This window comes from Lontra canadensis, unplaced genomic scaffold, assembly GCF_010015895.1.
Source record: "Lontra canadensis isolate GAN:19392208 unplaced genomic scaffold, GSC_riverotter_1.0 scaffold35, whole genome shotgun sequence".
In the NCBI taxonomy this organism is placed as follows: Eukaryota; Metazoa; Chordata; class Mammalia; order Carnivora; family Mustelidae; genus Lontra; species Lontra canadensis.
Window position 1 is genome coordinate 1,111,079 of NW_022631029.1, and position 133,613 is coordinate 1,244,691.

The 133,613-nt window shown below is 52.4% G+C and overlaps 6 protein-coding genes across 14 annotated transcripts in view; 2 read left to right on the top strand and 4 right to left on the bottom strand.

Moving 5' to 3' along the window:
- The window catches only part of AKAP8L (A-kinase anchoring protein 8 like), a 27,556-nt gene extending 5,830 nt beyond the window's left edge, over positions 1 to 21,726 (bottom strand). For 2 of the 4 annotated variants that reach the window (XM_032867493.1, XM_032867495.1), the window contains exons 1-12: positions 21,596 to 21,726; positions 16,067 to 16,141; positions 11,385 to 11,417; positions 10,851 to 11,091; positions 8,405 to 8,858; positions 8,213 to 8,309; positions 8,060 to 8,130; positions 7,638 to 7,701; positions 6,723 to 6,831; positions 5,131 to 5,272; positions 4,938 to 5,043; positions 4,573 to 4,703 (exon numbers count right to left, since the gene is read on the bottom strand). In XM_032867493.1, coding sequence (XP_032723384.1) covers positions 4,573 to 4,703; positions 4,938 to 5,043; positions 5,131 to 5,272; positions 6,723 to 6,831; positions 7,638 to 7,701; positions 8,060 to 8,130; positions 8,213 to 8,309; positions 8,405 to 8,858; positions 10,851 to 11,091; positions 11,385 to 11,417; positions 16,067 to 16,141; positions 21,596 to 21,608 — 1,536 coding nt within the window. In that variant the 5' untranslated portion in view covers positions 21,609 to 21,726. Of the gene's footprint in view, positions 1 to 4,572; positions 4,704 to 4,937; positions 5,044 to 5,130; positions 5,273 to 6,722; positions 6,832 to 7,637; positions 7,702 to 8,059; positions 8,131 to 8,212; positions 8,310 to 8,404; positions 8,859 to 10,850; positions 11,092 to 11,384; positions 11,418 to 16,066; positions 16,142 to 21,595 lie in introns of those variants that run through there. The other 2 variants (XM_032867494.1, XM_032867496.1) reach the window with 2 other exon arrangements.
- A 3,378-nt stretch (positions 21,727 to 25,104) lies between these two features.
- Positions 25,105 to 49,885, bottom strand: WIZ (WIZ zinc finger). The gene is given in 15 exon segments (XM_032867481.1): positions 25,105 to 25,624; positions 26,664 to 26,859; positions 27,142 to 27,561; positions 27,764 to 28,291; positions 29,398 to 29,410; positions 29,412 to 29,947; positions 30,548 to 30,946; positions 32,027 to 32,530; positions 33,435 to 33,558; positions 33,560 to 33,606; positions 37,743 to 38,066; positions 39,275 to 41,415; positions 43,038 to 43,110; positions 48,089 to 48,352; positions 49,757 to 49,885. Coding segments are annotated over 14 exon segments (5,670 nt in total). The 5' UTR covers positions 48,294 to 48,352; positions 49,757 to 49,885; the 3' UTR covers positions 25,105 to 25,464.
- A 1,744-nt stretch (positions 49,886 to 51,629) lies between these two features.
- On the bottom strand, positions 51,630 to 62,233 carry RASAL3 (RAS protein activator like 3). 2 transcript variants are annotated; one of them, XM_032867491.1, is made up of 18 exons: positions 62,147 to 62,233; positions 61,680 to 62,017; positions 59,764 to 59,894; positions 59,536 to 59,614; positions 59,368 to 59,429; positions 58,923 to 58,993; positions 57,985 to 58,111; positions 57,800 to 57,898; positions 56,810 to 57,352; positions 56,291 to 56,435; positions 55,888 to 56,032; positions 54,787 to 55,023; positions 54,490 to 54,691; positions 54,265 to 54,383; positions 53,014 to 53,410; positions 52,572 to 52,729; positions 51,983 to 52,046; positions 51,630 to 51,878 (listed from the first exon to the last, which is right to left on the bottom strand). In XM_032867491.1, the coding sequence occupies exons 2-18, from the start codon at positions 62,002 to 62,004 to the stop codon at positions 51,738 to 51,740; spliced, it is 3,045 nt and encodes a 1,014-aa protein (XP_032723382.1). In that variant the 5' UTR covers positions 62,005 to 62,017; positions 62,147 to 62,233; the 3' UTR covers positions 51,630 to 51,737. The 2 variants fall into 2 exon arrangements, with proteins under 2 accessions (XP_032723382.1, XP_032723383.1); XM_032867492.1 differs by lacking the exon at positions 56,810 to 57,352 and having other exon boundaries at positions 62,147 to 62,231.
- LOC116873647 (cytochrome P450 4F22) lies at positions 61,854 to 119,122 on the top strand. Of its 2 annotated transcripts, XM_032867504.1 has the most exons (14): positions 61,854 to 61,939; positions 81,453 to 81,572; positions 101,075 to 101,297; positions 103,825 to 103,969; positions 109,104 to 109,157; positions 109,292 to 109,419; positions 109,628 to 109,749; positions 112,808 to 113,075; positions 114,067 to 114,133; positions 114,243 to 114,372; positions 116,070 to 116,203; positions 117,098 to 117,162; positions 117,787 to 117,869; positions 118,245 to 119,078. In XM_032867504.1, exons 3-14 carry the CDS (start codon positions 101,076 to 101,078, stop codon positions 118,420 to 118,422), a joined length of 1,596 nt encoding a protein of 531 aa, XP_032723395.1. In that variant the 5' UTR covers positions 61,854 to 61,939; positions 81,453 to 81,572; position 101,075; the 3' UTR covers positions 118,423 to 119,078. The 2 variants fall into 2 exon arrangements, with proteins under 2 accessions (XP_032723395.1, XP_032723396.1); XM_032867505.1 differs by lacking the exons at positions 61,854 to 61,939; positions 81,453 to 81,572 and adding an exon at positions 89,633 to 89,671 and having other exon boundaries at positions 118,245 to 119,122.
- PGLYRP2 (peptidoglycan recognition protein 2) lies at positions 64,613 to 70,738 on the bottom strand. Its single transcript, XM_032867503.1, has 6 exons — positions 70,714 to 70,738; positions 69,927 to 70,050; positions 67,661 to 68,788; positions 66,641 to 66,851; positions 65,767 to 66,064; positions 64,613 to 64,720 (listed from the first exon to the last, which is right to left on the bottom strand). Exons 2-6 carry the CDS (start codon positions 69,988 to 69,990, stop codon positions 64,631 to 64,633), a joined length of 1,791 nt encoding a protein of 596 aa, XP_032723394.1. The 5' UTR covers positions 69,991 to 70,050; positions 70,714 to 70,738; the 3' UTR covers positions 64,613 to 64,630.
- Positions 119,123 to 128,529: 9,407 nt separating the features above from the next.
- LOC116873648 (cytochrome P450 4F3-like) overlaps positions 128,530 to 133,613 on the top strand; it is a 17,440-nt gene continuing 12,356 nt past the window's right edge. The window contains exons 1-2 of one of the 4 annotated variants that reach the window (XM_032867509.1): positions 128,530 to 128,547; positions 129,826 to 130,024. In XM_032867509.1, coding sequence (XP_032723400.1) covers positions 129,827 to 130,024 — 198 coding nt within the window. In that variant the 5' untranslated portion in view covers positions 128,530 to 128,547; position 129,826. The other 3 variants (XM_032867506.1, XM_032867507.1, XM_032867510.1) reach the window with 3 other exon arrangements.

Below are 133,613 nucleotides of genomic sequence, written 5' to 3' on the forward strand. Positions count from 1 at the left end.
CTCTCTGTCAAAAAAAAAAAAAAAAAAAAAAAAAAAAAAAAAAGAAGAGCCTACAGGGCTCAGAACTCTCAAACAATGACCTCAAAAATAATCAGTATAAAAGAGCCTGGATTTATTTAACTGACTCAGATTGGAGAACAATTTAATGGCTCAAGGCACTGCTGAAAACAACAACACAGCAATCCGCCAACAATTTTTATAGTTTGTAATAGTTTAGTCTGGGAAAGAAAAAAGAGAACCCTGTCAGTCAAAACCACTGTTATTCCAGGAAGCTGTGTCCTATGGCTTCCCCCTCCAAGGCACCCTACCAAAGGCTTCACGTTGTGGAGATTAGAGAGACTTCAACAAATAATTTGACCAGGCAAATAAGTAAGCAAATACAGGAACAAGACTAGGGTAGGGGTGGGAAGAAGGAAAAGGCATGATGACAAGGTCTCATCAAATACAGAGTATCAGTAAAGAGACAAATTATAGGGCGCCTGGGTGGCTCAGTGGGTTGGGCTGCTGCCTTCGGCTCAGGTCATGATCTCAGGGTCCTGGGATCGAGTCCCACATTGGGCTCTCCACGCAGCAGGGAGCCTGCTTCCCCTTCTCTCTCTGCCTGCCTCTCTGCCTACCTGTGATCTCGGTCTTGTCAAATAAATAAACAAAATCTTAAAAAAAAAAAAAAAAAAGAAGGTGAAATAGACCTTCCACAATCAAGAATACCTGAGTCTGCTGACATGAGACCTTGTAAGAAATACTAAAGGAAGTTCTCCATGCTGAAAGCAAGTGACCCCAGACAGTAAGGCGAATCCATGTGTGAAAGACCAACAAAAACAGACACTATAAACGTGTGATTCTTTGCCTTTCTTCTCAACTGACTGAAAACTAGTTGTATAAAACAACACACACACACACACACACACACACACACATTTGTATTGTTTCATCTATTAGCATATAGAAACATGTTTGCCAATAACGGCACAAAGAAGGAAGGAGGACTAAAGCTGTACTGGACTAATAAGGAAGTGACTACAGATGGTAACTTAAATCCACAGGAAAAACTAAGATGGAGAGAACCAAAAGTAAAAAATAAGAAGGCTAATATAACAAAAACTAGAAATATATAGAATATGTATAAAAATATATATAAAATATATAAAAAACTAGAAATATATATAATATAAATATATAATATATAATTGCTTCCCTTTCATCTGTCAGCTTCCTTAAAAGACATAAAATTACATAAAGTAGTCATGATACTGTATTACACTATTGGCTTTGTGTTGTTAGAACACATGTAGATAAAATACTATGTTCAACAGTAACACAACAACCGCCTATATAGAGAGAGCTATACATGAGTAATTCAGTTCCACTGAAATTAAGATATTCTATCTGAAAAAGATTCTGAGAAGTTAGTATGTATAAGGTAAGGCCTAGAGAAACCACTCAGAAAAGATGTCCCCCCAAAAATGTAGCACACACAAATCATTATGGAAATCAAAATATTACACTAAAAAATTAAAACAAAAAACCAAAAACCAGTAAAGGGGGAATAGAACAAGAGATGTAAATCTGATCATCTCAGTAATAACATTAAATCTGAATGGATTAAGCAAACTAATCAAAATATAGTCAAACTGGATTAAAAAAAAGATGGCGTCAAAAGATCCAAATTAAAAGAGCTAAAGCTTATGAGAAACACAAGGATAAATCTTTGTGACCCTGGATTTAACAATGGACTCTTGGCCATGACACCCCAAGCACAAGCCAACAAAATAAACTGGTCTTTATCAAAATGGAACTTTTGTGCTGCAGACACATCAAGAAGGTGACAAATCAACCTACAAACTGGGAGAAAATGTAAACTGTAGGTCTGATAAAGGATTTGCATCTAGAATATATAAAGAATTCTTTTTCTAAAGATCTCATTTATTTATTTGTTTTAGAAATAGCAGGAATGTGAGTGGGGGGAAGGGGGAGAGGGAGAAAATCTCAAGCCAACTCGAACTGAGGGCAGAGCCCAACATGGGGCTTGATCTCATGGCTCTGAGATCATGACCTGCTCTGAAACCAGACCAGGAGTCAGACACTTAACCAACTGAGCTATCCAGGCACCCCTAGAATATATTAAAAACTCTGTAACTCAAGAAGACCATACAACTAAGAAACAAACACAAGATCTGAATAGACATTCTCCAACTCCAAGGACACAGACAAATGGTTAACAAACCCATTAAAAGATGCTCAACATCACCGTCATTAGGAATATCCAAATAAAAAATAGGGGTTCCTGGGTTGCTCAGTTTGTTGAGCATCCGCCTTCAGCTTGGGTCGTGATCCTAGCATCCTGGGATCAAGCCCCACATCGGGCTTCCTGCTCTACAGGAAGTCTGCTTCTCTCTCTCTCCCTCTGCTCCTCCCTACCACTCATTCTCTCTCTCTCTCTAAGATCTTTAAATAAATAAATAAATAAGTAAATAAACAGTAGACAGCACTTCACACCCACTAGGAAGGCTAGAATCAGAAAGTCCTATATCAGCGCTAGAGAAGTATGGAGAAACCAGAACCCGCACACTATTGCTGATGGGAATATAAAACATGATGGGATATAAAATGGTGCAGCCACTCTGGAAAACATCCTGCTGTTCCTGAAGAAGTTAAGGAGAGTTACTACTGGATTCATACATTCCACTCCTAGATACATACCCAAGAGAAAAACATATGCCCACACAAAAACTTGTACACACATGTTCAAATACTTGTAATAGCATTATAGCCAAAAGGTGAAAATAGCCCAAATACCCAAATTAATGAACTGATAGACCAAATATGTTATATCCATGCAGGAGAATAGGATTAGGCCATAAGGAACGACGTTCGGACACATGCTACCTGGATATACCCTGAAAACACGTTGAATGGAAGAAGATGATCACAGAATCACAGAAGACCACCTATTACATGACTCCATTTACGTGAAATGCCCAGAATAAGCAAATACACAGAGACACAGTAGTTCAGTGGTTGTCTAAGGCTGGGGAAACATGGTGGGGGCATTAGGGAGTGAGAGTGAAAGGACAGGAGTTTCTTTCTGAAGTGATAAAAATGTTCTGTAATTGTGCTGATGGCTGCACAACTGTAATATACTAAAAACTACTGCACTGTATAGCTTAAATGGGTGAACTATATGCTAGACGAATTATAGCTCAATAAAGCTGTGACCCAAAATAATAATAATTAGAAGTTTTTCATTCATTTCTACAGTCTGGAATCTCTAAAAATACAGTATTTAAATTGTACTCAAATCTCTGTAACTCAACAACCTCTGGTGCTTTCTAATTTCTAAGTTATCTTCTGTCTTTCCTCACCCTTCTGTACCCCTCTATTAGCAGCTATGGCTTTTTTGTTTTTTCCCCCAAACTTCTAGGATCAATGTGAGTTTATGTTTTACTGGCAATCCCTCATTTCACCTAGATTTTCCACATTTTAATATCATGCACTGCGGTCTGCTCTCTTCTTACCGCCTTATCAGATCCTAGTTCCAGAACCTGGTGTTGGCAAGATCCACACATGATCTCCTCCACCACCTCCCCCATCTCATTGTTGAGAATCAGTGCATCAAGAAAGACCAGAGATGAATCAGATGGCTGTGGAAAAAGGCTGAGCAGTGCTATTTCCTATGCTCTCCCTGGCTGCCATCATCTGCACATAAATCCCCTCCACCTCCTCCAGGGTGGTGGCAGTCAAGCCTCCGGGGGTCCCGACCTGGTCCTGGTCCTGAGTTCTCTCCCTACTGCATAGCCCCCTGCCGCCCCCCTCCCCCCACCCCAAGCGGACCTCTGACAGCCACCTTCAGCCCAGCAGGACACCCCCTCAATCAAAAAACACCTCCTCTGGCTTGTGTGCTAGGCATTGAGGATACATTGGCAAAAAGACTGAATTTGTTCACCTTCTTGCCAGACTGACTCCTTTCCCTGTACCATATCCCTACCCCCTTATCTTAGCAGCTGCTCTGTCCATCTAGTTACCCAAGCCAGAAGCCCGAGACATCCCAGATGGTCACTTCCTTAAATAGCCCTTTTTGTCCAGCCTTTCTCATCACTCCCAAAGTGGAGGCACTCCTGTAGCTTGGTAGTGCCGCAGTTCCTCGTGTGCCCCCCAGATCTCCCTCCACACCAGGTGCTGCAGCAACTCTAATCCTGTTAATGCCCGACTTAAAAACTGCCTACAGGAGAGAGCCACGGCCCTCAGCCCAGCCCTCATGAACCCCTCCGCTAGCAAGATGCACACTGTACACTTCCTCTTGGGTTTCTGAACCTATTCTGGCTGGTGGCCCCTATGCACACGGAGGTCCCCATATCCCACAGCCTTAAGGGTCCAGCTCTAATGCCACCTGAAAGTGTCCCCATTTCCCTCCCTTCTCCCTGTAGCTGCACTGATTGCACTACCAGAAATGTCTCCATCTTCCTGCCCCGCCACATCTCCTGCAGTGCCTCATGGGCAAGCAGAGGTTATAACCCCAGCACCGCCCCCCAAGTCAACGCACAGGATGGCGGTAGGGCACTGGTGTCCACTCACCCTGCGGTTGCGGTTGTGATCCATGGTCTTGAGGTGCTTCTGAATGATCCCAAACTGCATGGGAATGAAGAGGTCACAGGCTGCACAGTGCGCTGCCTCTACTTTCTTCACAAAATGCTCCATGGCAATTTCTGCAGGGAGGAGAAGGAGGGTCACCACTGGTTCCAGGTGCCTAAGACATACCTAGCAGTTTAGGGAAAACACCAGACCAGCTCCTCACTTCGCCCTGCCATTTCCACGTGGGCTTGAGGCTGTTCTCACTGACCCTCCCTGGGGGAACAGAGGGGTATCTTGACCCCACTCTGAGAACCAGAGAAGGGCAGGCTGAGTCTCTGCCTGGTTGGAGTGGGATGGAACCTCCTCACCTTGGGTAAGATCCTGGTCTCTGTAGATCTGCTGAATCAGACCATCAAGGTCCTCCACGGTTTTCCGGAGTTCCTCTGTCTTCTTGGTTTTATTGGCAACATACTCCTGTCAAAGATACCGAGGAGATACCAAGGTTTGTGCAGGCTTCTCTGTGTTCCCAGGGGTCTGAGAAGCTGCTCCTCCAAGGCTCACCTGCAGAAAGTCAGCTGTCTGCTTGGGAAGCTTGGTGCCTACGTATTTAAAGTGCTCCTTGTGGAACTTGCTATCGAGGTGGCTGGCCATCTCCTCCTCGTAGAAGGTCCGGTATTTGCAGAGAGAGCACACAAACTGGATCCTGCCACAGGAAAGAAACAAGGGGCTGAGGCCTCAAGGGTCCCAGGGAGCAGTGCTGCCGCCTCACCCAACCCAGCTGCGAGCCCTGAAACAGGCCTTGCTCACGGGCCTCTGAAGGGCGGTCCCAGCAGGGGGACAAGCTGGGACCAGTAGGGTCGGGAGTAGAAAGGGACAGAAAGTCTGCAGACTGCAGTTACTGCAACGTGGGGGGCTGGGGTGGAGCTCTTCCTTCCCAGACAGGAGGCTGAAACCCGAGGCAGCAGCTGCTGCAACAGGCCAGGAGTCGCTGGAAGGCTGCCGGTGGGCCTCTCTACCAAGGCTGGGCACGAGCGTGTGCACTTGGCCCAACTGGGGACCGGAAGGAAGGATGCCCTGGCGTGAGCCAGGTGGCCCTGAGGTGCAGAGTGGAGTACACAGTCCTGAGGCAGGGCCCGAAAAGGTGCTGCATCTTCCTTCTGGGTCTGGGGGACTGAAAGGCCCAGCCCATCCTCTGCTCAGAATGCTTGGGGGTGGTGTCGGGAGGGATGGGAGGCAAGCAGGCCTGGGCTCCTGCTGCCTCATCTTCCTCTTCCAAGAAGAGACCAGTCTGAGCTGGAAGGAGGATGCCCGCCTGGCCTGCCAGAGGGCAGCCTGGAGTCACCTGAGCGAGGTGCTCTGTCTGGGCCTGGTGTCCACAGCAGAAGCCCGGGGTCTGGGGCCTGGGCTGGAGCAGGCCGCCGTGGCAAGGGGCGGAGGAGGCCAGCCGCCACCGAGGCCTCGGGGCGGGTCCCTACCTCTGCCGGACGTCCTTATCTGGGCCACGGGGTCAGCTTTGTCTGGAGAGCCCAGGGGCCGGGCGCCGGCGAGGCTGAGGAAGGTCCAGCAAGAGCAAGAGTCTGAGGCGGAGGAGGAGGAGGCAAGCGCCAGTGCGGGAGCCCTGAGGGCAGACAGACCCGACCAAGGGGCGTGAAGGCCTCAGCCGCAAACAGGCCCGGCCTGACAGGGCCGGCGGGCAGGGCAGAGGGCAGGCCCGCGGCTGCCACAGCCCACAGGTGCTGCCATCTCTCCTGGGCGCGGCGGCGGCCTCTTGGCAGCTAGCTGGGGTGGCACAGGCGCCTTGGACCTCGAGTCTCTGATGAGCTGGCCCCCTCCCGCAGGGGCATCGGGCCCCCAGTGCACCTCGGGGCTCGTGCGCCGAGTGACCTAGCGCTGGAGCTTCTGGGCAACGGTGCCGAGCAGTGTCGGGTCTCAGGTCAAAGACGCCAGCGGTCGCCAGGCGGCCGCAGTGGGGCAGGGAACGAGTCAGGCCTTGGGAGCTGGGCCTGGCGGGAAGCAGGGTCCATGCACGGCTGAGCAGGTGGCAGCTCCCGAGGGAGGCCTGAGGGCGGCGAGGCGGCAGAGCTATGGCCCTGCTCTCCAGGCGGCAGCCCCGGAGCGAGGCAGAGGCAAAGGACTGGCGGGAAGCCGGTTACCTTTCCACCATGCGGTCTCGCTGCCGCTTTTTCTGCTTGTCCTGGCTCTTCTTGCCTGCCTGCAACTTGCGCTTGATCTGCCCACTATCATCCTGGGTGCTCAGGGCCCCTGTGGAAAGAGAAGCACAGTCACCAGCTTGGTTCCACTGGGTCAGGGCAGGCCCTGGGGCCTCCAGCTGGATCACCCGCCTTCTACTCCAGATAGTCCATTCTGAGAGCAGCCGTTCGAACAAGGACTCCGGCCACGAGCAGGGCTGGGCACCCTGGGCTGGGCAGGGAACTGTTTTGGGCCTAGGTCCTGAAGAGAGGAGGATACAGGCTGACCCCACTGCTCTCCAGAACACCCATACTCTGCAGAGCGCCACAGGGAGGCTGGAAGGCAAACAGAAGCCGTCTCGGTGGGGACACTGGCACAAGTTCAGCGGGGCCAGGTAGCGGGATGCAGGGAGGCCTTGGCTGAGGCCTAAGTGCAGCCCCCAGAGGTAAAGACCCGAAAGCTCATAGGACTCAGCCCACCCCCCCGACGGCGCACCGCGGCAACAGTGGGCTGAGGGCTGAGGCTGGATTTACTGTTAGGTACCTGCTGGCGCTCATCACTCAGGTAGGGGGACACGGACTCCCAACAGGGGCTGGAGAGGCGCTAAGGGAGAGGACAGGCAAACCAGAGCCGTAAAAACTGCACCGAGGGTCCCAGCTCAGACACCAGCCACTGAGGACTTGGAACTGTCACTACTGAAGGACGGAGGGCAGGAAGTATGCCTGTGGTTCCCCCCAACTCTTCTGCTTGCTGCCCCCACAGGAAGGTAAAACCAAGGCCGGCTACATTTCCGTCACAACCCTGCCCTCAGCTGGATCCCTCCAACTATGAGTGCCTGGAACAGTCTCCCCGGCATCCAGGCCACTCACAACACTCACCCTTCTCTGCATCCTCTTTGCCTTCTTCTTTGCCTTCTTCTTTTCCCTCTTCATCTTCTCCTTCCTAGGACACAGTTTCAAAAACCCCACGTTAAAGCACATACAGTTGTTTATAATGACGCTGAATGCCAAGGCCTGAAATGTCAGGCACTAGGCCAAAAAGCCTCACAATCTCGCTGCAGCCCTTGCACAAGGGGGCTCATTTGACCATCTTCTGATAAAGAAGCCTGGCCTCTGGCTGGATGGCCTGCCTGCAGCCTCTTCTCTCTCTGCCAGACCTCCACCTCCCTTGTGCTGTTCACACGTACATGACCAGGATGGCCTGCGGGCCCCGTGGAGAGCCCTGCTCTGTGGCACAGGCTCAGCCAGCCCGCTCCGCACAGGCCCCACCTGCTGACAGTGCACAGAGCGCAGCCACTTACTGCTCTGGAGCCCTTCTCCACAGCCTCGGCGCCTTCAGTGCCCTCTGCGGCCTCCCCCTCAGTGCCCTCATCTGAAAAGCATGAAGAGACAAGCTCAGCCCGGGAGCCCCACAAGATAGAGGGCAGGGAGTGGCAACCCAGGGTCCAGCTCACCATTGTCTGAATCACTGTTGTCTGAGCAGTCCGTCCGGGTGGCTTTGCTGTCTGGTTCATCGGGACTGCCGCACTGCTTTCTCTTCTTCTTCTTGGTCTGGGTTGGAAAGTGGGAGCTGGGTCAGGGCAGGCAGCTCCACGCTCCTTGCTCCACCCAGGCAGGGGCCAGGAGGGATGGCCTCCTCCACTCACCCGGAAGTCAGCCGTGGTCCAGGTCTTCCAGGTCCGCCTCATCTGCTTCATGCCATTGCCAAAACCGAAGCCAAAGCGGGAGCCACCTGGGAAGGCGCCCCCGCCACGCATGCCCTGGAACATGCTGTACTCGGGGATGATGTTCTGAGAGAAGAGGGAGGGCAGCCGGGAGGCACCAGGCATGCACTGGCCCCGGGCCCCCATGGGGTCTTCCCACATGCGCCCATAGCCCGAGGCCATCGGCCGGCCACTCCTGGAGTCCCGGGCCCAGCCCTGAGCCCGTGGGCCAAAGGTGTCGCTGCCACGCATGCGGAACTGGTCGCGGTAGGCATCGTATTGGCCCTCGTAGGCCATTTCCATCTCGGGGTCAAGTTCGCCATAGTCGTAGCCTGACCGGTATAGGTCGCGCTCGCTCAGAATGGCCCTCGAGTCACAGGCCTCATAGGAATCATATCTGCAGAAGCAGGTGGCAAGCATCAGGGAGGCCCTCAGGTCTCATTACCCTTGGGTGGAGCCTACTGTTCCTGTCTTTCCCCAGAGCTCCCTGTCCTGGGGACAGAAGTCCTACTCCAGCACCTATGGCACCCTGTCAGAGAGGCTCAATGTTCAGGACTGCCTCTGCACCAGCTAGGGGACCCAAAGACAAACCGACAATGGGATGGAGTATATCTCAGACAGGGGCAGAAACACCCTGCAGCCCGCAGCCCTTAGCCCTTTGGAAGCACGGACTTATCTGTGGTAGTCACAGTGCCCAAGGTTCTACTTGGGGGTGGAACCAAGCACCCCAGTGTCCTGTGGTATGTGGGTAGTTAAGCACACAAATGCTTGTCCAACAGGACCGATGATGCCCACGAGAAACCCTGTGCTGGTCTCATCCCTGTTGGCTAAGCAAACTTCCAATCCTCCAAAGGCTCTCACCACCCAAAAGGAGAAGGGAGACAAGTGGAGAGTGTTTCCCAGGAAAGTCACTGTGATTTTGCCCAGGGACTAGAGAAAGAGCTCTATAACATCAACCTTGTGGGATCGAACCCTCCACAGCAACTGGAAAGGCAGGCCAAGCCTCCCAGGAGAAAGAGAGTGCCACAGAAAGCTCTTTTTTTTTTTTTAATTATTTTTATTAACATATAATGTATTATTTGCCCCAGGGGTACAGGTCTGTGAGCCATCAGGCTTACATATTTCGCAGCACTCACCATAGCACATACCCTCCCCAATGTATAGAAAACTCTTCTAACCGTGGGTACAGCCCACATACCCCGTCCCTAACCCCACACAGGCACAGAGGCCCCTCCTGGCAAAACTGGGCAGCCATGAAGTGCCAGCAGCTGTGGGAGAAGCAGCCAGCACTACCCAATTGTCACCCCTCCCTCACCCCTACTCCCCTGTTCTAGGCTATAGCAAGAAGGTACACAGGCAACAGGCACCAGAAGCAACAGGGTCCACACAGCCACTAGCCAAAAGCCAAGCCCCTTCTGCCTCAAGCAGCCTCAGCGCCAACCAAGCGCAGAGGCTGCCCAGCATGAGGGTATGGGGTCTATCTGGGGACCCCTCACCCTTTTTGCCTGCTACAGAGCCAATGCGTGCAAGTCCCTTTGGCAGCCTCTGCCCCCAGTGGCCCTGGGGCCTCATCTGAACCCATGAGAGCCCGGCCCAACCCCTCCTTACTCTCTGCTCTCCTCCCGTCTGTCAGCTGGAGCCGTTAGGATCCTCCACGCCATCGTGTGCCCTCCTCACTGAAGCCTCTCACTAGAGCACAAGGACTTCTGAGCCGGCACCAGTTCAGATAATGACAGACGAATGCGCGCAGCATGATGCTGCAGGATAGGGCACAGCTAGGAGGCAGGCCCAGTCCCACCACCTAGTCCTGGGTGCCTTCCGGCAAGGAGTGTAACCTCTTGCACTTCAAGAATGAGGACAAGAGTTCTCACAAAGGCACTTTTGAGGCCCAACAGGCACACCTTTGTCAGGCTCAGAAGAGTGGCCCGGAAGTGTCCATATCTGCTCTCTTACGTGGGGACGTCTAGCTTGCTGTGGTCAGCCCCAAAGACTCATTGCCCTGCTTCAAGCCCAACCCAATGTGTCCTGCGCTGACCCCGTGTGGGATACAAAGTCTCATGAGATCTCCAAACGCCTGTCTCCACAGGGAGGGGCCCCTTCACACTCTGGTCCTGAGAAGAGCCATTCAGAGGATACAGCGAAGTTGGCCCAGCTGAGGCTTGTTCCTCCCCTTACAAGCCGTAGGGAGACGCCACCAGGCAAGAGCAAAGGGCAGGGAGGGGCCCCAGGCCAGAGAAGGGAAGCACAGCAGATGCTGAACAGTCTCCGGCAGCCCCAGCAGCAAAGCAAGGAGAGAGAAAGCTGACACAGAAGGCGGGTCACAGAGGGAGGTACCCGCAGACAGCAAGCACCCGGCAGAGCCTCAGCCCCTGGGCGGACACCCACTCACCTTTCTCCACCTGAGCCGTACACGCCTCCTTGCATCACGTCTGTCTCCAAGTGTGGCACCATATCTAGGCGCTGGTTAATTCTGGACAAAACGGAATCGGCACTGGCGCTACCCGCAGCACTAGGGTTTGCATTTGTGTCAGAGCTAGGCATTTCCCAAGAGTTTGAAGTGGCCATACCATACCCATAGTTGGTGGTGTTATCCTGGCCATAGCCATAGCCATAGCCATAGTTCTCGTAGCCTGCAAGGAGGAAGACAGAGACGGACGGACAGAGATGGCAGGGATAGGGAGAGGACAGGCAGACAGAGAGACACAGACAGAGAGACAAGGACATCTTCTGTCACAGAGACAAGCTGGGGACCCTAGCCTCCTGAGGCTGGGTGGGTCCCAGCCCAGGACCTCCTGTGAAAGAGCAGCTGGACCAGGGACCCCCAAAAGCACCTCCCAATACACTCTGGGCAAGCTGGGCAGTGGTGGAAACACACAACCAGTTCAATCCCAAGGGAGAGGAGAGCACTCATGGGAATACTTGCCTCTGTTTGTCCCAGAGTTCCAAGTTCCATACCCTACAAAAAGGAAAAGTGCAATTACATCTACAGTTGATTATAATACAACAAGAGCTTAAATGAAGACGATTCTCAGTGCCAGCCTGGTGACAGAAGACTGAACCTCCCCTGAGAAGCCCTGAGCTTAAGGGCACTCCATAAATGAACCAGGTCACCCCATGCTCTGGTGCCGGAACTTCTGTGGCTCTGGCCGTCTGCTACTTAAGGGGTCTCCCCTTGCCAACACTGCCAGCTGAGGAATTTGGCTCTCATACTCCTCCCTTGAGGAGCCAGAATTAGATTACTCCCACTTCGTGCTAAGCACCAATCAGAGGAAGAGGAGAACGGTTTCTGGTGCCTCACACAGACTATGCTATACAAGAAGTTCAGCACAGAGCCCACATCCACTGTGAAAATCATGTCACTCAAATCACCCAAAAAAAGCCATCTGGAACAGAGAAACTAACTATCCTGGTCCCCAAAGTAGATGCCTCAACAGGGAGGATAACCAAGCACTTGAATCTTGTGTGTGCTCTGCAGAAACCTATTGGCAGAGGTAAGGACAACATAATTCCTAGCTTGAGAAATGCTGAGAGAACAATCTGGATTATAAACTAAATATACTCTGGATTTTACCCAGCACACGAGAAAAATTCACCCCTTCAGAATATAAAGCCAGTGAGAACTGACGAAGTGCAAAGTAAAGTGGGAATTCCAAGCCAAGCAAACATGGTTCCTGCCCAGGGGAGTCCACCAGAACTTTCTCAGTGTCTCTGGTGAGACACCAGAGTTTTCTCCTACTCCCTATTATCTCTACCCTACAGACAGACAAGACATGCTTTTATCCCAGGACAGGGACCAAAGCTCAGTGAGACGGCAGTGTGATGAATGACAGAGTCCAGTCACAGGTCAGCAAGAGTGTATAAACTTGAAAAGATGGATGGGGCAGGCCAAGGTAGGTCCTACAGTCAGTTTCCTCCTCAATCCAGTGCATAAACAGAATGGGGAGGTATCAGAAACCAGCAAAGAACCCTAGGTGACTGTTACGCTTAATGCACCTTGGGCTCCAGAGAGCTCACAAAGCAAAAATCCTCTTGGTTGGGGAAATCAAAACAGAGGCTTCTCATTCATTCCTTTATTCAACAATCCTCCTGAGCACACAACAGCAGAGGCTGGCAGTGCTGGGCACTGCTCAGGCCCAGAGCACTGTCTGTTAAAGGAGACACTTCTAATTAGAAAGCAGCAAGGGACAGCTGGCAGCAGGAAATCACGTTAAGAGATGAGTGGCAAAGGAGTAGTTCTGACAGGCAAGAAGAGAGGCTGCCAGAGGCAACCAAGGAATAATATATACTTAGCCCCAGCAACTGACAAGAGCCTGGTCCCTTGGGTGTTTGCACCAGGAACAGTGGACATTAGCTATTCAAAAGGAGACAGGACTGGGAAGCCAAGGCAGACCCACTGGGGCTCCGCTTATGAGGCTTGCGTATGGTTCTCCAGGGCTTTAGCTGCTGAAAATCTGCCAGAATAGAGCAAGGAAGCACAAGGAAACGAAGCAGGAATGGATGCTAAACTCTGTAAACACAAGGACAAGTGGCTAGGTAGGTGATAGCCCTTTGACAGACAGGACTTGGAAAGCACTCTGCATGTGCTTGTTGCTATGCCCAGAGCAACTCAGACTCCCTGAAGGGGGACTTCCCAGCCAGGTCCCTTCAAGGGGAAACCTTTATCTACACTTTGAGCCTGGGGAGTCCCTAAGAACTGCCCCTTCCAAAAGCTCACTTCTACCTCCAGAGGGGGATGAGATTAGTGTTGACACAAGAAAGCTTAGGGATATAATTTTTTTTAAAAAAGATTTTATTTATTTATTTGACACAGAAAGAGAAACAAGCAGAGGGAGCAGGAGAGGGAGAAGCAGGGAGCCTCATGAAGGGCTTGATCCCGCTACCCTGGGATCATGACCTGAGCTGAAGGCGGACAACCAACTAAGCCACCCAGGCGCCCTGGGATGAAAATCTTTTTAATAAGAGAAAAACAAACAGAAGAGGAGAAAAGTAGATGGTCATAGTAAGCAAAACTTATAGAACAAAAATACAGAACAACGTAAATGGTCAACTTCAAGGAAGTTACAGCCTACCTTCTCAGTGACATACCTCATAGAGGCATTAAAAAAAAAATCCATTCAGTCTTATCCAGTACAAGGAAACGCTTCTAACAGTAAGCAAATAAAACGATACACAAAATTCTATCTTCCTATATTCAACTACTTAGAACAGGAATGCTGACAGAAGTATTAATATGGCGGGATTGCAGTTGACTGTCTTCCAAAATGTTATTTAAATATCGTTATACTGCTTTTGCAATTTAAGCCAGAATATAAAACTGTCTTTATTCTTTCACGATTGACTACATAAAAAAAATCTGTATGAGTCACAAAAATAAGTGAGCCTGGCAAGGTTTATTACAAGGTCTATATATAAAAATCAACCCAATTTCTACAAATTAGCAATAAACAACTAAAAACCGAAGTCTTTAAAAAATATCATTTATCTTGGAACTAAAAATAGGAAATACGTAGATGCAACTATAACAAACTATGTGCAAGATCTGTGTTTTGAAAACTACAAAACACTAATGAAAGAAATCAAAGATCTAATTAAATCAAATGACACTTTATTCATGGATCAGAAGACTTATATCATTAGCAGGTTAATTCTCCCAAACGGATCTATAGATTTGAGGCCATCAGACTCAAAATCTCAGCAGGAATTCTTACAGAAATCGACAAACTGATTCTGAAATTTATAGGCAAAAAGAAAAGAACTGAAATATACAAGTCAATTCTGGAAAAAGAATAAATCTGGAGGACTTGAATTAACTGATTTAATGACTCATTATATTGTAATCAAGATGGACTGGTACTGGAGGAATTTCAGATACGCAGATGATCAGAACACAATTAGAGTCCAGAAACAGACCGACATATAGAGGTTTGAAGAATCTTGACCTATACTGTATACCTTGTAGAAATACTAACTAAAAATAGATCACAGAACAGATGGAAAACATAAAACTAGAAAGTACCTAAAAAAAAACTCAGAAGACAATCTTGGGCACCTGAGTTAGGCAAAAATTCCTTCCTTCCTTCCTCCCTCCCTCCTTCCCTTCCTAAGATTTTACTTATCTGAGAGACAGACAGAGAGAGAGAGAGAGAGCGCGCACGTGCACGCACACAAGCAGGGGAAGCCGCAAAGGGAGAGGGAGAAGCAGGCTCCCCGCTGAGCAGGGAGCCCAACATGGGGGGTCGATCCCAGTACCTTGGGATCTTGCCTGGAGCCAAAGTACCTAGTGAGCCACCCAGGTACCCCTAGGCAAAAATTTCTTAGGCGCAACACTCAAATCACCATATATTAAAGAGAAGAATGATAAACAGGACTTCATCAAAATGAAGAACTTATGTTCTTTGAAAGACACTACTGACAAGAGAATAGACAAGCCACAGACCGGAAGAAAAGATTTGCAAATGGTATATCTGCCAAAATGCTCGTACTGAGACTATGTAAACCAGAGGGAAAAGAATTCAAATAAGCTGTGCAGTCTGGGACTACTGCTTGATTAAATGGGGTGAGGCAGACAGGGCAAGACAGGGAAGCCATATATACCAAGTTTCTCCTCTTTTCAGAAATACCTGATACCTCCTTACTCAATTTCTTAACACTTTAAGTCTCCTCCTCCCTCTGTACTAGCTGCTAATACTTGAGGGAGTTTATGTCCATTTATTCAGTGACTCTTGAGGTAGTGTCACAGTGTAGGCTCAGTCCCTCCCCAGACTCTAATAGTGCAACAATCAACCCATCTCAGCATGCAAAGCATTATCCTTATTAATTCCAAAGAGGGCTCCTTCTCACAGACATCTGTGGTCACAGACCACAGGTGGACCAGCATTTATTGGCAGTTATCGATTGCTAACTGGAGGGGCAGAGGGAGAGGGAGAAGCAGACTTCCCACCAAGCAGGGAGCCCGACTCGGGACTTGATTCCAGGACTCCAAGATTATGACCCGAGCCGAAGGCAGTCGCTTAACCAAATGAGCCACCCAGGTGCCCTAGTGGCTACTTCTGAATTAGAGATTTAGTGTGTCTGATCATGACTAAGAAACTGATCAACACTTTCCTTCAATCCCATGTGAGGAGCCCGCTGGCTTGAGATGGTCTGACTGTCTCTAAAATCCCTGCTAGATTCAGACAGGCAGCTTCTCTTACAAACACATCCCACATGCTACCCTGAAGCTAAACTGATGGCTAGGTTTCTGCTCAGACCAATCCTTTGGACTTTGATTGGCGACTCTCCTTCCTAGGCCCTCAAGGGGATTTTGCGAAGCCAGACCTTTGTCACAGACCATATGCACTTCAACAACATGTTACAGGGTCAAAGGGACCAATCATTTACAGCTCCAAGAACTCCAGCCTGCTCAGTAAGCACACATCTTTCCCATTGCTGCTTCCAACAGAAGCACTAGCTATTCTAAGAGCTCACCACACTGTTTTACACGAGATTGCACTGGGACAAGCAAGACAGTGAGAACAGAGTCAAAAGCAACCCAGGAGACATGAGGTTGCTCTGCCACTAGAAGGCAAAGCTCTCACCCTTTGGTTCCCAGGGGCCCACACTTACCATAATCACAGGTGGGCTGAGCGCTCGTGTCTGAGTATGTCGACTGCAAAGTGGTTTCAGATCCCTGGACAAAGCCTAAATATAAGCATGGTGTGGTTAATTTCCCAAAACAAGCCACATGGAGGTGACCTAAGACTACCCTTCAGTGCAGACTGGCTGACAGGCCCTCCTCTTAATGGAAATCCTCCAAAATCTTTAGCTTCTCAACACTTTAATTATACCTCCAGGATATATTAGCCAATGAAAAGACAGGCTATAATTAACTTGCTACACTAGAAGCACTGGAGAAAAATGTTCTAACAATTTAAACCAGTATTCGGTTTCGATCAATGAGTGCCCAAATTATTCAGTTAAACAAGGAAAATACTTGAATCAAGTGACTGAAAGGTGAGCCGCCTCCAGTTCAAACAAGGATGGGTGCTGGTTCTGAACAATGTTAAGGCAAATATTACCCCTTCCCTTCCCCCAGATCTGAAACGGAAATTGCTTTGTATTTTCTAATTTTCCCATAAAAAATGTGTATATGCAATTAAATTACTTGAGGTAAGCATGTTTTTACTGAACCAATGTCGTATATAGTATGCATATTATTTCCTACTTTCTCAACTTTTTTTTTTTTTTTTTTTTAAGATTTTATTTTTTGAGAAAGAGAGAATGAGTGTGTGTATAAGCAGGGGGAGAAGCAGACTCCCTGCTGAGCAAGGAGCCTGACTTGGGGCTCTATCCCTGGACCTGGGGATCATGACCTGCTCTGAAGACAGACACTCATCCAACTGAGCCAGGTTTCCCTCAAACTATTTCTCAACTTAAGATGAATTAGTACTAAATAAGGAAAACTTGAACCTCTATCAGAAACTATTGTTCTTAAATGATGAATCCTGGTACTATCTTTAAAACTACATTTACAAACATTATTTTAAAATGATTTACCCTTAGCACTGAAACTATGATGGATACCCAAGAGGCAATATTTGCCTATTCTCATCAGAGCCAATTCATGATCTAAAAATTAAAGCCAGTGCCTTTAATAGCTCCTTTTTTTTTTTGAAAATCAACAAAAGCATCCACCAAGTGCCTTCCCTGGAATAGGCATTCACATGTTGACAGTCTCTCTAGCTCATCTTTTAGGACCATAGCAACAAAGAAGATCACAACAGAAGCCAACATTGAACAAGTGTTTCCCCCCCCAGGGTGCTAAGAGCCTTATCTGCATTATTTTATTTCATCCTCATCACAGCCAAAAGAGGACAGGGCCAAGATCCCTTACCCTGCAGTTCCCAAGTCCAAAAAGGTCTGAAAACCAAGTGTTCTCCTCAAATGTGGTGCCAACACTCACTGTGGGACAAAACTGACTTATGAGGACAATCACAATTTTTCTTTACCCAACCTAGTACAGAAATAATGCATTTAATTACAGGATGCTCCTCACACCCCAGTGGGGGTGTTGTGGAATGTCCCCCTCTCACGCTAGAATTCCAAAATATACCCAGCTCCCAGCTTTCAAGTAAAGATCAGTGGACCCACACTTTATCTTTACTTCCCAGAGGAGGGAATTGAGACTTGGTGCTAGGGAAGGAGAAAGACTAAAGTATCCAGGGTAACCATTTTTACGTTCACTAATTAAGAACGGTAAATTATAATGGATTCCCTCCAGGGACCCAGGACCTTCCCAAGATGCATACATCCTAAACAATGTCCACAAGAAACAGTGAAAGCACGTTCTGGATGGTTCACTTGTGAGGAAGCCCCACAGTGTAAAAATTAGTACCCTACACCTACCTTCTCCACAATGTTTGCTTAACTAGCTTCCCGAAACCTGTTTGTTCAGCAATAAAGCCACCAGTGAAATGGCTCCAGACTTCAGGTAACATGGTTTATACACACAGCAGGTGCAGCTGGAACCACCACACCCTGACAGGACTACTAATTCGAACACAGTATGAAAGCTGCAGAGCAAAGAATCTATGTCTAGTCAAGGGAGAGGGGCCCTTGTTCTTCCCCGGGAAAAAGGAAAGACAATCCACCAAGCCTTCAGAGGTCAATGGCAACCTTTGCTCGACTTCTGTCCTCCCCATGTCAATATTTTATTGCCCAATACTGTCTTCAGAGTAGGACCTTCTTGTTAGGCTTCATTTACGAATAAATTCTTATCTGGCTCATAAATCCTTCTCTTCTTGGTTTGATTTACCCTGAACAGCTCTGGGTGAAAAAATAAGTGTTTGGCCCTAGAAAGCTAATGGTCAGACCATGGATTTATGGTAATTATGCATCATAACCCCTCCCTCCCTCTTGGTCAGACTGTGATTTCTTCATTCAAAAATACACAGAGCTTCTCCATTTTATTCTTTTCCTTCTTTTTTTTGAAAGGGGATTCTTTGAAGAAATGACAAAGTGATATAAACTAGAGGACAACTGGAACAAGGTTAGGTTGACTCCAGCCTCTACAGTCTGGGGGTAACCAGCCTCCAAGATGGCCTCTACTTATTCTTGCTTCCTAAAGCTGCTGTCCCTTCCCAAACTAATAGAGGTAACCAGTGTAACCAGTAAGATTGCAGAAATGACTGAGTAGGACTTTTTTTTTAATTAAAAAAAAATTTTTTTAAAAGATTTTATTTATTTATTTATTTGACACAGAGAGAGAGATTACAAGTAGGCAGAGAGGCAGGGGGAGAGAGAGGGGGAAGCAGGCTCCCCACTGAGCAGAGGGCTCGATTCAGGGCTCAATCCCAGGACCTGAGACCATGACCTGAGCCGAAGGCAGAGGCTTAATCCACTGAGCCACCCAGGCGCCCCTGAGTAGGACTTTCAATAGTTTCTGCCTTGCTCTATTGTAGAACGTTCACTCTGAAGGCAAATAGCTACCATGCTGTAAGGAGCCTCAAACAGGCCTGTGGAGAGGCCCACATGGTGAGGAGCCAACAGCTAGCATCAACCCACCAGCCATGTGAGTTTGAGTCATCTTGGAGGTGGGTCCTTTAGCCTCCGTCAAGCCTTCAGGTGACTACAGTCCCTGAAGTCATTTTGGATGGACATCCAAAATGTAACCTCAGAGATCCCAAGCCAGAACCACTCAGCTAAACCCATTGCACACTCCCAACACAAACTTGGTGAAAGCAATGTTTTTATAAAAGGTTTGGCAGTGTTTGAAGGCCTGATTTTGGATTTTTCTGTCCTATTTTTCCATTGCTCCATCCTTCTCCTCAGTGCCAGAGATGGAGCCCCCTTTTCCAAGTACACATGAACTAGGTTCAAAAGCTGGACAAGTTATCAAAAAGGTAAGTTACTTTGGGGCACCTGGGTGGCTCAGTGGGTTAAAGCCTCTGCCTTCGGCTCAGGTCATGATCCCAGGGTCCTGGGGATCGAGCCCCGCGTCGGGCTTTCTGCTCAGTGGGAAGCCTGCTTCCTCCTCTCTCTCTCTCTGCCTGCCTCTCTGCCTACTTGTGATCTGTCTGTCAAATAAATAAAAAAAATCTTAAAAAAAAAAAAAAAGGTAAGTTACTTTAATCACCTCCTATGCTTGTTAATAATGGTAGCATCTACTTCAAGGCCTCCAGAACTCCTCCTTAAAGGCATATTAATTCCTTGAAATGGGACTTAAGCAGTTTTTTTTAACTTCAATGGTATGCTTCTCAAAAGGGAGACTCACATTATAAAACCGCTGTTGTTTTTAGTTGATCAAGATCAAGGAAAAAGTAATCATTATCTCATTATCTTGGCTCCCTCAGTGAGCCAAGAAGTAAAGCCTACAAGATCTGGAGTTGAAATTCAGACCTGGCCATTAGAGACTTCTCCAACTCTCTCAAAGACAGTCTCCTTGTCTATAAATTCAAATGTGCCATTATCAAGCTACTCCAGAGCATCCAACCATTCATATTCTGTTTGTTTGTTTGTTTTTTTCCTCAGCAGTCCTGCCCCTAAAAGCCAAGACTTGGTGAAAGGATTACACCTCAATTCCAGAGATGTCAGCAACAACCCTACTGACTTTTCTCCTGAACCAGGAAAGCTACAGAAAGGCCTGGGCAAGGCTGACCAACCTTGGCACTACTGATATTCCTGGCTGGATAATTTATGGTGGTGGGAGATACCCTGTGCATTATAGGATGTTTAGCAGCATTCCTGACCTCTATCCACTGGATGACCGTAGCAACTCCACTCTCAGATGTGACAACCAGAAACATCTGCAAACAGTGCCAAATGAACTGGCGGTGGGGGCAGGAGGGCAGAACCACCCCTGATTGAGAACCACTGAGCTAAGGGATGGTTGCTGGAAAAGCATGTTTCTTGCCAAGCTCCTCACCTGGAGGCCAGAGGTGGGACGCCTGGCACTACCTCTTTGCTGAGGCTAACATAAAATAGTGTATGGAACAGCCCCAGAGGCTTCAGTTCCATTGTCAGTCCTGAACATTCCAAGTAGAATGTAGGTTACCCAGCAACCATACTTGCTCAGCCTAATACCCCCGTCAAAGGGGGAGGCCCAGTTTATGGCTCCCGGCTGAGAAGCTTCATGTGTTACTGCCAAGGCAAACCCAGGCAGCCTTTCAAACTCCTCCAGGGATAATTCACAACCGTCCAAGCATAGCCCAGGGTCCCCTCTCCGATCTCAACGTCCACCCTCCCCGCTTTGCTCAAATCCCACTGGCCTCACTAGCTGATCTAAAAAGCCAGGCGGTTTCTGCTCATGGGCCTTTATGCCAGTGGCACCCCGGGCCAGACACCCTTATCTGCCTCACTCCATTCAGGTCTGCTCAAATGTCACCTCGCTACCTTGATCCCAACCACCCCCCACCCCACCCCCGCAAATGAGCAAGCCCCTCCGCCGACTGAGCCCCGGGGAGCGAATCCTACATTCATTGGTTTCCCTGTTAAGGTCCGCCCATAAGCAGCTTGAGAATATCCTGTCAATTTCCCAGCGCTTGTTCGGCACCTGACGCGAAGACTCTGACAGATGGTGAATGAATTAATGGAAAAGCTGGTCCTTCCTCTCTAGGCTCAGGCGTAGCCCCCAGCCCCTTGGGCCCAAGGTTCCCCCGCTCATCACCCCGGGGCCTGGCGCCTCTCCCAGCCTGGGGCAGGCAAAGGGGCTGGGGGTGGGTAGCTGCGGCATTTTGCAGGGAAACGGCGCGGGGGAGGCTGTGGCAATGGCGAAGGCAGCCCAGCCCGCTGCCCGATCTGAAGGGTTAAGGCCTGAGGAAGGGCGACCTGCGGTTCCGAGGTCCGAGCAGACCCGACCTAGGGCGGAGGTGGTGGGCTCAGAGAACGCACGCGCTCAGGCCGGGACCCTCGGACACAAGCGTCAGAGGCCAAGACCTCGGGGAGGCCGGGAGCCGGGACGCGAGGGCCGGAGCACAAAGAACTGAGGCGCCAAGGCATGAGCGGGGCGAACCTGAGGCGACGGACCCGCGGCGCCATTTTGTGACCGCAGAGAGGGCAGCGTCCAAGCCCCGGGGGAGATGCGGGCGAGCACGGTGCGGCTCTGGCACGTCCCTGTCCCTCCCCACCCGAAGCCCGACCCCTACCCGGCGGGCCCACCTGTATAGCTCATGGCAGCAGCGAACACAGCACCCGAGGACCCACGCAGCTGTCCTACAAGTCCAACGCCGGGATAGCGGCGACAATCCCCCGGGCCCCTTCTAACACAACCGAACCCCACCTCCCGGCCCCATTGGCTCGCGTAGGACTCTGGCTTTACTCCTATTGGAGGAGAGCGCTGTCTATCCCAGTCCATCCTCATGTTAGAGACTGATGGTGCTGCCCATCTCGTGCGAGCCCCGCCCCCCGTTATCCCAAGCCCGCGATGATTGGCTGGGGGAAGCAGGCCGGGGAGACGGAATCTTGTAGAATTCGAAAGGGCGGAGCTGTGTACTACGGGGAGGACTGAGGCCCAAGCGCGTCAGGGCGGAGGGGAGGGGCGGTGCCCTGGAGGACCGCCAGAGGGAGCAGGAACTGGGCACAGGGCACTGTTCCAGTCTGGGCCCTGCTACCGAGGTGCAGTGCAAACCTAGGTTGTTTCTTAACTTCTCTGGCCTTCAGCTCCAGAAATGAGCATGGTATGGCCATGCTGGATGAAAATCACAACTAAGCACCAAACAAAATGCTGGGCACAGGTTCAAACACATGAGATAATGCATGTAAAGAAATCAGTCCAGTGCCAGGTGCACTAAGTAAATGTTACCTTTTGTTGTTGTTACATAATGATAACGGATATACTTATATAGCATGTTTATATGGCATATGTAATTAATATATTCATATTGTTTATCATCTCAAATGCTCCCCTCATACCTGCAAGGTCCTTTTTAAAAGAACTTCCCATTTAAAAGGTAAAACCGAGGCTTGGAATTCATGACTTCCCCTAGGTCCTTGGCACTTAAGTGTTAAAGCTTGAACTCCTAAGACCCCCTTGGTTCGTTCAGGCCTTTAGAGATCCTGTAATGGTGCAGCCTGGCGCCAACCCTGTATCCTCAGCATCCTCACTGGATGCTGCATGGAATCCACTTTTGGAGATACCTCCTAACTTCTAAGAGATGACAGAGCTGGAGACACTGAAAATGGTACTTTACATCTGTGAAAACTCATCACACTGAGTACCATTATGGCTTGTACATATGTTTTTTTTTTACTTTAAAAGCTTGTCTTAAAGTATGAGCAATGTTGCTGACTTCTTGATATTAAGGAATTGTCACTCTCTTTAGGTGTAATAATGGCGTATTTAAAAGTCCCCATCCTTCTGAGAAAGACTCAAATACTGACATTAATTCACATGGCAAGTATGTTGATTCACCATAATTCAGATGGGGAAAGGGAAGGAAGGTGTGGAAGGGTTATAGCTGGAGAGCTTGGTCTTGAGTTGGTAACTGGTAAGTAGATGAGGATTCATTTTACTGTTTTTGTATGGTTGGAATTCTCCATAAAATATTTTAATAAAACAACCCCTCCCCTAAAAATGACTTATGCATAACTTGCTGCCACATGGGAAAAGGCTAATAATGATGTGCTGAGAAACTCCAAATATGAAGCACATAAAACTGGTTAATGTGCACACCAAGCTTTTGGGGCTCACTTGACTTTCAGGCTGAGAGGTCTGCCTGTTCTCCAAATTAAAGCTGAGCTCCTAGACACCTCTCATGGATCCTACAGCTGCCTTCATGGCACATACCACAGCCATCTTTTAACCTTCATTTTGGTGACTTTGTTAACAACCTATGCTCTGCCTCTGAGATGGAATGGCCTGAAAAAGGGCACGCTCAAAATCTCAGAAAAGAGCCCTCTGAGCTAAGAACTGTATGCGACCCTTTCGAGGACCTACACAGCTATCACTGCATGTGTGGGTGGGGAGGAACTTCCCATGCTACTTTATAAGGTCTTGTGCTGTTTGAACTTTTTTTTACATCCAGCTTCCATTACTTTTACATGTTTAAAACTAATTCATAAAAAGCTAAAAGGGGAAGTGCCTACGGGCCAGCTCTCATCCCAAGAGATGCCCTCTGTGCTTCCAAAGTCTTAGACAAGCCCACTCATAGCGTGGGATGGACATTAGTGGTTGAGTCCTTCCTCCACCAGGCAAGATGTGTGCCCTGACCTCACAGGACCAGAAAAGCCAAGACTGCAGGCCAAGACCACTCTTGTGGGCACGTTGTCACAGCTTATTAGCCTGTCCCTCCCAGGCAGGGGCATGGTGAGGGCCTGGGGCAACAGTGCTGGGGTAGGAGGAGGCCTCCACTGTCTACACTTCATGAGGTTATTCCCACTTTCCAGCCCCTGGCCATTGACGTGAAAATGATGAGCTGAAAAACCACATGCAATAAACAAGAAGGAGCAGCCAACAAAATCTCTTAAAATCTCAGAAATGTTCAATAAACATTTGCAGAGCGAGAAAATAAATAACATCGCGAAGGAGCCAGCAGCTCCCTTTTCCCCTCGTGTGATTTGGGCTCAGGGTGCCTGTGTCTCCAGACAAGTCACATGTCTTGAAGGCAAGCTGGCCCCAGCTCTCTGAAGGCTGCCAGCAACTGTGTGCTTCTCCCTCCTCCCACAGGTCCCCCATACCCTCACTGGACAGCTCCTGCCCTTGGGAGAGCCCTTCCAGCTTCATCACTTCATCCTGGCTCCCTTCCTAGACCAGCTGCCCAGAGTCTTGGTTCCTCTCCTCTGCTCACAGGAGCCACTTCGCCAGCCAGCCAGAGCCCCCCACCAACCATGCCATTGACAGCCAACAGCTGGGAACTTGGGCTCATCCCCAGCTGGGTCTGGTCAGCTTGGCAGCCAACAGGAAAATCCAGGGCCTCCGGGGGCTCTGGGAGGAGGTGGCTCGATCCCAGCCCCGGCTGCCAGACGATGCCAGCCTGTCCACTCGACAGAAAAACACACGCTGGCCGCCTGCCCCGGGGTGTTTCCAGAAGAGAAATTTAATCTAATTTACATACTTCTAGGTACATCGATAACCAAAATGTGGCCACTGAAAAAAGTTAAAAGGTCAATCAGCTCCCGGTCTCTAGCTGGCCCAGGATTGCAAAATAAAAAGATCCACGTTCCTTATTCTCTACACAAAACGCGTTTTTAAAAAAGTGAAAGGTCTAGGGAGCTATACATAGAAAGCAACAGTGAAAAGAGGGAGGGGAGTGGGGGTGGGGGAGGAAAGTCCCATCCCCACCCCCTCCTGGGCCCCGGAGTCCCCCAAAGCTCTGGGGGGGCCTTGACATGGCAGGAGGCAGCTGTCAGCTCTGAGCTCTTCCAGGCTGGGAAGGCCCCTCTGGGGGGTGGCCAATAAGGATTTCCGTGGCATCATGGGCTCAGTGGGGGGCTCCCAGGCCCCAGCAGGCCCTCAGAGGGAGCGTGCCTTCCCCTGAGCAAGCACCGTGGCATGATGTGGTCGTTTGACTCAGGAACTGGGGGGCTGGGGCAGATCCCGGGTCTCACGAGGTGCGTGCGTGCATATGTGTATGTGCGTGCCTGTGTGTGTGTGTCCATGTGCGTGTATGTGTGTGTCCATGTGTGAGAGGATATTCACGGGGGCAGGAGGGAACCTTTTGCCATTTGCAAATGGCCACGGAGGGCAAACATAGCCCTGCCTGGCTGCTAGATGCAGGGGAGCGCTGGCCCTCCTCCCCTTGACCAGAGCAGCTGCCACCTGACCTGGCCTCTCCCCCTGCTGGACCAGGTGGGCATGGGCTGAAAGAAGATGCACTGTGTGTGGCCCCAGAGCCCTCGGGCTGGGGGAAGGGCCGCTAGCTGGCTCCTGGCGCCCCGGCTGTAGTGTGCCCGGCCCCCAAGGGGAACCGGTTTGAGGTTTTGGCTTGCTCCTTTGGAAACGGAAAAGAAAGAGGGAGGAAAGGGTGGAAGAGACGGAGGAGAAAGAGGAGACAGAGGTGGCACAAGAGGGAATTTGGAATGCTTTTGTGTTAGGGCGCCTCTGCCGCCGCTGTCTGTGCCTGCGGGGCCCGGGGCTCCTCAGGCGGGGGGTCCGCTTTGGAGAAATTCATCTCCAGGATGTGCCGCTGTAAGTGCCGCACCCACTCCTCCTGGATAGAGAGGGGCCCCTGGAATTCCACCTCACAGAACCTGTGTGGAGGGACAGAGAAAGAGAGAGGAGTGGCCGCTGCATGAGGAGAGGCAGATGCGTAGCCCTGCCCACGTCCCTGAGCATCCGGCACACCCGCCACTACTCAGTGTAGAGAGAGCCAGCCCAGGATTTCAGGGAAGAGGACCCAGAAGCCAGATGTTTCCTCAGGGACAGTTACCTGTACCCATCCCAGGATCAAGGTAGGGTCCCCTAATGACCCCCACCTCTATGCTCAGGGCAGTCCGCTGGCTCTGTTGCTGGGAAAGTACACTGGGCTTCCCAAGTCCCTCCACCATCTGACTGAATCATAGGATCTGAGAGAGGAGAGAGCCCAGAGAGGCAGACCCTACCCCAGGCTCCAGGACAGAAGGACAGCAGCTGGGGAAAAGGGGTCAGGCACTTAACTCACACCTACCCTGCTCATGCACCCAACTCACCAACTGAGGTCCCAAGGGAGGCCTCACTGAACAGGGGCCCAGGACCTGATCTCGTGGCTCCAAAGACTTGGGTTCAAATCTTACTTCTGACTTGACCTATGTGGCCTGAGGCAGCCCATCTGAAGTCTCAGACCCAGTTTCCTGGCCTCAGATGTACACCTGGACTTTGGTAAAAATGAACTAAGACCTATATTTTCCTGAATCAGGCAAACACTCGTTGAGTGCTTACCATACGTCAGACATAGTTCGAGTGCTTTATAAATATTCAGGTTTTTAAATCCTCCCAGCAAATCTGTTACCAACCCCATTGTATAGGTGGGAATATTGAGGCAGGGAGTGGGAAGCCCTTGCTCAAGGTCACTTTGCTGCTAAGTGTCAGAGCCAGCACTGGAACCCCAAGGGTCCCAGCATGATGCTCTGAGGTGTCGCTGTCTGCTGAGAAGTCCTTAGCCTGGCTCCAGCCACACTCTACGCCAGTCCATGAGGCTACATCTCCTGACCCCAACCAACCCCTGTCTTGTTCAGAGGCTCTTTCTCAAACCCCAAGTGGAGAGACCAGGTGGGTGGTCTTTCTCCCCCATCGCCCCAGGGGGCTGCATACCTGCACTTGAGGGTGTAGATGTTGCCAACAAATTTGACCAGTGATGTCTGGGGGGGCCGGGGTACCAGGGAGGGGACCGGCCGGACCCGGGGTGGGGGCTGCCGCACCTCTTCCAGCTTCTGCTGTAGATCATTGACCTCTTCGCCCCCCCGGACCGCAGAGGCGTCTGGAGGCCGGGCTTGTCGGCGCTCAAATTCTGAGGTGGGGAAAGGTGAAGAGGAGGACAGGAGATAAGCCAGAGGGCAGGACTCCTGGGAAAGTTCCTGCCTTTAGCAAGCAAGGGGCAGAGGCTGAGGGCAACTCTAAGACAGGACAGCTGGTGACTGGTTGCTGCCTGGGCCTTGGGACAGGTGGGACAGCGCCCAGATGGGAGAATAGGAGAGCAACTGGGGAAGTGACTAAGGGCAGATGTGCACAGTGGAGAACCCCGGGGGCAGGTGCTCCCCACCCTCAAAACCCCCCTCCCACCAGCACTCACTGTTGATGTTCTGCCGCTGGTGCTCCTCGGCCTTCACAGTGCCCGGCGGGCTGGCTGCCAGAGGCCGCTCACCACTGTCAGCTGCCCGGCCAGCCTCAGGCCCTGGCTCACCCCCAGCACTGCGGCCCACCACAGCCAGGCCCCCGGGTGCCAGCCCTAGGGGCGGCCGCTTGTCGCTGTCACGGCCGTGGCCGGCGCTGCGGAATTTCTTGGTGAAGGGGCGGCCGCCCTGGATGTAGCTGCGGTAGGCCCCCACCTTCTGGGGCCGGTGCTTGATCCACTCGCTCAGTGTCTCAATGGGTGAGCCGTTCACACACCACTCGGTCACGCCAAATTGCCGCAGGTGCGCCCGCGCGTGGCTCGCCAGGGCCTTGCGGTTTTCGAAGTAAAGGCCACACAGCTCACAGCAGGCCTCAGTGGCTGCAGGCAGAGGGGGTGCTGCTGAGTCCCAGCCCAAAGGGAACAAGAGTACCCAGAAGGCCCTGCCCAGGTCGGGAGTCAGTCCCGCCTCCCACTGGGGCCTCGCCATGGGCCCCTGCTGGGGGTCAGTGTGTGTGTGGCACTGCCAGGCCCTGCAGGCCCCAGCAGACGCCCTCCCAGGACCCTGCCACCCACTGCTTACAGGAGTGGGAGGTCTTCTCGTGGAGGGTCTTTGCCTTGAAGGGCAGTTCGGTCTGGATGTAGGTCTTGGCCTTGACCTCTGCTGGGAGGAGGCGGTCCTCCTGCAGGGGCCGCTTGGCTGCCACTGAGCCCAGGTAGCCAGTGGCTGTGGGCTTGGCACCAGTGATGGGTGCCAGGCTGAGCTCTCGAGGAACCTGGGCTGGCCCAGCTCCTGGTTTGCCTGGGCGGCCAGCCATTGGCGCCAGTGGCAGAGAGGCCTGCACAGGCCCAGGAGCAGCTGTGGGAGGCCCATCCTCAGCCAAGGCAGGGGCCAGGTCTCCGGCTGGTGGCTCTTTCTTGATGAGGCACGGTTTGGACTTCTTCTTGAGGATCTCCCGCAGCGTGTCGATGGGCGAACCGTTGACAGACCACTCAGTCACGCCCATCTGCCGCAGGTGGGACCTCGCGTGGCTTGACAGGCCCTTGCGGTTCTCGAAGAACTCACCGCAGAACTCACAGCGGATGTCACGAACAGGCTCTGCCCGGGACGCTGCAGGGGATCCAGGGTGGAGGGAGGGGGAGGAAAGGAGGCGGCTGCTGCGGCGGGAAGCCTCCAAGCTCAAGGCTAATGTTAAGTGCCTGGCTGTCCCGTCCATGCAGCCCCGACCCCAATGACCCACTCCCTCATTCGTTTCCAGGGGCCCTTGTGCACATTCAGCCCTTCTGCTTGTTCTGTCACCTCAAATGCTAGCTGGCTTCAAGATGGTTCCCTGTGACATCGAGAAGCAGTGAGAAGCAAGCACTTCTTCGATCCTGGGCTCAGACACCAGCTTGGCTGTGAACCCCTATGTTATACTGGGCAAACCACTTCCCCTCTGAGCCTGTTTCCTCCTCTACAAAATGCAGATGGAAACCTCCACCTGGAGGGAGCAGCTCCAAGCATGTGGCACACAGCTGGTATGAAATACACCGGAGCACTGAAGCTGAGGCCTGGGCCATTCTCACCTGGTCAGCACACGACTCAGCCAACTCGAGCAGAAAGAACAGTGACAGGGACAGTATGACTACCGACTGGTATACACATGGCTTCGTTTAACCAGGCATCGTACTAAGTGATTTACATCCCTCTGGAACTATACAGAGCTCAGACCGTGCGTATCTTCACTCTCCAGAAAGAGGAAACTCACCGAAGGTCACACATTGCTGGAGTGGAAGAGCCGAACACTTAACTTAAACCTGGCTCCAAAATGTCAAACACTTAGTGACCAGGAATGTCGGAAAGACGTGCACCTGCCCAATTCCAGTCCTTATACTCCTGCCTGTGGTAGACATCACTAATTGATCCCTGCAATCTTTCTCCCTAGAAATCTGGTTGGTAGACACTACTCATCGATTAACGATGGCCCAAGAGGTAAAACCTTTTGGGCATCATTGAATGGCACAATTCTGCCTCCCCAGTGTGGATGGGTAATCAAGAAGCAGCTCAGCTGGGAGGTCTGCATAGCAAGAATGCACAGCTAACCCTCGTTCTCTGGACCTGTGTATCCCCTTTCTGTTTCTACTCAGGGTGCTCTGGGTACCCATGAAGTGCGTGTGGGGGGCGGAGGGAGACCCCTCTACCTGTTCTCACTGCCCTGCCCCCGGGGTCACACTTACACAGGTTCAGGGGGGGCCATGTCTTCCCGTGGCGCTGCCCAGGGACCCTCGGATGGGTGTGGATCCCCATGAAGGGCCCCTGGCAGCATCTCCCGTTTGATCTCCACCCGCATTTGTTCAGGCTTCAGCTTCTTGGGCAGGGAGGGTGCGGCCAGGCCTGGGAACATCTTCCGGGCCGTGGGAGGAGAGGCAGTTGGTGAGTGGCCCAGGGGGCTGCCTGGTGGCGGTGGCAACTTCTTGGCCAGGGGTGAGAGGTGAAGGTCTGCAGGGCTGCGGGTTTCCAGCGAGCTACCGGGACCTCCGCTGCCCACCACCTTAGCCAGGGCTTTCGGGCTTGGCCCTGGAGGGTTAGGGGGGCCGCCAGGCCGGGACTGGGTCCGTCTCTTGAGGATCTCCCGTAGTGTGTCAATGGGTGAGCCGTTGACATACCACTCAGTCACGCCCATCTGCCGCAGGTGCGAGCGTGCGTGACTTGATAGGCCCTTGCGGTTCTCGAAGAACTCACCACAGAACTCACAGCGGATGTCTCGAGCTGGCTCTGGGCCCGAGGCTGCAGCAGGAGAAAGGAGTAATTAGCATCATGGGCAACATTAGCATTCTTGTCTGTGGGTCTCCTGGTCGGCTGGGCATGGGCAGCAGCATGCCCACAGGCTGGGGTGGTGGTGGAGGGCAGGTGCAAGCGAGGGAACTGAGGAGTGGGGCGGGGGTCAGACACTCAGCAGGAGCGAGGGGAGGTTCCAGAGAGCACATGCGCCCTCGGTCCTGGCAGAGGACGGACCCAAGACTCCACAGCTCTGCGGGTCCTGGGTCCTGACAAGGATGGGGGCAAGTGGGCAGGAAGTAGTAGCCTAAGTGCCAAATACCATCCAGACCAGGGGCAACCACGGACACTTTCCACACCAAAAGGCAGCACCCCACCCTTGGCCTTTATTCTCAGGGAAGGTCACAGTCATGGAGGTCAAAGGCCAAGAGAGAGGGCCTAGCAGCCAACTGCCAACAAGATATCTGGGCAGAACCAGCCCACTGCCAAGGGCCCCTGTCTACTCCCTGCCCCAGCAGGAAAGGAGTAGGGAGGGGGCTGTGACCCCCCCCCCCCGGGAGGGGCTCCAGGGCCCGCAGGGAGGAGGGAGCGGCTGAAGCGAGAACCTACAGAGGTTGAGAGGAGACGGCTCCACATCAGAGGCCCAGAAAATGCCGGCGGCTGCGGCGGCCGAGAGGTCCTGCTTCCCCCAGGGGCTGGCCGTACCCGCGGCCTTCAGCTTGGCCTTCTTGGCCGGCGGTTGGGGGGGGAGCAAGGAGAGGGCCGCAGAGGTAGGAGGAGGCCGCCCCAGCTGGGCCAGGGTGCCGCGCCCGGGTGGGAGGCGGATCTGGACGCCGTCCCTCCTGATGAGCCCGTGGAGCACGTCTATGGGGGATCCCTTGGCGTCCGGGTCGCTGACGCCCAGGTGGCGCAGGTGGGCGCGGGCGTGGCTGGACAGGCCCTTGCGGGTCTCAAACCAGGCACCGCACAGCTGGCAGTCCAGCTCTCTGCCCCCGTCACTATCTAAAGCTGCGGAGACAAAACACAGGGGGGGGTTCACGGCCGCCACCTTGGCCGGCCCTGGGGGACTGAGGCAAGAAGACCTGATACGATTCAAGGCTGCCCAGGCCATTTGGGGATCAAGACTTGTGCCGCAGATTTATTTTAAGAGGTTTTGGGAAACAGAAAGTCCTGTTCTCTGCCTAGCCCTTTCGCATCAAGGTGAGTGTGGAGAGCTTAAGGATGTGGGGTGGAGAGGTGGTGGCCAAATTCCAGTGGCACAATCTGATGCTCCCAGGCACTCTTCCCTGGGACCCCAGCTGTGGGAGCTGTGTGAGTGCAAAGCAGGGGCCTCGCCCAGCTGCTGAGCATCATACAGCCAAAGGCAGAGCTGCTCAGGGCCTTGCTCCTGAAAATACAGCAGACAATGGAAGCAGCTTCATGGGAACATGAGATGCCAACTGGGGCTCCCCGTTGGGCAGGGGGCCAGACCCTGGGCTCAGCCCAGGCTAACACCCACAAATGTGTGGGAAGGCCTGACTTCCTAAGGGATACCATGCTAAACCTGCTCACTGCACCAGGGAGGGAAGGGGGGGTGGTTCTTCCTAAACCCTTCTTTGTCATGCCCACAGGCAGCCCAGGAGGTATGGCTCCACCCATGGGCACAGTAGAGGTGCCTCTGCAGAGAACGCCAGGAAGATGTGAACACAGGGCCAACTACAGGACCCCCCTGTCAGGTGGGCCACCACCTGCCTGCCTGGAGGGCCCAAGATGCCCCTCTGGGGAAGTCAGGCCCACAGGAGTTCTGATTACCTTCACTGCCCCAACCCTCAGGCTCGGAGAAGGCCAAGAGTGCCCCTAAGTGGTGAGGATGACCCTGGCGGGCTCAGCAGCCACAACCAGACCTCCAGGGGGAACAACAGCACAGTATAGTGGGAGGCAGATGATAATATGCTGCATGGCCAGCCCAACAGGAGACACAGTGCTCTGACCAATATTCTGACCCAGCAGACCCAGGACATAGGAGCTGTAGTCCCCACTGGCCCCACCCTGGGCTCTGCAGCCCTCCCGGTGCCAGGACCTCCCTCAGCTCCCGGGACCCGCACTCACTGAGGTTCAGGGGCCCATCGTCCTCAGACTGGGGCCACTGTGCCTTTGGGGAGGCTGGCCGGGGGCTCAGGGACAGCTGGGGGCTCTTGTCCTCAGGATTCTTGGGGGTAGGGGAGCCCGCCAGGGCCAGTGGTGCCTTCTTGAGGAGTGGGGAGCTGGGTGGATGGGCCAAGCCCTTGGTCGAGAAGCCAGGAGGTGACTTGATGGCCTTGTTGACAGCCGGGGCATCCAAGGGCTTGGCCAAGGCAAGCAGGCCAGGCCGAGGGGCCCCAGCGACCACCTCCTTCGGTGAGTTGGACTTCTTAGACAGGCCTGGGGGCAGCCCGAGGGGTGTGTCAGGCAGGCCCTTCTGCTTCACAAGCTCGTAGAGGAGGTCAATGGGGGCTCCGCTGCTCTCCGACTCGGCGACCCCCAGCTGCCGCAGGTGGGAGCGCGCGTGGCTGGACAGGCCCTTTCGTGTCTCAAAGCAGGCACCGCAGACCTCGCAGGTAGTCAGGCTCTGGGCTGGAGGGTGAGATGGAGGCCAAGAGAGCTGGCTGTGAGGCCCCTTGAGCCCTGCCCTCCCCACTTCTCCTCCTCCCAGGACCCTACTCACCCAGGCTCCCTGCAAGCCCCCTTGATCCTTAAAATGACCCTAATAAGGCAGGAATCAGCCTGTCCAGTTTGCAAATAAGGAAACTGAGTCTCAGAGAGGGAAGAGTTATGCCCAAGGGCACACAGCAGGAAGCAGAGCCCTTCTGTGGTCCAGCTAGTAGAATACTTTTCGGATATCCAACAACACACCAGGGTGTCCTGGCAACAGGTGTTCACACAAACACTGACCTGCCAGTCACATGCTTCCTAGAGCTGTCCTAACCAGACTTTGCAGCTCAACTCATGCCCCAAACACTGGGTTGGAAGGCCCAGCCACAGTCCCTGTGGTGCCCTACACCCTTTTCTGCAGAGCCCTTATCATTGCCTGTCTCTTTCTCTGCCTCCCTGCTCCCCAATTTCAATGACTCCAAGGACAAGTACCAGATCTGTTCTGCTCTCTCACATCCCTGGAGTCCAACACAGTGCCTGTCAATTACTCAATAACGATCTCAATATCAACATACAGACAAGACAGTATCACACAGAAGATCACGTAGCTAATGAGGGCTGAAGTCAGCAAATGAATTAGGTCTGAGTGTGAGCTCTTGAAAACCATTCTTTTCCCCTGGCTGCCCCTCCCCCGCCCAGTGAGGGTACACCTCAAGGCCATGCTCGATCAGGGCATCAGAAGCTGGACAGAAGACAACCAGCTGTCTCCTTAGTGCCTTGGGGTGAAAAGAAAGCTGTTGACCTCACACTAACTCCAGGCTCAAGAGTTCCCTGTGAGTGTGACCAGCCTGGCCAGCACCCCCTCCTTGCCACCTGGGTCACTCACCCTTGAGATCTGGCAACTCCTGCTTGCTGCCATGAGGAACCTCTGCAGCCACTTTGCTACTCAGCCGATTGGCCACCTGCTCCAAGGGCCCAGGGACAGGCAGGCTCTTCTTGGGGAGCGGGGGGGGAGCCCAAGTCCATGGCTACCATCGTGTTTTCCTCAGAACCCAGGCCTGTGAGGTTAGGAAGACAAGCTCAGCCCGGGCTGGGTGTGAGCTGTCTACCCCCATAAGGACTGAGAGTGGGGGCACAGAGCCTTCTTCCTCATCCTTAGCATCTGCTCTCATCGTGGGAGGCAACTCACCCTATGAGAGCAGAGGCTCCATCCAAACCCCCAGCACCAGGATGTCAAGGCTGCACACGGACAGTACGGACCAGGAGCAGCTTCCACCCATCAGACACACACCGGTTGGGACAGTTACTCCCATCCTAGCTCTGACAAAATTCTCTGGGCAGAGCTTGTGCGGGGGAGCATGTCAGTCTTGCGAGCAGGTAGGTGGCAGTCAGAAGGGGAATCCAGTAAGAGAAGGCCAGAGTCAGAGGACAGATAAGCAATGCAGAGACGAGGCTCCACAGGACTTGTGGAGAACCTCCACCAGACAAGATAGCTGGAGCTACAGGAAGAAGTTGGGGCTCCGCAGTAGTCTGCTTCTCACAAGCTGAGCCCTACGTGGGGTAAGTGAGAACTGGGAGCCTGAATCTGCCGGGTTCTGAATGGGGACAAGAAGAGTGGTAATCACAGAACTTTGTAGGAAGTTTCTGAGGCATCTGTTAGGTCAGGAAGCTTCCCTGAAAGAGGTGTGTATGAGAAAAGGGAGTCGAGGTTATTTTTTCGTGGTCTAATTTTGCAGAGAAGGGGGCTTGAGTGGCCTGCTGAGCCCCAGGTTTAGCGTTCAGAACACGGAGACAGCTCTGAGGCTCGAGAAACTGTGTGTTAGTTGGGGCTTTGGAGTCGTTCAGCGCTATGAGCAGGAAGCCGTGCAGGTCCTCTGCTCAGTTTGAGTCTTACGGAGGCAATAAGAAGACAAGCGGGGGTGAGGGGTACCGGGGCCCGGGACACCGAGGACTTTGTCAAAGTCGCCGGGTGGAGTGGGCGCGTCTGTCAGATGCTGTAGGGACCGTATCTGAAGTGACTTGGAGTGGGTTCCGCGCCGGAGGGACCGCGACTGTGTTGAGGAAAGCTCCCGGGGCTCCAAGGGGAACAGGGAACATCTGTCAGACGGGGTGAGGGTCCCACGGAGCAGCGGCTAAGAGTGTTTCTGAAGCCCGGGACCCTGAGCTGCGACAGGAGGCCCGGGGCCCGCACGACTGGAGGGCCTGGGTGGGGGGGGGGGGGAGTCCCGGAGACTGGACGGCGGGCGTCGGGGGCGGCGGCAGGGGGCAGGCGGAATGCCGACTTTGCCCTCCCCGCACCCTCCCCGGCGCGGGCTCTTACCCGGCGCGGGCGCCGGCCCGGGCCCCGGCTCCGGCTCGGCCTTGGGCCCGTCCCGCGACGGCGGCGGTGGCGGCGGGGGCGGGGGCGGCGGCGGCGGCGCGGGGAGGGCCGCGGGGCCCGGGCTCGGGGGGCTGGGCGGGGGCGCCCCAGCGGGCGCGCGCTCCCGGGCGCCCCCCGCGCGCGGCCCCGCCGCCGCCTTGCTCTCCGCTTTTGTCACTCGGCACTGGGCGGTGGAGGCGGCCATCTTGGCTCCGGCGCACGCGGGGCGGCCGCCCCAGGCGGGAGCAGCCGAGCGCCGAGCGCCGCCGCCGAGCCCGCTCTGTTCCGCCCCGCCCCTCGGGGCGCGCCCAGGGCGGCCGGCCGAGCACCGAGCGCCGCGAGCGAGCGGAGCACTTGTCCCGGCCCGCAGGGCGGGGGCTTGGGGGTTGGGGCTGGAGCCTGAGGGAGCCGCCTGCACCCCAGCTCGCGGAAGCACGCACGCCGCTCTGAGCACGGCGGCCAACTACACTCCCACTCCTGGCCTGGACAGGACGGGACGCCCCCGGCCCGAACACCCCTAAGGCTAAAATGGGAATCCTCCGACCGCACGCATTTGCCTTAACAGCATCCAGGCTTCTGGAGCCCTGAAGGGCGGAGCTAGGACGTGCTCCGGGATCCTGTTCCATTCCCTATCCTGGAATTCTCCCTTCCGTGTCGGAAATCCTGGAAGACACCAGATCCTAGCTATAAGGATCCCACATCATCCCGGTATCCAAATGTCCCCCAGCCCTCGCCGGCGCTGTCCTGCAAGCCTACGGAACTCCTCACACGACCGCCGGCACCCCATTTCAGGCACAGTCTGCTTCTCCCCAACACCAAACCGATTGCCCCCAGCTGTTCCTTGACAGCTGAGTGGGGCCAGAAACCGACCGTTGCCCCGCCCCCAACCGGGCACCCGCCCCCGACGACCCACTTAGTGATGAGGGAGATGCTTCTAAAAACAACGGTGCAGGGCGGGTGCCCAGACCTAGCCTTACTTTTGGACATCCTTCCCCAAGGCAAGGCTTCCAGGATCTTGGAACCACTCATTTAACGGCCCTCCGGCGCACCAGGTGTCAACTGAAAGACTGATCAGAGCGCCCCCCACCTCCCTGTGGACAAGGCCAGGGCAGTACCAGACTGAATCCTGACACCCCAATGGCTTGGACGTCTGTCAGCGCTAAGGGCTGCCACACTGGTCCTCTGGTGGAAACAGGTTAACCAGAGCTCAACCTGACTGCTGGACACATGCTGCCGTCCCCCGGGGACCTGACCCAGTGCCAAGTAAGGAGTTTGAGCCTGACACTCAGACCTCTACTAGAGTGACAAAAAAGAAGAGGGCAAGGCTGTAGCTTACAAACTACGGCCTGTGCCCCTAGCCGTCCTCAGAACCAGCTCCACTTCTCAGCCACCCCTGAGACACCACAAACCTAGCCAGGTATGTGAGCTGAATGCCCAGGTGACAGCCTTCCCGAAAGGCAAGAAACCTGAGGTCGTGTCCCTACTCTGCCTCTTTCCAAACTATGACTTCAGCCAGCCACTATGTCCTTTCTGTGACTTTGATAGCACCACTCTCCACTTTGAAGACCCTCAGGTGCCTTTCACTGGTAAGGGGGTTTGCACATGGGTCCAGTGGAGTTCAGAGTACAGATCTAGATAAGACCCTGGAAGCTCCAGGTAGGAGAAACAGAAGGAAACCTCAGCCCCAAGCAGCCCCTGACACTTGCCCCTGTTAAGGAACTTCTCCATTCCCCAAAGCCCACCTACTCCTCTCTGCCAAGTTCTTTGCTTTGAGAGTCAGTAAAGTGTCCAACAAAGTCAGGCTTTTCCAGACTGGGTACTTCACCTTCCCACTCCCTCAGTGGTGCTCAGTCCTAGGCTCCTTCACCAAAATATTACTTCTGGATTTCCCAAGCTGTCCTCCATGGAGAGACCACTAAACATGGTGTTCAGAAGTCTAGCTCTGCTGCTTTGTGGCTGTGTGGCAAAGCAGATGACCTACAGTATGTTATCCACATATGACCTACATACATCCTGTTATCCACAAAACATGAACACAACAATCCTTAACCCCACAGAATGATTTTGAGGCACGAATGAGATGAAGCCTTAGTATACAACAAGCACTCAGTTATGGGAGGGGTTATCAATGCTGCTGGACAAAGAAGGCACCAGTGAAAATCCAGAATGTAGACTCTAGCTCTGCAGTGCCTGATGAGTTACTACTAACCTCGTAACTAGCCACATTTCAAGCCATATTTCATCAGGCATTGGAGAGCTAGAGTCTACAGAACACACATCTAAAGAACCTTCCCATCTCAGAAAGTTCTAGCAGACAGCGCTGCTCCAAACAGATGATGTTTTTAAGAGCAAGACTGTTGGAGCCTGACCCGTCTGGGGTTTCAAATCACAGCTCCACCCTTCTGGCTGTGTGTCCTTGGGCAAGTTAATTAATTTCGTTGTGTCTCAGTTTCCTCATCTGTAAAATGGGGGATAATAATAACACCTGCCTTATAGCGTTCTTGTGAGGATGTAAATAAGTTTGTGTTTGTAAAGTGCTTAGAACATATTTGGCTCCTAGGAAAAGCTGAATAAGTGTGTGTTAAAATCACTGTCAGGCAGGGCAGGGATAAACCGGATCCAGAAGTAGCCCTGGCCCAGTCCCAGAGTAAAACAAAAATCACCTCCAAGTGGCAGGGCAGTTGTAAGGACAGTTGTCAGCATACTTTGTAAAGTGACTTGAAACACTACCAGGAAAGCAGAATGGCAACTCCTCCCCCTCCCCCGCACATCTCTCTGGGCCCCCAAGAAGGGTCAGGGCCCCAGTCCAATCTAATCTGCACGCTCTCCCCTTACCATCTCCGTAGGCTGGCCCAGGGTCCTCAGCCCAGGTGGGTGGAAAGGGCACTGCGAGAGGTAAGCGTGGCCGACGAGAGGTCAGGAAGCTGCTAGGCGACCCCCCAGGTTCGCAGCCCAGGGGGCTGGGGGGCCGCTCAGCAGCGGAGGTGGCCAGCAGCTCTTGCAAGATATTGATGGGTGACACGGTGAGCTCCCAGTTAGTGATGCCGAAGTCTCGTAGATGGGCTCGGGCGTGGCTGGAGAGGCCGGCCCGTGTGTCGAAGCCAGCCCCACAGAAGTCACAACGCATCAGGCTGAAGGTGCCTGGGTCAAAGTTAGCCACTGTGGAGGGAGAGAGGACATGGACTACCTGGAGGAGTGACTCTCTTGCCCCAGCCCTCCCCATTCCTGGGGCTGCTCCCCACCCCCCAAGATCACACAGCCTCCCTTTCCCTTTGCCATTCACCCTCCTGCCTGCATCAGCTCCCACGTGCTCATGCGTCCAGTAGTCCTCCCACTCCAAGAAGCCTTCTCTGCCTGACCTTCCAGGTTTCCCCTCACATGGTTCTTAGCATCAGGGCCTCCTCTCTCAGAAACCCTTCTCCAGTTGTGGATTTACAATCCTTTGGCTGAGTGTTCGATTAATATCCTTCTCGCGTCTAGAGCGCAGGCCTCTATTTTTTGCTCACTATCGTTCTGCTGCTGTCAATTAAGTCTTTGTTGAACGAAGAAATGGGCAAACGGATAGGATGCTGTTCTGTGGGAGCCCGGTTGGATGTCCCCAGGTGGAGTCAGGGACCTCCTCTTGGCTGCCCCAGCCCCTGGTTTCTGCCATCACAGCCCTGGTAACTCACCATTGTAAGTGCCTTGTTTTGCGGCTGTCTGCCCCTTGCCCCTGACCCCCTAAGAACGCACATGCGCGTGCGCCTACACACACACACACACACACACGCGCGCGTGCGCGCATACACACACACACACTCTCTCAAACACCATACCAGCACCTTCCCCAAGTGGGATCCATGTCTGCCAGCGTCAGAACCACCCAGGGCACTTGTGTTGGAGACAGACCTCCAGAATCAGAACCCTGGTGCCTGGGAATCTGCATACCTCACAGGCTGCCCCGGGGGTTCTGAAGCTGGTCAGGGTCCCACACTCTTATTACTGGGCCATGAACTCCAGGAGAGCAGGGACTGCTGTTTTGTTCTCTGCTGTGTCCCCAAGTGCCCAGAACAGAGGGGGTCTCTCTCAATAAATATTTGTCGAATGAAGACATCAGTGACATTCCCTGCCTGGGGCTGCCTCCTCTGCCCACACTCCTTCCTTCAGCTGCCAGAAGGGCCAGGGCACTGAGGCATCTCCACACCTCCACTGATGAGGTGGCCTTTGCCGCGGCTCCCAGTCTTCCAGGAAGGGGAGGCCCTGACTTCCCCCTGCTTGGCACTATGGGAGCATTTAGAGTGAGGGTTGCTTGGTTCAGAACTCAGCTGCCCGGCTGTGCGTCTCTTGGGCCTCGGAGGGAGGTGGGTGCCGGAGCGAAGCCGCCCTACCTTTTTTCTTCTTCTTCTGGAAGGAGAACCTGCGCTCAATGGCCTTCACCTCCTCAGCAGAGATGAAGTGCCGCACATTGTAGCTGACGCCCACACGGTTCAGGTGGCCCCGGACGTGGTTGGCCAAGCCGATGCCGTTGTGGAAGCGATCGGGGCAGTAGGGGCACTTGCGCTCCTCATGCTTCAGTGCCACCTCCGGGTCCCCGTCCAGAAGTGCATCCAGCCCCAGCGGGCCGTCCAGTGGCGCGTCGAGGAGTAAGAAGTCCAGGGGGTGGGCGCCCCCCAGCCCCAGCTCCTCGGGCTGCAGCCTTGGGGGCACCCTCGTTGCTGCAGCCAAGACCTGTGGCCCTAGCTTTGCCACCAGCACAAGCGGCACCATCCCTCGGAGCTGCTGCTGCTGTGCCCGTGAGGCTTCAGCTGCCCTCAGAGCTTTCCGGAAAGTCCGCTTCAGGTCCAGGGCCAGCTGTGGGATGAGGCCGGGTGTAGCTAGGGGTGGAAAAACCCCATTTTCGGGGGAAAAGTCCATTTCTGAGGCCAGCGGTATGTCTTCTTCCTCCTCTTCGCTCCAAGGGTGTCTGTGGCTCCCCAGCTGGCCTGGGAGCCCCTCCCTGGGGTGGATCATGGCCTTGTTTCTACTGGGCTGTAAGGAGTAGGGGGCAGATGCTAGAGGTGAGGGAAAGGCTGGCCTTCCCAGGGGCCTCTGGTCTGAGCCGTGCAGAAGTGACTTTGACAGTGGGAAATCCCTCATGCCCAGCTGCTGGCAGCCTGGGCCAAAGGCCAGGCTGGGGTCATATCCAGCAGGGTTCTCCTGCCATGTGGGGGCCAAGAGCGGTTCAGCTTTGCCAAAGTAGTCCTCAGCAGCATCAGGGAAGCGGGCATATGCATCCTGGCTGGTGCCTGGCTGGCTGGCAGGGTCCTCCTCGAAAGCCTCTGCATCCTCCTCCCAGTGGGGGTGGGCATGCGCAAGCCTCACGTGCTCCCTGAGCAGGCTCTCGCTGGGTGCGGGGAAGCCGCAGAACACGCAGCCCCTGAGCCCCGAGGAGGCTCGGAAGGGTCGGTAGGTGAGGGTGGTGGCATCAGGGCCTGGGCTGCCAGCCCCACTGCCGCCCCCGAAGGGCTCCCTGGCAGGCTGGCCTGGAAGCTCACGCACGTGCAGTTTGGCATGTTGCACAAAGGCCTTGGAGGAATTGGTGCCAAAGGTGCACTTGGGGCACTGCAGCCGGGCCTCCCGGCCTTCATCGCCTGGGACCTGCTTCAGTTTCTGGATCTCTTCGATGATCTTCTCCCGGGAGGCCTGGTGCAGCTGCCGGTGCTGCTCTAGGGCCCCGGGGTCAGCGAAGGCCCAGCCGCACTCTCCACAGGCCAGTGGGGCCAAGTCGGCAGGGGGTTCCTGGCCCGGGGCTCGGCGATGCTGGCTCATGTGCTCCAGGAGGTGCTCCTTCTGCTTGAAGTAGATGCTGCACTCGATACACGGGAACACGGCCGGCTCCTCATCCTCGTCCTCATCCGGGCTGGCCACCCCCTTGGCCACCTCCTCCAGCAGCTCACACAGGTAGGGTCCTGTCCGGATTGGGGGCAGCAACGGCTGCAGCCGCTCCACGGATGCCTCTGCATTCACTGTCCAGGTCTGTGTGGCCACCTCTGAGGCCGACCTGGGCAGGCCCCACTCAGACGGCTGAGCCAGCCCTTCGAGGTCTGCCAGGGGCTCTCTCGTGTCCACCACCGTCACATCCAACGTCTTAGTGGCATCTTCTACCGGCACGAGCACTGTTCTGAAGGAGGTGAGGGGCAGGGGCTGGGGCGGCAGGTCCAGGTGCAGCCCCCCATCCTGGGGTGGGGCCTGCTCATCAGTGTCTCGGAGCCAGTTGAACCTGGGGTGGCCCCGGGGGGCCTTCTCCAAGAGCTTCGCTTCCCCCTGATGGTGCAAGAACCTTCTAGATCCCTCAAGCTCAATGTGGGGCTTCACAGTTCTCACAATGACCGAGTCCTCGAACCTCCGCTCAGATGGGATGCCCTCCCTGGTTTCCTGGGCCAGGGGGTGCTCCCAGGTCCCCTGGCCATCAGGGGGGCCAGGGAAGTGGCCCAGGAGGTGGGGTGGTGGGGAGCCCGGCTGGAAGTCCAGGCTGCCTCCATCCCAGCAACTGCAAGGAAGTGCCAATGGGGACAGGTTAGCCACAGGCCTCAGTTTCCCTTCCTTGGGCAGGGGAGGGGGTCCTCATAGGCAGTCCAAGACAAGCCCCAGAGACCCAACCTGAGGGCAACCTCAGAGGGGCCGGGAGCGTGGAGGTGAGGGTGGGGAGGTAGGGGGAGTGGATGTGGCTCTTCCAGAACTGTTGGGCCAAAAAACACATTCAGCTCCCAGGATGCACCTGTCCATGTAGCCCAGCCACACTGCATTGTGGGAGAGTGTGCAGGGTGTACTAGGGGTCACACCAGGGTCACAAGGCATGTCCTCAAGTCTGGCGGCACAGTCAACTCTCATGTGTCCCCCAGGAGGGCCCAAGGCTCTGATCTGTGCCCCCAGCTGCATAAGACCAAGAGGTTTTCCCCAAATTGGGGTGAATTCGTTCATTTAGTCTCACTTTCCAGCAAATTTCGTGCAATTCTGTGGCATCAACAACTCAGGGGAACGCCTTGCCCCAGCAGCTCCCCTCTTAGAAGGGCAGAGTCAGGAGTGGTTGAAGGACCCTGCTCAGCCTCTGGCCCCAAGGACCCTGACCTCCTCTGGGGCAAAGGGGGAGGCGAAGCAACCTCACTGAGCCTCAGTTTTCCAATCCTAAAAAGGGGCACAAGTCCCCAAAACCAGGAGCCTCTGTGTCCTTTGCAACATCTAAGGAACTTTCTCATATCCACAGTCAAAGAAAAGTTCACATGAGGTGTGTGCTGAGTCAAATGGTCACGACTATAACACTTGAAATGGGGACCTCGACCATGACCCCGGGAAGTATAGGGAGAGGAGAACAAAACTCTGTGCTTTGGGAATGCTTCACTTCACCAGATGCCTGGTTCCTGGTAAGCCCACAATCAATGTAGGTTCCTGGTAAATCTCCCTTCATTTTCAGGATCCCGCCTCCAAGAGGGGCTGTCGATCACACCTGCCCAACAGGTACAGAAATGGGTTCCACCAAGAAGAAGAGCGGAAATCACAGGGTCACCTCTCTCAGCCCCATTGGTGCCATGTGACGCCAACGGGACCACCTACCCTCCATGGCCATGGCAAAGATTCAGTGGGGTAAGCCTCTGCCAAGAGGCTTACAGCAGGCGCTCAACAAATGGGAGCTCTCATTAACACATTGCAATGCTTACTACTTAAGAGCACCCACCAAGACTTAAAGGGTCACTTCTGTCACAATTGCTGCCAGTTCCTGCTCCTGTCCAACCTCCCTGGGGTCCTCAAGGCCAGTTTGTGAGATGCGCCTTAAGGACTCTATTTTACAGATGGGGAAACTGAGGCTTAGAGAGGCCTGGCATCATTGTAAGGGTCACCTGGCAGAGACAGGACTCCAAGGGTCTAACCTTCAGGATCCTGTCCCTCTGGCCCTGCTCCTGGCAGGGATAATGAGAGTTGACTGTCTGTGTTCATCCCAGTCTTCCCCACCCCCTGCACATGCCCAGGGGCTTGCCTGCTGGGAGCCACCTCCTCCTGCCTGGCCTCCTGATTCCCTCCTTTCCCCTTCTCACTCCCAAGGGGCTTCCTTTGGGCCTAGGTGCATCCTGCTTGCCCCCCTGCCCTCCCTGAGGTCAGGGCCAGCGTGGCACTCACCAGCTGCTGATCCGATGGGTGGCGGAGGTGGCACGGGGGAGGGCTTCGCTGAGGCCGGGATGGGGCTGCCCGTCTGCAACAGAGAGGGGAGACCCTGAGGGGCTGGGGTCCCCCTGGCCGGGGTCCTTCACAACACCCCAGCTCCAGGAGCCCTGCCAGGCACCTCGGAAGGGCCTAGCCGGCTCCCTACCCCTCTCTGAGAGGCCTTTGGCCTCTGCACTCCTGAGTCTTGAAAGGGGTCTCTTTGGGGGAGTCTCCTGGGGAACCCTGGGGCCTTCCTGCCTTCAACCCTCCTCTCTTTGCCCCCACCCAGGAGCCAATGTGATTTTTTAAAATCACACCCTGGTAAAAACTCACTTGACTTCTCATAATACCTCTGATAAAAGCCACGGTCTCAGCCACTAGCTACAAAGCCCTGTGGGGTGGGACGTCTGCAGGTCTCTCCAGCCTCATTCTCTCTCTTTACCCCTCACTCACTCACTTTGTCCTGATTCTTCTTGAGGCCTCAAGCCCACCCAACTCTTTCTGGCCTCGGGGCCTCCGCATTGGCTATTCCTTCCATCTGGAGGGTCCTTCCCTGGGCACTGACCAGAGGGAGCCCCTGTGACTTCCTCCCTGGTCACCTATTTCATTTCTTTATTCACACTCTCCAAAATCGCCCGGTTCCTCTTGTGGAGACCTGCCTGCGTCCCTGCTGAGGGCAGGGACCTTTTCAGCCTCATTCACTAGCATCCCAGTGCTTGGCCCACAGCAGGTGCTGCATGAATACTTGCCAGATGATGAGTGAAGAGCTCTAAGTCTGAACTGCAGAGGGCCTGTCCCTGCCTCCCAGGTCCCCTTCCAGGCCTAAGTGCTAGAATCAAATCCCCCCCTGGGACCTCTCACACAGATAGAGCCAACTCTCCATTATCCGCCTGTGGAGCCAACGCCTGGAACGACCACAGGAATCCTGGCCTGTGCCTCCTCTGCCCGCCACACTCGCCTGACGTGGGTGAACGTGCCAGCTGGGGTGCAGGCCAACTGCCTGGGCCAAAGTTAACACACGGGGGGGACTTGCGCCCCGTCCAGAGCCTGACAGATGCAACGGCTGGATTAGCTTCAACTGGACGATGGTCCAGAAAGAGGGCTAGGGCCAGGGCTAGTTCTTTTTCCGATTCCCCGTGGTTCAACTTGCCCAGGAAACTGAGAGCTGACTGTCAGGAGCCAAAGCATCAGAAGTGCCATTCAGGGGGTTTTGGGGGATCAGAAAGTCATGGTCACAGGCTGAGGGTCTTTCTACAGAGCCTGAGAGAAGCTCTGTGACCGTCCCATGGCCTCTGGAAGGTGAGGGTGGCAATGGGGGTCCATACTTTGCACCGGCTACAGCTGTCTCGTGGCCGCAGCACTACGGCACATGGGGCCGGATGATTTTCTGTGCGCTATGGGTGCTGCACAGCCTCCCCGGCCCCTCCCCACGAGATGCTAGAAGCACCCCCAGCCGCTGGTCCTGCAGTCATGACAACCCAAAGTGTCTATAGATGTGGCCAAAGTGTCCCTTGCAGGCAGAATGACCCCCATTTGAGGCCCACTGGAGTCGACTGATGGGAAGCAGGGTCAGGCCGGGGGGATTCCCAAATGCAAGGGCGAGCGTCAGGGTGAGAGGTTGAGGTGGATGTTGGAGAAGGTGTGAGGGCTGGGAAAGCAAGGCCTGGACCAGCCAGGGGAGAGAGACCCCCCAAAATGGGGTCTCTTGAAAACATAAGATCATAAATGTGAGCTACTAAGGGGAGGGCAAGTCATTCAGTGGCAGCAAGCCCCTGCATAGCCTAAAGGTATAGTCTGAGGGTGCGGGCATCCTGCTTCTGAGATTCTGGGACCCCAGCTGCCGAGATTCTGGGCGTCCCAGATTCGTTGATTCTGCGACTGGCGTTGTCTAAGGATTCCACGAGCCAGGGGGCTGTGTTGGCCTCTTTGAGCAGCTCCAGCGAGGCTCCTATTTTTAGTGGCAGCATTTTGAAGGAAGCAGGCCAAGCAGGGCCCTGTGTCCAAGACACCTGGGGGCTGGGGGCTTGCCCAGGGGCTTCCAGGGCTGGCGGGGATCCAGAAGTCCCTGTAGGTCAGACGAGGTGCCTGGATACAGCCCTTGGCAGTGGCCGTGCCAAAGGGCTCTCATGGACTCCTGCTATCTGTGGGTCCCCGAGAGGGTTTGAAAATGAGAGAGGGAAAATGAGAAGGGCATCCACGAGCGGCTTGAACCCTAAGCCAGGCAGCTTGGCAGCATGGCCAAGAATCTAGACTTTGGAGGCAGACAGATCCAAGTTCAAGGCCCAGCAGTGACTGAAGGGCATGCCTTTCCCACCTGTTTCCTCCTCTGTATAAAGGAAACAGCTACCACCCATCTTGCAGGGCCAGCGACAGATGCCAAGGAGATCATACAGTACATGCTCCATCCAGAGACGCGGCGGTGCGGGGGGAGAAAGGGCCATGAGGGTGCCCGGGAACAGGGGTCAGGGCTAGCTCAGAGACGTCCCAGGTTGGAAGCTGGAGGCTGGACTGAGAGCCTCAGGTCTGCTCACTCCATGCTCTAATGTGCTCCCCAGCCTGGGGCCCCACGCGAGGCCAGAGATAATGTGTTGTTCGTCCCCTGGCCCCCTGGTCTCAATGCCAGACACGCACCAGACTCCTATCAATCCATGTGGACCGTTTCAGCCCCCCAAGCCTTGGCTGCACCCAGGAGGCCAAAGAGAGAGGTGCCAAATGTCAGGCAGGGGCTGTAAAGAGGCTGTGGGGGCTCCAAGCCAATAGCCATAGTGTAGGACAGAGAAGGCAGTGGAAGCATCCATGTCCAGACAGAGAAGTTTGGAAGTACCCTCGGGGGTCTCCAAGGGCAGGGTCGGAGTGAGGGAGGGCCCAGGCTTCGGGGTGGAACAGCAGCCCCAGAGGCTGTTCCTATATATAGGCATCATAAGACTCCTGGAGTAGGTGTCCAAGCCAGGAAGGGGAGTCGAGCAGATCAAGAGGGGCAGCAGGGGAGGCAGTGTACCCCAAGTTTAGGCCCTCCTCTAACCTCCAGGCTGTGACCCCACCCTGGTCAAGTCACCCCTGTCCCATGGCCCCGTTTGCTCAAGGACATCATTAAGGGTGGGCCTGGCCTCTTTTGGCAGCCACATTCCCCTCTTCCCCAAGTACATGTGCTGGAGCCTGGTTGATTCCCTAGAGCGTGTGAAGAAGCATCTACCTACCTACCTACTTACCTTCCCCCTCCCTTGCCAGACTCGGGGCTTCTGCCCGGTAGAGAAGAAGTGACCAATTCCTCACAATCAGACCCAGAGAGGACTCTGGAAACCCAGACCCTGCTTCCTGGGCTCTCATAAAATCAAGGTCTCAGGCCTGCCAGGGCTGGCCAGCCGCATGACCTGGAACACAGTCCTGCTGATCTCTAGGCCTTGGTTGCTAATGGTTTGGAGGAGGGGTTGCTAAGATTCCCTGAGCCCTGATACTCTCACCCTCAGTAGCCTCACCCTGTGTAACACATTTGGGTGTTATCGATCACCTCCCTGCCATTGCTTATGTGAAGCCTGATGCCTAGACTCCCCTGCCCTCTTTGTCTGACTCACTGTTCCTCATCCAGGACTCCAGATGGCCGCTAGGCTGGGGCTGGCTGGGCTTTCCCCACTGCAGCCCCAGCAACTATGTCTTAACACCTGGTGGCTGGTTTGTCTCCCCGGCACCAGATGGCAGGGTCCATGAGGGTAAGGATGGAGCGTGTGTGTGGTCCCAAGAAGGTGCTCTGAAAATATCTGAACATCATGCGTGTTGTTAGGGGTGAGTTGAGGCAGGTCGAGGATGACTTGATCCAGGGTAGTGGTTCAAGACAAGGGCTATCATGCCAGGTTAGTGCCGGCTGTGGGACCGTGGGCAACTTACTTCACCCCTCAGGGCCTGAATTTTCCCATCTCTATCTCTAGCACGAGATGGTTAAAGCTGAAGCTACCCCACAGGAAAATTTTAAGAATGACATGAGATGATCACATAGAGGGCTTGGCACGTAGGAAACTCCTGATGAGGTACATGGAAGTTCCTGGAAACCAAGGCCTGTAGGGCAGGCCAGGCAGATGAAGGGAGACATCTGGTGCATCAGCCTGCATTGCCCTCACCACTCTGCTGCTCCTGCCTGGTCCTTGAACACACCAGGCTCCTCCTCACCACAGGACCTTTGCTCCTGTTGTTCCCACCACCTGGCTTGTCTTTCCCACCATTCATTCAATGCTCCACTCAAATTCCACCCACTCAGGGAGGTTTCCCAGGTCCTCCGGGCATGATCCTGGCACTCCATTTAATACCTTTATGGCACCTGTCACTACCCGACCTTACGTTATTTATGTCGCTGCTTGCTGCCTGTCCTACTATAATGTCAGGTCTCTCTGGGAAGGGAGTTTTGCCTCTTTTGTTTATGGCTGTATCCCCAGCACCTAGAACACAGCCTGACATATAGTAATTGTTGAGTATTTAATGAATGAATAACAAGTCTTGAGGTGGGAACAGTGTGAGATCCCCTTTTGCTGAGTAAACCAAGGCATAAAGGGGTAGCTGGGGTCCCTGACTAGCCAGTCTCTCCCCGGCCACTAGAGGGCACATGCTGTTTTGGCCCATGGCTCAGGAGCAGGACTCACCAACACAATGCAGTAGGAGGGAGCTGGGATCAACCCCGGGGAATGGGGTATGCCTGGGGAACAAGCGGGCACTCAGGGCAGGATGCTCTGGGTGCTAAGCTGGGTACCTGGACCCAATTAGTGTGCTCAAAGGAGGGAACCAGGCAGACCCAAGTTCAAATCCCAGCTCCTAGCCACCCACTGTGGTGGGGAGGGGCAGCATTCATCAGGTCATTGGCTCCCAGGGCCTCTGTTTTCACAACCGTAAAATGGGAAAATAAGCAAAGTACAAAGAGAAGGCTCTGGACGCAAGTAGAATCCGAATCCCACCTCAACCCCTGCTGGGCTGGGTGACCTAGCCCTTTCTGAACCTCAGGGCAGCTCGATGCTCCCCCAGGGCCACAGGGCCCATCCTCTTACCAGAAATGCCACCTCTGCCATCCAGAATGTCTCGGGGTCCCTCCTTGGTGACAGGCAGGTAATGGGTAGACCGGAAGATGCCACCTTCCCCTTCAGCAGCCTCGGCCCCACCTTCGATGTCTTCCCTCGGTGCTGGGCCAGGCAGTCTCTCAGGGCCACGAGGACGATCTGGCGTGGCCAGGCCGCCTGCCAGGGGCCCATCCATGGATGCTCTCTGCCTGGCTCCACTCAGTCGCTGGGCGGGCTCAGCAAGGCATTGTAGGTCTGGGGGCAGAGAGACAGGTGCTTAGGGGAGGTGGGAAAGGGATGCTGCCTCAGTTTCTCCTTCCTCATTGAAGCCCCAGTCCTCACCCATCCTGCTCAATGCCTCAGTTTACCTCCAAGCCCAGGAGAGCTAAGTAAATGGTGCTGAGGCTTTATCCATATGCATTGTATGGACGGCCATACAATGGGCTCTGTCCTCAGTATGCCCCAGTCTCCCCACAGGTAACTCCTCTTTACATAGCCCTTGTACTGTACTGCCTCAGCTTACCCCATTTTTACACATGCAAACTCATGCACCTTGTTTTCTCCGAGCATTAATCCTATCACTTCTCCCAGGTGCCTCCCTTCATTCACACGCTGCTGCACTTTTCCCAGTTGTGCCCTCCCTTCCATGCACATGCATCTCCTGTGCCCATGCCTCAGCACGAATCCCAGCCACTTCTGCACTCTGATCCTATTCACTATCCCAAGTGCTCCCATCATTACCTCTGCACTTTTCCACACTCCAACCCCCATCCCCTCAGGACCTTAGGGTTCTCATTAACCCTTTCGCCCTCACACACAGCCTCAAGTGACCCCAGCATTAACCCCTCCCCTTCTCCCCAACATCAACCCTCATGCATACCCAGCCTGGGCTCTTCCATCCCACCCTCCCAAGATTTCTCTAGTCTGCGGACAAAAACGACGGATGGGCTCCTGGTCCAGAAATGAGGACCCTGGGGAAGCCGTGTGTGTGTGGGGGGGTGGGTGCTGTCCTCTCCACCTATAAATACCTTCAAGGTAACGGCAGAAAGTGAAGGGCAGGAATGAGGCGCCCTCCCCAGGGAGATGGTGGGGAGGCCGGGCCCAGGCAACCGGGGCGGGGCCCGGGCTCCAGGCCTGGCTGCAGGCGCTGCCCTCGGGGGCCTGGGGGCTCCCAAGGGGCCAGTCCGTGGCCTGGCAGTCGTTGCGGGGGTCCCTGCCCAGGCCCAGAGGAAGCACCTGCGGGTGCCCACCGGGTGGGCACTGCCCGCGGGGAACAGGCGGGACCGCAACTTCGGAGCACTTTGGCAGCGTGGGAAGGGGCCTCCCGCCTGGACGCCCCCCGGGGGTCGCAGGGGTGGGGGCGGCGCCGCGCCAGCGCACCCCTCGTTGGGCCAGGGTCGGGGAGACGCTCCCTCCGCCCGTGCACTTCGGGGCGGGAGACCCCGTGGGACGCGCGGAGGTGGGGGGACACCTGCCCCAAGACCCCCACTCCTCCCCCCCACCGGAACGGCCCCGCCCCCGACAAGGCCCCGCCCCTGCAGGCCCCGCCCCCGCCCCCCGCCCCGGGGGGTCCCGCCTGGCCCGGCCCGGCCCCGGCCTCCCCCTCCCCGAGCCGGCTCCGCCCCGCCCGCGGGCTCCCCAGGCCGGGCCGGGCCTCACCGGGGAGGCGGTGCCGCCGGCCAGGCGCCGGGGTTCGAAGCTCCCCTCCTCGGTGCGGCCGTCGCTGCCGCTACCGCCGCTGCCGCTCCCGGTGCCGGTGCCGCGGCCTCCGCAGCCGCCGCCGCCTCCACCGCTCGGGGGACATTGTCCCTTTAAATCGCTCCCCCCGCCGCCCCGCCCCCCCGGCGCGCCGCCGTGACCTCAGCGCGACAGCCCCGCCGCGCCGCCATGATGGGGAGGTCCGGCCCCCCCCCCCCCCCCCCCCCCCCCCCCCGCCGCCCAGAGGGGGGCGGTCAGCGGGCGCGCCGCCATGTTGGGAGTGGCCAGGCGGGTCACCCTTAAAGGGGCCGCGCGGTGTAAGAGTCCAGGTAGAGGGTCTGTTTCCATGACAACACACTTGTCCCCCTGCCCCCAATAGCTCCTCATCACCCTACTGGTTCTTCCAATGCTAGGCCTTCTAATAGCACCAGAAGGCGGGGGGCAGAGAAGTTCCCCCGTGGGTCATTTATAGGTCATTGAAAACTCCACCCAGCCAATCCTTATCCTTCAGTCCCCTGCCCCCAATCACCAACTTTCAATCACGAGTCTTCTCCCTCCTTTACCATTATCCACACTGGACTTCAGCACCTCCATGACCCTAGAGCTGCCCTAGGTCCCCAACGCTAAGCCCCCCTTCTCCACACAACCCAAAGGATCACAGCCTCCAGAACTACCCCATCATGAATACATAACAGGTCTGCCGCCTTCTTCCATCCACCACCCACCGGTATGTCCAACCACCCATTCATCTCCCTACCCATTCATCTATCTAGTCAACCAATCAACTCTCCACCCATCCATGCAAACACCCATTCAAATGACCCATCCACTTCCCACTCCCCACTCATCCATCCACCACTCAACCAACATCTGGTCCTGTCAGCCAGTTAGCCACCCACCCAAATTCCCAGCCACTCGTCTGAATACCCACTCAACCCAGCCATCCACATCCCATCTACCTGCCCGTCCACCCACCACCCAAGTAAATACTTACATATCCAAACAACCAAGCAAGCATCCACCCATCCCTACACACATGCTTCCACCTGGCCACGCAGACTTCCATCCTTCGATTGCACATTTACTTGTCTCCACTAGAGTATAAGCTCCATGAGGAAAGAAGTCCTGTCTGCCCAGCTCCTTACTGTTTCCCCATTGCCTAGGTCAAGAGTCTCAGGAAATCCCAACAAATATTCATACAATGTCTATAACCACCTACTCAACTAACTCAAGGATTTATTTTCTACTGTGGTCCAGGCTTTCCTAGGCAGACACACCTATCCCAGCTAACTGTCTATTTACTCACCTACCAGGGCAAGTTTCCACCAAATGCTAACCTATTTATCTGCCTATTGCCCATTCACCCTACCCCTCGCCCACCTACGATTCAAATGCCCACTCATTTACTCAACCTACTCTCACAGAGCTTAATCGTCTCCACACCTACTCACCCCTTCCTTCATCTGCCTCCCAGATCCATGCTGTCCCTGTCGTGAGGGACCTTGTGTAGGGTTTGGGAGCCTAGGAAGATGCTCTAGGAATATGAGCAGAAATAGCTGCTTCCCCTAACAAGGATGAATTCCTTTATTGAACACCTTAGACAATGGGTCTTCTGCTGTGTAATAAACTTTAGATCCATTTTTCAGATGAGGAAATTGAGGATCTAAGAGAATAACAGTCTAAGGTCACACAGCTGGTGAGAATCTCCTTGTACTGTCCCTTCCATGAGACTTCCAATTAGGAGAGAAATTGGGAGACTTGAACGGTGGGAGGGGGATGCTTTCTGATTGGCCACACTTAGGGGCAAAAACAACAACAACAACAAACCAACATACATTTTACTAAAATCAAAATTTTACTGGATAACCTCACGGTGCCAGGCGTTGGACAAGCCTTTAAGACGGCTATCTGCTCCCAGACCACGTTGAACAGGGTGGGTAGCTCAAGTGGTATCTCCGTTGATGCAGGGTGGTTTGAGGGGTAGGGGCTGGCTCCGGGATCCCGACGTTCTGGGAAGCTGCAGGCCGTGGACCACATTCCTCAGCTGGGCCTGAGTACTCTCCATCTCAGCCAGGCGGCGCTCCTGGAGAGGCAGTGGCAATGGGCTCGGAGCCAGAGGAGGGTTGCACCCCAACCCTGCTTCCCTCATCCCCCAGATCTTCCCCGGGGCTAGGGCAGGGGACTCACCAGATTTTTAAGCCTGTGATCCTCACTGCTTGGAGCACCATGCCCTGGATCCCACTGCGGGGTCCTGTGGGGATCAGGGGCAAGAGGGGAGGGTCAGAGGCTGAGAAACTCTCCTCCAGCTCCTGGTTGGACAGCCAGGAATTCGGAGGCGGGGCTTGGGCGGAGGCGGGGTTTGTCCATGCAGCGGGGCGGGGCCTAGATAAACGAAGCCCGGGCTGAATCGGAGCCTAGAATGGCTGGGATGAGAGGAGACAACCAATTCTTGAGGGCAGGGCTTGGACCGTCCCGGATGAGGTGGTGACAGGGATGAAGGTGTGTCCAGTCTGAGAGGCCAGGGACCAGCCTGTTTGGGAGGGCCTGATTGAGGAGTAAGGCCTGGAAGGCAGGACTCGCCCCCGACCTGGGGTGGGCTGACCAAGGGGCGGGGAGAAACAGGTGTGTTGGGGGCGGGGCCGGAAGGGGGCGTGGTCTACCAGGAGTGATTTGCGAGCGATTGAGAGGCGGGGCCTGAATGAAAGTGGGGCCAGGGCAGATCTGATTACAACAGGCTCACCGCGGGGCAGAGCTAATGGAGGAGGGCGGGGCTCACCCTTCACGGAGCCTGGAGTCCAGGTCTTGCAGCTGGCCCTGAAGCTGCTCCTGCTTCTCCGTCAAAGCCCGGAGGTGGGTGCCCAGCGACTCCACCAGGCCGGACAGAGCCTTCTGTTCCTCGCGCAGGGCGGCCACCTCACGCTGCAGCTCTGCTAACTGCAGGGAGGGAACAGCTGTAACCTGACCCGTCGTCCCGCCCCATCTTCTCCCCGAAAAACTCTGACCTCCTTGTCCCCTGCGCTCTGCTTCCTCACTGCCCTGCCGGGTTAGGAAACCTCGCTCCCGTTTTACAGAGGAACAAATTGAGGCTCGGAGAGGGTTGCGCTAGGCCCGGGGTCACACAGCGCAGCGAGCTCGGCATTTGAACCCAGACCTGCCTGGCTTTCTGTCTTTCCAGTCCTGTCATTTCCTTCGGTGGGCAGACCTGAGCTGGACCTCACCTTGCCCACGGGTCGGTGCGTGCCCAGAGCCTGGTCTCTGTCCCGCGGCTGGTCCAGCTGGCGCTGCCACGGCACCGACGGCTTCCGAGGCAAAGATGCTGAGGCCCCCGTCCAGGGCCGACTTCGGGGGGCGGGCCCGGTGCGGAGCGAGCTTTTGGGTCGTGGCCGGGGCCCTGCAGAGGGGCGGCGACGAGCAGGGCGGCCAGCCGGGACGCTCTGTGTGCGCTGCACCGGCCGGGGCAGCCGGGGCGGTCGCTCTTCGTCTGGCTGCCGTCGCGCCCAACTCCCTGCGCCGTGAACGCCGTGAACGCTGAACGATTGGCTCTTGGAGATGAGAGGGGTGTGCTTGGGGAGATCCCGGGGAGCCAGGAAGCCTGGCTTCTCTCCTGCAGAGAAGCTGGAGGTGGAATGGGAGAGCTCAGATCCTTGGCTGGCCCCCTAGGTGACGCCCAGACCTACCTTTGACCAGAAATGACTCCACCTTTGATCTTTGACTTCTATGTGACCTTGGCACTGATGGAATCACATTTTGTTCTCTGACACTTTCCTGGACTTCTGACAATACAGTCCTCTCTGTGACCCTTGACATGACCATCTCTGTAAGCTCTGATTCCAATCTGACCCTGGGTTTGACCTCTGCTCACAGGGATACCCTCTTTCTTCTCTATCTGACCCCTTTTTTGTCCCTGACCTCTGACCTTAAGCTGATCCTGTATCTGCCTCCTCACAGACCATGGTCCCTGATCTCTCACCATATGACTTTACCTATAACCCTTGACCCCTTTTGGTCCTTGGCCTGACCTCTGCTTACCATATGAAACTGTCCCTGACCCTTGGTGGGGCATCTTAACATCTGACCCTGATCTAACCCCTGATTTGACCCCATCCACAACCTCTCACTGAAAACTGACCCTCATCACTGACCACAATGTCACTTTCTCTGTGTGACCCCAAAAGTGACCTCTCCCTAGCCTCTGCAATGACCCATCCTTACCTTGGACTGCAATCTGATCCAGTACCTGCCTTCTGACTATATTGTGAACCTCTCTCTGATCCCTTGGGGGACCCCTTCTCCAGCCTCTTACCTTTATGCAACAGTTTCTGACAGTGCATCCCAAGGTGACGGCTGCTCCTGACCCCTGATGTGATCATGTCTTCACCTCTGGCCCCAGTCTGACCCTGTGCTTGCCTTTGGTCCTGCTCCTGCTTTCACCTATCAAAACTGGGTCAGACCTGAGGCAGGCTGATTACCTGGAGTGAACTTGGGCTGGGGGTGGTGGGAGCCGCATCGGCACAGTCACAGGGACAGGCCGGCCCTCCTCAATGGCTCGCAGGATGGTGGGCAGTGGTTCCAGGCTGTCACGGGTTGCCTGATGAGGCATGTAGGAAGGATAGTAAGTAAGCTCTCTAGGACCATAGGTTCCCTGCCCTCTTGCCTCCCTGCCCCACATCCTGGGCTCTGGGATCTGGCTGTACCTGGTCAAGTTCAGCAAAGATGGTACAGAGCTGGGCATGCAGGACTGCCAGCTGGAGAGCTAAGTCACTGCTGCCCTGGTAGCCACTGGGTGCTGCATCCACATCCACCATGGCCACTTGGTCCAGGAAGTGTTGCATGGCTGGCCCATGATCCTCCAGAAAGCTATTCATGAAGCCCATATATGCCTCCTTCTCACCAAACCTGGGCAAAGGTCGGACCGGATGGGTCAGACCAGGCATCTGCCACCCCACTGCCTGGCATGTACCACCACCACCCCCCAGCCTCCAGGGACCTACGGGGCACTGTTGGCGAGGTTCTGGATGACCTTGGCGATCAATGTGAGGGCGCGGGCCGGGCCAGGTGCAGGGTGCTCTGGTGCCAGACCAAAGAGGCTGGGTGCCAGGATGGCAGGACACAGGAGGCGCAAGAAGAGAGAGGCGCACACCAGTCGGGGGCCCAGTGCCTCAGAGCCACGTGCCTTGCATGCTTCTCGCCAGCCTGAGAACACGGTGCCCAGCTCCGCTGGAAACCAGCTAGGGGAAAAGAGGCAATAGTCAAAGGGAGAGGGAATGGACATAAAGGTCATATTCATGTCAAGATCCTAAGGTCAGAAGTCAGGGATCACCTGCACTGTGGGTTCCAAGATTGGAGACATTGGGGATAATAATGCTTGGGGTCAGGATTTATGGTGTAGTTATTGTGGTGACTTTTGGAGTCAGTAATCTGGGAGGTGGGGATTCAGGTTCACATGGGGATCCAGTCCATGAGCTTGGGAGGTAGCTATAAAGGAACACGAGATTTGGGTACCAGATTACATAAAGTGAAGAAAGATGGGCTTGAGGCTACAGAGTCACCTAGGTTCAGAAATTATGGTATTGATGTCCCAAATGATGTGGGACTAGACATATGGGTTAACCTAGGATCAGAGTTTAAGAAATTAGAATCCCAGGTTTCTTGTGGTCAGTTGCATGGACTTTGGGGTATACAGTCATTTAAGATCAAGGGTCATGAGATTGGGGGTTTTAGCATCACCTGGAATCAAAGGTCATGATTGAGGTCCTATGTTAACTGGGGTCAGGTAGCATGGAATTAGGATATGGAGTCCCCTGTAGTTAGAGGACAAGGAATCGTGTCCCAGATTACTTGGGGTCAATAACCCCAAGCTGACATGACATGTAGAATGGGTTACCAGACTTAGCAAACAAAACTTCAGGACAAACAGTTAAACTTGAATTTCAGATAAAATGAATAGTATTTTAGTATAAGTATGTCCCAAATGTTGCATGCATCCCATATAACTGGACATTCTGTTTTTATTTGGCAACCCTATTTGGGGATCAGGGTTATTAGCACAGTGGCTGAGAAGTAGGACTAGGTGCTGGGGCCCTGATTCTTACTTGTAGGAGTGGATGATGTTTTGGAAGACTTCCTCACAACTGTTCCGCAGTCTGGTCTGGTGCTGTGGCAGCTCTGGAGCCGGGCACTTGCTGGGGTCCACCTCACAGTCCTCACTGGAGGCACAGAGACGCTGCACTACCTGCCCTGTAGTTCAGCACAGCCAGACAAGAGGCCGGGGCCATGACCACCAGAACCGATGACACTCAGCTTCCAAGTCTGTCTCCAAGCTTCCTCCGGAGACACCTAGCATCTCTGGGGGAGCCCCCAGTTGCCTCTAGGATTCCAGCATCCCCAAGGGTACTACCCACCACCAGCATTCAGGTTACCTAGGAACTCCCAGATCTCCCCCTTGGGGTTTCCTAGCCCACCCAGATGGCCTCTGACATCCACCCTCTGGCTCACCCAGAGTGGCTTGGAGGTAATCCTGCGCCACCAGCTTCATGTACTCATCAATGGCCTTCGTGGCCAATGTGTTTTCCCGGAATAGCAGCGCCTCACGGCCTCCACTGCGTGCCAGCTCTGCGGTGCCCAGGTCTGTCACCAGTGCCTGGGGACAGTGGGGTTTAGGTTGCGCCGGGAGCGGACTGAGCCAGGAGGGATACGAGCCCTTGGCCAATCACTCTCACCTGGGACATAGGCCCCGCCCCCTCCTAGCTGCGGCTCTGGCCGCGTCCTCTCTGCAAGGGCTCTCAAAGCCGGAACTTACAGCCCTCACAGCAGAAATTTAAATCTTTCCGCCCAGAGACTCAGTTCAGGCCCCGCCCCTCACAGCTGACATTCAGGACCCGCCCCCTCATGGTGCCCCGCCCCCCTCCTTGCCGCCGGGGTCCTGATCCACCGGTCCCCCCTACACTCTGCTGCCCAGAGCGTGCGATCAGTTAGCCTCTGGTCACTCGGGTCCGCCCCGTCGCAGCGCCGCACCTGCGCCCGGCCGGTGGCCTGCAGCACTCGCACCATGGCAGCCGCCAGCTCCTCCTTGGCCTGGGCAGACAGCGCGGGCTCCAGCGCCCCGCAGAGGCGCGCGTAGTGGAAAGTGAGGAACTCCGCCAGCTCCTTGTACCGCTCGGACGGCAGCACGCGCAAGCGCCGCGCCCGGATCCGCGCCCGCAGCGCGGCGCCCACTGGCGCCCCGAGCAGCGGGAACCAGCGCTCCAGACCCGCGGCGGGCGCGCGGGGGACTCCCAGCTCTTCCAGTGACAGTGCCACGCGGCCCAGCGCCGCTCCCCCCTGGCCGGCTCCGCGCAGCCGCAACGACAGGCGACGCGCCGGCGGCAGCGCTTCGAAGTGGAAGCGCTCGGCCCAGAAGAGCTGGCCCGGGCCAGCCCGCGGCGCTGTGCGCGCTAGTAGAGCGCCGTCCAGCCATAGCTCGGCGCGCACGCCTGCTGTCCCCGCCGCCGCTCGGGGCAGTCCCTTTGCCTCGTGCACCCACACGCTCAACCACGTCTCTTCCCGTTCCAAGTTGTCCTGCGGACCGGAGTGGGTTGGGGGAGGCGTCGGTGCTCCACGTGGGGCACCGTGCCCCCAGGGAGATCGCTGGGCCCTTGGGGAAAGACAGGGGCCACGGCGGTCTCAAGGCGGTTTGGCGAAAGCCCTCTAGCTTTTCAGTGCTCTCGCGGAGAGATCCGGGCTGCAGGGTAGCAGGAGCAGCCGCGGGGTGGGGACTTGCTGTTTGCCTGGTAGGCGGGGTTTTGGGTGCAACTAGGTCCCGGATTGAATAGAAGGGACCTGAATGTTTTACCAGGAGCTGGTAACAGATGGAAACTGAGGAGGGTCTCGGAGTGGTTGTGAAGGTGTTAGTCGGCAGGTGTGTCAAAGAGGCAGGGTTAGGGCGCGGGCGGGGGTTTGCTTTGGGGAAAGGAGTGGAGCGGGCTGTGAGCGGGGCTCCATGTCCAACTTATCTGCTGTACTGACCTGGCTGGGCTGGAAGTGGCGGCGAAGGTCCTCGACCCAGCGGTCTCTCTCAGCGGCGGAGCGGCAAGAGAAGCAGCGGCTCCCGCCGGTCCACGTTACCTGTTGGAGACGGGGTTCAAGGGTGCGGTTGAGGCCAAGCGTAGAACCAAAGGGTCGGGGTGAGGTGGAGAGTTGTCTGCATTTACCTGGAAGCAGTGGGGCTCCTCCAGGAGGCTGGGGTGCAGTGGCCAGACCCTCACATCCCGCTCAGCACCCAGGTCCAGCTCAGAGAGTGTGGCCAGCGACTCCCGAGATCCCAGAGCACTGGGGGGTCTGGGGAGGGGACTTTTGTTTTTGTTTTCGTTTTTAAAGATTTTATTTATTTATTTGACAGAGATCACAAGCAGGCAGAGAGGCAGGCAGAGAGAGAGGGAGAAGCAGGCTCCCCGCCAAGCAGAGAGCCCGATGCGGGGCTCGATTCCTGGACCCTGGGATCATGACCTGAGCTGAAGGCAGAGGCTTTATCCCACTGAGCCACCCAGGCGCCCCTGGGACGTTTAAACAAGTGGTCATTCTTCCCTCCTCGCCACTGACCCATCTCCTATAGCCTGAAGGGTGGAGGGAGACCAGGATGAACCTGAACCTAAATTGGGCTTGAACCCATCGCTTTTAGGATAAAAATTCAACTCCTCATGGTGGCCGGTGTGTTACCTTGTATAGTACAGTCCTTGTCACCTTTTCACCACATTTCCCTGCACTTAATCCCTTTTTCTGAGCTCCAGTCATCCTGGCCTTCTTTTTGTCACTTTGTCTGGCCTCTTGGCCTTTGTACTTGCTGTTTCCTAGCCTGGAATGCTTTTCCTGTCCATCTTGGCCAGGCGAACTTCCATCAATCCTTCAGATCTCAGCTCAGGGGTCCCTTTCCTGACACTCCTAGAGCAGGGTGTGACTTAGTTCCTAATTTAGAATCAGTGTGTAGACCCTGCCCCTACCTTTCAGTCGAATGGCGGCTTCGGCATTGCTCAACATGGGGCAGGACACTGAGGGGGCCGTTGGAGGTATTTGGTGAAGGTGGGAAGGATAGGCAGGTGAGGGGGCAATGCTGAATCCCAGAAGAGCCCCTCTGCCTCTCAGAGACTCTTACCCATCCCGGGAGGCACTGGCTCCGAGCTCCGACCTGGCCTTTTTCTTCTCTTTCAGCCGCTTGAGCAATCCCTGTGGGAAGGGGGTATCAGCTGGACAGAACCCTGTTCTCCGTCCTCAACTTCTCTCCCCCCACAATGTCCTGGATGGTCTGCTGGTTTGCGGGGGACCACAAGCTCAGGCTGTGTTAGCAGTAACAATAAAGGCAACCAACATCTCCTTTTTCTAAAGTGCCAATCCTGTGCTTTTCTGCATTCTCTGTTGACTTCTAATAAACAGCCCTGGGACCGGGTGGGGGGGGGTGGGATTCTCATTAGTTCCATTTGACTGATAGGGATACTGAAGCCAAAAATGGCCTGCCCAAGATCATTCAGTAGGAGTCCCCTTTCATCTCTGAGGGTCTGGGTGTCTTTGATCTCCCCTCCACCTCCCACTGGATGCCTTACCCGAACGTTGTGGACCTGGTTGGGGCCAGCAGCGTCTGGCTCAGTCTTTCCAGTGGTCCGATCTGTAGGTGGTCAGGAATGGAAGGTTGGGGGATGGGATCATCTTGAATTCTGCCCCACTTTGACATGCTCCCAAATGCCCTCGCCATCCACATCTCTGAAACTTACCTGGATCCCTGAGGTTTCCCATTGCTACCCTGATGCTGCCTTCAGAGCTAGCGCTCCCTGCCCGGGGCCGGCGTGGACCCTGTTGTTCATAAGAGTGAGTAGTTGTACAGGGGAGGCAGACAGGCAGACAGAAGGAGAGGCAGCCACTTTACATTATCCTCCCCACCCACTCTTCTGTCTCCTTCCCACCCTCTTCTCCCCTCCTCTCATCCCTGTGCCCCTTCTCACCTCCTCCTCACCCCCAAGCAGCACCAGCTTCCCATCGAGCAGGGTGAAGGCCCCAATGTTCCAGATGGGTACATCAGGTGTGGGGGCCTCAGGGATCTGTGGGGCAGGGGTCTCTGGCTCTGGCTCAGGCTCTGGGGAGAGGAGTAGGTGCTGGGGACCTGGGAGTCCTTTCTTTTCCCTCAGAGGACCCTCTCCATTCACAGAGGCTCATCGGGTTTCCCTCCCAGGTGTCTCCTCTCCCCCCACTCCCACACCCCAGTCCACTGGCAGCCATGTCAGGCTGCTGTTGGACAAGTTTCCACCCCTCTTTTGTCCTTGTTCCCACAGGCCATTGGTAGTGGACACATGGGCCATGTACTGTGTTTACTGCTCCACATGCATTCTCTCATTTAATCCTCCAAAAGCCACTCAATGGCTATTGCCCCCATTTTGCCAAGGAGAAAACTGAAAAACAGAGAGGTTGAGTGACTTGCCCAGGGTCATACAGTTTGTGAGTGGCTGAGCTGGGCTTCAGACACAAGCATTCTTCTCTTAACCAAGACAGTAGGTAGGTAGGTAGGTCCAAGAGGTTAAACAAGACAGCATCCTTGGTTCCTTACACAAAGAACTAATCTAAGGTAGAAAGCATTCCAAGTTTGAGAAAGGAATAGAAAAAAGATCCGGGTAGGGAGAAGTGGTGGTGCAATGGGACAAGGAAAGCCTCCAGAGATGGTAGGTTTGTGCTGGGTCTTGACCAGCAGGTTGGATTTTGACAGAGATGGAGGGGACTAGGGCAGGAACAGCTTGGGCAAAGGCTCGGAGATGGCAAGGCCCAGAAAAAGCAAGAAGGGCCCATAGGGCTCAGAGGCTAGAGGGGGAAGATCCAGGATGAGACTGGTACAGAACCTTAGGTGCCAGTTAGAGAACTGGAGGAAATGGGGAACCACAGGAGGTGTTTGAGCGGGGGAGGAGCAGTCCTGCTTTTTGGAGAACTCTCTGGATCCTATGGAGTGGGCAATACTGGATACTCTGAAGGGGGCTGAAGGGATGCCTCTGCAGAATGGGAATACGAACAGTGAGAAATGAGCTTTTGGAATAGATGAGCTGAATCAACCCTCCCAGATCACCTGTCTGTCCTACTGTTTTCCCATCAGGGGAATAAATACTCCACTTGTCAATAGGTCACTTAAAACTTGCTGGGCCCTGGGCTAGTGCTGCATTCCTGAACTCCAGTCTTCAAGGCATCCCTTTCTCTTCTAGATCCCTTGTGGAACAGCCCCATCTGTCATTTCTGGTTTAGTTGTTTACTGTCTGTTATACCCACTACACCGTGAGTTACATGGGGCAGGAAGTTTCATCTGTTTTGTTTGCTGCTGTGTCCTTAGTGACTAAATCAAGGCCTGGCATGTTGTAAATGCTCAACAGACCTCTGTTTGAATGAATGAATGAATGAATGAATGAATGGATATGAGCAAATGAAATAATATATGCTTTAAGGTAGGGATTATGACCCCCATTTAACTGATGGAGAAGCTGAGGTTCAAAGAAGTGAAGAAACTGAAGATATGGAGGCCAGAGAGCAGAGGTGGATATCCAGGCAGGATAGAATGAGCCTGGGCTCATTCTCATATGAACAGAGACCCATTGAGGAGAGACCCACTGGGGCCAAGAGCCATTTGGCACCTGGATGGTACCACCTTCCATCTCTTCCCTCTCCCTTCCCCAGATGGACCCCCAGCCCACAGGTCCCTGGCCACTCCCCTCACCCCCCAGTCCCTGTGTGAGGGGGAAGAGGGAAGAGGGCAGCTGGGCCCCAGCCACTTCCTGTTGGGCTTTTGCACTCCCCACAACTTCCTGTGTCTGTAGGGCTGATGCTCAGGAGGCAGACAAAACCTAAGCATCCGGCCTCCCCGCCCGGGGAAGGGGGAACCATGTACCTTGGGCCTCTGGCTCTGGTCCTGGCTCCAGCGGCGGGCTCTTATGCCTTCCCCAGAGGGTCTTGGATAGCCTCAGGCGGCTTGTACGTGACTCCTTGGGGGGCGCAGAGAGGACACGACGGAAGAGCGAACGAGAGGCAGGCTGGCTGCTGACTCCGGGCTCCTGGTGGCTTAATGCCCGGCCCCAGCCTGCAAGTCGGCCCCAGCGGGAGCCTCCGGCTACTTTCTCCCCATCGCTCCCTGTGTGCCAGCGGTAGGAGGTTAGCGGGGAGGAAGCTGCTGCCGGCTGGGTTTGGGAGGTCTTGCATGGTGATGGTGGGTCCATGGCGGGGATTCTCCTGGGGGACAAGGGGTTGACAGTTCTGCCCAGTGTGTTCCCACATGCTGTCTTCATCTTGACCCCCTCCCCACTCTCAGCTCCACCCCCAGGGAACCCCTTCAGTGGCCACATGCCCTCTCTCCCTTACCTTGATTTTCTGGCCAGCCCCAAAATCAGCAGCCGTCTGCGCCCTGCCTGGCTTCCTCCCGCTGAACGCAACTCCACGTGACCCTGTCTCTCCCACCCCACCCCACAGCCAGGCTGGGAGGGCAGAGTGGGGGCAGGATGCGGGAGGCAGAGGAGGTGACAGAGCAGGACCCAGAATCTCTCATTGATCTGGAGGCAGCAATGCCTCTCTCTGAGCCTCAGATACCTTCTCTGCAGAATGGGTACAGACTGACCAGGTGCTGCTGAGAATACAGGGCACCTGGAGCGCCCCTCTGCTGCTGGTCAGAGTGTAGATCAATTTACCTAAGTTGGAAAATTGGCATGATCTCCTAACAGTGACCATACACCCTTCCTCTGGTCCAGCGGTTACAGTGCTAGGTATATACCCAACAGACAAGCCCACTAGCACTCTTTGTGATAGTCCCAAACTGGATGCCACCCGAGTGTCCGTCTACTGTGGAATGGGTCAGTTGTGATCCCATCTGCAGTGAGATACCATGCAGCAAGGAAAGGAGCAAACTGCTGGATGATGGATTGAACCCGGATGAATCACAAACGGTGCACAGTAAATGCCTTGTGGTCCCTTTTATATAGTCGCAAAGGAGGCAAAACTGTGGAACAAGTCAGGATGTTAGCTTCCTTTGGAGGAGGGTAGGGGAGCATGAGAGAAGGTTCTCAGCACATATATATTTGTTTGTTTTGTTTTGTTTTTCCTACTGGTGGTGAAAGTCACATAACAAACTCAACATGTCCTCTTTCTTGAACTGGGTGAGTCCTTGTTACAAGGGTGTGTTCTGTTGTGAAAATTTATTGAGCTGTACAGTCCAGTGCACTTTGTCTGTATCTTCCTGTATCTCTGTTATACCTCAGTAAGTGTTTACTTGTAAAAAGAGGTGGGCAAATGCTGTTCTAAGAAATGAATGAGTCAGCATGAGATTCAGCCGAATCCTGGCCCAGGAGTGGGTTCCAGTGCCAGCTGGTCCTTTGCTCACTGTGTGACCTCAGGCGAGTCACTTCCTCTCTCTGAGCCTCGGTTTCCTTATTTGTACAACAAGATGAAAATATTAGCTCCAGAAGGTTCATAATGGGAGTCTTTGTTTACTCAATAAATGTTTCCTGAGTGCCCATTATATACTAGGTGTCGGAGAAGCCACAGGGAACTGAACAAACTTGGTTCTTGCCCTCCTGGAGCACACAGTCCAGTGGGGGAGAGAGATCCTGAACATCAATGTAGGGCATTCCTAGCTGGTGAGGAGGACTTGGAGGAAAATAGAATGGAGCAGAGACTGAGGCTAAGTGGAAAAATCCAGGAGGACCTCCCTGCAGAGGTGACACTTGTGGCACAAATCATAAGGAGTTGACCATGGCATGAGCATACAAGATAGAAGGAACAGTTTGTGCAAAGGCAAGGGTGACCAGAATTCACAGGATAGGGTGGGTAGGACCACTTTCATGGGCATGTGGTCTGGGTAGTCATCGAGGACCCACATGCTTAGACAGGTACCATACTGCGTTTGATTTCATGCTTTGCTGTTGTTGTCTTGAAGTTCCTGCTTTTTGAACAAGGGGCCCTGCATTTTCATTTTGCCCCATGCCTTACAAATTCTATAAACTGTCCCAAGGAGTAGGGCCTTCCATGAGGGCCAAGACCTTTTTTCCTGGAGCTGGACATGTTCACATAGATGCACACGCCTTAGATATGCCCGCCTCCTTCATGCTGTTCTCAATCCATTCACTGCCCACACGTAGAGTTTCCCCATGTTCCGATGTATCCCTGAGTCTTTCTCACTTCACTGAATACTGATCCACTCCCACCTCCCTGCATTTTTGCTGGAGGTCTTTCTCTGGTGAGGGAGTCTACTCTACCCATACAATCTGCAGCCCCAAAGTGCTGGAGAATTAATACCTCCTGGAGATCAGCCCTTAACCAAATGATGATGAGGTTTGGGGGATCAATACTCCAGCTCCCTTGGATCAGTATGACTCTGAGGTGTGTGTCTTATTGTCCCCCAGAGGTCCCCAGAGGGATTGAGCTCCATGTCCCCTCAGTGCCAACTTACTTGATAAAGTACCCTTTCCCGGCTGCCTTCCCTTCCCTACCTCTTCCTCATTCCCCAACTGATACATCCTGGGATCACCTTCACCCCCCAAACAAACTACTTGCACTGGAATTCTTGTCTCTGGTCTGCTTCTAGGCAAACACAAGTTAAGACAATGTGTGCAGGGCACCTGGGTGGCTCAGTCGGTTAAGTGTCTGCTTCAGCTCAGGTCATCATCTCAGGGTCCTGGGACTGAGTTGCACATCGGGCTTCCTGCTCAGACGGGAGTCTGCTTCTCCCTCTCCCTCTGCCCCTCCCTGCCACTCATTCTCTCTCTCAAATTAACAAATAAAATCTTAAAAAAAAAAGACAACATGTACAAACACAGATGATGCATAGATACAGACTTTCTTTCCACTGTCTCTTTATTGGGGGTCTGTGGCTGGCATGTTTGTTGGAGGTGGCTCCTTTCTGGATCTCCTGGAGGCCCTCCTGGCCATTCTTGATTTCACATTCTAGAAAAGACAGGGGAGGGGAGCATGGGTGGCTCAAATGGTTAGGTGTCTCCCTTCAGCTCAGGTCATGATCCCAGGGTCCTGGGATGGAGCCCTGCATTGGGCTCCCTGCTCAGTGGGGAGCCTGCTTCTCCTTCTCCCTCTACTCCTCCCCCTGTTTATGCTCTCCCACTCTTCCTGTCAAATAAATCAATAAAATCTTAAAAAAAAAAAGAAGAAAGGACAGGGGAGTGTGAGGCTTGGGGAGTGGGGGCCTGCCCGTGTCACCATGGGACAATGGATAGGGAAGAGGACAGGGAACCCAACGTGAGGGGGTGGGTACGTTGCTGATTGCCAGCCAGTATACAGGTGAGACAGGGAGTGGGCAGGTAACATGAGATTGTACAGGTGGGAATACAGCGATGTTTTGGTGATCGGGGTCAGGAGCTGGGTGGGATCATGAGGCCAAGGTTATGCTGACTGGACATAGATTGCTCTGTCATAAGAGCGGTCATTGGGGTTCAGGGAGGCTGGGGCTGAGTAAGCATCCTCAGGCTGAGATGGGGCAGAGGACTGTAGCAAAGGGTTAGGGACTGGACAAAGGTTGCACAGGCAAAGGGGTTTTCCACAGAGGGTTACAGTCTAAGTGTAGTGTGGATAGAGGGCCCTTTGGCGTAGGGGACAAGAGTGAGGCCAAGGTTGGTTAGGCTGGGTGAGGCTGTGTAGGCAGAAGGGGTGCTGTAGGGTCAGGGTCCATGCTGTGGCTGGGAGGGCAGAGGTGTTGGGGCTAGGTAAAGGACAAGCTGGCTGGGTCAGGCCTGAGCCGAAGCTGTACAGGCGGAGGACGGTGGGTAGGGGCTGTTGCAAGTAGAACGACTGAAGTCTGGGTCTAGGTTGCCGGAATAGAGGGACTGCAAGGGGGGCCAGGAACCTGGCTGAGGCTGTGTGGGCCTGGGGGTCACAGTAAGGAGTCAGGGGTCTGTCGAGGTTGGGCAGGCAGACAGGGGTCAGGGCTGAATTCTGAACTTGCGCGGCAAGATGGGCCACAGGCGGGGTCCCTTACTCACCGCCGCGAAGCGCGGCCAGGTGCGCAGCAGGCTGAAGAGCGCGTCCCCAGGGCAGTCAGTGCGCACCAGCTGGCGGTGGCCCAGCAGCGCGTAGTCGGGCCGCAGGAGGCCAGCGCGCACTGCGCAGCCAGGGAGCAGGTCCTGCACGGTGTGAAGCGCAGCCTTCGCAGGCAGCTCAGCTGTGTAGTTGCCCACGAAGGCCACGCCGAAGCCGCGAGTGTTGTGGCCCAACGTGTGCGCGCCCACCCAGTGCCAGCCGCGGCCCTCGTACACGTAGCCGTCTGAGCCGATCACGAAACTGTAGACGGGAGTGGGAAGCAGGTACCGTGTCGCGTGAGCGAGGCCCCGCCTTTCATCTGGGCCCCTACCCCAGTTCTGCCCCTGAGCCAAGGGCCACTTCCGACCCAAGTCCCGCCTGGTCGCTCTGGCTCTGCCCGGTCCATCCTCTTCCCACTCCCACAGTGCCACTGCAGAAGCTATCCCGTTTTTCTGGATCCGACCGTCAGCATTGGCCACTCCCCTTTCTACCCAGCCCCCTCCACACAGTCTCAAGTACAGCTCCTGCCCAATTCAGAGACCTTTTCTGTCTTAGGTCATATTCCATCGATGCTCCGTCCCAGACCCGGCTGTTAACACAAGTCTTGCTCCTTCCTCAGGTCCTCCCTCCTTTCCTAGTTGCTATCCCAGACCCAAGAATCCCAGGGCTAAAGCCGGGACTAGAGTCAAGGCCACACCGCCTCCATTTGGCCACACCCACCGCCAAGGCTCCTCCTCCGTCTCGCCCCGTTGGCTCCAGTCAAAGCCCCGCCCCGATCAGGCTCCGCCCACCCAGGCTCCACCCTAAAAGGATATCGAGCCCGGGGCCTCAGTTTACCTGTAGCCGATGTCGTCCCAACCGCGAGTATCTTGGTGGAAGCGCTGCATAGAGCGCATGTCGGCGGCGCAGTGCGCGAAATCCGTGCAGGGTGGCGCGGGCACGTATGTGTGATGTACATACAAGAACCTGAGGGGCAGCTGCAGCGGCCTGGGGCTACCCCTATAGGGGGCGGCGCCCCAGCGGCAACGTGGGTGGATGGCCGGGCACCCTGCAGAGAAGGGAGTCCCGGGCTGGGGTCAGCCAGCGTTTCTCTGCCTGCCGCCTGGCTGCACGCCCGTTAGAGCACACATATGGACCATCCCTCCAGAGTTTCTCCAGATTTGAGGACATTTTCGTCTTGCACCACACACTGGCCTCCACGGGGCTTTAACTTCACCGAATTTAACCGCATTTCAGTCCTATTGGAATATCTGCTATGCTTCCCATCACCTTGAGGATGAACCCCAAGAATTTTAGCTCTTATTTTAAGGCCCTTTACTTACAATCCAGGACCCAACCTCTCCAGCTGACTCTGCTCTGAATTCTAGGGAGGGACAGCCACAGTGAAAAAAAGAGGAATCTCAGCCTCCATGTCTTGTGGGACTCTAATTGTGTGCTACTTGCTTTCCCTGCTTCATCTCTCTTAAACCACCCAGCACGTCCAAGAGGAAGCAATTATTTTCCCAGGCTTCACCGAAGAAGGTGAGGTTCAGAGAAGTGAAGCAACTTCCCTAATGGTGCACAGGAGTTACAGCTGAACTTCCATTTGAACCTCTGTGCCATTGTGAGTCCTGAGCCCACCTTCTGGAATGCCCACTACCTTCCCAAACTCTTCTTCTTCTTCTTTTTTCGATGAACTTTTATTCATCCTTTAAGACCCAAATCTGGCCTCTCCTTACCTGTGCAGCTGCCATGGCTCCCCAGCTTGAACCCCCATTTCCCCCTCTGGAATCCTCCAGTCATGGATCTCCTTGACCACACGAGGCTAAGAGTGTATCTGTGAGGGGGGAGGTCCCAGGGGCTGGGGGCCATTCTCACCCAGGAAGGCCTCAGTGAATTCCTTGGTAGCATTGGTGGCTACCTCTGCCAGCTGTTCTTGGCTCATGCCCTGCAGCTGAGGGTGTGTTGGCTCCAGCCTCTGTAGCAGGATGAGGGCCCCCCATATCTGCTCTGTCAAGGTGGGGGCTGAGGTCAGAGCAGCTGCGTTCTGCCGTCGGAAGTTGCTGCGAAGTCCTGAATCTCCAGCCACCCCGGCTCCATAGTATTGGCTCAACAGATGGCTGAGAGGTGGCCGAGGCTCAGGGGTTCGGCTTAGATAATCTCCAAGGAGGGCCCCATCCAGGGCCCCATTGAGGAAAGCCATGGTGACTGGCGATGCCCCAGAGTCTAAGAGTGTGAAGGTACGGGGGGCAGAGAGCTGGTCCCAGCAGCCCTCGGTCCCCAGGCCTGAATGGCTCCAGGTCTGGGGGCCCTGGAGGAAGGCCAGACCCAGGTCTCTGGCCAGGGTGACCACCAGGAGGCTGTCCACAGTGGTCGGGGACTTGGCTTTGGCACCTGGCGAGGAGGCTTGGACATCTGGAGAAGTGACTGGGACATCTGGAGAGCTAGACCTAACACCTGGAGAGGTGGGTTTGACATCTAGATCCGTGGCTCTATTATTTGGAGGCAGAGCTCCAACATCTGTAGAGGTGCCATCTGGGGAGGCATCCCTGAATCTTGGGGATGTGGCTCTTATATCTGGAACCACGGTTCCAGTGTCTGGAAAGGCAGCTTCAGTATCCAGAGGAGCGGCTGTGCTGTCCAAGGGCAGACTGACAACTCTGTTCCCTTGTAGCCCTGCCTCCAGCCCTGCCAGAAGAGGCTCTACAGCTACTGTAGAGCCATCGGGTGCCAGCACCACTCCGTATTCCTGCCTGCCCTGGATACCATGTTGGGCCACGTCCTTGGTCAGGTCCTGAAACTCTGGGCTCAGTTGCTGGGGATCCAGCCTGGTGTCCTTGATGTTCCACCGCTCCAGCAGGAAGCGATGGAGGACATCGTGGGGGCCAGAGTCCTGGGCAAACAGCAGCAATGCAGAAGCAGTGTGGCTGGCAATGGTGGCTGGTACCTTCTGCTCGAGCTCAGCCAGGGCCTGGATGACAGAGTCCATGAGCAGGGGCAGTGTGGCTGCAGGAGGAGGAACAACATTAGCCCAGTGACCCAGCACCCTCTGTTCCCCACCCCCTGCTGCTTCCACATTTTTCTCAGTGCCCCCAGCTCTTCATCGGACAACCCTGTGACTCCCACTACTGTCCTTGTGCAGATGGGGACACTGAGGCACAGATTACCGGTTAAGGAGCTTAGACGATCAGTGAGCACTGGGGAGCTATGGCAGGTCATGAGCAGGAGAGAGACATGGCCTGGCTGGTATTCTAATGTGAAGAACAGATTCGGGGGAAGCTGGAGTAGGGAAGGAGGGACAGTGTGGGGGTAAGTGATGAAGATGGCCAAAGCCAATGGGATGCACAAAAATGGGAAGAGTTCCCAGGTGTTTTGAGGAGGAAATAGGCAGTTTTTCTTGATGGATTGGAGTTTGGGAGATTTTAGAGGGGAAAGTATCCCTAAGGATGATGAGGGAGGAGAGAGTGGACCGGTGCCCAGTGATGGAAATGTCAGTGGCTGAACCCAGAACCCAAGAATACTGGCCTCAGATCTGGGTGGGATGCTGGATGATAGTTGACATTTATTAAACATTTACTATGTGCCAAGCACCATTCTAGGTGAGTCATATAACTTAATCCATCTAATCTTCACAATGACCCTAATAAGAACAGAGAGGCTGAATCATCTGCTTAGGGTCACACAGCTAGAAAGTGGCAGAGGCAAGATTTGAACCCAGGTAGCTTATTCCTTACACTGTCCAGAATCCAGGTTCTTCTCCAGATGGTCCACTCTATGACTCCTTTATAGCTTTGTTCTTCTCTTTGCCTAAAATGCCCTTTCCTGTTTCTCCATCAAGTAAAAATTTTTTCCCTTCTTCCTGTCCTAAATCTATGTTTAAGGAATCTATGTTTGTGAAATAAACAAACTTTCTAAAGTTAGGAAACTTTGAAGAAACTCTACTGATTTTTGCTCTTCTGGCCCCAAGTCCTTCCCTCAGCTCCTGTCCTGACCCTACAGGGAGCATCTGGAGATTGGAGATTCCTTGAGATGGGGGCATCCTGGGTCTCTAGCCTCACCCTGTACAGGGATGGACACAGAGGGGGCAGTAGTACACTCTTACAGATCTGGGTCCTGGCCCCGGGGTCTCTGCTTCCTGACCCACCTGTCCCTGGTTCCAGCCGCAGCAGCAATCCGAGCAGGATCCAGAGGATATCCTGGGCCACCATTGTGGGATTCCAGATTCTGAGGGACAAATCCAGTTGACCTCAGCAGAGACCTTGGCAGAACTGGAAGGGGATGGGCATAGAGAACTGAGTGGAGCCTTTGGCCACTGTCAAAGTCCAGCGGTGAATGACACGGCTGCCGCTTGAGGAGTTGTGGGCGGGGGATAGTGGGAGCATGGTGACAGAGTGCCCTAGGTCAAGGTCATCTGAACCTCAGGGGCTCCCCCATCCTATTCTGTCCCTCCCAGGCTGAGGTCAAAGGTCAGGAGGCCAGGCCCATCCCAGGAGGGGCCTGGAGGCCAAGTAGTTTAGAGTCCAACAAACCCTGCGTGTTCCCAAGAAAGGTAGACTGAGGCCAGTCCTGCAAACCTTACCCGCTTCCTGCAATTATTGTTCTGGAGCTGCAGCTGGCCAGCAGAGGGGACTCTTAGGTGCCCGCCAAACTGGTAAGACTGGCTGTGCTGGGGGAGGAGAGAGAAGGAGAGGCCTGGGGTTGGTACCGCCTCCTGCCTTCTTTTCTGTCAGCACGTCAGGCTCAGGCAGAGGATGGGTGCAGGGCCTGGAGATTGTTTGTTGAGGCCTGCTCTGAGCCCCTGGGATCAGGAGCTGTCACCTCTCACCAGTTCCAGGTCCTGGTCCGAAGCAACCAGAGGAAGCTGAAAGCAGGGATTGGGCCGGAGGATTCAGGACCCTGGCTTTGTCCTGGGAGCTGGCTTCTGGGCTCACCTGGGTTGACAGTGAGGGGTCCTCCTCTTTTCCCGTGCAAAGCAGGTGTGTGAGTCCTGCAGAAATGAACCTGCCTCCCCTTTATTCCAGACTCAGGTGGGATGGGCTCCAAGTGGTTGGGGCTGTGGTGTGAATTGCTTCACTGTGGGCCTCCCACCCCGAAACCAGCTTTGGGAGTTTCCAGGAGACCCACCAGGCTGGGGACTCAGTATGGGGCGGGCCCTGGGCGGGCCTGGGAATGCCCAGGCTAAGCCAGGTCTGGGATTCCCCAGGGGGTAGGGGGTGGGGTGTTTTCGAAGCTATAGAGTGTCCTCTCTCTGGGGACCAAGCATCCACAGTGGGGACTCAGGAAGTAGGTGCTGGGGAGGGAGGGAACGGAGGCTACTCTCCAGGGGATTCCAAGGGAATCTCTGAATTCCAGTTTCCAAGGATTTGGGGACAGGGGAAGTGGGGAAGGGAGGTAGGCTCTGCCTGGACTATGTGTCCATCTGGTGGGAGGATGGAGTGAGGAAGGGAGGCATTTGCCTAGGGTTCAAAATTTAAGGTCGTGCTGAAAATCTTTGATCAAGTTATATTTTAATGCGATATTTCAAAAGACCAAAGTGAATGCAAAAAATCCACTATAAACAAAATATCAACTTTTTAGAGAAAGAGAGGATCGGAAACAGCCCTGTCCTGAGGTGTACTGGGGCCAGAGGGAAAAGTTAACATCAGGAATTGTGATCCTGTCTTTGTGCCTTGCTTGCTTTACCCTAGTGCCCCCAGAATGTGGAGGGGTGGCTGAGGAGATCCCCATCTAGTGTCCACCTGGACTGGGAATGACCTTGCCTTGGCATTATGGACCCCGGAAGTATCCCTCTGCGGCTCCCACTGATTGCAGCCCCAGAGGACCCTTCTGGTTTTGTATCACCATTGATTTATGCTCATTTTACCCAGCCGGAAGATGAGCTCAGGGAGGTTAAGTAACTTGCTCAAGGACACATAGCTGAAACCTGGGGAGTGCTCCAAGGGCAAAATATGTTTCCACTATTCTGTGACTGGGTCAGGGTCAGGGTCAGGGTAATTCACACGTGGAAGTGTTTGCAGACTTTCACACCCAAGAACTCCTGGGCTAGTCATCCGGAGAGCCTTGATTCCATTTTGAACCTTGGAAGTTGTGGCAGAGGCTGGGTAGATTTCAAGCCAGGGGTATGTCATGGCCGGCCAGCATTTCCCTTAGAGTCTGGGATTTGTGTCCTGGGGTGGACCCTTCCTGCAGGAAGCTTCCTGGATTACTCCTGGTTCTGCCCTTTACCCATCCTGGCTCTCTAGCCTGGGGAGCCTCGCTTTGACTCAGACCCATCCATGCAGGGCTAGGAGTTTCTATGTCCAGTTTTATCTCCCCCAAACTGGGAGATGCTGATTCCTCTTAGGGTGCCCAGAAGTACCTGGCACAGGCCAGGGACCAGGTGGGTGTCAGGGCGGGATTGCTGAGTGCACAAAAGGCCTGATTGAGGATGTGGGGTCAATTGGGGATTAGGCTGTGAAACATGCGCGCGCACACACACACACACACACACACACACATGCACGCATGCACCCACACACCAAAGTGCCTGGTCTGGGCTGGGCCTAGGAGTTAGCAGAAAGGCTGGGATTCCCATGATGAATCACCAGTCCCCACCCCTGCTTCCCTTACACCTCATGAGGACCACCTGCCAGGGTAGGTCAAAGCCCCTCCAGGCTGCAGACAGATACTATACTCAAGAGAAAAGTCATTATCTGGGGCCTAGGCACAGCTCTAATGGAGGTAGCATTGACACAGACAGACAGACAGACAGAGTCCTGGGCCCTGGATCCAAAGTGAAGGTGGGATCGTGGACAGAGGCCAGAGGAAGAGGAACTTGGGGCAAGACTGGGCTTGGGGCCAACATCAGAGTTAATAATGTTCACTTTGGTAGCAGAAGCATAATCATGAAGACCCTGATAATAATAATTATTAATAATAAAAACTGCAGTGGGCAGGTCTTAAAGCCAAGATTTTATTTATATGTCTGTAGTTTTTTATTCAGCTCTGGGTTTTGTTAAAGGATGTAGGGCAGGAGTCTGCAAATTACAGCCTATGGGCTGGCCGTCTGTTTTGTAGACGATGTATTTTTTTTGCTTTTGGGACTTTTTCAAGGTGAAATTCACCTAATATAAAAGGAACCACTTAAAAGTTTATAATTCTATGGCATTTAGTACATTCAGAATATTGTGCAATCATCATCTGTGTCTTGTTCCAGAACATTTCTATCATCCTGAAATAAGACCCCGTACCCACTCGCAGTCACTGTCACTATACCCCAGCTTCTGGGAACCACGGACCTGCTTTCTGCCTGTTCTGGACGTTTCACACACATGGGATCAGATACTATGTGAGTTTTGGTGTCTGGCTGTTTTTTTCGCTCAAGATAATGTTTCTGAGGTTCATCTGGGTCATGGTGTGAATCAGCGCTTCTTATCTTGAATCATTCTTTTTTTTAAAAAAATATTTTATTTATTTATTTGCCAGAGAGAAAGAGAGAGAGCACAAGCAGGAGACGCAGCAGGCAAAGAGAGAAGCAGGCTCCCAGCTGAGCAGGGAGCCCTGATGTTGGACTCGATTCCAGGACCCTGAGATCATGACCTGAGCCGAGGGCAGACGCTTAACCAACTGAGCCACCCAGGCATCCCTGAGTCATTCTCTTTTTATGGCCGAATAATATTCCATTGTATGGATGTGCCACAATTTGTTTATGTAAATAAACAAATTCATGTAAACAAATGATAGGAACACGTCTTCCTCATTCATTTACATATTGTCTATGACTGTCCTCATGCTGTAATGGCAGAGTTGAATTTTAGTGGCAGAAACCATCTGGCCTGCAAAACTGAAATATTTCCTACACGGCTTCCCCCTCCCCCAGCTTTATGGAGATATAATTGACATGTAACACTGTGTAAAGTTAAAGGTGTGCAACACGATGATTTAATACATGTAAATTGCAAAATGTTTACCACAATAAGGTTAGTTAACACATCCCATCACCTCACATAGTTATCTTTTTTTGTTTGTTTGTTTGTTTTTGTGGTGAGAACTTTTAAAATTTACTCTTAGCAACTTTCAAGTGTACAGCACAGTACTGTTAACTGGAATCGCCATGCAGTACGTTAGATCCTCAGACCTTATTTATCGTATATCTTGAAGTTCGTACCCTTTGACCAGCATCTGCCCATTTCCCCATACTCAACGCCTGGTAGCTACTATTCTACTTCTTCTTCTATGAGGTCACTTTATTTGTTTTTTTAGATTCTACACATAAGTGAGATCACACAGTACTTGCCTTGTCTGGCTTATTTCCCTTAGGATAACCTCTTCACTGCCATTAAGTTGCAGGATTTCCTTCTTTTTTCTTATGGCTGAATAATACCCCATTGTATATATATATATATGCCACCTCTTAAAAAATCTGTGCATTCACTGAAGGACTCTCTGACCGTTTCCATGTCTTGGCAATTGTGAACCATGCTGCAGTGAATATGGGGGCGCAGATAGCTCTTTGCAGTGATGATTTCATTTCTGTCAGATATATGTGGACTTTTAATTTGTTTTTAATTTAAAAAAATTTTTAAAAAAGATTTTATTTATTTATTTGACAGACAGAGATCACAAGCAGGCAGAGAGAGAGGAAGGGAAGCAGGCTCCCCACTAAGCAGAGAGCCTGATGCGGGGCTCCATCCCAGGACCCTGGGATCAGGACCCAACCGAAGGCAGAGGCTTTAACCCACTGAGCCACCCAGGTGCCCCTATATGTGGACTTTTAATGAAGTTTGCTGATCCCTCCTGAGCCAGTTAACCCAAGTTCAAATTCTCACTCAGCTGTTTACTAGCTGGAGCAAGTGGTTTAACCTCTAAGTCTCATTTTGTCTATCTCTAAAGTGGGAGAATAGAACCAACCTCATAAGGTTATTTTGGGAGCTAAATGAGGTGGTCCTACGTGCTGAGGACCATCCTTGCATGTGGAAAGCACGCAATGAGTAGAGTTGTTTCTGCCCCCACTCCCTCCACTGGCCCAGCCTCCCCAGCAGAGGTCCAGGGCACAGGATAATCCATGATGGCCCGAGTCCTTCTTCCTCTATGAGTCTGGACTCACAGGCATGAATTATTTCTGCATCTGGGGCACTTGTCCAAGCCAAGGCTTCCCTGCTGGCCTTGACCCCCACAGCAGCCAGCTGGGCTTTCAGCCAGTCTGGAACCACAGCCAGATCACTGAAGCCAGGCAGGCCAGCCCCAGAATTGGTCTAACCCAATTTGCCAAAGGGAAAGCAAAGTTGCTGGTGTGGGCCAACGACCCCACAGCCTCCAGCCTGGGAGATTCCGCCGTCCCTGGAGGGCAGAAGTTGAGTTCAGTCACATCTTAGAATAGAGGTGAGATTTAATCTCTCAACACCTGGCACTGAAACTGGAGAGGAGGGAGTTTTGTAACTGAGGACAGGACATATTATAGTGAAATCGTGAGTTTAGCCTTTGGCGCTATGCTAGAGGCCAAGAATGAGTGTGGGGTAAATGGGGCCAGATGTTGGTACACCCTGGGGAATATTTACTGAGAAACGACGGCTCCTAGCTGTTGTCAGCCTGCTTCGAGAGAATGACACAGCGCAAAGGGCTTTAACCATTATTTTCAGAACAGAAAATTTCAAACATATTCAAAAATAGAATTATATAATGAATCCCCATAGGTACCCATCATCCAACTGATACGTGTCAACTCACGAGCCATCTTATTTCTTCCATAACTGCCACCCCCTGTCTCTCTTCTGTGACGTTCTCTGCCATTGGTGATCATCGCCTAGACCTGTTAACCCATTAGCAGCTACAACAGAGTGATATTGGGATGATTTATTCTCTCTTCATTTATTAGCTGGAATTCATCTGGAGAGAGAAACATCTTCTCATCTACCACTTGGTTACCCAGTGGAACAATTCACATGGAAAGACAAGAAAAATGCTTGATATCTTTCCTTCCCTCATTTTCAAAGTCATTGCTGGGCTCCTTAACATCCTCCAAAGGTAGATAATGAGATTTCCCTCTCCCCCCATATCTTTACGAAATCATGGACTTAAACTACTGAAATGTGTGAATACATTGAAGTTTTTTTTTTTATCATTACTGATAATCAAATTATTATCCCTCCTTTGGCCAGTGGGAGCCTCTTCACTTTGACTCCTGAGTTCTTTTGACATGACTCTTTTTTTATGATGTAACAAGAGATTTCAGGAATATCTTGTACATTTCCTGCCACAAACCTGAGAATCAACGATTTCCTCAGGGAGCCCTTCTTCCTTTGACTGGAAAGTGGTACTTAGAGATAGGAATCAAAGTGCTAAAGGTGCTCATGGCTACTGGGTTAGTTGTTTCTAGGACTTTTCACTGGATAGAAGTAGGAAATCCCCTACCATTTTTTCTTTTTAATTTTTAAAGTATTTATTGATTTATTAAATTTTTTGAGAAAGTTAGAGAGGGTGTGGGTGTGAGCAGGTGGGGGGTGGTGGAGGGGCAGAGTGAGAGGGAGAGAAAGAATGAGGAGAGAAAATCCCAAGCAGGCTCCATGCCTGGCGTGGAGCCTGACTGGGGGCTCGATCTTACAACCATGAGATCATGATCTGAGCCAAAATTGTGAATTGGATGCTTAATCCTGAGCCACACAGGTGCCCCTGTTTTTTCCTTGTCCAGGCTGAACAATATTCCGTTGTACAGATAGACCATATTTTGTTTATCCATTCATTCGCTGATGGACATTTGGGTTGTTTCCACTTTGGGCTATTGTGAGTAGTGCTGCTGTGAACGTGAGTGTACAAATATCTGTTTGAGTTGAGTTCCCACTTTCATTTCTTTTGGGTATATACCCAGAAGTGGAATTGCTGGATGATGTGGTAATTGTATGTTTAATTTTTTTAAGAACCTGCCAAACTGTTTTCCACAGCGGCTGCCCCATTTTACGTTCCCACCAGTGGTTCACAAGAGTTCCAATTTCTCTACACTTTTGCTGACATTTGTTATTTTCTTTTTTATAATAGCCATCCTAATGGGTGTGAAGTGAAGGGGTTATTTTTTAAGTCTAATATTGCCTTAGAATTATGTGAGATATTTGCATAGTTCTAAAGTCAAATCTGCAAAACAAGATATATAGAGAAACATCTAGCTTCTACTCATTTACCTTTCATCATGTTCTTTCCGTCCTCCTCACGTAATCATTTATAATTTTTTCATGGTCTATGGTTCCATTTTATTTAATTTTTTAAAATATTTTATTTATTTATTTGACAGACAGAGATCACAAGTAGGCAGAGAGGCAGGCAGAGAGAGGGGAAGGGAAGCAGTCTCCCTGCTGAGCGGAGAGCCCAATGCGGGGCTCGATCCCAGGACCCTGGGATCATGACCTGAGCCGAAGGCAGAGGCTTAACCCACTCAGTCACCCAGGCGCCCCTATATTTTGATATTTTCAATAGTGCTGTTGTGAAAAGCCATCTTCATGTATCTTTTTCTTAGTTTTGCAAGGGACTTTTGGGATATATTCCCCTAAGTGGATAAATGAGCATACAATTTTGCCAGAGATTACCAATTTCTCCTCCCCAGGGCTTATATCTCTTTGCTTTCCCACTAGTAAAACTTTTTCATTTGATCTGGTGGACTTCTATACATTCTTCAAGACCTATCTCCAATATCCCGGTTTCCAGGAGGACTTCCCTTCTCCTCTGGCTCTCTCCTCTTGGCTTTTCCAGCTCTGGCCTCCTTTCTTTGGCTGAGCCCTGATACTGAGCTGTTGGGAGTGTCTGTGTCCAACAATGTACTCTCCAGACTGGGAGCTTCTAGAGGGCTGGCTCCAGGATTGAGTCTTCTTAGAGCATTCGGCATGTGACTGGGCATAGAGAGGTGATAATAACAGGTTTTCTCTCTGAACAAAGGACAGCTCCTTGGCCCTGGGCCTCCTTGCTGTCTCCTCCTGGGCCAGGAAAAAAGAACCAGGTCAAGCTGGCCAATATCCTGGGTTCTGCTGTCTGCCCTCTGGCTGGGTCACCTGTACTCAAGGATGGTAAACTCAGTGTGGGTGTCTGTCACCTGCATGGCTCCCAGGCAGAGGATTGGGACCTGCTTGAGGTCAGGAAGACCCCAGGACCCATTCAGTCTTCCCCAAGGTCAGGGAGACCCCACGACCCATTCAGTCTTCCCCACTCCCTAGGTAGAGCACCTCCCCTCTCTGTGCCTTGATTTCTCTAACTCTAAAACGGCAATAATAATGTGCTTATCTCATGGCCTTAGCAAAGGAATCAGTGATATAAAATTGTATCAACCCGCTTCCCACTATTTATTTATTTACCATGTATTTATTATTGTGGTGAAATTCATGTAATGTAAAATCAATCATTTTAAAGAGAATAGTTCTGGGGCATTTAGTACATTTACAGTGTTGTGCAACCATCACCTCTATCTGGTTCCAGAACATTTTCATCACCCCCGACGGAAACTCTGTACGGATTATGTAATCACTTCCCATTTCCCCTCCCCTCAGCCCCTGCCAACCACTGCTCTGCTTTTTGTCTCTAAGAATGACCTATTCTGGACATTCCATATAAAAGGGATCATACATTACATGACTTTGGTGACTGGCTTCTTTCATTCAGTGTAATGTTTCTGAGGTTCATCTTCGTGGTGTGTGTCAGGGCTCTGATCCTTTTTACAGCTGAATGACATGCCATTGTGTGTACATAGGACATTTTGCTTACCCGTTCATAATTTCATTGACATTTGGGGTGTTTCCACTTTTGGTTTTTGTGAAGAGTGCTGCTGTGAATATGTGTGTACTTGTACTTGTTTGAATATTGTTTTCAATTCTTTGGGGTCTCTACCTCGGAGTGGGATTGCTGGGTCATATGGTACCTCTATGTTTAACTTAATTTTTTAAAAGACTTATTTATTTATTTATTTATTTGACAAAGAGAGAGATCACAAGCAGGCAGAGCAGCAGGCAGAGAGAGAGAGGAGGAAGCAGGCCCCCTGCTGAGCAGAGAGCCTGATGCGGGACTCCATCCCAGGACTCTGGGATCATGACCTAGGCCGAAGGCAGAGGCTTAACCCACTGAGCCACCCAGGCGCTCCTATGTTTAACTTTTTGAGGGACCATCGAATACTTTCTATCTCTGTTGCCTCACAAAGCCAGCGAAGAGAGAATTCAAAGTGAAGAATTCTAAGTCCCCATTTGGCAGCCAAGGAAACTGAGGTTGGGAGAGGTGGCCCCACACCATCCTGAGGCTAATGGCCATCAGATTATTCCCTGTCTGCACTCAGTGACCACTGAGTGCTGGACACTTGCTAAGGAAGGGCTTAGGATTGGGCCCCTCATAGTCTTTGCATCTCTGAACTCTGACAGATCTGGGTTTACCTCCCAACTTGGGCAAGTTGCTTCCTTCCTCTGAGCCTCCACCACTCTACCTATAAATGATCCTAATCCAAGTCCTTCCTTTATTGTGGAGACTCAACATGGTACTGTAGGCAGAGGAAGGTGCCTATATTATGCCTTTGATTTATGAAGGCTCAAACAAACAAGAACGTGGTCGACTGAGGCTTAGGGGTGTGAAGTAACTTGCCAAAAGTCACACAGTGGTTGGTGACTGGTTTCACCCTACAAGCATTTTTGAGAAATTTTCTGAAGCTTAATCTTTCTGGAAGCTAGCGAGGAGAAATTTCCAAGGGAGGTCCTCTGGGGTGGGGGGCAATTTGCTGCTAGGTTGCTTTGCTGTTTGGGGAGCTGACCTTTGATAACACAGAATCTTGCTGAATCAGCCTGGGGTAGCCTGTGGTCATGAACCACAACTGGTTCCCTGGTGGAGGTCACCTTTGCCCCAACCCACTCACTCCTCCTTTCTGGTCTATAGTTTATATCAGCACAGCAGGAGGCAGGGTGACTTCCGGTGCCCCAAACAGGCACAGGCCAGGCACTTTCCTTGCTTCCAGGCATCGTCTCCTACTGGTCCCTCTGTTGTGGAGCACCCTTCTCCCTTCCCTCTCCTTTCTGCAGTGCATACACTAGAACTTTCAGGCTCTGGCTTCTACCAGCCCTTCTAATCTCCTCTCCTCATGGGTTCCTCAGTCCAGCCCACTGGCCTCTTTCTTCTTGACGATGCGACTTTCATTCCACCTTACGGCCTTTGTACTTGCTGCTCACTTTGCTTGGAATGTTCCAGTTCATGTCTTCCTATCATTCAGGGATCACTCAAACATTACTTCCTCCTAGAAGCCTAGCCCTGACCACCCTGCGTAAACTAGGTTCCCAGTCCCTCCTTGTGAGCTCATTCTATTTACCAAGACCCTTACCTGACAGTATCTTAGTCATTTGTTTATTTATCTTATGTATGCATTTATTTATTTATTGTTGCCTCCCCCACTTGGAGGGAAACTCCATGGGAGCAGGGACCTGTCTTGCTCGGGGCTGCATCCCCAGGGCTGAGACCAGTGCCTGGCACATAGCATTCAGGTGTTCACGAAATGTCTGTCAACTGACTGACCGTTGGGCTTCTTCTTCTTCTTTTTTTTTTTTTTTTAAGATTTTATTTATTTATTTGACAGAGATCACAAACAGGCAGAGAGGCAGGCAGAGAGAGAGAGAGGAGGAAGCAGACTCCCTGCTGAGCAGAGAGCCCGATGCGGGGCTCGATCCCAGGACCCTGAGATCATGACCTGAGCTGAAGGCAGAGGCTTAACCCACTGAGCTACCCAGGCGCCCTGGGCTTCTTAATAAACTTGAATTTTCTTCCCCCTAAACTGGATCATGAGGTTAAATACCTTTTTATACTCAGTCTCCAAGTCCCAGGAGGCTCCTCCGATGGGCCCCAAGGGCTAAATTCCTGACTCTGTTCCTACCAGGCTGTGTGACTTTGGGCAAGCTACTGCCTATCTCTGGGACTCCAATTTTATTTTATTTTATTATTTATTTGAGAGAGAGAGAGAGAGTGAGAAAGACCACGAGAAAGGAGAATGTCAGAGGGAGAAGCAGACTCCCTGTTGAGCTGGGAGCACGATGCGGGACTCTATCCCGCGACTCTAGGATCATGACCCGAGCTGAAGGCAGTTGCTCAACCAACTGAGACAACCAGGGAACCTGGGACTCCAATTTTCCAAGAAAGTTCTTAACTCCCCCACCCCCCCAATCTAGTGAAAGCTCTAGCTCCAAGTCTCTCCTGAAAAGATAAATGCACGATTTTGCACATGATTTTAAGGGATTTAATGATTCCACCAAGTCCAATGATGGGCTTCCCCTGCAGCTGATCCATATTGAAACTGATTTGTTCATTGACGCGGTTGGTCAGCAGGTATTCAAATGACACCAGCATTTTGTGCCCACCCTCATGGTGGGAGATTCTGTGGCCCCCAAATTTCCAAGCTCTGGGCTCTGAGGTTTCCAGCAGCGGGGAAGTGCGGGTGGGGGGTGGGCGGAGGGGACAATTTCAGCTAGACTCTCTGCCCTACATGGTCATGACTAGGTTAGCTAGAAGAGCCAGAGGGGCAGCTGGGGTACAGCTTGGGAAGGGGGCATAGACAAGTTCCTGGAAGAGGGATTGGGTTTTGAAGGATAAATGGGATGGTCTGGCAGGGAAGGGAGTTCCATCGTAGGAAACAGCTTTGGGGGATTTGAAGGAGGGAGGAGAAATAATAACACACATTTACACAACGTATTTTTAGGAAGAGATCGCTTTCAGGTGGCAGCCTCAGGCCCACCCCAAGAAGGAAGGAAGATGATTTTACAGTTGAGAAGAAAGAGGCACAGAGATGCTAAGAGCCGTACTCCAGGCCATACAGCAGGTAAGTGGTGGACTCTGGTGTAGACACCCCCAGGCTTCTTCTAACGGGGCTTTCTTATTGGCCGACGGACAAAAGAGTTGTTTCTGATAGGGTGAGGTATGTGGGGAGGGCCGAGCCTGATTAGTGGAGGGAGGAGTAGTTCAGTGGGCCAGGGAGCACGTGTGGAATTTAGTTGTCTGTGAAGCGGGAGAGGAGCGTCTGATTGACTGAAAGAAGGGAAGGCAGAGTCTGATTGGCCGAGGGCTAGAGAACATTTAATTGACTGAGGCGTAGGAGGGTGGAATCTAATTGGCTGAGGGGAAATCGGACCGAGGTATCATTGATGCCCGCAGTACCTTTTAGCTTCCAATCCGCAAATCCCACAGATCCCGTGTCCTTGGGCCCTGGTAGGGGGAGGTGGAGATTAATCCCCCACCAACTGGGGGAAAATGGAGACAGGTGCGTGTGGAGGAAGGGAGGGGCCTGGGTCGCTCCAGGCAGAGTCCAGGAAGGACACTTTCCTAGCCATACCTGGTAAGAAGTAATCTTGTTCGCATTCCCCTTCACGACCCCGCCCCCCACCCAGCATTGTCTTTGCCCCCTTGGTGCTCCCTGCTCTCCCCAGCAGCAATCCCCAATTCTGGGAGCGTGCTCTCCATCTCTCTAGCTTTTGAAGACCAGGGCCTCTCCTCCCGCCGCCCACCCCAGGGGGTGTCCTGCACCCGCCTGGCTCCTTATTGCGACCATCTCCCCTTTTCCCTCTCTTCCCATTTGCCGTCTTTCTCTCCATTCCCCCCGCTTCTTCTCCCCAAGTTAGTCTCCATTTCTCCATCGAAAACGCCAGCCTAGATGTGGCCCAGGCCCAAACCCTTGGCGTCACCCCTGCCTTCCCTCCTCTCACACACGCATTCCGTCTGTCGTTAAGTCCCGTCACCTCTAAACAAACCCCCAATCCTAATACCTTTCACAGCGCCGTCCCTCCAGGGCGGCTCCTCCTCCGGCTCCTCCCACCGCTCTGGCGCCCTCTTTCGTCGGCGCAACAGAGCCGGAGGGAACCGGGAAAATCCCAGTCAGGCTCCTGCGCAGTCAGCATCCTCCCCAGCTGGATACCGTCTGGGGCGCCCATTCCCCAGAGGAAAACTCGAAGTGCCTCCTAGGGGCACAATCCGTCCGGTCACCTTCCAGCCCCTGTGTCCTCCTACTCTCTCCATCGCTCACTCGGCTCCGGCCTCACTGGGCTCTTGGCTGTTTCTTCAGGCAAGGTCCAGCCTCTGGTCTCTGCTCAAAGAGCATCTCGAGGTCTTCCTCATCCCCTTGCCTCCCTAGATTGTCCTCCACAGCGCACATCCCATAAAATAAGCTTTTTGCTTATGTGTTTCTAGTTATGCTTTAGTGCATCTCCACTGTAGAACAACGTCTGGTACTTCCTGGGAGCTTGGTGTTTGCTGAATGAACATGTGCTCTGTGCTCTCCAGGGCTGGGGAAAAAGGCAGGGAGTGAGCAAGAGGCTGTCTACATGCACAGAGCTCCCAGCTAAACACACCGTCCCAAGAGCGAGTTTGCTGTGACCAAGGATGCACAGGGCTGTGGCTGCATGGAGCGTGAGCTTGAACTGAGCTCAGAAGTTAGGGAAGTCCTCAGAGAACATGGCCTTTGAGCTGATACCTGAAGGAGAAGTAGGAGTTAGCAGAGCAGGGGAGAGGGAAGAGAATTCCAGGAGGAGGGAACAGCATGTGCAAAGGCTTTGAGGGGGAGACAGATGGCCTTGAAGGGTTTGGCAAGATGGTTGCAAGTGGCAGTGAGCAAGAGTGTGGTGAGTGATGAGTTGGAAGGTGTTTGCTGCTCCATTCACACCACATCCCTGAACTGCTCTGGTCTTTGCTCCAAACCTTGAATTACCTCCTGCCTTGTCTCCACCCTTCTGCCCCCTATTTTGTGCCCTGGGAGGCTGACTTGAATGGACCACTCAACCTTTGCCTTATGGCTTCCAATTGGGTTCAGCCAATAGGGAGTCACAGCAGGCACTGGAGGGAGGGAGGAGACTGAGGTCAGGGTATTAGTATCTCATCTCCTCTCCGGTGTGGTCCATGCAGGCTGCCTGTGCCCCTCAACCAACAGCTTTTGCCAGGCAGTCCTCTCTCTGCAAATAGCCCTATCAAGTCCAGGTTCTAGCAACTGCTTTTGCCCCGTAGCCCCAGGTACCAGGGCTCTGGGATGGTAATGGCTCCTGGCTGTACTATCTTTTTGAAATAGTGCTTTTATTAAACTCTTTTCAAATTAGTGTTCTGTTTCTTGCTGGCTCTCTCTTTTTTTACTGAGGTGAAATTCACATAATATAAAGTTAACCCTCTTGAAGTGTATAGTTCGGTGGCATTAGTACATTCACAAATATTGTGCAACCATATCACCGCTGTCTAGTTCCAAAATTTTTCCATCATCCCAAGAGGAGATCCTGCACTCATTCTCCTTGGATATGGGCTTTACTCCTCACTGCCCCTGTCCCCCTGTCACCAGTCATCCCTGATGTGCTCTGTCTCTATGGATTTACCTCTTCTGGTCATTTTACAGAAATGCAGTTATACAATGCATGACCTTTTGTGTCTGGCTTCCTTCACTCAGCATGATGCTTTCGAGGCTCACCCATGGGGTAGCATGTGTCAGGGCCTCGTTCTTTTTTATGACTGAGTAATATTCCACCATATGGATGGACCACGTTTGTTTATTTCTCCGTTGATGGATACTTGGGTTGTTTCCACCTTTTGGCGACTGTGAATCATGTTGCTCTGAATCTGTGTGGACATATGCACATACAGGGACACTGAGTCTCTGTTTTCACTTCTTTTGGTTGTATACTTAGGAGCGGAATCGCTGGCTCATATGGTAATTCTATGTTTAGCTTTTTGAGGAACTGCTAAACTGTTTCTCATCGCGGCTGCACCATTTTACGTCTTCACCAACAGTGTTGGAGGAAACTGCTCTTCTTTTTGTCTCTGCCCCCAAAAAGTCTGCTGTGAGCTCCTGGAGGCCCAGGAAAAACTCTTCCCCTCACTCCTGCCATGCTCCTCCTTTGTCCACTTGCACACGTTTTTCTGGGACCATCTCCCTAACCTGGCCACCACTTCTATGTCTCACCCTCCCACTTTGATTACAGTTTGTTGGTTGCTACCAGGATGAGGACTCTGGTGCCTGGGAACCACGGAGCCCTTGCCCTTCCCAGGCCCTGGGTCCCTTGCCCTCTGGGCACAGGCCATTCTTCCTCAACCTCCCAGATGTGGCTCATCTCTCCCTCCAGCTTCATGCCTCTGCCTGCCCTCTCTCTAAACGCAGCTGTGATCCATGCTTCTGTCAACGCATTCTCTGTCCACCTCCTCCCAGGTGACCTCACTGACCTACTCGCTGGGCATCCATGTCCTCCCAGGACAGGTGACTCAGAGATGCACTTCTCCTGATGGGCAACAGCTGCCTCCCCAGTGCCTCTCCTTGGCAGACAGGGTGTCTCGGCTTCATCAGGGCTGACACCTGGGGCGGGATCATTCTCTGTGGTGGGGGCTGGGCTGTGCATTGTAGGATGTTCAGCTGCACCCATGGCCTCTGCTGACTAGATGGCAGTCGGTCCTCCCCCTCTACAATGTGACAGCCAGAAGTATCTCCGGGCATTGCCAAATGTCCCCTAGGGGGATAATCTGCCCCAGTTGAGAACTACTGGGATTGCCCAAATCCAACCACACGCCCCAAGTGTTTGATGTCTGTCCAGCCCATGGTCTGTACCAAGCCTGGGGCCGAGCACCCTGCAAACCCCACTTCATCTTGCGATCATTGCCTCCGTTTTATCTGTACAAATATGGGGGCTTACAGTAGCCACGTGACCTGCCCAAGCTAACAGCCAGGAAGCCTACTGGGCCCTTCAACTTGCTCCTCCTTCCTTGTCCCTATCTCTCTGAGGGCAGAGACACTGAGCTGTTACCCACTCCTCTCTTCTTCTCCTCCTCTGCCACCCGAAACCACACATCCAGCCAGGCACCAGAGCAGATGTCCTTCACATCCCTAAAAAGTCCACATCCCTGGGGTGCCTGGGTGGCTCAGTCCATTGAACATCCAACTCTTGATTTTGGCTCACCTCAGGGTCCGGGGATCCAGCCCCGTGTTGAACTCTGCAGCCAGCAGGAAGTCTACTTCTCTTCTTCCTCTGCCCCTCCCCACTACTCAGGCACTCTCTCGCTCTCTCTGAAATAAATAAATTAATCTTTAAAAAAAACCCCACATCCCTGACAAAATCAATAAGCTCCACTGTGCTTTAAAACAGCAATTAAAGGGGACTCCTCTCCTGCTCACGCACCATCCAGGGCTCCCCATTGCCTGCCAGATCAAACTTCAGCCACTTGGGCTGATTTTCAAGGCCTTTCACATCCTCTCCTGCACCCCTCCTCGTCTCTCACACCCCAGGGCTAGAGAGAGCCACCTGCCCAGACACACCCTCGGGTTTCTCTGAGCCCAAGCCCCACCCCCTCTCCTGCATCTGTTGAAATCCAACCTCTCCCTCCAGTCCCAGCTCAGATGTCACATCCTTCACGTAGCCTTCCCGTCTGCCTCCTCCAAACAGCACAGCTTTAATTATTTGTATTGCCTCTTCTTCCCTTAGAAATGCCACCTCCTCTCACCCTCAAAGAGGGCCCAGCACCCAGTGAGGGAATATGCCTGAGATGGAAAAGGGATAAAGACATCAGCCAAGTTTGTCACCTGCCAGGACAAGTGGGCGTCTTGCACTGGCTTTTAAAATTCACTCAAAGTTTCGAGCCCCACTGTGTCTTGTCTTCTGGAATTTGGAAGAGATTGGTGCCTAAGAGTTCCCAAACTTGAATTTGGGACTCTTTGGCTTTGTCCTTCATCTTTGTCTTAATCCAGACAGATGGCTTCTGATACTGAAATTTTAGTCATTCCCAATCTTCTGCCACCGGTTTTGCTCTATCTACGTATTACCTTTTATTACTTAATAGTTTTCTTTCAGTGGTCTTCCTCTAAAGACTTATTTTATTTTTTAAAAAGATTTTATTTATTTGTTTGAGTGAGAGCACAGGCACAAGGGGGTGGGAGGGGCAGAGGAAGAGGGAGAAGCAGACTCCCCACTGAGCAGTACCCACCCGCCCTTAATTCCTGGCTCAATCCCAGGACCCCAGGATCATGACCTGAGGCAAAGGCAGACGCTTAATCAACTGAGCCACCCATACACTCCAAGCCTTATTTATTTTATTTTATTTTTAAAAAGATATTTATTTGGCAGGGAGAGAGAGAGAGAGGAGAAACACAAGCAGGGCATAGGGAGAGGGAGAAGCAGGCTTCCCCCTGAGCAGGGGGCCTGATGTGGGGCTCCATCCCAGGATGCTGGGATCATGACCCGAGCTGAAGGCAGATGCTTAACAACTGAGCCATCCAGGCACCCCAAACCTGATTTATTTTAAAGTAAAATTTATATAACTATTATTATATCCACAAGGCTATAGATTTGATATCTAGGGTGAGTCTATTTTTTCTTCTATGAATCAAAGTAAATCTCTCATTTAACATAAATACATAAAATAGAAAATGGATCGAAAGTGTTCCTCCATGTGCCATCTAAAATTACCAGGCCAACATAATTTACATCAGACTTCAGACACTTGTGTCGGTCTTTGGGGACCAGCCAGAGTATTTTCTGTGTGGTTCAGACTTGTGAAAATACATTTCTTCATTCATTCATCCCATCCTTTCTTCCCCCAGCTTCCCCCTTTCTTCAGGTGTAACTGACAAAAATTTAAGGTGTACCATGTGACTCAACATTTATTCTTGTGTTTCAGGTTTCAGCTGCCCACCTGACACCCAACTCAGATAGCAGCTTCCCCTCTACCTCATTGCAAAACCCTGTTACATCCCTTCACCGGGGAAGGGAAACTTCCTGCTGGATATGTTTCTTTCTCTTTTCCCTGCTTAAGCCTCCAATCCACAAAGGCAAGGATTGGGTCTGTTTTTATTCTCTGTCATGTTCCCAGCACCTAGAACCATGCTTGGGTCTTTCCACAGCAGGTCCTTCCAACTGCAGGGATTTATTCTAAACCAAGTGTTGCCTAGCCCTGATGAGCTGAGCCTGGGTTCTCACTGTCAAGGAGACCCTGGTCTCACGGGGAGACAGAGTCAGCTAAAGCAGGACTTGCCTGATTGAAACTTGCGTATGGACGGGGTTGTGAAACCACTGCTTTCTCTGAACCAAGGCATGCAGAGCATGGAGCTAGCCATCAGGATTTGCTGGTGAGGCAGAAGGCTGGAAACTCTATGGTGGTTAATAATAGTCCGCACATGCCTAGCACTTACTGTGTGCTCAAATACAAAATTGCTCCCTATACCTCGAAGCAGGGTTTCTCAGCCTCACTGTTGTGGACATTGGGGCTGGGTCATTCTCTTTTGTGAGGGGCACATTCTCAGTGTGTGCATTGTAGGACTTTTTGCAGCATCCCTGGCTCTACCCACTAGATGCCAGCAGTACCCCAGCATCCAGGTGTGGTGGCCAAAGTGTCTCTAGACATTGTCAAACTGTTGCCTGGGGGACAGAATGGGTGGCAACTGTTCCCCTAAAACATTACAGCCATCCTCTGAGATGGACACACAGAGAGTAGCTGAGGGAGTCATTTGAACCCCCGGTCTCCGGAGTGCATGTCTAACCACTAGCTGCATTGTTTTGTGTGTGGTCCTGGCCCCTGGCTCTGTTCTTTGAGACACTAACACTGCTCAGGGTCTGCTCCACCACTTGGCCCCATCCCCCAGGCTAACCAGCCCCAAGATTAGACTTCCCCGAAATGAAGGATGGCTCATCTGTAGTCTATAATCAGTAATTTATTTCTGACCAGTCAAAAGGCTTTGGAATGATCATCCTGGGGAAAAAAAAAAATCTGAATTTCCTTGTCCTTCCTTCAGCTTCTTTATGGTTTGCTGTGGTTTTGGCTTTGGAACTCACTGGGAGGAGGGTGATGTTTCTCAGGGGTTCAGACTTCTCAGTGTCTGACCTGATCCTTGACTGACCCCAGCCAGTCATGCCTTTCCTCCAGCCCACAACATTTGCCTTAGTTTCTCCAGATGAGACGGCAGTTATGGCTGGAGCCTTTGATCTCTTCAGTCTCCCGTGGGTTTTTTTTTTTTTTTTTTCCCTTTGACAGCTATTTCCTGGGTATCAAGTATGTGCAAGATCTTTTGGCCCTGGGGAGGCAGTGGAGAGCCAAAGGCCAGCTGTGAATCCTTCCATCTGCCGGCCCATTTGCCCAGATCAGCCACCCGTCCAACCATCCACCCACCGAACCAGGAATGGTATCTCTGTTTCACATCCAGGGGTGGGGCTGACCTTGTCTGGACTCATCTGGAGCAGATAAACTGGCCAAGGACAACATCCTAGCGGGATGGTCAAGTTGGCTGACAGTGGGTGGGTGGGGTGGGAGGAGCGGGACCAGAGTCTGGTGCTCCTTGGTCAGGCTGGAGGTCATCCTGGAGGAAGCAGCCCCAGGAGGGTGGTTTGGATCCAGAGGGAACATAAGGGCTGGCTCCCAAAGGCCAATGGAGTCTGAGGATTCCTGGGAGCCTGGTGGGGCCTCGGGGTTGCTGACTTAGGGACCCCTTTCCAAGCTTGGGAGCAGGTCCTGAGGTGGGAGCTTTGCGGGGTACTGGTGTAGAAGCGGGGTGTTAAGGAGCGGGCCACAGGGGTATCTGGGCAACAACTAGAGCCAGGCACCAGCAGAGGGGCAGGGAATATGATGGTGTGGGGCTGCTGGGTGTCCAAGTCTTTGCATCTCCACACGTCTCTTCCGCTGTCTCTGCCTGTGTCTTTCCATCTCTCCACCTGTCAGTCTCACCATCTCTGGCTCTGTTCCTTTCCCTCTCTGACGTTCTCCATGCCTCCACGTCTCTGTCTCTGGTTCTCTCCATCTCTTGGGGCCCAGCCTTGGTCCCCGCCCAGAGGCTGGCCAGGCCGGGGGCGGGCCGGGGGCGGGCCTCGAGACTCGACCGGGCGGGGTTAAAGGGCCAGACGGCGGGACGGAGCGGTCAGAGCTGAGGTTGCTGTGCTGGCGGATCCGGACCGAGGGCGGGAGGCCGAGACCCGCGAGGTGAGTGAGCGCGAGGGGCGGTAACCCGAGCGCGGCCGCAGCGCTGCGCGGTAACCCGAGGCGCCTGGCGCGGGTGCCCGCAGTGTGCCAGAGAAAGTCTGTCTGTGCCCGGCCGCGGCCAGGAAGCCCCGGGACCCCAGCGGCGGCTGCGGGTTCCGGACGCCAGTCTAGGGGGGATGTGGGCGTGTCTCCGACGGTCGCAGCGTGTGAGCGCATTTTTTTCAGTGCTCGCCTCGGAGTCCTGGGAGTATCCTTTCTGGGTATCCGTGGTGGGAAGGGACCTCAAGAAGAAACCCCTCCGCATCAGGACCGCTGAGTCCGTCTCCTAGGGTTGATTGGAGTCACCGGACATCGTCTCACTCATGGACTTTACGCTTGTGTTCTTGCTGTCTTCATGGCCCCTCTACCCACCCATGGTAGGCACAGAGCCTTCAAATCCCCCTTTATGAGAAGAGGAGATGCCCTCCTGGGCCCCCAGAGTTGGCAGTGAGGGTTGTGTTAAGCCCCGTAGTTAAGCCCCATACTGGCTGATGTTTTTGCTGGATGCTGGAGAGATCTATGGTCGTTGGTGTCCCAGGGCTTCACCCTCCCTGCTTGGACCAGGGGTTGGCTAGCCAGCCCAGACCATGCCTGGTGGCTGAGGCCCGCCAGCTGGGGAGTCTCAGGCTGGAGGTGGGAAGGAGACAGGGAAACAGTGGGGGAGCTGGGATTTGAACAAACCCATCCTGTCTGACCCCAAAGTCCTGGGCACTTTCCGATGGCCCCAGTCTGTCTGTACAGCCCAGCTTGGGTTTCTGAAAGGTAACATTAGCTCTGGGCTGGTGTCCAGTGGTGACCTGGGTTGGTATCCACAGAGGGGCTCGGATGATTCCGCAGACAGAGAATGGGACCCCACTTCTCCCTGGCAAGTGTTGGGCTCCATTCTCCAAATCCCAGATGGCTGGGCAACAGTAGTGAACATGGTGGCAGCCTCAACAGCAGTAAGAGGCATATATGATCAAGGGCTTGCTGTGTGCCAAGTGCTGAGCTGAGTACTCTAAAAACATGGCATTATCATCAAAGCCCCGTGAAGTGGGTAATATAGTTCCTGTCTTACATATGAGGAAATTTAGGCTCAGAGAGATGCAGACCTTCCCCTGAGGTCACACAGCTAAAAGGCAGAGGCTACGGAATCCTTTCTGAGGCTCATGTCCAAGTGTGGTCACACTTGGTTGGGATGGTGGGCTGAGGCAATTGCAGTTCTGGAATGATCTAGATTACTGGTAGTTTTTTTTTTTAAACTTCGTTTTCTGTTAGGATCTCCTTTGGGCCAAGGAAGCTGCAGGCAAAAGCCTACATATGCCCAAAACTGTAGTAAAACTCTCCTTCCCACTTCCATTGGCCAACTTGGCTCTGCCCTTAGAAATGCCCCTTGAAGTTCTTTCTCAGAACCCCAGAAATTTGGAGTAAGCCTCCTCTCAGCTCAGACTTCTAGGCAGTTTGGGAGTCTCTGGTGTCAGGCAGCCCTTTGGCATAGAAAGGGGGTGCTGTGAGCAGGGATGGGGGTAGGTCGTCTCAACTACAGGTTTCCGGAGTGAGTGCAGGGCAGGGCGAGGGTATGGGGCAGTGGAGTCAGTGTTGGGGGTCTTGGCTGCCAGGCTGCCAGTGGGCTCCAGGACCTGTGGTTCAAGGAAAGGCAGATATGTGGTTTCTGGCGGGAGGGGGGTGTGGAGTTGTGTCCTGCATTCCTTCTCAGGAGCCCACACACCTTGTAAGACAAGTCCCTGACAGGAGGCCGGGCTAACCTGACAAACCAGCGCTCCATGGGCGTGGGCCACTGAGCCAGTCCCTGGCACCTCAGTTTTCAGATAATGCCGGCCCCAGGAGGACAGGTGGGGCCACTTCTGCCAGGGTGGGGCCACTGGGTGTCCTTGCCTGGTGTCTGATGCACCAGAGGAGCGGGTTTGCCAGCCTCTTGGAGCATCCTGAGAGTGTCAGCTTTGAATTTCTCTGCCTCCAATAAAAGAGTGATAATGGAAATAGGAATGATGGCTAAAATTTGCATGCCTCCTGCCAAACCTCATCTCGCTGAAGTGTCCCAAACAACCTTAAGAAGTATCGGACCTGCTGTTATTAACCCATTTCACAGACTGGCAAACAGAGGCTGTGGGGAGGGGACCAGACTCTATTCAAGGCTGCTTACTTGGGGAGGGGCAGGGCTGTGATTTGAATCCAGGCTTGTCTGAATCAAAAATGCCCATTTTAAGAGAGATGCAGTCCCAAAACAACATTTTATTTTTAATTTTTTAAGTTGAAGTATAAGTTTTTGCAAGTTGAACCCATACATGTCACAGAACCCACATCAAGAAAGAAACAGCTCTTTGAGCCCCAGAACACCCTCTCCCCAACTGAAGCATCTTTATTAATTTTTCATTAATTTCAACTAATTAACTTAAAAAAAGTTTTGAAAAAACAATTTTTAAAGCTTTCATTTATTTATTTGACACACACACCGAGATAGTGAGAGACAGAGCACAAGCAGGGGAAGTGGCAGGCAGGCAGAGGGGAGGGGGGAGAAGGCTCCCTGCTGAGCAAGGAGCCTGATGTGGGGCTATATCCCAGGTCCCTGGGATCATGACCTGAGCTGAAGGCAGGCTCTTAACTGACTGACCCACCCAGGCGCCCCATTGAAAAATCTTTTTAAGTAATCTCTACACCCAATGTGAGTCTCAAAATCACAACTCTGAGATCAAGGGTCACACACTCTACTGACTGAGCTAGTCAGGTGCCTCTCAACTAATTAACTTTTAAATAGGCTTTATATTTTAGAGCAGTTTTAGGTTTACAGAAAAATTGTGCAGTAAGAGTCCCAAAACACCCTTCAACTTCCCACAATTTGCCCTACTGTTAACATCTTCCATTATGATATGTTTCTTTTTAAAAAATATTTTCTTGTTTGTTTATTTACTTTTTACAGAATTTAAAAAAATATATTATTTATGGGGCGCCTGGGTGGCTCAGTGGGTTAAAGCCTCTGCCTTCGGCTCAGGTCATGATCCCAGGGTCCTGGGATAGAGCCCCACATCGGGCTCTCTGCTCAGCGGGGAGCCTGCTTCCTCCTCTCTCTCTGCCTGCCTCTCCACCTACTTGTGATCTCTGTCAAATAAATAAATAAAATCTTTTTTTTTAATTTTTTTTAAAGATTTTATTTATTTATTTGTCAGAGACAGAGGGAGAGAGAGCGAGCGAGCACAGGCAGAAAGAGGCAGAGGGAGAAGCAGGCTCCCTGCCGAGCAAGGAGCCCGATGTGGGACTCAATCCCAGGACGCTGGGATCATGACCTGAGCCGAAGGCAGCCGCTTAACCAACTGAGCCACCCAGGCGTCCCAATAAATAAAATCTTTAAAAAATATATATTATTTATTTATTTGAGAGAGAGAGAGCACGAGAGAGAGAGAGAGCACACAAGCAGGGGGAAGGGGCAGAAGGAGAAGCAGACTCCCCACTGAGCAGGGAGCCCAACATGGGACCTGATCCTAGGACCTTGGGATCATGACCGGAGCTGAAGGTGGATGCCCAACTGACTGAGCCACCCAGGCACCCTGCTTATTTGTTTATTTTAGAGAGAGTAGTAGCGGGGGATAGGGAGAGGGAGAGGGAGAGAGAGAACCTCAAGCAGACTCTGCTGAGTGCTGAGCTCAGAGCGCAGAGCCAGACATGGGGCTCAATCCTATAACTTATTGTGACCTGAACCAAAACCGAGAGTTGAATGCTTAACGAACTGAGTTACCCAGGTACCCCTAGGGTGATATGTTTCTTACAACTGATGAACCAATGTAAACACAGTATGATTAACTAAAGTCCATTGTTTACATTAGAACTCATTCTTTGGGTTGTACAGGCAACTGATTCATCTTTATATTTATTTATTTATTATTTAATCTTTATATTTAATTAAAACATTTTTGAATGAACATTATGTGCTCATATTATAGAAAGTCAAAAAGTCCCAAAGACGGACAGAGAAAGTTAAGTTTCCCTTCTCCTCCCCCCTCCAGTTTTTCTAAGCCCCTTCCAGAGGTAACCATCATGATAAATTTCTCATGGGTCCTCAAAGCCTCTTTATTTTTCATTTTTAAATATTGAAGCAAACTTTATCTCATATAAAATAACTCTTTAAAAATGAAAAATTCAGGGGCATTTAGCACATTCACAGTGTTGTACAACCATTACTTCTATCTAGCTCCAAAATATTTTCATCTCGCCAAAAGGAGAGATCCCATCCCTGTTAGCAGTCACTTGCTTCTCCCCCAGCCCCAGGCAACCACCAGTCTGCTTGCTGTCTTTCTGGATTTGCCTGAACATTTTTAAATGGGGTCAGACATGCTAAGCCTTTTATATGTGGCTTCTTTCACTCAGTGTAATGTTTTTGAGGTTCATTTTTGTGTATCTATAGCAGGACTTCATTCCTTTTCATGGCTGAGTAATATTCCATTGCATGAATATGCCACATGATACGCATCCATTCATTTGTTGAAGAACCTCTGGATTGTTTCTACCTTTTGGCTATTCTGAATAGTGTGGCTATGCATATTTATATACAACTATCAGAGTATGTTTTCCATTCTTTTGACTATATACCTAGGAGAGGAACTTCCAGTTTCTTTTTTTTTTTTTTAAGGTTTTATTTATTTGAGAGAGAGAGCAGAAGCAGGAGAAGCGGCAGAGGGAGAGGGAGAAGCAGACTCCGCACTGAGCAGGGACCCTCCCCCCTATGTGGGGCTTGATCCCAGGGCCCTGACCCTATGACCTGAGCCAAAGGCAGATATTTAACCAACTGAGCCACCCAGGCACCCCTTGGAACTGCCAATTCTATGTTTAACTTTTTGAGGAACAGCCAACCTATTTCCCAAAGTGGCTGTACCACCTCAAAACTTTTTGTAGCACTTTTTTGGTGGGGGGGCTTGGCAGGTGTGCTCTTGTTTGGAGAGGGGCAAGAGGAACCCAGCTACAGAAAGCAGAGGACTCAACTTCCCCAATTTATTGAGCTTTTCCCATGAGCAACAGATGGACTTCTTGCTGTTGTTACCATTTTGCAGATGAGAAGATGGAGGCTCTCAGGATGACAACCAGTTGGCGATCTATAGTGTGTGTCTTTCTGCTTGGAGCAGAGTCTGTCCTGGGAAGAGCTGTAGCCCACGTCTGGCAGAAGGGGGTGGGCCCGGTACTTCAGAACTCCCCTCCCTGGCCCACCCACCTGGAGCAGGCTCCTTTCTTTGGGAGCTGGTCTTTTCTCTTGTTGCAGCTCACTCCCATTTCAATTTTTCGGGAAGATATTTCCTTTGTCAGGATATCAGCTGGGATTTTTCTGGGTGGGGGTAGAGGTTCTTGCTGTGACTCCATTCAGAAGACCCCCCACTGCCTTTGGCGGCTACTAGGAGGATGAAAGAAATGACCCAGAGAGCCACTGCACACAGATGGTGCTCAATAAGGGAGGTGGCTGATTGTGGTAAAAACTGGACTGTCCGAGCAGAGGTAGGCCTGGAGGATGAGGAGAAGCCCTTATACACAGAGCTGGGGGAAAGGCATGTGCAAAGGCTCTGAAAGGGGAATGAACTTGGCCTGTGATCAGAGTGGCTGGAGTTGAGTGAGTGAGGGGGAGGGCGGTGGGAGAGAGTTGGAGGGGTCCTACAGGGGCGAGGGACTCAGGGCACTGTAGTCCGTGGGAAGGAATCTGAATTGTGTTTAGAGTGTTATGGGGAACCATGGGAGTATTTCGAACAGGGTGTGATCTGATTTAATTTTAGGAAGATCCCTTTGGCTGCTGTGTAGAAAGTGGACTGCTGCAGTGGGGCAGGAGGGAACTAGGGAGACCAATGGGAGGAGGCTACTGTACTGGCGGCCTGACACGGGTTGGGATAATGGGATGGAGAAAAGCAAATGGGTGTGAAAGATATTTAAGATAGACTATTGGCAGGACCTGATAACAGATTGGATGTGGGACGAGAGGGAGGAAGCAGGTGAGGTGAATATGACAGCCTGGGATACGCCCCTGTGGGACATCCAGGAGGTGGCTGGACCATTAGGAGCATTGTCGAGACATGGGTGGCACCTCAGAGACAAGGTCACAAAAACCATGGGAGGGGGTGAGATTCCTAGGGTCTATAAAGAGAGAGAGAGAGAGAGGAAGAGATGACTCAGGACCAGTCCTAAGGAACTCCAACATTTACAAATTGGGTGAAGGGGTCCAAAACATCTTGAGAAGTGGGATCTTTATGGCTGAAGTGGAAGATGGGCAGGGGTCAGCTCCTGAAGGGCTTTGAATGCCAGACTGAGGGCAGTGGGGAGCCATGGAGGGTGTTAGAGCAGTGGAGTGAAGACAGACCTTCAGAAAGGTGACTCTGGTGTCTGGGATGGCAGCCAGACTGCAGTCAAGTTGCCCAGGGGTTAGAGAGGACCCAGAAGTCTTGGGTCTGCCAAAGTGGCGACACCACCTGACTCCAGGCCACACACAGGAGAAGGTCACACTGGGGTGGATCCCAGAATCATCTTTTACAGTCACCTCCAGTTTCAGTTAGGGAAACTGAGGCCCAGGCCACACAGCTAGTCAGTGGAGTCAGGATTAGATAGAACCCAGTTATGTGTGTGTGTGCACACATGTGCATTTAATAGGAAAGCCCCTTTCCTTTAGGTTCTTCATTCAGATGTCTGCCCAACTAGCCCCTCGCCAGAGAAACCCTCCTGGACCACCTTATCTAAAAGGATTGGTCTGTATCATCTTATGCTGTGTATGAACTTCCTGTGGCTGCTGTAACAATTTACCATGAACTGGGGGGCTTAAAACAACACACACTTATTATCTCATAGTTCTGGAAGCCAGAAGTCTGAAATCCAGGTGTTGGCAGGGCCGCATTCCCTCTGAAGTTTCTAGGGAAGAATCTGTTTCCTACTTCTTCCAGCTTCTGGTGACTCCAGTGTCCCAGGGTCTGCCTGCATCTTTGCATAGCCTTCTCCTCTTCAGTGTGTCAAATCTCCCTCTGCCTCTCTCTCTCTTTTGTTTTAGAGAGAGAGAGAGAGCATGAGCACATGAGTGGGGAGAGGGGCAGAGGCAGAGGGAGAGAATCTCAGGCAGACTCCCTGCTAAGCCCTATGTGAGGCTTGATCTCATGACCCTGAGATCAGGACCTGAGCCAAAATCAAGAGTTGGATGCTTAACCAACTGAGCCCCCCAGGTGCCCCTATCCTTCTGCCTCTCTCTTGTAAGGACATCTGTCATTCCAGCTGGGACCAACCAAGACAATCTAGGCTATTCTTCTCATCTCTAGGCCCTTAACTTAGTCCCATCTGCAAAGACTTTGCCATAAAAGGTCTCATTCCTAGGTTTCAGAGAACTGACGTCTTTGGGGGGCCCATATTCAGGCACTCCCAAACCTGCTTTACCTCTTTCAAGACATGCAGTGTGTTTACATGGTGTTCTGTCATGTCTCTTGGTGGCCACCTCTCTTAAGGGCCTAGACCATGTGTGTCCGGCTCACCATTACATCCCCATGCCCAGAACAGAGTCACACACATAGGAGGAGATCAAACATGATTTGCCAACTGAATGGCAAAGAAATGCAAATAGAACACTTGGTGAGAAGCCTGGCATATGAGAGCATTAGAGTTCGCAGTTCTGGATCGTAATCACTGGCTGCCTTCCCTGGCATGCTGGGGGAGAATCATGACCCTCTATTAAATCAGTAAAGAAACAAATATCCACAGCTACTCCCTGGCGAGTGTGTCACCTGGAGCTGCCCATGACCTTCTGCCTGGGACTTGTGACTTGGAGCTCTCTGGGCTTCATTTTGAGAGGTTATTTGCTTCCTACCTCCACTCCTACCTGGGCCTTCCAGGGGGCATATCGCCTACACCAGCTAGTCCGTCTTTTTCAAAAGATTTTTTGGGGCACCTGGGTGGCTCAGTCAGTTAGGTGTCCAACTCTTGGTTTCAGTTCAGGTCATGATCTCAGGGTTGTGGGATTGGGTCGCACATTGGGTTCCATGCTTAGGGCAGAGTCTGCTTGGGATTCTATCTCCCCTCTCCTTGTGCCCCTCCCCACCAAATAAATGAATACATCTTTAAAAAAATAAAAAAGATTTTTAATTGTGGTAAAATACACATAACATTTATTATCTTAAACATTTTAAGTGTATAGTTCAGTGGTATTAAGTACCTTCACATTGTTGTGCAGTTGTCACCACTGTCCATCTCCAGAACTTTTCATCTTCTTCAGTTAAAACTCTGTCCCTGTTAATCACTAACTCCTGCCCCTGGGCCCCTCAAGCCCCCCACTCCCCCAACCCCTCAAGCCCACTATCTACTTCCTGTTTCTGAATCTGACTCCTCTAGAGACCTCTTTTAAGTGAGATCACCTAGCATTTGTTGTTTGTGTCTCTTATTTCACTTAACATAATGTCCTCGAGGTTCATCCATGTTTTACCAGGTGTCAGAATCCTTTTTAGAGCCGAATAATATTCCCCTGTATGAATGGACCATATTATGGCCACTGTTTGGCTATTGTGACTAATGCTGCTATGAACATGGCTGTGCAGATATCTGTTTGAGTCCCTGCTTCTTCTTCTTCTTTCTTTTTTTTTTTTTTAGGATTTTATTTATTTATTTGTCAGAGAGAATGAGAGAGAGAGAGTGCGAGCGAGTGCACAAGTAGGGGGCGTAGCCGGCAGAGGGAGAAGCAGGCTCCTCTCACAGAGCAAGGAGCCTGATGCGGGACTTGATCCCAGAACCCTGGGATCATGATCTGAGCTGAAGGCAGATACTTAACTGACTGGGATCTATCTAGAAGTGGGATTGCTGGATCATATGGTGATTCTATGTTTAATATTTTTTAAAAAGATTTTATTTATTTATTTGAAAGACAGAGATTACAAGTAGGTGGAGAGGCGGGCAGAGGGAGAGGAGGAAGCAGGCTCCCTGCTGAGCAGAGAGCCCGATGAGAGGCTTGATCCCAGAACCCCAGGATCATGACCTGAACTGAAGGCAGAGGCTTTAACCCACTGAGCCACCCAGGCACCCCTATGTTTGATATTTTTGAGGAACCACCATACTGTTTTCCACAGCAAAGTGACTCCATTTTACATTCCCACGAGCAATGCATAAGGGTTCAAGGTTTCTCTGCATTTTTGCCAATTCTCATTTCTTTTCTTGATGTTAGCCATCCTCATGATTGGTCATATCATCTGCATGACTTATAATGTAAGTCAGACCAACCCAGGGGGGGCTCTTCAAATTTGGTGATGACCCACCCATACATCTTATGTATGGAGGATATAGTTGGGCATTGGCTGATAGAAGAGCCAGTGGGTCTGAGACCCTAATGGAGGGAAACATGGTCAGGAGTGGGTGGGGACTGGTGAGGACCTGGAGTTCAGGGTTCCTTTAGCTATGTTGCCCCAGGAGGTGGAACACAGAGGTGGAACCCTTGGCTGGTTGGACTGAGTGGAAAGTAGAGATGAAGACAGAACCCATCCATTTTCAGGAATGTCCTTGTCATTGTCTGAGGTCTGTGAGCCCCCAAAGTGATGGAGTTTGGCCGTTGGTGGGGGTTCAGGGGGCCTCTGCTAGCTCCAATCTCTCTTTAATTAGAGGAACTGAGATTCAATTGTCCAGAAAATGGAGAGAAGGTAAAACCTAAGTGCCCTTTAAGATTCCATAAAACGAGGCATGCACATCCCTGAGTGTGGCGCATGGCTCATTGCAATGCTCCACACCTGGTCACTGTGTTATTAATACTATTGTTTCCTACCCACTTTATTTGGGTTCCTTCAAGAGCTGACCCTCGGGCAAGGATTTGAGTGCAAGGAGCTTATTTGGGAAGTGACCACAGAACATACCAGTAAGGAAAAAGGAAGTGAACCCCAAAGAATTGAAAACAGAGACTCTGACACGTACCTGTACATGCGTGTTCATAGCTGCACATTTCACAATCAGCGGAGGTGGGAGCAGTTCAGGTGTTCATCAACAGGTGAATGGATAAACAAATTGTGATACATCCTGACAATGGAATATTACCCAGCAGTGCAAGACATGAAGTTCCAATGCACGCTACAATGAGGATGACCCTTGAACACATCACTGCTGGGTGAAAGAAGCCAGACACAAATAGTCACATAATAGATGATCCCATTGATATGAAACAAAGTGTCCGTAGAAGCAGAAAGCAGATTAGGGGTGCCTGGGTGGCTCAGTCGGTTAAGCATCCAGCTTTTAGTCTCAGCTCAGATCTTGAGCTCAGAGTCGTGAGTTCAAGCCCTGCATTGGGCTCTGCGCTGGGCATGGAGCCTACTTGGAAGAGAGAGAGAGAAAACAAGCAAGCAAGCAAGCAAATTAGCAGTTGCCAGGGATTGAAAGTACAGGCGAATGGGGAATGACTCATTGGGATGGGATTTCCTTTCGGGGTGAGGAAAAAATTTGGAGCTAGATTGAGGGGGTAGTTGCACGGTGAATGTATTAGATGCTACTGAATTGTACACAGTTGGCCTTTGGACAACACGGGTTCGAGCTGCATAGGTCTGCTTATATGTGGAATTTTTACAGTGCAGTCCCATAAATGGATTTTCTTTCTTAAGAGTTTTGTAATCTTTTCTTTTCTCCAGCTGACTTTTCTGTAAGAATATAGCATATAATACATATACAAAATATGTGTTAATTGACTTTATGTTGTCAGTAGGATTTCCAGTCAGTAGTAGACTATTAGTAGTTAAGATTTTGGGGAGTCAGAAGTTATATATGGAATTCTGACTGCTTTGTGGGTTTGGTACCCCTAACCCTTTCATTTTTCAGGGGCAATTATACTTTCAAATGGTTCATTTTATGTTGGGTGAATCTCACATGAATTAAATAAAAAAGAAAAAGAGGCCAGACAAGGGAAGGGAGGCATCTAATAGAGAAAGTTCCTGTGGTGGGCAGCTAGGGTTTAATCCCCCTGGGGAAGCCTGGTGGCTCATGTGGAGCCCACATCTCAGGGTCATGGCACCCCCAAGGGAGAATGTATCTATCCAGCAACATTTATCAGTTGTTTGTTAAGAGCTGCTTTCAACGTGTGTGTGTGTGTGTGTGTGTGTTTAAATTTTCCAACACTCTGGCCATCCACATATGGGCAAGGAGTCAGGAGGGATGCCATGCAAAGTCAAAGCTGAGGGCATGTGGACCGGGCACTGGTGCATTCATCTGGCTAGCTAGCTGAAGGTCACTGCTGGGGGAAGGTTGAGAGGTATCCTTGGGGTCTGGGACTCCTGTGTATTAAGCACCTACTGTGTGCCAAGTACACGCTGCTTGAATCCACAGGTCATCCTGTGTGTGGTGCACACATGGCCAGAGGATGGCTCCTACTTGCACTGACCCCCCTCATCCCGTCTGTCCTCTCAGGATGCTGCCCATCACAGAACACGTGCTGCACCTCCTGGGAGTGGAGAAGACCACGTTCCGCCTGTATGCAGTGTCTGTGCTCCTCCTCTCCCTGCTCTTCTTCCTCTTCCGCCTGCTGATGCAGTTCCTGAGGCTCTGCTGGCGTTTCTATATCACCTGCCGCCGCCTGAGCTGCTTCCCCCAGCCGCCCCGGCGCAACTGGCTGCTGGGCCATCTAGGCATGGTACGTGTGTGTGGCCGGGCAGGGGGACTGGGCAAGTCCCCGGTATTCAGTAAGGATGATGGACCTGACTGTTTCCTTCATCCCCCAAGAATGCGGAGCCATGAACAGACCCATTTTACAGGATCGAGTAGGGTTTCAGAGAGGGCAAGCATTTTACCAGAGGTTACACAGCTGGGATGAGGCAGAATGACTCTAACGTTTTCTCTGTAACTTCAGGCCATTGCTTAGCAACAGGTACAAGTGCCTGTGAAGGTTGTCAGGTTCTGTGATCCCCAGGCAGGAGGCGGGGGTGGGGGGATCTCCTGTCCACGTTGTTGCTCTGCCCCTGCACCCCCCCCCATGTGTTTGTACCCTCTCTCTCATTCTCTTACCTTCCCTTTCATGTCTTACTTCACACACAGGTGTTAAGCATTAGGTCAGGTGCTTTAAAAATATTAACTCTGTCCTCTTGACAGTCCTCAGAGGTGGTTCCCAAGACTACCCCCGTTTTGCTTCTGAGACTATTATGGCACAGAGAGGTTAAGTAGCTGGCCCTATGACACACAGCTTGTCGGTGGCAGAGTTGGGGTTCAAACCCAGGCCATCTGTCTCTAGAGTCTCTGCTCTTAGCTCTGTACTCTCTGCCTCCTCTTGTTTTGGGATGATGAAACCTGCACTTTTCTAGAAGGGCTTCAGAGGTCAGAGGAAGCCAGAATCCTGAGGCTTTTAGGGTCCTACAGTCCAGCTCCTAACTGGCTATAGCCCTCATCTGGTCCCCCTTCCAGGCCTCAAGGAAACAGAGGGACAGTTGTGGAGAATTCCTGGTTCAGGCCTCATACCTGGGCAGATGTGGAATTCAGAGAGGCAGTTCAAGGGCAGTTGGACAGGGCCAGTTCTGAAATCCAACCTTGACCATGTGGACCCAGCCTGCCTCCTGGGGCCATGAGTTCTCAGTGATTCCATGGTTTCTCTTGGGTGTAGATGGGCTCAGGGTGAACCTGGTTGAGAAGGAGACACAGGAGCCAGAGAGAAGTCATTTGCTGACTTGTTCACCCATTCATTTATTCATTTGATTGGCAATTGCTGGGCCTTGCGTTTGGCCAGGCAGGGGGTTAGGTCCCTTAATACCTGAGCTCTCCCCTAATTCTCACAGCCCGTGGAATAGGGATGGATCTACCCAATATTATGGATTTGATCTTTGGAGCTCAGTGAGGTTAAGTGACTCAACCAAGGTCACACAGCTGCTGTGAGCAGATCTGAGCTCAGATCCTTCTGACCCTGGGCCTGACATACTTCTGCCCCGTGTTTGTTAAGAGCATGCATTTTGGAGCCTGGGGGCCTCTGTTCAGATCCTGGCTTTGCCGCTGTGGCCGGAGACGCCGGTGCCTGCCCGGATCCTTGGGCTCATTTCTGGATGTGATGGCCTGACCTCCAGCTGCCAGAACCTGCGTTCTAGGGCTTTCTCTCACACTGTGCACTGTGGGCTTGAGAGTTGATGCCCCGGGAGTGACCCCCAGCCAGTGACTATGGGACGGTAGGAGTTGACGTGTAAACACTCCAGCTTACTCGTCCTCTGCTGGGTTGACGTTGATTCACGTGTCCCCTAGAGGTCCCCAGGAAGACGGAGCACTGAGTTGCCATGGCCATAACTCTCTCGGCAACTCCCCCTTTACTGGCTGCCTTCCCTCCCTGTCTCACTTTCCATAGCCCCCTGCCCACGTTTTTGGGGGATCCCCCTCCAAATGAACCACTAGCTCTAGCTAGAGCTCTTGTCTCAAGACCTGCCTCTGGGGAAGCCCAAGCCAAGACATTGACTCACCTGTCACTTCAGACAAGTCATTTGGCCTTTCTGAGCAAAGGACAATGGGGAAAATCGTAGCAACTTGGTCACATAATACTTGTGTATTTTGAAGGTATGAGTTTGTGAGAAAGGTATGAATATATGAAAAGTGTTCATAGCAGTGCCTAACACTGCAACCCTGTGTATGTGTTAAAAATAACAATACTAGGGGGGCCTGCGTGGCTCAGTTGGTTAAGCAACTGCCTTCAGCTCAGGTCATGATCCTGGAGTCCAGGGATCGAGTCCCACATCGGGCTCCCAGCCCCACGGGGAGTTTGCTTCTCCCTCTGACCTTCTCCCCTCTCATGCTCTCTCTCACTCTCTCTCTCAAATAAATAAATAAAATCTTTTAAAAAAAATAACAATACTAGTAATTTTATTCCTAACAGAGCAAGTACTCAATAAATGCATGATTGTGCTTGTGGTTACTGTTTTTTATTTCTTGGACACCAGCTATGCGTCAGGCCCTTGTGCGGGGCTCTCTCATTTTGTTCATTCATGTATTTTCTCAACCGCCCTCAGGCAGAGATTCCATTCTTCCCCACTTCTCAGATGAGCAAATGCCGGCTTACCAGGTGCAGCCTTCATCAGCCAATCCTATAGCTATTCTGGGATCATTTGGAGGACAGGGGATGTGGCTGGAGGGAAAGGCTAGGGGAAGCTGGGGCTGGGCTCCTCCTCACTCTCTTTCCCTACCACCCCCTGCAGTATCTTCCAAATGAGACGGGTCTCCAAGATGAGAAGAAGGTGCTGGACAACATGCACCATGTGATTCTGGTGTGGATTGGACCTGTGTTGCCGCTGTTGGTTCTGGTGCACCCTGACTACATCAAGCCCCTAGTGGGCGCCTCGGGTAGGTGGGCTGGGCCTTTGAGTGATGGGTAAGCCCTGAACTCCCAGAGCTCACCTGGGCTTCTAGGCATGCAGGCTCTCCAGGGGAAGGGCCATTTGAGCAGGGATTTGAAGGATGAATAGGAGTTCACCAAAGCAGCCATAGTAATACAGGTAGTGGGAATAGCATGGGAAAAGATAGACAATATCTAAGAGTCCCGGGAGTTTGAGAGGATGTCTACCCCCCCGCCCCGGAAGTCAGAGCTAAACATGCTTGGATAGGCAGTTGTGGGCCCAGGATTTTGTTAAATGGTTGCTGCTTAATTCTAAGCTATGGTAGCCGAACATTTGGCTTCTGACATTCCCACTGTGGCTCTTCCAGCTTCATCTGGGCTGCCTCTGATTGGTGGAAGAGGAGATGTAGAAGGGTTGTTTCTCCCTTCTGAGGTCCACACTTCTTCGAAGGTGTAGGACCCCCAGGTGTGCTTGGCAAGCTCTCGTTCAGCCTTTAACATGCAGATCCAATGACCGCCTTCTCCAGGAAGACCTGGGGGTGACCCTCCAGGCAGATCATAGTGTTCTTCTCTGGGCTTCTCCATTCTCAGTCCTAACCCTCTAAGGCTGAGTGTGTCTGCATCCAGCCCTGTCCCTCTCATAGGAGTCTGGATCTGCAGTGTGGCCTCGCATGTAACTGGGCATCTCCAGAGGCATCAGGGTATTTGAGAGAGTGGGGAGGAATGAAAGAGCTCCAGGAATTTTATATCTCTGGCCCCAGCCTGGGCCTTTGCACCCATGTCTAGAGACTACTATCAAGGTTGCCACCCTGGAACCATGAAAGCAGAAAGGGCTGCTATCCTTACCTCCCCAGCTATGCCCTCCCCACCATTGCTGCGTTTGTGAGGGGGTGTCCACCTCACTGCACAAATGGGGAACCTAGACCCTGGGAAAGGTGACTCTTCCAAGGAATGGTACCAATTGTGGGAAGAGCCCTGGGCTAGGACTTAGGCAGGCTGGGCTCTGATCCTACCTGGAGCCATAACTGTTGTGTGACCAAGAAATTCATCTAGCCTCACGGGGCCTCAGTTTCTGTTCTGTAAAATGGGGTGGTTGTGAAGGCTCCAGATGATGTGCGTAGGTGCTCATGAGGGTTTGTTCTCTCCTGCCTTTCTCAATCCTGTTTTTCTTTCTTTCACCTTCTCTTTCTTCCCCCCTACTCCTAAGAGCTTCAGTTTCTTGAGTACTGTCCTCTCTGGTTGTGAGACCCCAAGTAGAATAGGGAGTGGAGCCCTCAGTGTGGCTTCAGCACGTAGTAGATGCTCAGGCCTCTGCCTCTCCTCTCCTCGCCCCTCCCTTCCCTCAGGATGGGCAGGACATCCACTACCGCCCCCTGCTGGAGGAGTCAGATGGGGGCTCTAGCTTGAGAGGGTGGGGCTGTGAGTCAGGACAGATAGGCCTGACCCCAAGCTGTGGATCCCATTCCCCACTGGGACCTCCACAGGACCATACCTGGGGAACCGGCTGCTCTGAGCCCAAATCCCCACGGCCCATGGAGCCTGAGAAAGGCACAGCTCCTCTTGGACCTCTCTTTCTTCGTCTTATATTAGGCAATTGGGATAGAGAGGATTAATGGGCAAAAGGAGGTGAAAATGATTTATAGAGGCTGAAACGTGATATATAGGCATGTAATTATAGCTTGTCTTTCTACATTCATTTTGTATGGAGTTGGAATTTGCATAACATATAATTAACCATTTCTAGTGTTCCCAGTGTTGTGCAACCCTTGGCTCTCTCTTGTTTCAAACTTTTTCATGGCTCCATAAAGCAGCCTGAACCCATTAAGTAATTACTTCCCATTCTCCTCTGCCCCCATCTCCTTTCTATCTCCACGGCTTTGCCTGTTCTGGATATATCATAGGAAAGGAAAGGAATTATACACAATGTGGTCTTTTGTGACTGACTTCTTTCCCTCAGCAAAATGTTTCTGACATTTATCCACAGTGTAGTGATGACCAAGACCTTACCTCATTTTTGTTTTAATTTTTTAAAAAAAAGATTATTTATTTATTTATTTGACACAGAGAGAGAGATCACAAGTAGGCAGAGAGGCAGGCAGAGAGAGAGGGGGAGGCAGGCTCCCCGCTGAGCAGAGTGCCCAATGCGGGGCTCGATCCCAGGACCCTGAGATCATGACCCGAGCCGAAGGCAGAGGCTTAACCCACTGAGTCACCCAGGTACCCTGACCTCTTTTTAAGACTGAGTAATATTCCATTGTTTGGATATATGGATATACTACGCTTGTTTATCCACTCCTCCACTGACAGACATTGGGTTGTTTCTACCTTTGGGCTGTTATGAATGTTGCTGTGAACATGCATGTACAAGTTTCAGTGTGGTTGTATGTCTTCATTTCTCCTGGGTAGATCCCAAGGAGTAGAAACGGAGGGTCAAATGGGAATTCTATCTTTAACTTTTTAAGGAACCACCAAACTGCTTTTCATGATAGCTAGGCATTTATTTTTCACTAGTAGGACCTTGCTGGGGGCTGGAGATGCAGATATTCATCTTACAAGTTCTTGACACCAGTGACCAATAATTATAATCATAGTTATAAAAATAGCCAGCAGTTGGTTAATTATTCATTTATGTGTACAAATATTTAATGAACTCCTGCCATGTGCCAGGAACATATGAGCTCATTGAGTTTTTGTAGGGATGCTATGAGGCAGGCAGGGTTTGCTCTGTTTCTCCTCTGGAAGCTGAGGAAGTGGAGGGACAGAGGGCTAAAGTGCCCAAGTTTACACAGTGAGTTAGAGGTAGGGCTGGGATTTAAACCCAGACGTGGTCCACCCAGAGGCCAAGCTCTCAACCACAGTGATACGATCCTTCCTACTGAGCACTGGGTGGGGCCTTTTCTTATATGACCCCCTCCAGGGTAGATGTTACCATCCCCTTTTTACTGAAGGGGACACTGGTGAGAAAGGCAGCCCAGACACAGACTCCTGGAATCAAGTAGTCAGAGTTGGAGGGGAGTAGGGACCCAAGGATGGGAGAGCAAGAGTTCAGCTGGGGAGACTTCCTGGAGGAGGTGTCAGTGAAGGATGTTTGGAGTTTGTCAGGTGAGAAGTGTCAGGTGGAGGGTTTGCCAGGACCAAGATGCAGATGTGTGAAAGTGCCAAGGGAATTCAGGTGACTTGTGGTGTCTGGAGGGAAGATGATATGTGGGGAGGAGTAGGCAATGAGACAGGAACTGGACTCAGAACACCCACGTGCAAAGCAAATAAGCTTGTGTTTTATCCTGGGGGCATTAAGGAATGATAGGTGGTGTCTGAGCAGGACAGCCATTGAACAGGTCTGTATATCGGAAAGACCCTCAAGGGGCCTGGGCTGGAGTCCAGATCCCAGAGAGTAAAGGAGTGACTAGACTTCCACCTTCTTCTCCAGTGCTGCCTCTTCCTGGAAGCCTGTCTTGAATTCTAGCAGCCCTTTCTCTGTGCCTCCCTTTGCTTCTGGCACGCTTTCTATCTTCTTGATAATTGCACAGCGTGCTTCTGCTTCCCTTTCTTGCCCCACCCGGAGCTCCTCCAGGCAGGGTGTGGAGCTGAGCCATCTCTGGTCCCCAGTGTTGCGTAGCATGGGTTGGGTACAGGAAGATGGTAGAAGAGATGTCCTGAATAGGAGGATGAGTGGACAGATGACTGTGTGCACAGTTGGCCAATTCCTAGGTAGTGTGTGTGTAGGTGGCTGAGTCACGTCTCAGATAAAAGTGACATCACTTGAATTTCAGGTACTTCCTTCCTGGGCCTCAGCCCATTCTGTCCCACGTTTGCTCAACACACTGAAAGGGAATTCACTCGCTAACCCATCCATCTATCCATCTGTCCATCCATTTTTGTATTCATTCAACCTTTGGTTGGATCATTCAATAAAAACTATTTAACACTAGGGGTGCCTGGGTGGCTTAACTGGTTAAGTGTTTGACTCTTGACTTCGGCTCAGGTCGTGATCTCAGGGCTGTGAGATCGAGCCCCATGTTGGGCTCTGTGATGGGCATGGAGCCTACTTAAGAGTTCTCTCCCAGGGTGCCTGGGTGGGTCAGTTGGTTGATTGTCTGACTCTTGACTTTATCTCAGGTCATGATTTAGGGTTGTGGGATGACGTGCTCTGTGTGGAGTCCACTTGTCCCTCTTCCTCTGCTCCTCCCCCTGCTTTCTCTCAAATACATAAATAAAATCTTAAAAAAAAAAAAAGACTGTCTCTTCCTCTCCCTCTGGTCCTCCTCCCCCCTCCCTCTCTGAAAAACATTATTTAGCCCAGTATATCAGTGATCAGCATGTTCTCTCCTCTCAAGGGGACTGTAACTGGATGGATACAATCCAGAGGGACTGGTGGAGGAGGGATAGCATCCAAGCAGAGGCTCGAAGAATGAGGGGAGAGTGTTTGAGGCAGAGAGGGCATGTGGTAGAAAGACCTGGAATAGAGAGATAATGTGACTTTTTCAAGGAGATGAAAAAAATTCTGTGATGTTAGAAGATTGAGCATACAGAGAATGGAGGATGAAAGTGTTTTTAGAGAGGTCTGGACTGAGGTAGGTCATTCAAGGTTTTGAAAATGGTCTGAGCATCTGGTGGTTGCGGCTTATGGGTGTGAGTGGGAAGGGACATGGTCAGATCCAGCATCTGATAAGACCTCCTGGGACCAGAGTGCAGTGCAGACCGGAGACTGAGAGCACAGGAGGTGTAATTCAGATGGCCTGAGTTGGCAGAAAAGAGGGGTGATGAGGGTGAAGAGGGTCATTCCGGATGGAGAGCACAGCCTGGACAAAGGTTTGGAAGTAGGGCCAGCATGTGGGATTATTTGGTGTATGTTGATGGGAGAGATAGGAGAGGCATATGGGGCAAGATGGTGCATGGCCTTCAGTGCTTGCTTGAGCTTGAATTTTATTGCCAGAGTGATAGGGAGCCATGGGAGGTTTCTAACCAGGGGAGGCTCATGTTCAGATCAACATGTTATAGGATCTTTCTGGGGCAGGTGTGGAGGATGGACTGGAGGGGTGACATGGAGGTCAGAGCTCAGAAAAGAGGCCCAAGGAGCTCATAAGCAGAGGTCAAGGGTTAGAACTCTGTTTTGAGTCCTTGCCACATCTTCTTTCTCCACAGCTGCCATTGCCCCCAAGGATGATCTTTTCTATGGTTTCCTGAAGCCTTGGCTGGGTGAGTATGGGACTGGGTGAGTTGGGCTGGGGCTTCGGGGATAGATGGATAGATGGATGGATAGATGGGGTGGGGTTTCTTGTAGTGTTTCAGAGTAGGAGGAGAGGCCCTTAATTTCAGTCTTCTGGGTCCAGGAGATGGGCTGCTGCTGAGCAAAGGTGACAAATGGAGCCGCCATCGCCGCCTGCTGACGCCTGCCTTCCATTTTGACATCCTGAAGCCCTACATGAAGATCTTCAACCAATGCACAGACATTATGCATGTGAGTTGCAAGGTTTCTTGGGAAGAGGGTGTCCTGGGAGTGAGATAGGTCCAGGCTCTGACTAGTGGATAAGCCAGGTGATGTTAGGAAGCTTCACTTCCTTTATTCTATAAAGTGGGCTTGTAGCGAGCGGGCAGCTAGGTCGTTGGAAGCCTGGCTTAAAGTCTGCGATCTCTGCATCCTTTTGCCATGCGTCTCTCTCTTCCAGGGTAAATGGCGGCGCCTGGCACAGGGCTCCGTGGTCTCCCTTGACATGTTTGAACATGTCAGCCTCATGACCCTGGACAGTCTTCAGAAATGTGTCTTCAGCTACAACAGCAACTGCCAGGAGTGAGTGTGGCCTCCCTGGGGAAGACAGAGACTGTTGCTCTAGAGCAGGGTGGTGGGAGAAAAAAGGAAACTCTCAAGCATTAGGCATCCCTGGGCTGTTAGGCTCTGCCACAGATGGGCTGTGTGTTTCTGAAAACTAACATCACCTCCCTAAGCCTCTCTCCTTACCCAAAAGTGGAATCCCAATTCCTTCCCCATAGCCATCGTGTGACCATTGAGATAATGTAAATTGATGGCTTTGCATATAGTAAGTGCTTAATAAATGCTAGTTTCATTGCTCCATGAAGAGTAGTTTGGCCTCTGGAAAGTATCTCCCCATTTTCTGAGCTACGGTGTCCTTTTTTTGTAAAACAAGGACGACAGTCCTTGACCCTCTGAGAGATGCTTTAAGCATAAAATGATGTTGGGGCGCATGGGTGACTCAGTCAGTTGAGCTTCCAACTCTTGATTTTGGCCCAGGTCATGATCTCAGGGTCATGGGATCAAGCCCCCTGTTGAGCTCTGTGCTTGCAGAGCCTGCTTGAGATTCTCTCTGTCCCTCTCCTTTTGCCCCTCCCCCCCGCCCCTGCTCTAAATAAATAGCATTCTGTCCTTCAAAAAAAAAAAAAAGAATAAAATGATGCCACACTGCCCTGGCACACAGTAGATGCTAAGTGAATATTTGTTGAATGAATGAATAAGATGACCATTGTCCTAGTTCATTCATTCATTCATTCATTCATCGTATATTTTTGTGTCCCTACTGTGTGCAGGAGATTATGCTAGCTACTGGGAATATGGTGGTGAACAAGAGACTAAGTTCCAGTTCCTCGGAATTTATAGTCTAAGTGGGTACATATCGAATAAGAGACGTTGTAAATGGCAAGTTTGTAGCACATAGTAGGTCTTTAATAATAAGCTTCTGCCTTTGCTACTCTGGGCTTTGTAGGGTTATGGGTTGGGTAAGGTAGAGATGACCTTAGTGATTGATTAATTAATTAATTGAACTGGAAATATTTACTGAGTACCTACTATGGGCCACTCTTGGACTAGGCACTATGAATACAGTGGTCAACAAAATAGAAACGGTCTTGCTCCCCTGGAATTTACATGTTGGTGGGAAGAAAGGCAGTAACGATGCACAAATAAATAAACAAGAAAATGACAAACTGAGAAGTGTATGAAAAGAAGCGTACTTCAGGACCAAGGACAGCCCCTTGCACACCTGTTCCAGTGATTTCATTTTTTTTTTCTCATTTTTAAAGACATTTATCTATTTATTTGAGAGACAGAGAGTGAGCATGGGGTACGGGGGATGGAGGGGCAGAGGAAGAGGGAGAGAGAGTCTTAAGAAGACTCTATGCTGAGTGTGGAACCCAATGCAGGGCTTGATCTCATGACTTTGAGATCAGGACCTGAGCCAAAACCAAGAGTCAGATACTTAACCAACTGTGCCACCCAGGCACCCCTTCATTTTTTTTTTAATTATAATGGTTTTACTGAGATATAACTCATATACCATATGATTCACCCATTTAAAATATACAATCCAATGGTTTCTAGTGTATTTACAAATTGTGCAGCCATCACCATTATCCATTTTAAAATACTTCCATCAAAGATAAGCCCTGTACATTTTACTGCTCACCCCCACTTCCCACTTCTCCCAGTGTAGGCAATCACGAATCTTCCTTCTGCCCCCACAGATTTGTCTATTATGGAAATTTCATATTGATGGGATGATGCCAACTTCTCTGTCTGGTTTTGTTCACTCAGCATAATGTTCTCAAGATTCATTCATCCTGTGTCAATATTTCATTTTTTTAGATTGCTGAATAATATTCTATTTACCACATTATACCACATTTTTTTAATCCATTCATCTACTGATGGACATTTGGGTCATTTCCACTTTTTGGCTATTTTATAAACATTGGTGTATGAGTGTGTAAAAGTATGTTTTTAATTTTTTAAAAAGATTTTATTTATTTGCTAGAGAGAGTGAGAGAGCATGAGAGGGGTGAAGGTCAGAGGGAGAAGCAGACTCCCCATGGAGCTGGGAGCCCGATGCGGGACTTGATCCCAGGACTCCAGGACCATGACCTGAGCTGAAGGCAGTCGCCCAACCAACTGAGCCACTGAAGCACCCCTGTTTTTAACTTTTTAAAGTCTGTACCTAGGAGCAGAATTTCTGGATTATGTGATAATTCTTTGTTTAGATTTTGAGGAATGGCCAGACATCTTCTCCAATGTAGATGGGGCATTTTATATTCCTACCAGCAGTGTGTGAGGACTTCAATTTCTCCACAGTCTTTCCAACACTTGTTAATTTTTTTTAAACACTTGTTATTATCTGTCTTTTTGGTTCTAGCCGTTCCTAGCTGGGGCAAAGCGGCATCTCATGGTGGTTTTGATTTCCATTTCTTTAGGGGTTGGTGCTGTTAAGTATCTTTTCGTGTGCCATGTGGCCATTTGTATATCTTTTTCAGCAAGACGTCTATTCATATGCTTTGCCTATTTTTAAATTGGGTTATTTGTCTATGGTTGCATTTTAAGAGCTCTTTCTATATTTTAGATACAAGTTCGCCATCAGGAATGGGAGTTCTCCCACTTTGTGGCTTGTAGGCATTTAGTCTTAGTGATGCTACGTCTATTTGGAAGTCCTAATCCTTTGGACCTGTATTAAAATGTACCTGGGTTTTGGTTTTATTCAGGTATGATGAGGCCAACAAACAGAGCAGATTATTGCCATTAAAAAATAATTTGTTGGGGCGCCTGGGTGTCTCAATCGGTTGAGCGTCTGCCTTCGGCTTAGGTTATGATCCCAGGGTTCTGGGATGGAGCCCTGCATCGGGCTCCCTGCCCATTGGGGAGCCTGCTTCTCCCTCTCTCTCTGCCTGCTGCACCCCTTCCTTGGGCTCTCTCTCTCATTCAACTCAATAAATAAAATCTTAAAAAAGTAAAACGAAAATCTAGTCTATGCAGGGCCTTTCTCTGTCACCTACGCACGGGGAGGAGAAGCTTGTCTTAGGGGCCAGGTCCATGCTCCTGTCTCTTCTCCCCTGCACCTCCCCAACAGGAAGATGAGCGATTACATCTCAGCCATCATTGAGCTGAGTGCCCTCGTGGTCCGGCGCCAGTATCGCCTGCATCACCACATAGACTTCATCTACTACCTCTCAACGGATGGGCGACGTTTCCGGCAGGCCTGTGACACCGTGCACCGCTTCACCACCGAGGTCATCCAGAAGCGGCGGTGGGCGCTCCGTCAGCAGGGGGCTGAGGCCTGGCTGAAGGGCAAGCAGGGCAAGACGTTGGACTTCATCGATGTGCTGCTCCTGGCGCGGGTGAGGCTGGGCCCTGGAGGGTGGAGACCGGCACAGGACGGTCTCCTGGAGGATTGCACTGACCTTGTAAAATGATAAGCATCAAAAGTGACAGATCTGGGATGCAGGTGCAACACGCATAAGACTTACTGTATTAGTTTGTTAGGGTTGCCATAACAAAGGGCTACAAAATTGGTGTGTGTGGGGTTAAACCCCAGAAATTAATTTTCTCAAGGTTCTAGAGGCTAGAAGTCTGAGGTCAAGCTGTTGACTGGGTTGGCTTCTTCTGAAGCCTCTCTCCCTGGCTTGTAGATGACACTTTCTCATGTGCCTTCACGTTGTCGTCCCTCTGCTTGCGACTGTGTAAGTTTCCTCTTCTTCTAAGGACACCAGTCGTGTGGGGCCAGGGTCCACCCTAAAGACCTCATTATAATTGAATTGGTTTCCAAATATGGTTACATTCTGAGGTCCTGGGAGGGGAGGTGAGGACTTCACCATATGAGTTCTGGAAGCAGGTGGGACACAATGTTGCCCACCAGACTTATGATGATGAAATAACAAGACTGAAGAAATGTGACAGTTGCAGAGATCGCTTCTGTGGAATTTCTGAGCAGTGCTTGGCTTCTAGATTCAGACAGTCCTGGGTTCCAGTTCTGGCCCTGCTCCTTAATGGATACTTCACCCTAGGCCTCTCACGCTCCCCTCCGAGTCTCAGTTTCCCTATTTATGACATGATGGTTACGCGGCGTGGTCACAGGTGTTTGTTGGGCATCCAGCAGGCTGTCTGGTGCTAGCAGCTACTCAAGAAGTGCAAACTCCCTTCTTCCCTTCACCTTTCACCCTCCCTCCTGCTTTCCATCTTTCTTAGACAAGCTGCATACCTCTGTCTGCCTGGAATCCTTCCCCCTGCAGCTTGGCTTGAGAGAGGTGCAGATATCTTGACTTGAGAGGGGCCCGGGAAGTGGAGGGTGGTCCACGAAGTGGGCTGAGCATCCCCTCTGGTTCATTCCAGGATGAAGATGGGAAGGAACTGTCTGATGAGGACATCCGAGCTGAGGCGGACACCTTTATGTTTGAGGGTGAGGATGTAGGGTAAGGCTAGGGGAGGTTGGGAGGGGCCCGCTGTCTGAAAATCGCATGATCGCTGTCTTCAGACAGCCTCCATTTGAGCTCCTCCTCTGTCTACAGGTCACGACACAACGTCCAGTGGGCTCTCATGGGTGCTCTTCAACTTGGCCAAGTATCCAGAGTACCAGGAGAAATGCCGGGAAGAGATCCAGGAAGTCATGAAAGGCCGGGAGCTGGAGGAGCTGGAGTGGTCGGTTTGGGTGCCGGGGGGGATGGTGGCGACAGGTTGAGTCTAGAGCTTGCATTTAGTCCTTGCTCTTGCTTGTCATTACTCTTGTTCCTTCTGGGTGTTGTTGAGTGGGGTGGTGTCCAAACAGATGTATGGGTTCAGGTCTGTTCCACATGTCTCCCCACTCTCCTTGAACCAGCAGCTACCCTGGGTACATTCTTCTCAAGGGAGATTCTAGGAGCACAAAGAGCCACAGTTTAAAACCTCCGCTTGCATTGTAACATTCCATTTGGCTAAAGCAAGTCACGTGGCCAAGTTCAATATGAATGGGGCAGGACATACATTCCACTCGCCGAGCAGAAGACACTGCAGAATCACATGCAAATTTCATGAGGTGTGTAATTCAAACACAGATGTAGAGGGAGGGCAGTGAAGAACTGGCAACAATAATCCAGTTTACTTTAGATGTGTGCCACGTAGAGCTGATTCTGGGTGCCTCAGAGAAAACACAGCATTAAATAGCATCGGACAGTAGAAAGCTCTTTTTTGTTCAGTGTCCACCTTTTAGATTTTGACGTTAAGGAGACACTCCCAGTTGGGTGCTGTTGTATCTTGAACTCCTTGCGAATCTGCCCCTCTCTTTTTTAAAAAAGAGTTTATTTATTTATTTATTTAATTGTCAGAGAGAGAGAGAGCACAAGCAGGGGGAGCGGCAGGCAGAGGGAGAAGCAGGCTCCCTGCTCAGCAAGGAGCCCGATGTGGGTTCCAATCCCAGGACTCTGGGATCATGACCTGAGCCAAAGGCAGATGCTTAACCAACTGAGCCACCCAGGGATCCCATGAATCTGTCTTTTTTTTTTTCTTTTTTTTTAGATTTTATTTATTTATTTGACAGACAGAGATCACAAGTAGGCTGAGAGGCAGGCAGAGAGAGAGAGGTGGAAACAGGCTCCCCACCGAGCAGAGAGCCCAATGCGGGGCTCGATCCCAGGACCCTGGGATCATGACCTGAGCCGAAGGCAGAGGCTTTAACCCACTGAGCCACCCAGGTGCCCCGAATCTGTCTTTTTTTAATGAAGGGAGAAGATGGCTCAGTTTCTGAGGACTGGGTAGGAGATAGTCTAGCTAGTATTTAATGACTCTTCTGTTTTCCCCCGTGGTGTTTATGTTATGGATACTTTTATGCTAGGCATGCTATTTGCCCTTTATGGTAGCGACATAAAGTTTCTTTGAAAGAGAAAGAAAATGATCCAGATCATGGATAAGGGGTTATAATTAGTCCAATTTGGGGCCCTGGAGTCCAATGGAAAAAAGTTAATAATAGCATAAGGAGAGAATGTATGGGTTTTTAAATACTGAAATTGACCCATCCAGCCTGGTAAACTGCTGCTAATAACCCCCCTGCCTATCCTGGCACCACTTCCAGCTCTCCTGACTGCCACATAATTCATCAGTTAAAGGGTTAATGCTGGGTGTGCAGAAGCCTGTTGGTGCTGCTCTGATTGGTTTCGGGTCAGATATTTTGCATGCCAGGGATTAGTGATATGTGCATGCCTGATTGCAGATGCTGGAAGTTGGGGCAAGTCTGAGATCCTGGACTGGTTTCCTATGTGGTTGCTCCTGGATGCATGTGTGCATGCATGTGCATGTTTGGGGAAGGGGGTGTTGCTGTGGCCTGGCCCCAAGTCACACACTATTCCATGTTCCGTGCTCCCCAGGGACGACCTGACTCAGTTGCCCTTCACCACCATGTGCATCAAGGAGAGCCTACGCCAGTTCCCGCCAGTGACCTTGGTCTCCCGCCGCTGCACGGAAGACATCAAGCTTCCAGATGGGCGCATCATCCCTAAAGGTGCCCATAAGGTCCCTCTGGTTGCTGGGCTGATCTGCTGCCCAGGGGGGCACTGCTCATGCCTGGCCCAGGTGCACCCTCTGGGGCATCTCTCTGGGTGGCTCTTGCTTCTGGGATGAGGGAGGAGACCCAGCTGTGTAGGGGGGATGCAGAGTTGGGTGAGTCCAGGTGGAAAGGCAAGAGTGGGTGGGGCTGGGTGGGCCCTGTGAGGGGGCAGGTAGGGGATGGATGGTTTCATTCAGTTGCCAGATATCCCTTGGAGACTAAGACCAAGTGATACTGGAGTTCTAGAGAGGCTTCATTCCCAGACCCAGGTCTTGAGTACCACCCAGTCTGAGGGAGACACAGCAGGGCGCAGACATCCCAGTCACATGGGATCAGGGATGGGCTAAAGGGAAGAACAGGGGCTGGAATAGCCCAAAATAAGGAGTGATGACTTTATCTGGGGTGAAATGTAGGGAGGGCTGCTTGGAAGAGGCAACGTGAAAGGTGAACCTTGGAGGTTGAAAATGAAAGAGAGCATATTTATGGAGCAGAGTCTTGGGGTGCAGAAAGACCTTGAATGCTAGATTGAGGCATTTGAACTTGATCTTCAGGATAGTAGGGAGCCAAGGGAAATATTTGAGCTGAGGAAGAACAATGTCAGATATATGAGTGAGAAAGATCCCTGCGTGGCCAGCATGATAGCTAGAAGGGTGATGGAGACCTTTTAGGGAGCAGCAGGGGGAGTGGACACAGCAGCAGAATTTTTCAGAGAAGGATGGGTGGGAAAGGGTAGCAGAGGGCTCATGGGAACAGCACAGCTCCAGGAAGAGCAGGGAAGGAGGAGGTCTTCAGAGAAGGCCATGGTTCCCCTCAGCCCCAATGGCCCCACTGACCGCACCCTCCCCACAGGAATTATCTGCCTGGTCAGCATCTATGGGACCCACCACAACCCCACCGTGTGGCCTGACTCCAAGGTGAGCCCCTGCATCAATTCTCCCTTCTCTTAGCTTCTTCCTCCTTGGAACGGGTGGTCCTGGGGCAGTGAGGCCTCCCTACCCTGCGTGCCAGGGACCCAGATGGCCTGGCTGGGTACAGAGCTGGTCACCCTCTAGTCACCCTCCATTGGTTCATTAGGTCCACAAATATTTACTGCATACCTCCCGTGTGCCAGCCTCTGTGCTATGCACTGAAGACAGAGAAAGTTACTGTCTTTGCCCTCATGGAGCTCACGGTGACATTTAGGGGAAGAAAATAAGCAAAAACTATTGTTGTAGATATTGATATGTGCACAAAAGAGAAAAACTGGAGTGGGGTGGGGGGCACTTCATCTCAAGTGGTGAAGAAGGGCCTTGGGGAGGAAGAGATATTTGAGCTGAGACCTGAAAAATGTGAAGAGCAGGGAGAAGCCTGTTCCAGGCCGAGAAGATAGGACGTGCAAGGGCTCGGTGGTTGTAATGAGCCTGGGATGTTTGAACAACAGAAAGAAGAGGGTGTGGCTGGATTGTAGTGAGGTTTTCTCTGTCCAGCTGAAGGATGGGGGCCAAGCTGGGACAGCTGGGCAAGCCACCCAGACTCACCCCCAGGCTAATCCTGCCTAGGTGTACAATCCCTATCGCTTTGATCCGGACAACCCACAGCAGCGCTCCCCACTGGCCTACGTGCCTTTCTCCGCAGGACCCAGGTAACTCTTCTATTTCCCCCAATCCAAAACAAGCATAGGAGGAGCACGGAGGCCAGTGGAAGGTCGGGGATGTGCCGGTCAGGAGCAGAGACCGCCTCCCACCCAGATGTGCTTTCTGCCAACCCAGCACCTTCTTCATGCTTTGAATGTACCAGAATGTCCCCAAATTAGACTCTGCGATAGTAACGCTGGGTATTGAGCACCAACTGTGTGCCAGGCCCTGAACTCTGGGCTTATATGCTCGCAACGACTCTCTGATGCCACTGCCCCCATTTTACCGATGAGGCTCCGAGGGGGAGGTCATTTACCGACTCCCCCCTTCCTGGCTCACACAGCGGCTGAGCCTGAGCCCCAACCCCGTCCCCCTTCCTCTAGGAACTGCATCGGACAGAGCTTTGCCATGGCTGAGATGCGCGTGGCCGTGGCGCTGACGCTGCTGCGCTTCCGCCTGAGCGTGGACCGAACGCGCAAGGTGCGGCGGAAACCCGAGCTCATCCTGCGCACCGAGAACGGCATCTGGCTCAACGTGGAACCGCTGCCTCCGCGGGCCTGAGCGCCGGCCTCCGTGCGGATCCAGGGGGCCCAAGCCCCGCCCGGAGAGGCCCAGGCCCCGCCCCCGAGGGCCCAGTCCCCGCCCCCAAGATCCCGAGGGCAGAAACCACGCCCCTCGAAGTTCAGGTTGGGCTCCCGGAGGACCAGGCTCTTCCGCGAAGCCCAAAAGTGCAAGCCACGCCCCTCACGACAAGTCTCCGCCTCCTGCCGGTCTGGTCACGCCCCTTGAGGTCCAGGTCCGGTCCCCTGAGTGCCCGTTCCGGCTCTCCAGCTTGAGGAAACATGCTTGCTCAGGTCCCCTTGGGTCCAGACCCCTCCCAGGATCCGGAGCATTCGGGGCCTCAGGCCCCACCCAGCCATCCTTGGACTTAAGACCCAACACCTAAGGCCGCTGGGATTCAGGACCAGTTCCCTCTCCCCACCCCCCACTCGTGGATTCCAGCTGCCTTCTAAGTTGAAGACTTGGGAGCTGAAGCCTGAAGTTAGAGCCTTGAACCCGGACATCACCTTCTTGAGGCTCCCAGCTCATTTGGGCTAACTCCTCTGGCATCAGGCAGCATCCCAGGGGTCGGATGTGTGCTTCAGTTGTTTTGTAAATCTAGAGCCTCCCTCACCTGCCTCTTCCCTCCTCCGTTGCTGAAAAGCCCTTCGCTGAGCGTTCTGATTTTTGTAGAATAAAAGCAAGGGATAAAGACGGCCACCACTACCACTGTTCACCCCCTAGCTCAGCCAGACACTTCCCTTGGGGCCCAGGAAGGAAACGAAGGTCTCTGGGGAGTTGGGAGGCCCATGAGGGAAGCTATGAAGCCATGAGGGCTAGGAGGCTGGGAAGCCATTTGCCCTCAGACATAAACTTAGGCTTTTTGGGACAGTTTGTGCATTCATTTAACTCGTCAACAGACCACATGTTAATTATTTGTTGGCATTGGGCCAGGAGCACAGCTGGGCCCAATTCCTGCCCTCGGGAGAACAGGGGACAAATGTACAAGTAATTCCACACGTAAGTTTATTTATAATCCATGACAAGTGCTCCAAAAGAGAGGCCCTTGGTGCTCTGTGAACACAACAGGGGGGTGGCTCAGGGAGAGCTTCTTGGATGCTGAAGTGAGAGTACACGCTGAGTGGTGACAAGGGAGACAAGACCATGTCAGGCGGGAGGAACAGCATCTGCAAATGTCCCCAGGTGAGGGAGAGCATGATATTCTTGAGGCACACACTCCAGGGTGGCTGGATCTGGAGGAGGAGGGCAGAATGGAGGAAGGTTGCCAGGGGCCAACTGCCAGGAACTGTGGGTCACATCTCACAGCAGACCTTATGCTGTGAGATGTGGGTGATAGGGAGCTATAGTGGGTATGTGAGCAGGGTGCAGGACAGGACATGGTCAGATGTGGGTTGGCAGGGAGGTGGCTTGGGGGGGGCACTGGGGAAATCTAGTGAAGAGGGAGACTGAGGTCTGGACAGGACAGGAGGGGTGACTAGCCACAGGGGCTGAGGTGAGGGTGATTCCCGAGTCTTTGGCTGGGGAAACTGATGACGGTATAGCCCCCATAGAAGATAGGGCGGTGATGATGTCTACAATAATTGTATTAACTCATCAAATATTTACCGAGCATCCGCTGTGAGCCAGGCCGTATTTGTGCCCCTACATAATTGACTTTTGTTGTGCGGGTGGGGGGTGTTAATAGATGACAGATAATAAAGAGGCAAATAAGTAAATTCACACAGGGCTTTGGAGGATTTTGACTTTTTATTGTGACAGAAATGGGGAGCCTGGGAGGGTTCTGAGCAGAGTGACAGATTTGTCATTTGGTCTTTATAGTATTCTTTTGGCTGCTAAGTGGAAAACCAAGGGTTGGACTAGGGAGACCAGATGGGGTGACTGCGATCCCCGTTGAGAGAACTGGTAAGTGCTATGAAAAAATTGAGCTGGGTAAGTGTTGGGGGTGTTCAGTAATGCTGGTAAGGGGAGAGGTTGCTAGATCGTCAGTGAAACCCTTCCTGAGAAAGGGCCATTTCAACAAAGACTTTAGATAGGAGAGGGCAGGAGCCATGTGGATATTTAGGGGAAGAATGTTTGAGGTAAAGAGAAACAGTGCAAAGGCCCTGAGGTAGGACAGGCTTGGGGTGTTTAGGGGACATTGAGGAGATCTGTGTGGCTGGAGGAGGAGCATGGAAAGAGATGAGGGCAGGCAGGGGATGGGAGCAGGTCACAGAGAGCCTTGAAGTCCACTGACTTTTATTGTGACAGAAATAGGGAGCTATGGAGGGTTCTGGACAGAGGAGGGACAAAGTTTGTCATACAGTCTTTGGTTGCTCTGTTGAATAGAGACTGTAAAGTGAAGATGGGACTAGAGAGAGCAGATGGGGTGACCAGATTTGTCCAGGTGAGAGAGGACAATGTCTCCAAGCAAGCTGGGGGGACTGTAGAGTGAAGACAGGTGCTTGGATTCTGATGTCTGATTGCTTTATGAAGGTAGAGCTGGCAGATTTGCTGATACTTTGAATGAGGAACTCAGGAGAAAGGGAGGCCCCTGGATTTAGGTCTGAGCACCTGGAAAGATAGAAGTGACAGCTTGAGATGGAGAACTCTTAATAGAGTAAGGGTTTTTTTTGGGGGTGGGGTGGGGAGGGGCTGAGATCAGCATGTCAGTTTAGGCCCGGAGGAGTTGGAGATGTCAAGTGTGCAGTTGGATAGGCAGGTCTTGAATTCAGGAGGGAGTTCCGGGCTGGTGATACACATTTGGGATACCTCAGCACTTAGATGATTGTTTATAAAGACCCAAGACTGGTGCGATCCCCGTGTGTGTGTGTGTGTGTGTGTGTGTGTGTGCGCGCGCGCGCGTGTCTATGCGCCCGTGTGCACCCTTGTGCGCACAAGATGGAGGGGTTTCAGGACCAAGCCCTGGGTGTCTCCGAAGTTGATATAACCATAACGAGATTTAAAGTTGGTTGAGTGCTTCCTTTGTGCTCTCCAAATATTCGCATGTAATTCTCACGGGTACTGTTCTTATGAGATGGGTCCTGTCATTATCTCCTTTAATGGAGCTGAAAATGAAGTTCCCTAGAGTGAGATGATTTACCCAAGGTCCAACAATGGTGTCCTCCTAGAGTGGCCACAGCGGGATGGCTTACTCCTCAGGATTCTAGTGCTGGTCTGGGTCCCTAGCCTCGGTTTGCCTATAAGGGGATGTCGGCAGGCGTGGGTGGGTGGGGGGCGTGTAGAGAAGGTGTGATGCTTGTGATGCTGGAGGCCACAGCGGTGTGTGTCCTGCGGCGCCCTTGGGTGGCGTGTGCTGGGATCGCCAGCCGGAATCCCCCGTCCGAGGCCACTCATCCTCCAGCAGAAAAAAACTTGGTCTTGGGAGGTGACATATGTGGGTTCAAACCCCAGCTCTGCCCCTCTCTAGCGGTGGCCTTGGGCACGTGACTGGCCCCTTCTGCTCCTGGTTCTCTTTTGCCGAGTGGATTTTTTCCATCATACTTCTCATGCATATTAATTTTCCGCTAAGGTCGGTGATGGTGGGTGAATGAAGGAGAGAGGAGGGGAGGCATGGGGCTCGTGGATACCCGGGACCTGCTGCATCTGCGTGTCCGATTCTCCAAACACGCAGGCCTGGGCCATTCACTGGTTGCTGTGTGTCTCCCTCCTCTCCTGAGTGTGTCGCAGGCTCCCTCTGCTGGATAGTTGGGGAACAGCAGGCTCTACAGCGTCTGGTCTCCATTAGTCCATATGAGGTGTGCTCATGACTGCATGTTTGGGTATGTGCACATATGTGTGAGTAAGTGTATGGATGTGTGCACGAGAGTGGCCATATGTGCATGTGAGTGTGTGTACATGTGAAAGTGTGGAGTGTGGGTGTATTGTGTGAGTGCTTGTGTGCATACGATTGTGTGTGTGCACGCATGTGTGTGTTTGTGAGCATATATGTATTCATGATGTATCTATGAGTGTGAGTGTGTGTGTGTGACACTGTTTGTGGGTGTATTGGGAAGAGAAGAGGGAGAACCCCACTCACTGAACATTTGTAAGTGTCCACATCAGGCGACGGTCTAAACTCCACCGTGTTGGTGCAGGTAGGACATTCTGGAGAAACAACGCCCTTGGCAACAGCCCTGAGTAATGACTGGTGATTGCCTGTTCACTGCTGTGTCCCAGAGGTCCCCAGAGGGACTAAGCCCCAGGTCCTCCGAGTGGGAACTTCTTTGACAAAGCCCTGTTCCCCTGCCGCCTTCCCTTCTCTGTCTTACTCCATCTCACTGCCCTACTGGCATCTTCTGGGGTCACTTCCCCAAAAAAACCAATTTGCAGTTGAATTCCTGTCTCAGAATACAATTTTTGTATTTGTACTTGAATCCTTGCATTATAGTCTACTTCTGGGAAAAGGAAACCAAGACACAGAAGTCACTCCTCCAATCCCCACAAGCCTATTACTATGCCGTTTTTTAACCAAGAAGGAACCTGAGGCTTAGAGAGGGCAAGTCACTTGCCCAAGGTCACACAGCTGGAGAGTGGCAAAGGTAGGCTGTGACCATTGGCCATCTGACCCTAGCACCTGCTCCCTGGAGAGCTTCCTCCCTGCTAAGGACCAAGGGAATGAAGTAGGAGGGGAGGAACATTCACAACCAGTAAGTTCCCTGATATGTGCACCAGAGACACCCACGTCTCCTGGGTGGGGCTCATGTCCTCGTTCTGTTATAAAATAAGGGAAATAATGATAAACACATTCTTGGTACTGACCAGGAGCCAGGGACGGTTGTTATAAGTACTTTATTCATTTATCTCCTCTCTCTCCAAATATTACATTGGCTTGAGGTAAAAAAAAAAAAATATATACAAGTGTAGAAACTGAATCATGCTTTTGTTTATGCAAGTGTAGACATTTATTTTTTTAAAGATTTTATTTATTTATTTGACAGAGATCACAAGTAGGCAGAGAGGCAGGCAGAGAGAGAGAGAGGGAAGCAGGCTCCCCACTGAGCAGAGAGCCTGATGCGGGGCTCCATCCCAGGACCCTGAGATCATAACCTGAGCCAAAGTCAGAGGCTTTAACCCACTGAGCCACCCAAGCACCCCAAGTGTAGACATTTAAAAAGGAAATTCTCCCACAGTGGTCTCTGCTCTATACTCCCAGCCCAGCAGTTTGGGATGATTTTTTTTTTTTCCAGTTTGAAAACAATTGCATATGTGAACATTTTTCAATGTACATACAAACATTTTTGCACATATAACCATTTTTTTAAAGGACTGCCAATGTCGGGAAAGGTATGTGTTCTAGTTCGTTGTTACTGTATAATGAGCTGCCAGGAAGTTTGTTGGCTTAAAGTGGCAAACTTGAGTTTGCTCGCTATGATTTGGGCAGAAAATTGGGGCAGATTTCTCTGCTCTATGTGGCGTCAGCTGGGGCAGCGCTTTTGAGGCTGTAAGATCCGCATCCGAGACGGCTCAGACTCGTAGCAATTTGGCGCTGGCTGTTGGCTGGGGTGCTTAGTTCCTCTTGACGTGGGGCCTCTCCATGGGGGTTGCCTGGGCTTCCTCTTAACATGGCAGCTGAGTCCAAGCGGGTGTGTTCCAAAGGGATGAGAAGGAAGTCGCAAGTCTTTTTTTTTTTTAAGATTTTATTTATTTATTTGACAGGGACAGGGAGAGAGGGAACACAAGCAGGGGGAGTGGGAGAGGGAGAAGCAGGCCTCCTGCCGAGCAGGGAGCCGGATGTGGGGCTCTATTCCAGCACCCCGGGATCATGACCTGAGCCAAAAGTGGACACTTAACTGACTGAGCCACCCACGTGCCCCAGGAAGTCGCAAGTTTCCTACAACCTAGATTCACAAGTTACTAGAGTCACAGAGGACAGCCGGGGTTCAAGGAGAAAGGAATGATACTTTACCTCTATATCAGTCAGGGTTTTCCAGGGAAACAGAACCAATAGCCTTGAGCTCTCTCTGCCACTTATTCATTACCTATCATCCGTCTATCTATCTATCATCTGTCTACCTATCCATCCATCTATCTATTATCTATCTATCATCCTATCTAGCCATCCATCTATCCATCTACAACTATCATCTCTCTATATACTGTGTATTTATCTTCAGATTTATATGTGATATAAAGATTATATATAAATTTCTATCTTAAGATTTAGTTTCTCTTAAGATAAAAATATACACACATATATGTACATATAAAGATTTCTCTTAAGGCGTTGGCTTGTGTGACTGGAGAGCTGGCCAGTCTGAAATCTGTAGGCCAGCAGGCCACCGGGCTGAAAGCTCAGGAGCGGTTGCTGTGGTTTCAGGGCAGAATTTCTACTCTGGGAAACCTCAGTTTTTGCTCTTAAGACAAGAGCTGCATGCTCTTGTCTGCATGCTCATGCACCTGGCTGCATGAGGCCCATTTACATCGACGCGGTGTGATTTATCCCTTTACTTAAAGCCAGTTGCTCGCAGGTGTTAACTCCATGTACGAAACACCTTCACAGCAACACCTAATAAGTGTTTAAGTGAACAAGTGGGTACTGCCGCCTAGTCTAGCTGACACAAAAAACTAATCTTCACCGCCTCTCACGGGGAGGGTTAGCAGAGTTCATTGCTGCCATCTGTAATCTACTACTTGCGGGCAAATGGTCTCTTTTTAGGACACTACACTTCCCAAGCGTCACTTCTCCTAGTCTCTCTTCTGTGGCTTGGGGTGTTGGTGGTGGTCAGGCTAGTTTCTGGGAGCATCCATCCCCCAATCATCAGGGAGGGAGAGAGAGGAGAAGGGAGAGGAGCAGGAGACTGGGGAAGGAAGAGGAAGGGAAGGAGGGGGAGGAGGGGGAGGAGAGGGGAGTGGAAAGAGATGGGGAGGTGCAGGAAGGGAGAGGAGGGAGAGAGTGGAGAAGGAGGAGGAGAAGGGACAGGTGTGGGAGGAGGGAGGGTGTCAGTGAGTACAGTGCCTACGAAAATACCTTTGGGGTTGTTCCTAGCTATTGCGTGCCCTCCGAATTTTTCTTGAGTTTTCCTCTAGGTTTGCTGCCTCCTCAACCAGTTCATTTGGTCTTTTGCTGCCTGGGCCAGGAATCTGGCAACTCTGCCAGCTGGTTTTACCCTCAACACGACTTTAGGAGCCTGTTTTGACTTCTTGATTCTGTAGAGTGAAACCCCAAAGCCACCTTTTGGGCTGAATGGTCCGATTTCCCCAACCAGGGCTGGGTCCTGCTACTCCCACTGCCCTGATTGCAGGGGCCCCACCAGCCCTGGTTATCTCAGCACATCTGAGGACAAAAGCAAGAATGAACGTAAGACAAACATGCATGCCCCGCCCTGTGCTAGGTCTTTATAGTCCTGGCCTGACTTCAGGGGGCGGTCCTTATTCACGGCTCACTCCTCCCCATCATTCAGGTTTCTGCTCAAAGTTACCTCTATAGGGCAGCCCTTCCTGACTGCCCCTCTGAATATTCCCCCTTGGTCACTTGCTAGCATGTCTTGCTCTGTTAATTTCCTTCATTACCATCATCTGACTTGGTCTTATTTCCTTTTGGCTTCTCCCATCAGACATGAGCACCACCATCGAGACACCTCATCTGTCTTGTTCATCCCAGGTCTTGGGTCCTAGCACCATGCCTAGGTACAGACAGGGTGCCCAAGTACAGTTTGTTTTTTGGAGAATGAACTACCTGGGAGGTATAAGTCCCTCTCTCCATTTTACTGAGGAGGACACGAAGCTCAGAGAGGGCAAGCGACCTGACCAAGGTCACACAGCCAGCGAGGAGCAGGGCTGGGATCTGAACTCTGTTGTGCTGAATCCAGAAGTGTTCCTTCCCAATGGCCAAGGAAAGGAAAAGAGGGACCCCGGACACCAGGCAGCCTGCATGCTTGCTCTAGGGAGACACCAGGCTGACTCCTGGGATGTGCGACACAAAAGAAAACCTGCTTATCTGTTTTGTGCACCAACTACGGGCTGCCCCCCTCCACCCCGTGCCAAGTCCTTTTAGTATTTTAATGATAAAAATGATAGCAGCTCAGCGAGGGAGAGAGAAACTGAGACAAGTAGCAAGTTAGAAGGGTAAAGACTCCCATTCTACTTCCTCCAATTCCACTTCAATGTGTGGATTCTTCTGGAGTTTTTTCAATGTGTATGCAAACATGTGCACACAAAGACCCCTAGGCATCCCCGTAAGTTGTATATGTAGATGAAACCATTATTTACATATAATTTAGAGTTGTACTTTCTCCTGTCCTCTCTGCCTGTGTCTGATAGGATGCTTACAGTCCTCTGTGAGGTTTGATTAAGCCCATTTTACAGACGTGAAGACTGAGGCTCAGAGGGGTGACGGGCTGTACCTGAGGCTGATGACTCACAGAGTGACTGCCACCTCTGATCTGACACATGCTTGTCCACTGCCTGGCTGTGAGTGGGGACAGAAGGACCCCTAGAGATGGATCAGCCTCTACCTGTCAGCATGTGGCTGGTTGCCTTCCCCCCAACACTGGCTGGGCGGCATTCCCTAAGCCAGGCTTGTGTGACTTGGCAGCTGGGACATTTCTTGTTGGATGAGAAATGGACGCTCCAGCCTCCTCTGACTCAGAGCAGAAAGTACCCCCTGGAAGCTTTCTGCCTCCCACACTGGGTCTCTTACTCCCTTTCTGCCTCCTGTCACCTGATCCAGGAAGTGAGGAGTCCCTGATGGGTGGATTCTGTCCTTCCATGGCCACAGAGGCTTTGGGTGTCTGCCGGCCCTCTACTGCCCATAACTGGCATGACACAACCTCTCCCACACGCTACTGGGGACTAGTTCCAGACCAGTCCAGATTCAAGGAGAAGGGAAATAAATTCCTCCCCTTGCCGGGGACAATGGCAAAAGAAAATTACAGCCACTACATTTGTGGGTCTGGGTTAGAGCCCGAGATTCTGCATTTCTTTTTCTTTCTTTTCTCCTCCTCCTCTCCCCCTTCTCCTCTTCTCCCTCCCCCTCCTCCCCCCTCCTCCTCTCCCTCTCTCCTCCTCCCCTTTCCCTCTCCTCCTTCTCCTCCTTCTTTTTCAAAGATTTTATTTATTTATTTGACAGAGAGAAACACAGCGAGAGAGGGAACACAAGCAGGGGGAGTGGGAGAGGGAGAAGAAGGCTTCTTGCTGAGCAGGGAGCCCGATGCAGAGCTCAATCCCAGCACCCCAGGATCACGACCTGAGTCGAAGGCAGACTATCAACAACTGAGCCACCCAGGTGCCCCTGCTTAAATTTATTCCTAAGTATGCTATTGTAAATGGGACTTTAAAAAAATGATTTAAATGATTTTTTAAAAATGATTTTATTTTTTAAAATGATTTATTTTTTAAATGATTTATTTATTTATTTATTTGTGTGCATGTGGACGCCAAGAATGAGAGAGAGAGAGGAGCAAGCAGGGAAAAGGGCAGAGGGAGAGGGAGAAAGAGACCTCTTGCTGAGCAGGGAGCTGGATGCGGGGCTCGATCCCAAGACTCTGGGATCACAACTCAAGCCATCCGGCAATCACAACCTGAACCACAGGCGTACACTTAATGACTGAGCCGAGATTCTGCATTTCTAAGATGCTGCTGGTAATGCCAGTGCTCATGGGCTGAGGACCCCATTTTGAGCGGTCAGTTCTTAGAGCTCAAGGCTACAAAAGCCCCTTTCTTCCCTGAATAGTTAATAAGTACCCACTAAGTGCCCAGCTTCACCTTTACCTGTGCTGTCCAGTGGAATGACTTGGCTGTACAGCTCCAGGGAGATAGAGCACCTCCCCGGACCGTTCTTTCCTCCTCTTTCTTCCTGTTCCTCCTCAGACCTCTCCAGCCGCAGAGCAGGAGGGATATCCAGGGCAGTGTACCTCAGCTTGCAGAGGGCTTCCAGCGGTCACTTGTGGCTGGATCAGGCGGGGCTGGAGTGCTTGTGTGGGTCCCAGAGGGGAAATGCAGTTCCCTGGCGTCCTGTCATTGCAGGAAAAATGTGGGTTCTAGTTCTCTTGCTCAGCAGGTCCACCCTTCAAACTCACCCTCACCTTGGAGCCTGACATGGGGAGACCTCATGAGGGGCTGACACCACTTCTCAGGGAAATTCAGGACAGGATCTGGATACGATGTGCCCCCTCTCAGGCCCTTATTTGGCATCCCATTTCCCAGATGGTAAGACTGAGCCCAAGGGAGCTGGCACAGCTCACAGTCACAGCCAGGACGGGGCAGAACTCCATGTAGAGGAAGCTCTGCTTCCTCTCTCTGGCCACACCGTCTCCTGGCCCCCTGGCCCCCTGCAGCCTTACTTCCTCACCCCCAGGTGTCCCCTTCTGACTGGGCCCCTGACCCCCTGAATCTGATGCAGGTAAGCCCCAGCCAGGCCGGTTCCTTTGTTCCTGCCCCAGCAGTCATGTCTCAGCCCAGGCCCTGGGCTGCTTGGAGGCAGGACTTGAACTCCTGCCAGGGTGTGCAGTCGGGGGGCCAGAGGTTTCCTGGTTCTGTGCTAAAAACGAGTGCAGGCCCCCCCCCTGCCTCACGCGGGGGGGGGGGGGGGGGGGAGCCCCAGATAGATTTTGGGCCTGATCCTGTTCCCCTGACGCCTAAACTCTCAAGTTCAAGTTTTTACCTGCTGCACCCCAGCTTTGAAAGGGCAGGGGTGGCTGTTAACTTGGAAGCCCAGAGTCCCTTTTGCCCATCCCCCAAGTCACCCCCCCCCCCCCCCCCCCACGTGGGACGGGCTGAGTTCTGAGGATCCAGCACCCCGCCATGTGACCCTGGACTGGTTTCTCGGTGTATCCCGCTGGCTCTGTCCTCCGGTCTTGGGTGGCTGCCAGATGGGGCGGTGGCAGACCGGCATGCTGCCATTGGCTGACCCAGCCAAGCCCAGCCTCCTCCAGTTCAGAGGTCAGGGGCCGGGGACAAAGACCTTCCTGGGGGGTGGGAGGGGGTGGAGCTTGTGTGGAATCTGTGCCTGTGGAAGAAGATGACCGGGTGGGGCAGGCCTGGCTGAGAGTGTTCTGGTGGCGAGGACGGGGGGTTAGGGCGGGGTACTGCCCCAGGCAGAAGTGACTCCGGGAATCTGGCTGGCTGGGGGATGGTTGTTTCCCTGTAAGCGGATCTCCTGACAACCTCCCGCTGATTGCGCTCGGGTGTTTTTTCTTCAGTCTCTCTCTCTTTTTCTTCTCTCTCCTTCACCCCAATCTCTCCCTCTTCCTCTGCCTCTAACTCTGGAATTCTCCTGATCCTCCTCCCCCTTTGCCCCCAACCCCAAATGTTTGCCCAGTCCGTAGTGCTCACTTTCTCCGCCGCTCCCTGCCCCTCCCATCCTGTCCCGGTCCCTGTCCCTCCCATCCTGGGCCCTCTCCCTCTGTTTATGAGCAGTCTGGGGAGCTCACCTTTCTACCCCATTCCTGGGTCTTAGGAACTCACCCTCTGTTTCCTCTGCTCCAGGATGTCACAGCTGAGCCTGTCCTGGCTGGGACTGGGGCAGCTGGCAGCCTCCCCGTGGCACCTCCTGCTGCTGGCTGGGGCCGCCTGGCTGCTGGCCCGCATCCTGACCTGGAGCCACAGCTTTTATGACAACTGCTGCCGCCTCCAGTGTTTCCCGCAGCCTCCGAGGCGCAGCTGGCTTTGGGGTCACCTGGGCCTGGTGAGTGTGGGTGGGAGACGGGTTTGGGGTATCAAGGTGGATGGACTTCCTGAGGGGTCTGGGATGGGGATCAAGGATTTGGCTGGGGCCTGGGACGGCAGCGAAGGGCTACATGAGCCGGGTCCCCTGGTGCCCCCCCCAGTCTCCCCAGGGCCACTCTCCAGGGTCCACTCCCTGCCTGGCCCATCTTTGTTGGCCTCAGGCCAGCAGGTGCTTCTGTCTCCACAGGCATCAACTATGACTTCTGCCCTTCCCTCCCCTCCCCCCATGGGGGCACAGCTGGGCTGGAGGATAGATGTGGGCTGTCTGTCCTTTTCCTCCCCTTCCTCCTTTTGTAATCTTGTCTTCCACCCCCAAGGAATATCAGTGGGCTCCATTGCTCAACCTGGATAAAAGTTGACCAGGAATCACTCTGGCCTGGACCTTAATGGCGAAACTTATTTCACTTAGTGCCCCCATTTGGCCAATCTTTCCCTGCTCCAGCTTGGTTCCCACGCCTGTCCCACAAGACGACCAGGACTTTGTCACCTCTCAGAAGCAGTCTGGCCTTGCGGACCACTGCATCAGCCCCGAACCTCCTTGTGCTCTGGGTTTTAGCATTCTAGCACACAGCCTTCCCCTGGGCTCTACTGGGCTCCTTCATCACCCTCCCTTTCCATGTGGGGAGCCCTCAGGGCTCTAATCCGCCTTCCTTCTTCTCTGGCTCCCAAGGCCATCACCTTACCCCAGGCTCTGGCTCCCAAGTGAATTACAAGTTCAAGTTCAGATCTCTGCATCCCCAGCCTCCCTTTCTCAGGTGGGGTCTCCTACGCATCTCATTCTACCAAGTCAGAGTCTGAACTCAGGGTCCCTTCCTGGTGCTGTCCCATCCTCAGTCTTGTCCATCCTTCTTTTGCCCACTTCTCACACTTTGGGAACCCTGGCCCCCCTCTTTTCTCTCCTTCAGCATTTTCTCTCCTTCAGCATGACCAGACGTGCTGCCTCCATAGACTCTCCTCAGTCTGTCCCTTCTCTGCAGCCTCCTGCCACTTCTCCCGCCACATCCACTGGCATCTTTCTCCAGGAAGCCCTCCCTCTGACAGCTTGCGCCCCTTATTGCCACTCTTGTCCCCTGTCACCCTTCCTCTCTTGAGCCCTGGAGAGATTTTTCTGAAATTTAGCTTTTGTTAATACCATTACTTGGCTGAAAACCATTCTTTGAGACTGCCCATTGTTCTCAACATAGAGACTAAATGTTGCCAGACCCACTGCATACCCCAGATACTCCAAGCTTCTGCTTTCTCTTCTCAACAAGCCAAACCCTTCCTACCTCAGGGCCTTTGCATATGCTGCTCCTTTGCCAGGAAGGGCTTCCCTTCCTGTAGCCACTGGGTCGATCCCTCCTTTTTGTCCAATCTTCAGCTCAAGTGTAACTTCTCCAAGCCTCCCTTGATTTCCCCCCACTAGAACTTGACCTCTGACTTGGTCCTGCTCAAGCTTAAGCAGTTAATTGTCCAATTATTAGTGTATTATATCTCTCTCTCACTGGACAGTAGCACTGGGGGATAGCCATGATATCTATAATGCCCAGCTTAGGAGCTGACATACAATTGGAACTTAATAAATGCTTGATGATGTCATGGTGGAGGCCATGTCCTAGGTTTGGGTGAACTTACTATCACCTCTCTTGGTCATCCAGTACCAAAGGGATGGGTGTCCAGCTTCTCCCTTCCCCTCCTGCAGACCAGCTTATTACAGAACAAGATGTCCCGAAATTGTGCTGAAGGTTGCCTAAAATTCTGGGTCTTGGAAATTTCTCAGCAAGCCCTGGAAGTAGCAGAAATGTTATAAAGTTACCACAGCTCCTATGTCCTCCTCTAAGGACTTTGCCATGGAAACTGCTCTGGGTCACTCTTCTCTCTGCTAGTCCTTCTTGCTGTGTGTGTGTGACCTCAGCTGAATCACCCTCCCTCTCTGGGCCAAAGTCATCAAGTGTCTCAGGGTCCTTGAGGATCAGGGGGCAGTCAAAAAGGTGAAAATGACTTATGTTCACCTGTCTGGAGCACCTGGGAGTATTTGTAAGGCCAGGATGAGGCATCCTGGAGGGATGGAGGACTGGAGAGGATGTCTTCCCAGGAGCTAACCCCCCACTTCTCCTTTTGGGGGATGTGGCCTTGGTTTCTTAATTTGTAAATGACATGACTGATGGGAGAGTCCATAGGTGCAGGGGAGATAGAAAGAGATAGATAGATAGACAGAAAGACAGGATACTCTGCGTACAGCCAGGCAGGAAGTAGGGGCTCATAGGTGGGAGCTGCCTTCCTGACTGATGAGCAGAGTTCACGTCTGTCTGCTGGGGCCTGCCAGGGCTGGAAGGTCTGCAGACCCTTCACCGTGTGGGAACTGGGGACTGTGTAGACTGGCCAGGACATGACAGGGTGTGGGAATGAGCCCCTGTACAAGTCCTGAGGTCACCATGCTGACCACAAACCTCCTCCATGGGGACATTGCTGAGGTTGGAACCACTCCCAGGAGAAGAAGAATCTAACTTCTCAAGCCAAGGTCAGCCTCTGTGCGCAGAAAGCATGTCTTCTCCCTGTGATCTGGGGTGCGCCCTTGGGACATGGAGAGGCCTCCAGGACCCTCCTGTACCCAGAGTGAAGGAGCAGGAGGAAAGCAGAGATTCCCTCCATCCATGCAGATTCTGGACACTCTGTCCACTGTAGAGGCTACAGGGGGACATGCTGTGGCTTCTTCTGGGGAACTGACGGCCCCTGTTTCCTTGTAGTCCCCCCCACCCCCCACCCCCCCACGGAGCAGGGCTTGAGGGTCATAAGTCAGCTGGTGGCCACCTACACCCAGGGACTTATGTTCTGCCTGGGCTTTCACCATTTTTTGCAATCCTGACATTGCCTGATCTGTCACCATGCCACAGGTACCCACCTGGAACACGTGGTAGTGGGACCTGTAGCAGCATCGGAGGGCTGCAAGCCCCTCCTTACCAAGCTTCTGGGCAGCCTCTGTAGATGCCAAGGCCCTTCCTGCTCTCAGGTGCCCTCGGTCATTTCTTTCTTTCTGCACACTGCTTCGGGATGCTTGGAGAGATTCAGCCCCAGGCTCTGTCCTGGAGGAACCCCAGTCTTGGGCACATAGAACTAGAGACATCCCCAATTCTGTGTGGTTAGAATGGGTCTGAGGGAGAGACAGGGGCTGCGGGAACCCAGGGGGAAGCAAGGCCTCTGCTGTGTGGGCAGGCTGGAAGATTTCTTGGAGGAGGAGTCACTGGAAGTGGGTCTGGAATGATGTGTAGGAATTTTTTTTTAAGAAAAAAGATAAAGTGTATACTGTGGAGAGGAACAGCCCACTCAAAGGCCTGGAGGGGATAGAGCTAGCACCTGGTTTTTGAGCAACAAGGAGTTCAGTTCAGTGAGAGCAATGCTGGTGAGACGCAGGAAAAGGTGGAGGGGACAGCAGAGGCAGCAGGGGCAGGGACTTTATTCTGAGGGCTCTGGGGAGCCATAGAGGGTGTGGAAGTGAGGAGGCACAGACTCAGGGAGTAGGAGAGATGGAGAGAGAAACATGGGTGAAGAAAGAGGGAGATACAAAGTGA

What these genes read in the sequence shown, in the direction of transcription:
- RASAL3 (XM_032867491.1), bottom strand. Translation starts at nt 62,004, where the DNA reads ATGGACCCACCATCACCATGCAAGACCTCCCAAACCCAGCCGGCAGCA. An exon ending in GCCACTTCCAGCCCAGCCAG is followed by an intron (nt 57,353 to 57,799) that starts GTCAGTACAGCA and finishes TCCGGTCCGCAG; the next exon opens with GACAACTTGGAACGGGAAGA. An exon ending in AGGCCACCGGCCGGGCGCAG is followed by an intron (nt 56,436 to 56,809) that starts GTGCGGCGCTGC and finishes CACTGTCCCCAG; the next exon opens with GCACTGGTGACAGACCTGGG.
- PGLYRP2 (XM_032867503.1), bottom strand. Translation starts at nt 69,990, where the DNA reads ATGGTGGCCCAGGATATCCTCTGGATCCTGCTCGGATTGCTGCTGCGG. An exon ending in GCGGCTGGAACCAGGGACAG is followed by an intron (nt 68,789 to 69,926) that starts GTGGGTCAGGAA and finishes CTCCTCCTGCAG; the next exon opens with CCACACTGCCCCTGCTCATG. An exon ending in TGGGACGACATCGGCTACAG is followed by an intron (nt 66,065 to 66,640) that starts GTAAACTGAGGC and finishes TCCCGTCTACAG; the next exon opens with TTTCGTGATCGGCTCAGACG.
- LOC116873647 (XM_032867504.1), top strand. Translation starts at nt 101,076, where the DNA reads ATGCTGCCCATCACAGAACACGTGCTGCACCTCCTGGGAGTGGAGAAG. An exon ending in ATGTGCTGCTCCTGGCGCGG is followed by an intron (nt 113,076 to 114,066) that starts GTGAGGCTGGGC and finishes GGTTCATTCCAG; the next exon opens with GATGAAGATGGGAAGGAACT. An exon ending in TGGGCGCATCATCCCTAAAG is followed by an intron (nt 116,204 to 117,097) that starts GTGCCCATAAGG and finishes CCCTCCCCACAG; the next exon opens with GAATTATCTGCCTGGTCAGC.